Raw genomic sequence first — 133,423 nt, 5'->3', positions numbered from 1 at the left:
GTTCTGGGAGACAGAGAGAATGCAGCTCTGGGAGAGAGTGCAGCTCTGGATGACAAAGAGTGAAGCTCTGGGAGACAGAGAGAATGCAGCTCTGGGAGACCGAGTGAATGCAGCTCTGGGAGACAGAGAGAGTGCAGCTCTGGGATACAGTGCAGCTCTGGGTGACAGAGAGAGTGCAGCTCTGGATGACAAAGAGTGAAGCTCTGGGAGACAGAGATAATGCAGCTCTGGAAGACAGAGAGAATACAGCTCTGGGAGACAGAGAGAGTGCAGTTCTGGGAGACAGAGAGAGTGCAGTTCTGGGAGACAGAGAAAGTGCAGTTCTGGGAGACAGAGAGTGCAGTTCTGGGAGACAGAGAGAGTGCAGTTCTGGGAGATAGAGAAAGTGCAGTTCTGGGAGACAGAGAGAGTGCAGTTCTGGGAGACAGAGAGAGTGCAGTTCTGGGAGACAGAGAAAGTGCAGTTCTGGGAGACAGAGAGAATGCAGCTCTGGGAGACAGAGAGGGTGCAGCTCTAGGAGACAGAGAGTGCAGCTCTGGGAGACAGAGAGGGTGCAGCTCTAGGAGACAGAGAGTGCAGCTCTGGGAGACAGAGAGTGCAGCTCTGGGAGACAGAGAGAATGCAGCTCTGGGAGACAGAGAATGCAGCTCTGGGTGATAGACTGCAGCTCTGGGAGATAAATAGAGTGCAGCTCTGGGAGACAGAGAGGATGCAGCTATGGGAGACAAAGAGTGCAGCTCTGGGAGACAGAGAATGCAGCTCTGGGTGATAGAGCGAGTGCAGCTCTGGGTGATAAAGAGTGCAGCTCTGGATGATAAAGAGAGTGCAGCTCTGGGAGACAGAGTGCAGCTCTGGGTGACATAGAGTGAAACGGTGGGAAACAGTGAGAGAGCAGCTCTGGAAGACAGAGAGAATACAGCTCTGTGAGACAGAGAGAGTGCAGTTCTGGGAGACAGAGGGAGTGCAGTTCTGGGAGACAGAGAAAGTGCAGTTCTGGGAGACAGAGAGAGTGCAGTTCTGGGAGACAGAGAAAGTGCAGTTCTGGGAGACCGAGTGAATGCAGTTCTGGGAGACAGAGAGAATGCAGCTCTGGGAGAGAGTGCAGCTCTGGATGACAAAGAGTGAAGCTCTGGGAGACAGAGAGAATGCAGCTCTGGGAGACCGAGTGAATGCAGCTCTGGGAGACAGAGAGAGTGCAGCTCTGGGATACAGTGCAGCTCTGGGTGACAGAGAGAGTGCAGCTCTGGATGACAAAGAGTGAAGCTCTGGGAGACAGAGATAATGCAGCTCTGGGAGACAGAGAGAATGCAGCTCTGGGATACAGTGCAGCTCAGGGTGATAAATAGAGTGCTGCTCTGGGAGACAGAGAGGGTGCAGCTCTGGGTGACAGAGTGCAGTTCTTGGAGACAGAGAGTGCAGCTCTAGGAGACAGAGTGCAGCTCTGGGAGACAGAGAGAATGCAGCTCCGGGAGACAGAGAGAATGCAGCTCTGGGCGATAGACTGCAGCCCTGGGAGATAAATAGAGTGCAGCTCTGGGAGACAGAGAGGATGCAGCTATGGGAGACAAAGAGTGCAGCTCTGGGTGATAGAGCGAGTGCAGCTTTGGGTGATAAAGAGTGCAGCTCTGGGTGATAAAGAGAGTGCAGCTCTGGGAGACAGAGTGCAGCTCTGGGTGACAAAGATTGAAACTGGGAGACAGAGAGAGAGCAGCTCTGGAAGACAGAGAGAATACAGCTCTGGGAGACAGAGAGAGTGCAGTTCTGGGAGACAGAGAGAGTGCAGTTCTGGGAGACAGAGAAAGTGCAGTTCTGGGAGACAGAGAGAGTGCAGTTCTGGGAGACAGAGAGAGTGCAGTTCTGGGAGACAGAGAAAGTGCAGTTCTGGGAGACAGAGAGAATGCAGCTCTGGGAGACAGAGAGGGTGCAGCTCTAGGAGACAGAGAGTGCAGCTCTGGGAGACAGAGAGTGCAGCTCTGGGAGACAGAGAGAGTGCAGCTCTGGGTGACAGAGTGAGTGCAGCTCTGGGTGACAGAGTGAGTGCAGCTCTGGGAGACAGAGAGAATGCAGCTCTGGGAGACAGAGAATGCAGCTCTGGGTGATAGACTGCAGCTCTGGGAGATAAATAGAGTGCAGCTCTGGGAGACAGAGAGGATGCAGCTATGGGAGACAAAGAGTGCAGCTCTGGGAGACAGAGAATGCAGCTCTGGGTGATAGAGCGAGTGCAGCTCTGGGTGATAAAGAGTGCAGCTCTGGGTGATAAAGAGAGTGCAGCTCTGGGAGACAGAGTGCAGCTCTGGGTGACATAGAGTGAAACGGTGGGAAACAGTGAGAGAGCAGCTCTGGAAGACAGAGAGTATACAGCTCTGTGAGACAGAGAGAGTGCAGTTCTGGGAGACAGAGGGAGTGCAGTTCTGGGAGACAGAGAGAGTGCAGTTCTGGGAGACAGAGAAAGTGCAGTTCTGGGAGACCGAGTGAATGCAGTTCTGGGAGACAGAGAGAGTGCAGCTCTGGGATACAGTGCAGCTCTGGGTGACAGAGAGAGTGCAGCTCTGGATGACAAAGAGTGAAGCTCTGGGAGACAGAGATAATGCAGCTCTGGGAGACAGAGAGAATGCAGCTCTGGGAGACAGAGAGAATGCAGCTCTGGAAGACAGAGAGAATGCAGCTCTGGAAGATAGAGAGAATTCAGCTCTGGGAGACAGAGAGAGTGCAGTTTTGGGAGACAGAGAGAGTGCAGTTCTGGGAGACAGAGAAAGTGCAGTTCTGGGAGACAGAGAGAGTGCAGTTCTGGGAGACAGAGAAAGTGCAGTTCTGGGAGACAGAGAAAGTGCAGTTCTGGGAGACAGAGAGTGCAGCTCTGGGTGATAGAGAGAATGCAGCTCTTGGAAACAGAGAGAATGCAGCTCTGGGAGACAGAGAGTGCAGCTCTGGGAGACAGAGAGTGCAGCTCTTGGAGACAGAGAATGCAGCTCTTGGAAACAGAGAGTGCAGCTCTGGAAGACAGAAAATACAGCTCTGGGAGACAGAGAGAATGCAGCTCTGGGAGACAGAGAGAATACAGCTCTGGGAGACAGAGAGAGTGCAGCTCTGGAAGACAGAGAGAATGCAGCTCTGGGAGACAGAGAGAATGCAGCTCTGGAAGACAGAGAGAATGCAGCTCTGGAAGACAGAGAGAATGCAGCTCTGGGTGACAGAGAATGCAGCTCTGGGAGACAGAGAGAATTCAGCTCTGGAAGACAGAGAATGCAGCTCTGGAAGACAGAGAGAGTGCAGCTCTGGGAGACAGAGAGTGCAGTTCTGGGTGATAGAGAGAGTGCAGCTCTGGGAGACAGAATGCAGCTATGGGTGATAGAGAGAGTGCTGTTCTGGGTGATAGAGAGAGCAGCTCTGGGAGACAGAGAGAGTGGAGCTCTGGGAGACAGAGAGAGTGGAGCTCTGGGAGACAGAGAGAGTGGAGCTCTGGGAGACAGAGAGAGTGGAGCTCTGGGTGACAGAGAGAGTGCAGCTCTGGATGACAAAGAGTGAAGCTCTGGGAGACAGAGATAATGCAGCTCTGGGAGACAGAGAGAGTGGAGCTCTGGGTGACAGAGAGAGTGCAGCTCTGGATGACAAAGAGTGAAGCTCTGGGAGACAGAGATAATGCAGCTCTGGGAGACAGAGAGAGTGGAGCTCTGGGAGACAGAGAGAGTGGAGCTCTGGGAGACAGAGAGAGTGAAGCTCTGGGAGACAGAGAGAGTGGAGCTCTGGGAGACAGAGAGAGTGCAGCTCTGGGAGACAGAGAGAGTGCAGCTCTGGGAGACAGAGAGAGTGCAGCTCTGGGAGACAGAGAGAGTGCAGCTCTGGGTGACAGAGAGAGTGCAGCTCTGGATGACAAAGAGTGAAGCTCTGGGAGACAGAGATAATGCAGCTCTGGGAGACAGAGATAATGCAGCTCTGGGAGACAGAGCTAATGCTCTTTTGGATGTACTTTTTCTGTATATATTTTGTATATATTTATTTTGATTCTTATCTACTATATAATTGTCTAATTCTGTCTGTCTGTAATGGAAATCCCGCCCCGCTGATTGGTGGTGGCAGTTAGGCAGCAACCAATCAGCGACAGTCGCTTGGTCGTCGTGGCAACACGGCCGCATTGCTTATTGTACAGGCACGTTACAGCCGTTAAAGGCATCGCTGCTGCGTTGCTCATTACACAGGCACAGTCCTGTACATATTCTGGAGTACAATACATTAGGTAATTAGGTAACAGTAGAACAGTGACTGCAGATCTGGGTGTAACTTGCGTACAATACATTAGGTGACAGCAGAAAAGTGAATGCAGCTCTGGGTGTAACTGGAGTACAATACTTTAGGTAAGATCTGAACAGTGACTGCAGCTCTGGCTGTAACAGGAGTATAATACATTAGGTAAAAGCAGAACAGTGACTGCAGCTCTGGGAGTAACTGGAGTACACTACATTAGATAACAGCAGAACAGTGACTGCAGCTCTGGGTGTAACAGGAGTACATTAGGTAACAGCAGAACAGTGACTGCGGCTCTGGGAGTAACTGGAGTACAATACATTAGATAACAGCAGAACAGTGACTGCAGATCTCGGTGTAACTGGAGTACGACGAGAGCGCGACGTCATCAGCGGTGTTTCGCGCTAAGCATTACTGGGACCAGAAGATGCCGGGAGCGTGGTGGGAGGAGAGAAAGAGTCCGGGGGCCGTCGGAAGGTGAGTATATCACTATTTTTTATTTTAACAGAGACTCTAGAATACCCGATGCGATAGAATCGGGCCACCATCTAGTTGTATATATTTTTATTGTTTCAGCGACTATGTGATAAAGGCCGTTGTCAGGCCAAAACATCAGCTGTCACTTCATCACTGTCAATAAATAAAAATACTTCACTTTGAGCATAATCTACGTGTGCAGTGATTCTATACTGAACTTTTGGTTCCCCTCTTGACTGAGGTAGTCAATGAGTAAAATGCAGCCCTGGGTGATAGAGTGCAGCTCTGGGAGACAGAGAGAGTGCAGCTCTGGGAGACAGATTGCAGCTCTGGGTGATAGAGTGCAGCTCTGGGAGACAGAGAGAGTGCAGCTCTAGGAGACAGAGAGTGCAGGTCTGGGAGACAGAGAGTGCAGCTCTGGGAGACAGATAGTGCAGCTCTGGGAGACAGAGAGAGTGCAGCTCTGGGAGACAGAGAGAGTGCAGCTCTGGGAGACAGAGAGAGTGCAGCTCTGGGTGACAGAGTGAGTGCAGCTCTCATTGACAGAGTGAGTGCAGCTCTGTGAGACAGAGAGAATGCAGCTCTGGGAGACAGAGAGAATGCAGCTCTGGGTGATAGACTGCAGCTCTGGGAGATAAATAGAGTGCAGCTCTGGGAGACAGAGAGGATGCAGCTATGGGAGACAAAGAGTGCAGCTCTGGGAGACAGAGAATGCAGCTCTGGGTGATAGAGCGAGTGCAGCTCTGGGTGATACAGAGTGCAGCTCTGGGTGATAAAAAGAGTGCAGCTCTGGGAGACAGAGTGCAGCTCTGGGTGACAAAGAGTGAAACTGTGGGAGACAGAGAGAGCAGCTCTGGAAGACAGAGAGAATACAGCTCTGGGAGACAGAGAGAGTGCAGTTCTGGGAGACAGAGAGAGTGCAGTTCTGGGAGACAGAGAAAGTGCAGTTCTGGGAGACAGAGAGAGTGCAGTTCTGGGAGACAGAGAAAGTGCAGTTCTGGGAGACCGAGTGAATGCAGCTCTGGATGACAAAGAGTGGAGCTCTGGGAGACAGAGTGCAGCTCTGGGAGACAGAGAGTGCAGTTCTGGGTGACAAAGAGTGAAGCTCTGGGAGACAGAGATAATGCAGCTCTGGGAGACAGAGAGAATGCAGCTCTGGGAGACCGAGTGAATGCAGCTCTGGGTGACAGAGAGAGTGCAGCTCTGGGATACAGTGCAGCTCAGGGTGATAAATAGAGTGCTGCTCTGGGAGACAGAGAGGGTGCAGCTCTGGGTGACAGAGTGCAGTTCTTGGAGACAGAGAGTGCAGCTCTAGGATACAGAGTGCAGCTCTGGGAGACAGAGAGAATGCAGCTCTGGAAGACAGAGAGAATGCAGCTCTGGGTGATAGACTGCAGCTCTGGGAGATAAATAGAGTGCAGCTCTGGGAGACAGAGAGGATGCAGCTATGGGAGACAAAGAGTGCAGCTCTGGGAGACAGAGAATGCAGCTCTGGGTGATAGAGCGAGTGCAGCTCTGGGTGATAAAGAGTGCAGCTCTGGGTGATAAAGAGAGTGCAGCTCTGGGAGACAGAGTGCAGCTCTGGGTGACAAAGAGTGAAACTGTGGGAGACAGAGAGAGAGCAGCTCTGGAAGACAGAGAGAATACAGCTCTGGGAGACAGAGAGAGTGCAGTTCTGGGAGACAGAGAGAGTGCAGTTCTGGGAGACAGAGAAAGTGCAGTTCTGGGAGACAGAGAGAGTGCAGTTCTGGGAGACAGAGAAAGTGCAGTTCTGGGAGACAGAGAGTGCAGCTCTGGGTGATAGAGACAGTGCAGCTCTGGGAGACAGAGAGGATGCAGCTATGGGAGACAAAGAGTGCAGCTCTGGGAGACAGAGAATGCAGCTCTGGGTGATAGAGCGAGTGCAGCTCTGGGTGATAAAGAGTGCAGCTCTGGGTGATAAAAAGAGTGCAGCTCTGGGAGACAGAGTGCAGCTCTGGGAGACAAAGAGTGAAACTGTGGGAGACAGAGAGAGAGCAGCTCTGGAAGACAGAGAGAATACAGCTGTGGGAGACAGAGAGAGTGCAGTTCTGGGAGACAGAGAGAGTGCAGTTCTGGGAGACAGAGAAAGTGCAGTTCTGGGAGACAGAGAGAGTGCAGTTCTGGGAGACAGAGAAAGTGCAGTTCTGGGAGACCGAGTGAATGCAGCTCTGGATGACAAAGAGTGGAGCTCTGGGAGACAGAGTGCAGCTCTGGGAGACAGAGAGTGCAGTTCTGGGTGACAAAGAGTGAAGCTCTGGGAGACAGAGATAATGCAGCTCTGGGAGACAGAGAGAATGCAGCTCTGGGAGACCGAGTGAATGCAGCTCTGGGAGACAGAGAGAGTGCAGCTCTGGGATACAGTGCAGCTCAGGGTGATAAATAGAGTGCTGCTCTGGGAGACAGAGAGGGTGCAGCTCTGGGTGACAGAGTGCAGTTCTTGGAGACAGAGAGTGCAGCTCTAGGATACAGAGTGCAGCTCTGGGAGACAGAGAGAATGCAGCTCTGGGAGACAGAGAGAATGCAGCTCTGGGTGATAGACTGCAGCTCTGGGAGATAAATAGAGTGCAGCTCTGGGAGACAGAGAGGATGCAGCTATGGGAGACAAAGAGTGCAGCTCTGGGAGACAGAGAATGCAGCTCTGGGTGATAGAGCGAGTGCAGCTCTGGGTGATAAAGAGTGCAGCTCTGGGTGATAAAGAGAGTGCAGCTCTGGGAGACAGAGTGTAGCTCTGGGTGACAAAGAGTGAAACTGTGGGAGACAGAGAGAGAGCAGCTCTGGAAGACAGAGAGAATACAGCTCTGGGAGACAGAGAGAGTGCAGTTCTGGGAGACAGAGAGAGTGCAGTTCTGGGAGACAGAGAAAGTGCAGTTCTGGGAGACAGAGAAAGTGCAGTTCTGGGAGACAGAGAGAGTGCAGTTCTGGGAGACAGAGAAAGTGCAGTTCTGGGAGACAGAGAGTGCAGCTCTGGGTGATAGAGACAGTGCAGCTCTGGGTGATAGAGAGTGCAGCTCTGGGTGATAGAGAGTGCAGCTCTGGGTGATAGAGAGTGCAGCTCTGGGTGATAGAGTGCAGCTCTGGGAGACCGAGAGAGTGTTGGTCTGGGAGACAGAGAGTGCAGCTCTGGGTGATAGAGAGAATGCAGCTCTGGGAGATAGAGAGAGTGCAGCTCTGGGAGACAGAGAGAATACAGCTCTGGGAGACAGAGCGAGTGCAGCTCTGGGTGATAGAGAGTTCAGATCTAGGAGACAGAGAGTACAGCTCTGGGAGACAGAGAGAGTGCAGCTCTGGGAGACAGAGAGTGCAGCTCTGGATGACAAAGACTGAAGCTCTGGGAGACAGAGAGAGTGAAGCTCTGGAAGACAGAGAGAATGCAGCTTTGGGAGACAGAGAGAATGCAGCTCTGGGAGACAGAGAGAATGCAGCTCTGGGAGATAGAGAGAGTGCAGCTCAGGGTGATAAATAGAGTGCAGCTCTGGGAGACAGAGAGGGTGCAGCTCTGTGAGACAGAGAGAGTGCAGCTCTGGGAGAAAGAGAGTGAAGCTCTGGGAGACAGAGAGAGTGCAGCTCTGGGAGACAGAGAGAGTGAAGCTCTGGGAGACAGAGAGAGTGAAGCTCTGGGAGACAGAGAGTGCAGCTCTGGGAGACAGAGAGAGTGCAGCTCTGGGAGACAGAGAGAATGCAGCTCTGGGAGACAGAGAGAATGCAGCTCTGGGAGATAAATAGAGTGCAGCTCTGGGAGACAGAGAGGATGCAGCTATGGGAGACAAAGAGTGCAGCTCTGGGAGACAGAGAATGCAGCTCTGGGTGATAGAGCGAGTGCAGCTCTGGGTGATAAAGAGAGTGCAGCTCTGGGAGACAGAGTGTAGCTCTGGGTGACAAAGAGTGAAACTGTGGGAGACAGAGAGAGAGCAGCTCTGGAAGACAGAGAGAATACAGCTCTGGGAGACAGAGAGAGTGCAGTTCTGGGAGACAGAGAGAGTGCAGTTCTGGGAGACAGAGAGAGTGCAGTTCTGGGAGACAGAGAGAGTGCAGTTCTGGGAGACAGAGAAAGTGCAGTTCTGGGAGACAGAGAGTGCAGCTCTGGGTGATAGAGAGTGCAGCTCTGGGTGATAGAGAGTGCAGCTCTGGGTGATAGAGAGTGCAGCTCTGGGAGACCGAGAGAGTGTAGGTCTGGGAGACAGAGAGTGCAGCTCTGGGTGATAGAGAGAATGCAGCTCTGGGAGATAGAGAGAGTGCAGCTCTGGGAGACAGAGAGAATACAGCTCTGGGAGACAGAGCGAGTGCAGCTCTGGGTGATAAAGAGTGCAGCTCTGGGTGATAAAGAGAGTGCAGCTCTGGGAGACAGAGTGTAGCTCTGGGTGACAAAGAGTGAAACTGTGGGAGACAGAGAGAGAGCAGCTCTGGAAGACAGAGAGAATACAGCTCTGGGAGACAGAGAGAGTGCAGTTCTGGGAGACAGAGAGAGTGCAGTTCTGGGAGACAGAGAAAGTGCAGTTCTGGGAGACAGAGAGAGTGCAGTTCTGGGAGACAGAGAAAGTGCAGTTCTGGGAGACAGAGAGTGCAGCTCTGGGTGATAGAGAGTGCAGCTCTGGGTGATAGAGAGTGCAGCTCTGGGTGATAGAGTGCAGCTCTGGGAGACCGAGAGAGTGTAGGTCTGGGAGACAGAGAGTGCAGCTCTGGGTGATAGAGAGAATGCAGCTCTGGGAGATAGAGAGAGTGCAGCTCTGGGAGACAGAGAGAATACAGCTCTGGGAGACAGAGCGAGTGCAGCTCTGGGTGATAGAGAGTTCAGATCTAGGAGACAGAGAGTACAGCTCTGGGAGACAGAGAGAGTGCAGCTCTGGGAGACAGAGAGAGTGCAGCTCTGGATGACAAAGACTGAAGCTCTGGGAGACAGAGAGAGTGAAGCTCTGGAAGACAGAGAGAATGCAGCTTTGGGAGACAGAGAGAATGCAGCTCTGGGAGACAGAGAGAATGCAGCTCTGGGAGACAGAGAGAGTGCAGCTCAAGGTGATAAATAGAGTGCAGCTCTGGGAGACAGAGAGGGTGCAGCTCTGTGAGACAGAGAGAGTGCAGCTCTGGGAGAAAGAGAGTGAAGCTCTGGGAGACAGAGAGAGTGCAGCTCTGGGAGACAGAGAGAGTGAAGCTCTGGGAGACAGAGAGAGTGAAGCTCTGGGAGACAGAGAGTGCAGCTCTGGGAGACAGAGAGAGTGCAGCTCTGGGAGACAGAGAGAATGCAGCTCTGGGAGACAGAGAGTGCAGCTCTGGGATACAGTGCAGCTCAGGGTGATAAATAGAGTGCAGCTCTGGGAGACAGAGAGAATGCAGCTCTGGGAGACAGAATGCAGCTCTGGGTGATAAAGAAATTGCAGCTCTGGGTGACAGAGAGAGTGCTGCTCTGGGTGATAGAGAGAGTGAAGCTCTGGGAGACAGAGAGAGTGCAGCTCTGGGAGACAGAGAGAGTGCCGCTCTGGGAGACAGAGAGAATGCAGCTCTGGGAGACAGAGAGAATGCAGCTCTGGGAGACAGAGAGAGTGCAGCTCTGGAAGACAGAGAGAGTGCAGCTCTGGATGACAGAGAGAGTGCAGCTCTGGGTGACAGAGAGAGTGCAGCTCTGGGAGACAGAGAGAGTGCAGCTCTGGGTGACAGAGAGAGTGCAGCTCTGGGTGACAAAGAGTGAAGCTCTGGGAGACAGAGAGAGTGCAGCTCTGGAAGACAGAGAGAATGCAGCTCTGGGAGACAGAGAGAATGCAGCTCTGAGAGACAGAGAGAATGCAGCTCTGGAACACAGAGAATGCAGCTCTGGGAGACAGAGAGAGTGCAGATCTGGGAGACAGAGAGAGTGCAGCTCTGGGAGACAGAGAATGCAGCTCTGGGAGACAGAGAGAGTGCAGCTCTGGGAGACAGAGAGAGTGCAGCTCTGGGAGACAGAGAGATTGCAGCTCTGGGAGACAGAGTGCAGCTCTGGGAGACAGAGTGCAGTTCTGGGTGATAGAGAGAGTGCAGCTCTGGGAGACAGACAGAATGCAGCTCTGGGTGATAGATAGAGTGCTGCTCTGGGTGATAGAGAGAGTGCTGCTCTGAGTGATAGAGTGCAGCTCTGGGAGACAGATTGCAGCTCTGGGAGACAGAGAGAGTGCAGCTCTGGGAGACAGAGAGAATGCAGCTCTGGGAGACAGAGAGGGTGCAGCTCTAGGAGACAGAGAGTGCAGCTCTGGGAGACAGAGAGTGCAGCTCTGGGAGACAGAGAGTGCAGCTCTGGGAGACAGAGAGAGTGCTGCTCTGGGTGACTGAGTGAGTGCAGCTCTGGGTGACAGAGTGAGTGCAGCTCTGGGAGACAGAGAGAATGCAGCTCTGGGAGACAGAGAATGCAGCTCTGGGTGATAGACTGCAGCTCTGGGAGATAAATAGATTGCAGCTCTGGGAGACAGAGAGGATGCAGCTATGGGAGACAAAGAGTGCAGCTCTGGGAGACAGAGAATGCAGCTCTGGGTGATAGAGCGAGTGCAGCTCTGGGTGATAAAGAGTGCAGCTCTGGGTGATAAAGAGAGTGCAGCTCTGGGAGACAGAGTGCAGCTCTGGGTGACATAGAGTGAAACGGTGGGAAACAGTGAGAGAGCAGCTCTGGAAGACAGAGAGAATACAGCTCTGTGAGACAGAGAGAGTGCAGTTCTGGGAGACAGAGGGAGTGCAGTTCTGGGAGACAGAGAGAGTGCAGTTCTGGGAGACAGAGAAAGTGCAGTTCTGGGAGACCGAGTGAATGCAGTTCTGGGAGACAGAGAGAGTGCAGCTCTGGGATACAGTGCAGATCTGGGTGACAGAGAGAGTGCAGCTCTGGATGACAAAGAGTGAAGCTCTGGGAGACAGAGATAATGCAGCTCTGGGAGACAGAGAGAATGCAGCTCTGGGAGACAGAGAGAATGCAGCTCTGGGAGACCGAGTGAATGCAGCTCTGGGAGACAGAGAGAGTGCAGCTCTGGGATACAGTGCAGCTCTGGGTGACAGAGAGAGTGCAGCTCTGGATGACAAAGAGTGAAGCTCTGGGAGACAGAGATAATGCAGCTCTGGGAGACAGAGAGAATGCAGCTTTGGGAGACCGAGTGAATGCAGCTCTGGGAGACAGAGAGAGTGCAGCTCTGGGATACAGTGCAGCTCAGGGTGATAAATAGAGTGCTGCTCTGGGAGACAGAGAGGGTGCAGCTCTGGGTGACAGAGTGCAGTTCTTGGAGACAGAGAGTGCAGCTCTAGGAGACAGAGTGCAGCTCTGGGAGACAGAGAGAATGCAGCTCTGGGAGACAGAGAGAATGCAGCTCTGGGTGATAGACTGCAGCCCTGGGAGATAAATAGAGTGCAGCTCTGGGAGACAGAGAGGATGCAGCTATGGGAGACAAAGAGTGCAGCTCTGGGAGACAGAGAATGCAGCTCTGGGTGATAGAGCGAGTGCAGCTCTGGGTGATAAAGAGTGCAGCTCTGGGTGATAAAGAGAGTGCAGCTCTGGGAGACAGAGTGCAGCTCTGGGTGACAAAGAGTGAAACTGTGGGAGACAGAGAGAGAGCAGCTCTGGAAGACAGAGAGAATACAGCTCTGGGAGACAGAGAGAGTGCAGTTCTGGGAGACAGAGAGAGTGCAGTTCTGGGAGACAGAGAAAGTACAGTTCTGGGAGACAGAGAGAGTGCAGTTCTGGGAGACAGAGAAAGTGCAGTTCTGGGAGACAGAGAAAGTGCAGTTCTGGGAGACAGAGAAAGTGCAGTTCTGGGAGACAGAGAAAGTGCAGTTCTGGGAGACAGAGAGAATGCAGCTCTGGGAGACAGAGAGGGTGCAGCTCTAGGAGACAGAGAGTGCAGCTCTGGGAGACAGAGAGAGTGCAGCTCTGGGTGACAGAGTGAGTGCAGCTCTGGGTGACAGAGTGAGTGCAGCTCTGGGTGACAGAGTGAGTGCAGCTCTGGGTGACAGAGTGAGTGCAGCTCTGGGAGACAGAGAGAATGCAGCTCTGGGAGACAGAGAATGCAGCTCTGGGTGATAGACTGCAGCTCTGGGAGATAAATAGAGTGCAGCTCTGGGAGACAGAGAGGATGCAGCTATGGGAGACAAAGAGTGCAGCTCTGGGAGACAGAGAATGCAGCTCTGGGTGATAGAGCGAGTGCAGCTCTGGGTGATAAAGAGTGTAGCTCTGGATGATAAAGAGAGTGCAGCTCTGGGAGACAGAGTGCAGCTCTGGGTGACATAGAGTGAAACGGTGGGAAACAGTGAGAGAGCAGCTCTGGAAGACAGAGAGAATACAGCTCTGTGAGACAGAGAGAGTGCAGTTCTGGGAGACAGAGAAAGTGCAGTTCTGGGAGACAGAGAGAGTGCAGTTCTGGGAGACAGAGAAAGTGCAGTTCTGGGAGACCGAGTGAATGCAGTTCTGGGAGACAGAGAGAGTGCAGCTCTGGGATACAGTGCAGCTCTGGGTGACAGAGAGAGTGCAGCTCTGGATGACAAAGAGTGAAGCTCTGGGAGACAGAGATAATGCAGCTCTGGGAGACAGAGAGAATGCAGCTCTGGGAGACCGAGTGAATGCAGCTCTGGGAGACAGAGAGAGTGCAGCTCTGGGATACAGTGCAGCTCTGGGTGACAGAGAGAGTGCAGCTCTGGATGACAAAGAGTGAAGCTCTGGGAGACAGAGATAATGCAACTCTGGGAGACAGAGAGAATGCAGCTCTGGGAGACCGAGTGAATGCAGCTCTGGGAGACAGAGAGAGTGCAGCTCTGGGATACAGTGCAGCTCAGGGTGATAAATAGAGTGCTGCTCTGGGAGACAGAGAGGGTGCAGCTCTGGGTGACAGAGTGCAGTTCTTGGAGACAGAGTGCAGCTCTAGGAGACAGAGAATGCAGCTCTGGGAGACAGAGAGAATGCAGCTCTGAATGATAGACTGCAGCCCTGGGAGATAAATAGAGTGCAGCTCTGGGAGACAGAGAGGATGCAGCTATGGGAGACAAAGAGTGCAGCTCTGGGAGACAGAGAATGCAGCTCTGGGTGATAGAGCGAGTGCAGCTCTGGGTGATAAAGAGTGCAGCTCTGGGTGTTAAAGAGAGTGCAGCTCTGGGTGACAAAGAGTGAAACTGTGGGAGACAGAGAGAGAGCAGCTCTGGAAGACAGAGAGAATACAGCTGTGGGAGACAGAGAGAGTGCAGTTCTGGGAGACAGAGAGAGTGCAGTTCTGGGAGACAGAGAAAGTGCAGTTCTGGGAGACAGAGAGAGTGCAGTTCTGGGAGACAGAGAAAGTGCAGTTCTGGGAGACAGAGAAAGTGCAGTTCTGGGAGACAGAGAGTGCAGCTCTGGGTGATAGAGACAGTGCAGCTCTGGGTGATAGAGAGTGCAGCTCTGGGTGATAGAGAGAGTGCAGCTCTGGGAGACCGAGAGAGTGTAGGTCTGGGAGACAGAGAGAGTGCAGCTCTGGGTGATAGAGAGAATGCAGCTCTGGGAGACAGAGAGAGTGCAGCTCTGGGAGACAGAGAGAATACAGCTCTGGGAGACAGAGAGAGTGCAGCTCTGGGAGACAGAGAGTGCAGCTCTGGGAGATAGAGAGAATGCAGCTCTTGGAAACAGAGAGAATGCAGCTCTGGGAGAGAGAGAATGCAGCTCTGGGAGACAGAGAGTGCAGCTCTGGGAGACAGAGAGTGCAGCTCTTGGAGACAGAGAGAATGCAGCTCTTGGAAACAGAGAGTGCAGCTCTGGAAGACAGAGAATACAGCTCTGGGAGACAGAGAGAATGCAGCTCTGGGAGACAGAGAGAATACAGCTCTGGGAGACAGAGAGAGTGCAGCTCTGGAAGACAGAGAGAATGCAGCTCTGGGAGACAGAGAGAATGCAGCTCTGGAAGACAGAGAGAATGCAGCTCTGGTAGACAGAGAGAATGCAGCTCTGGAAGATAGAGAGAATTCAGCTCTGGAAGACAGAGAATGCAGCTCTGGGAGACAGAGAGAATTCAGCTCTGGAAGACAGAGAATGCAGCTCTGGGAGACAGAGAGAGTGCAGCTCTGGGAGACAGAGAGAGTGCAGCTCTGGGTGATAGAGAGAGTGCAGCTCTGGGAGACAGAATGCAGCTCTGGGTGATAGAGAAAGTGCAGCTCTGGGTGATAGAAAGAGTGTTGTTCTGGGAGACAGAGAGAGTGCAGCTCTGGGATACAGTGCAGCTCTGGGTGACAGAGAGAGTGCAGCTCTGGATGACAAAGAGTGAAGCTCTGGGAGACAGAGATAATGCAGCTCTGGGAGACAGAGAGAATGCAGCTCTGGGAGACCGAGTGAATGCAGCTCTGGGAGACAGAGAGAGTGCAGCTCTGGGATACAGTGCAGCTCAGGGTGATAAATAGAGTGCTGCTCTGGGAGACAGAGAGGGTGCAGCTCTGGGTGACAGAGTGCAGTTCTTGGAGACAGAGAGTGCAGCTCTAGGAGACAGAGTGCTGCTCTGGGAGACAGAGAGAATGCAGCTCTGGGAGACAGAGAGAATGCAGCTCTGGGTGATAGACTGCAGCTCTGGGAGACAGAGAGGATGCAGCTATGGGAGACAAAGAGTGCAGCTCTGGGAGACAGAGAATGCAGCTCTGGGTGATAGAGCGAGTGCACCTCTGGGTGATAAAGAGTGCAGCTCTGGGTGATAAAGAGAGTGCAGCTCTGGGAGACAGAGTGCAGCTCTGGGTGACAAAGAGTGAAACTGTGGGAGACAGAAAGAGAGCAGCTCTGGAAGACAGAGAGAATACAGCTCTGGGAGACAGAGAGAGTGCAGTTCTGGGAGACAGAGAGAGTGCAGTTCTGGGAGACAGAGAGAGTGCAGTTCTGGGAGACAGAGAAAGTGCAGTTCTGGGAGACAGAGAAAGTGCAGTTCTGGGAGACAGAGAGTGCAGCTCTGGGTGATAGAGACAGTGCAGCTCTGAGTGATAGAGAGTGCAGCTCTGGGTGATAGAGAGTGCAGCTCTGGGTGATAGAGAGAGTGCAGCTCTGGGAGACAGAGAGTGTAGGTCTGGGAGACAGAGAGAGTGCAGCTCTGGGTGATAGAGAGAATGCAGCTCTGGGAGACAGAGAGAGTGCAGCTCTGGGAGACAGAGAGAGTGCAGCTCTGGGAGACAGAGAGAGTGCAGCTCTGGGAGACAGAGAGAATGCAGCTCTTGGAAACAGAGAGAATGCAGCTCTGGGAGACAGAGAGTGCAGCTCTGGGAGACAGAGAGTGCAGCTCTTGGAGACAGAGAGAATGCAGCTCTTGGAAACAGAGAGTGCAGCTCTGGAAGACAGAGAGTACAGCTCTGGGAGACAGAGAGAATGCAGCTCTGGGAGACAGAGAGAATACAGCTCTGGGAGACAGAGAGAGTGCAGCTCTGGAAGACAGAGAATGCAGCTCTGGGAGACAGAGAGAATGCAGCTCTGGAAGACAGAGAGAATGCAGCTCTGGAAGACAGAGAGAATGCAGCTCTGGAAGATAGAGAGAATTCAGCTCTGGAAGACAGAGAATGCAGCTCTGGGAGACAGAGAGAGTGCAGCTCTGGGAGACAGAGAGTGCAGTTCTGGGTGATAGAGAGAGTGCAGCTCTGGGAGACAGAATGCAGCTCTGGGTGATAGAGAAAGTGCAGCTCTGGGTGATAGAGAGAGTGTTGTTCTGGGTGATAGAGAGAGAGAGCAGCTCTGGGAGACAGAGAGAGTGGAGCTCTGGGAGACAGAGAGAGTGCAGCTCTGGGTGACAGAGAGAGTGCAGCTCTGGATGAGAAAGAGTGAAGCTCTGGGAGACAGAGATAATGCAGCTCTGGGAGACAGAGAGAATGCAGCTCTGGTAGACAGAGAGATTGCAGCTCTGGGAGACAGAGAGAGTGCAGCTCTGGGAGACAGAGAGAGTGCAGCTCTGGGAGACAGAGAGAGTGGAGCTCTGGGAGACAGAGAGAGTGCAGCTCTGGAAGACAGAGAGAATGCAGCTCTGGGAGACAGAGAGAATGCAGCTCTGGAAGACAGAGAGAATGCAGCTCTGGAAGATAGAGAGAATTCAGCTCTGGAAGACAGAGAATGCAGCTCTGGGAGACAGAGAGAATTCAGCTCTGGAAGACAGAGAATGCAGATCTGGGAGACAGAGTGAGTGCAGCTCTGGGAGACAGAGAGTGCAGTTCTGGGTGATAGAGAGAGTGCAGCTCTGGGAGACAGAATGCAGCTCTGGGTGATAGAGAAAGTGCAGCTCTGGGTGATAGAGAGAGTGTTGTTCTGGGTGATAGAGAGAGAGAGCAGCTCTGGGAGACAGAGAGAGTGGAGCTCTGGGAGACAGAGAGAGTGCAGCTCTGGGTGACAGAGAGAGTGCAGCTCTGGATGAGAAAGAGTGAAGCTCTGGGAGACAGAGATAATGCAGCTCTGGGAGACAGAGAGAATGCAGCTCTGGGAGACCGAGTGAATGCAGCTCTGGGAGACAGAGAGAGTGCAGCTCTGGGAGACAGAGAGAGTGGAGCTCTGGGAGACAGAGTGCAGCTCTGGGTGACAGAGAGAGTGCAGCTCTGGATGACAAAGAGTGAAGCTCTGGGAGACAGAGATAAATCAGCTCTGGGAGACAGAGAGAATGCAGCTCTGGGAGACCGAGTGAATGCAGCTCTGGGAGACAGAGAGAGTGCAGCTCTGGGATACAGTGCAGCTCAGGGTGATAAATAGAGTGTTGCTCTGGGAGACAGAGAGGGTGCAGCTCTGGGTGACAGAGTGCAGTTCTTGGAGACAGAGAGTGCAGCTCTAGGAGACAGAGTGCAGCTCTGGGAGACAGAGAGAATGCAGCTCTGGGAGACAGAGAGAATGCAGCTCTGGGAGACAGAGAGAGTGCAGCTCTGGGAGACAGAGAGAATGCAGCTCTGGGAGACAGAGAGAATGCAGCTCTGGAAGATAGAGAGAATTCAGCTCTGGAAGACAGAGAATGCAGCTCTGGGAGACAGAGAGAATTCAGCTCTGGAAGACAGAGAATGCAGCTCTGGGAGACAGAGAGAGTGCAGCTCTGGGAGACAGAGAGTGCAGTTCTGGGTGATAGAGAGAGTGCAGCTCTGGGAGACAGAATGCAGCTCTGGGTGATAGAGAAAGTGCAGCTCTGGGTGATAGAGAGAGTGTTGTTCTGGGTGATAGAGAGAGAGAGCAGCTCTGGGAGACAGAGAGAGTGGAGCTCTGGGAGACAGAGAGAGTGGAGCTCTGGGAGACAGAGTGCAGCTCTGGGTGACAGAGAGAGTGCAGCTCTGGATGACAAAGAGTGAAGCTCTGGGAGACAGAGATAATGCAGCTCTGGGAGACAGAGAGAATGCAGCTCTGGGAGACCGAGTGAATGCAGCTCTGGGAGACAGAGAGAGTGCAGCTCTGGGAGACAGAGAGAGTGGAGCTCTGGGAGACAGAGTGCAGCTCTGGGTGACAGAGAGAGTGCAGCTCTGGATGACAAAGAGTGAAGCTCTGGGAGACAGAGATAAATCAGCTCTGGTAGACAGAGAGAATGCAGCTCTGGGAGACCGAGTGAATGCAGCTCTGGGAGACAGAGAGAGTGCAGCTCTGGGATACAGTGCAGCTCAGGGTGATAAATAGAGTGCTGCTCTGGGAGACAGAGAGGGTGCAGCTCTGGGTGACAGAGTGCAGTTCTTGGAGACAGAGAGTGCAGCTCTAGGAGACAGAGAAAATGCAGCTCTGGGAGACAGAGAGAATGCAGCTCTGGGTGATAGACTGCAGGTCTGGGAGATAAATAGAGTGCAGCTCTGGGAGACAGAGAGGATGCAGCTATGGGAGACAAAGAGTGCAGCTCTGGAAGACAGAGAATGCAGCTCTGGGTGATAGAGCGAGTGCAGCTCTGGGTGATAAAGAGTGCAGCTCTGGGTGATAAAGAGAGTGCAGCTCTGGGAGACAGAGTGTAGCTCTGGGTGACAAAGAGTGAAACTGTGGGAGACAGAGAGAGAGCAGCTCTGGAAGACAGAGAGAATACAGCTCTGGGAGACAGAGAGAGTGCAGTTCTGGGAGACAGAGTGTTAAATATTAATAATCCGTTAATTTCTTATTACACCCAGTTCTGTAGAATGCTTTAGCTTACATGACATAGGCTATTTTTAAGCTTGGCTCATGGTAGAAATGTCAGCTCACTACATATTTAAGTTTAGCCTTGAGGTAAATGTCAAACTCCATATATACCGAGATCACGTGTTTCAAGAGACGTATATAATTCATGGCTAACTGTAGAGGGTGCTGTCTTCTTCCCTCACCATCATGAGAGACAGACGCAAGATGACATGACATAACAGCTGGTATATTACTTGACGGCGTTGTGAGAAGCCGAACTGAGACACAGCAGCCATTTGCTATTCAGGATCTCGGAGAGAAGAAGAATACATGTTGCTTTTGCCATTTGGGATCTCAGAGCATGATCTAATGGACAATTTCTCTTTCACCTATTTTTATTCACCTGTTTTTCTGTAATAACCTTTCTTTGATGGAAGTAAGCAAATAAACCACTATATTTTTATCTGGTAACTAGTCCTGAGTATTTTACAGGATATGCATTATTTTACATTGGAGAGCCAGCCAGATCTGAATTTTTGTACTTTTTTGCGGATTTCCCTCAACTTGCACACACGGGGGATTGGACTTTGCTAACGTCAAATCATATGTGCAAGTTATCGGGAATTCCACTACTTACAAGAATCACATAGAACCTAGAAGTAAGAAGTACCAGATAGATTGAGAAGTACTACAAGTGCCAAAAGTACCAGACCTAAGCCAGACGTGTGAAGACAGGAACCCAGCGTTGTCCATCAAAGGAGCTGAGACATTTCAAGGTAAGATAAAATGGATGTCATTAATTGTCTTGCTAAGCAGAGTAAATTGAAATTTAAGTCTGTAGACAATTCTAATTCAGAAGTTTTATGGTTAAGTTTATATGCCGAGTGTGAACTCGAGAATCAGAGGTTAGATTCTAAGTTTTTCAATAGAGAAAGAGAGAGATTAAAAAATATTCTACAGATGGTAGATATATTTCATAGATCTGTGTCAGAGAAATCTAAAAATGATTGTGTAGAGGATAGTGATATTCCCGAGATTCACTGTAATGTGGAGAAACAGTTACAAGTAGTAGCAGCTATTGAAGGTGACCTTGCAGACGTGGAACAAGATGGAGAAGTAGGAGGAGACTTCAGAACTGACGTAGAGGACGTACAAGGGAAAGACGTACCACTAAAAATAGAAGACTCACAGGCCCAAATCCGAAGTAGCGTGAGGAAGAATTTGATAAAAATATGCCAAATAATTCCTGCTTATGACAACAAAATAGATGTTTGTAGAAACTCTGAGATCTTTGAAAGTTGTACTGATAACTTTGATTTATCTAACGAGGAGAAGAATCAGTTGTTCAAAATGTGGATCCCTGTAAATTTTGCTAGGAGATTGTCTTTAAAGTTATCTGGTGAAACACATGAGAATTTAACTGATAAGGACAGATTAAAAATTCTCATTTTTTGTTCATCAAATGAAAATCATCCAGATATTGATATTCTTCAAAAATTAAGGATTGGTCGGAAGGAATGTATTTTTACGTTCGTGTCCATATATGAACGTTTGTACAAAATGCTGAGTGAGAATGTCAAAACACCGTCCCTCATAAGGAGTTTTGTAAGCAAATTTTGGTTTCTAAATCCTGCATCTCGTGTTATTGCGTCACAAAAAGATTCATTGTTTGAATGTGCGCAATCCCTTGATTTTGCCAGAAAACACGAGAATCGTGAGAGGAAAGTAAATTGTGCTAATTTTGTAAAGACAGGCAGAGTAAAATCTTATCAGAAGCCGGTATTAGCAAAACCTTCTAAAATGAGTTTTCCCCAAAATCAAATCTACGAAGAAAGAAAAAGAAAATCACATGTTTGTTATAAACCATATGGAATGATGCAAAAGAACACCGAAAAGACACAAATTGAATTAAGAAAAATGATGAGTTCTGATTTTCTTTCTGTAACAAAGATGGCCGAATTTAACAGACAGAAACAGGTGGTGAGTGACATCATGGCCTGTAAACTGAATACTCTGCTCCAAGAATCTATCAGCTTTAAAATGGCAAGAACCTTTCAGGATATTTTTTGCAGAGAAATAAGTATGGGTGTAGGAATTGGCTAGAAAAAGTAATTATATATATATATATATTGTGTAACAGTGTTATACAATTAGTGAGTTATATGTAATTATTTTATAGAGTATAATCCTGTAGTTTTATGGTTTGTGGATATATACATAGTCATACAGTATATATAGAGTGTTTGTAGAAGTAGAAATAGTAGAACTGTATTTTTTAATGAAAATTAAAATCTACATCAGTAATAATATTTAGAATATGAATATGATATTAACCTTATTTTTTTATGTTTCCTTAGAATTTTCATTTCAAAGCAGGACTTAATCGAGAAAAATTCTCTTCCAAGGATTTATGCCTTTATTTACACAGGAAGTTGCAATATTGCATGATTTTATATATCTAACCCTTAAAAGGAAATAACCAATTGCTTTTTAAAATGTTCTGGGTGTGTGCTTTTTTACTGCATGGTTTGAATGACAACCACAGCAGGGGAATTTGAACCTTGTTCTAATAATACAAGTATACCAGTATGCTATGTCCCTGTTCCTTAGGAAAAGAATTTTAAAGGGGGTCTCAACTTTTGCAAAGCAATGGAATTTTTTTTCCAGGCCTAAATGTCAAGTATAGCTATACATATATATTTATGTCATGTGTATTTGGGGAATATTCAAAGAAATATTAAGAGATTAAATTGAAATAGTTTACAATGCATTGATAATTAGGATAATTTGGGTTAAAATACGTGTATTCATCACACTTTCATATGTGAAACTTAATATGTGACACAGTCTGAGTGACAGTGACTGAGTGTATGAGCAGCTGCTGAGCGAGTAATGTGATATGTTTGTGAGACCTCAGGATCCTGAATGCATGAGAGAGAGAAAAAAAAAAAAAACCCCCAAAGCTTTTATCTTTAGGAAATTATTTAAATATATTATATATAATGAAATATTATCTATACAACATATATTTCTGTATTTCTATAGTAATTATTTCTTGATTTAGTTAATTGTGGATAAGTGCAATCGCACAACAAAATAGAAAATAGTTTAGGAAGAAAATCTATTCTTTCCTTATCAGCTTTAGCTCTTTTAAACAGGCACCAGCACAGAGCCTGGTATTCACCAGCTGCATCTGGGAATAGTGGACCTTCCTTCTCTGTCCAAGTGTGTTAATCTTAAACTACATTTAAATTAATTTTTCCAAAGGATAATTTTATGATATTCAAATTAATTTTAATGGTTACACATCTTCAGACAAATAATGGTATAAGCAAGTATAATATTTACACAATTTATTAATTAATTATTTTTAATTTTGGTTTTGATAAATGAATTATTTCATGAAACAATATTTTTTGGTATTAAGGGGGAAAATATGTTTTTTATCCTGACTACATAATCACATTTGATTAATACCTCTTCTTCACACATTTTAATAGGAAAAAAATATTAATAAGGTACAATGGTATAAGTATTGGGTATAATAACAAGTATTATAAAGAGTCATTTCTTTACACTAAGAGGAATTACATGCAAAGTTGCATGATTTGAATATTTTGATAACACAAGTTTATGACAATTATGAAATAATCCAGATCATGGAAATATTAAGGGTGTATGTTACTGAAGACATAACTACACTGCATCAACATAAAGGCCTTATTCTTATTTTTATTTTTATTCTTATTTTTCATTATTTTTAATTCTTTCACCAATATTTAGTAAAGTAATATCTGCTGAGAATATTGCTTCATTAAATATAGCAATTATATGGTTCTATTACTAAGAAAATGTTTCACTTCTGAGTTATATGCAACAATTCTTTTATTCATTCATTCGCTCACTCATATATTCTTATTTTGGTTCATGGCTATACATTCCTACATATTATTAGTATAATAAATATATTCCTTATTAATAAAGATGAAAACACTGGTTACATATAACACAGTGACACCTATGGGTTGAAAAAGGTAATTACACCTATCACATAAAAATGTTCTATCACATGAAAAAAAAAAAAATGGATAATAATGTATTATCACTTATTATTGGTTTATTATTTCAAATATTGAAATCCATATACAGTACAAATTCTGATAATAATTATATGGATATTACTGATTGCTATGGTACGCTGTGATATTATGGGATAGGGAAATTACCAGATTTGGTATAGAATAGGGAATGAAGACTTCAAGCAAGATACTGAAATTATGTTAATAAAGACTTTTCACATTTCTAAACTTCATTGATTTTTATCAGTTGCAAGAAGAAGAATGCCGCGATCCAGAAATCCCAGAAGGTAACAAAGCTATGATTACTGAGTAATAGACTGTGTTAATTACAAATGCAGTATCCACCACTGACAGTCACAAGTGCAGTATCCACCACCGACAGTCACAATTAAAGTGTCTAACCTGACAACCAGAGGACGATGATCCTATGATGCTGAGATGAACGGTGTTATCACGTTCTTATCAAGTTCCAGAGGTTTTCAATCACCTGAAAAGCTTCGATGAAAGCTGGTGAACAATGAAGGTAATTATCAGGAAGCTACAACCCTGACATATGTCCTGTGCATTAGGACAAGGACTGGTTATGGTGCTATGTTTAGCAAGGAAGAGTCATTTTAACCCTTGCTTTGCTGACCAAAGACGTCACACCTGTTCAAAGACCAGTACCGATGGAGGATTCCAGAATATCCAAGGCGAGCCAATATAAGCCCAGGTTTTTAAAGATGACACTGCACAGATATTAAAGCTGCATTTCATTTATAGACTTTGTTTCTTATCAACATTTGAATTTATGGACTTTTGATTTGATACACCACACAATTCCTACAACATCTATATGCTATAAGAAAACTGTATTTTTAAAAGAACCAAGAAGAAGACAGAAGACATCAAAATGAAGACCAGATGACATCAGATGATGATGACTGGACCTGAGATGCTTCAATTTAGACTTAGGGAAGTATAATTATACATATTTTATATGAATATTGTTCACGGCTTACCATAACATGAATTCACATCAATTATGTCATTGAGTACTTATAACGGTAATCTAATATTATTATTATTATTATTATTATTATTGATATTAAATTATTTTGTCAAAGAAGAAGAAAAGAAGAAAAAAGATCGTTATATTTGAGGGTTCCAATTAATGTCTGTCTCCCTCAAAAGGGGGAATTGTTAAATATTAATAATCCGTTAATTTCTTATTACACCCAGTTCTGTAGAATGCTTTAGCTTACATGACATAGGCTATTTTTAAGCTTGGCTCATGGTAGAAATGTCAGCTCACTACATATTTAAGTTTAGCCTTGAGGTAAATGTCAAACTCCATATATACCGAGATCACGTGTTTCAAGAGACGTATATAATTCATGGCTAACTGTAGAGGGTGCTGTCTTCTTCCCTCACCATCATGAGAGACAGACGCAAGATGACATGACATAACAGCTGGTATATTACTTGACGGCGATGTGAGAAGCCGAACTGAGACACAGCAGCCATTTGCTATTCAGGATCTCGGAGAGAAGAAGAATACATGTTGCTTTTGCCATTTGGGATCTCAGAGCATGATCTAATGGACAATTTCTCTTTCACCTATTTTTATTCACCTGTTTTTCTGTAATAACCTTTCTTTGATGGAAGAAACCAAATAAACCACTATATTTTTATCTGGTAACTAGTCCTGAGTATTTTACAGGATATGCATTATTTTACACAGAGAAAGTGCAGTTCTGGGAGACAGAGAGAGTGCAGTTCTGGGAGACAGAGAAAGTGCAGTTCTGGGAGACAGAGAAAGTGCAGTTCTGGGAGACAGAGAGTGCAGCTCTGGGTGATAGAGACAGTGCAGCTCTGGGTGATAGAGAGTGCAGCTCTGGGTGATAGAGAGTGCAGCTCTGGGTGATAGAGAGAGTGCAGCTCTGGGAGACCGAGAGAGTGTAGGTCTGGGAGACAGAGAGAGTGCAGCTCTGGGTGATAGAGAGAATGCAGCTCTGGGAGACAGAGAGAGTGCAGCTCTGGGAGACCGAGAGAATACAGCTCTGGGAGACAGAGAGAGTGCAGCTCTGGGAGACAGAGAGTGCAGCTCTGGGAGACAGAGAGAATGCAGCTCTTGGAAACAGAGAGAATGCAGCTCTGGGCGACAGAGAGTGCAGCTCTGGGAGACAGAGAGTGCAGCTCTTGGAGACAGAGAGAATGCAGCTGTTGGAAACAGAGTGTGCAGCTCTGGAAGACAGAGAATACAGCTCTGGGAGACAGAGAGAATGCAGCTCTGGGAGACAGAGAGAATACAGCTCTGGGAGACAGAGAGAGTGCAGCTCTGGAAGACAGAGAGAATGCAGCTCTGGGAGGCAGAGAGAATGCAGCTCTGGGAGACAGAGAGAATTCAGCTCTGGAAGACAGAGAATGCAGCTCTGGGAGACAGAGAGAGTGCAGCTCTGGGAGACAGAGAGTGCAGTTCTGGGTGATAGAGAGTGCAGCTCTGGGAGACAGAATGCAGCTCTGGGTGATAGAGAAAGTGCAGCTCTGGGTGATAGAGAGAGAGAGCAGCTCTGGGAGACAGAGAGAGTGGAGCTCTGGGAGACAGAGAGAGTGGAGCTCTGGGGGACAGAGAGAGTGCAGCTCTGGGAGACAGAGAGAGTGGAGCTCTGGGAGACAGAGAGAGTGCAGCTCTGGGGGACAGAGAGAGTGCAGCTCTGGGAGACAGAGAGAGTGCAGCTCTGGGTGACAGAGAGAGTGCAGCTCTGGATGACAAAGTGTGAAGCTCTGGGAGACAGAGATAATGCAGCTCTGAGAGACAGAGATAATGCAGCTCTGGGAGACAGAGAGAGTGCAGCTCTGGGTGACAGAGAGAGTGCAGCTCTGGATGACAAAGAGTGAAGCTCTGGGAGACAGAGATAATGCAGCTCTGGGAGACAGAGATAATGCAGCTCTGGGAGACAGAGCTAATGCTCTTTTGGATGTACTTGTTCTGTATATATTTTGTATATATTTCTTTTGATTCTTATCTACTATATAATTGTCTAATTCTGTCTGTCTGTAATGGAAATCCCGCCCCGCTGATTGGTGGTGGCAGTTAGGCAGCAACCAATCAGCGACAGTCGCTTAGTCGTCGTGGCAACACGGCCGCATTGCTTATTGTACAGGCACGTTACAGCCGTTAAAGGCATCGCTGCTGCGTTGCTCATTACACAGGCACAGTCCTGTACATATTCTGGAGTACAATACATTAGGTAATTAGGTAACAGTAGAACAGTGACTGCAGATCTGGGTGTAACTTGCGTACAATACATTAGGTGACAGCAGAAAAGTGAATGCAGCTCTGGGTGTAACTGGAGTACAATACATAGGTAAGATCTGAACAGTGACTGCAGCTCTGGCTGTAACAGGAGTATAATACATTAGGTAAAAGCAGAACAGTGACTGCAGCTCTGGGAGTAACTGGAGTACACTACATTAGATAACAGCAGAACAGTGACTGCAGCTCTGGGTGTAACAGGAGTACATTAGGTAACAGCAGAACAGTGACTGCGGCTCTGGGAGTAAGTGGAGTACAATACATTAGATAACAGCAGAACAGTGACTGCAGATCTCGGTGTAACTGGAGTACGACGAGAGCGCGACGTCATCAGCGGTGTTTCGCGCTAAGTATTACTGGGACCAGAAGATGCCGGGAGCGTGGTGGGAGGAGAGAAAGAGTCCGGGGGCCGTCGGAAGGTGAGTATATCACTATTTTTTATTTTAACAGAGACTCTAGAATACCCGATGCGATAGAATCGGGCCACCATCTAGTTGTATATATTTTTATTGTTTCAGCGACTATGTGATAAAGGCCGTTGTCAGGCCAAAACATCAGCTGTCACTTCATCACTGTCAATAAATAAAAATACTTCACTTTGAGCATAATCTACGTGTGCAGTGATTCTATACTGAACTTTTGGTTCCCCTCTTGACTGAGGTAGTCAATGAGTAAAATGCAGCTCTGGGTGATAGAGTGCAGCTCTGGGAGACAGAGAGAGTGCAGCTCTGGGATACAGAGAGAGTGCAGCTCTAGGAGACAGAGAGTGCAGCTCTGGGAGACAGAGAGAGTGCAGCTCTGGGTGACAGAGAGAGTGCAGCTCTGGGTGACAGAGAGAGTGCAGCTCTGGGTGACAGAGTGAGTGCAGCTCTGGGAGACAGAGAATGCAGCTCTGGGAGACAGAGAGAATGCAGCTCTGGGTGATAGACTGCAGCTCTGGGAGATAAATAGAGTGCAGCTCTGGGAGACAGAGAGGATGCAGCTATGGGAGACAAAGAGTGCAGCTCTGAGAGACAGAGAATGCAGCTCTGGGTGATAGAGCGAGTGCAGCTCTGGGTGATAAAGAGAGTGCAGCTCTGGGAGACAGAGTGCAGCTCTGGGTGACAAAGAGTGAAACTGTGGGAGACAGAGAGAGCGCAGCTCTGGAAGACAGAGAGAATACAGCTCTGGGAGACAGAGAGAGTGCAGTTCTGGGAGACAGAGAGAGTGCAGTTCTGGGAGACAGAGAGAGTGCAGTTCTGGGAGACAGAGAGAGTGCAGTTCTGGGAGACAGAGAAAGTGCAGTTCTGGGAGACCGAGTGAATGCAGTTCTGGGAGACAGAGAGAGTGCAGCTCTGGATGACAAAGAGTGAAGCTCTGGGAGACAGAGATAACGCAGCTCTGGGAGACAGAGAGAATGCAGCTCTGGGAGACAGAGAGAGTGGATCTCTGGGAGACAGAGTGCAGCTCTGGGTGACAGAGAGAGTGCAGCTCTGGATGACAAAGAGTGAAGCTCTGGGAGACAGAGATAATGCAGCTCTGGGAGACACAGAGAATGCAGCTCTGGGAGACCGAGTGAATGCAGCTCTGGGAGACAGAGAGAGTGCAGCTCTGGGTGACAGAGTGCAGTTCTTGGAGACAGAGAGTGCAGCTCTAGGAGACAGAGTGCAGCTCTAGGAGACAGAGCGTGCAGCTCTGGGTGACAGAGAGAGTGCAGCTCTGGGAGACAGAGAGAATGCAGCTCTGGGAGACAGAGTGCAGCTCTGGGAGACAGAGAGAGTGCATCTCTGGGAGAGAGAGTGCAGCTCTGGGTGATAGAGAGAGTGCAGCTCTGGGTGATAGAGAGAGTGCAGCTCTGGGAAATGCAGCTCTGGGAGACAGAAAATGCAGCTCTGGGTGATAGAGTGCAGCTCTGGGAGACAGAGAGAGTGCAGCTCTGGGAGACAGAGAGAGTGCAGCTCTGGGAGACAGAGTGCAGCTCTGGGTGATAGAGTGCAGCTCTGGGAGACAGAGAGAGTGCAGCTCTAGGAGACATAGAGTGCAGCTCTGGGAGACAGAGAGTGCAGCTCTGGGAGACAGAGAGTGCAGCTCTGGGAGACAGAGAGTGCAGCTCTGGGAGACAGAGAGAGTGCAGCTCTGGGTGACAGAGTGAGTGCAGCTCTGGGTGACAGCGTGAGTGCAGCTCTGGGAGACAGAGAGAATGCAGCTCTGGGAGACAGAGAGAATGCAGCTCTGGGTGATAGACTGCAGCTCTGGGAGATAAATAGAGTGCAGCTCTGGGAGACAGAGAGGATGCAGCTATGGGAGACAAAGAGTGCAGCTCTGGGAGACAGAGAATGCAGCTCTGGGTGACAGAGCGAGTGCAGCTCTGGGTGATAAAGAGTGGAGCTCTGGGTGATAAAGAGAGTGCAGCTCTGGGAGACAGAGTGCAGCTCTGGGTGACAAAGAGTGAAACTGTGGGAGACAGAGAGAGAGCAGCTCTGGGAGACAGAGAGAGTGCAGTTCTGGGAGACAGAGAGAGTGCAGTTCTGGGAGACAGAGAAAGTGCAGTTCTGGGAGACAGAGAAAGTGCAGTTCTGGGAGACAGAGAAAGTGCAGTTCTGGGAGACAGAGAGTGCAGCTCTGGGTGATAGAGACAGTGCAGCTCTGGGTGATAGAGAGTGCAGCTCTGGGTGATAGAGAGAGTGCAGCTCTGGGAGACCGAGAGAGTGTAGGTCTGGGAGACAGAGAGAGTGCAGCTCTGGGTGATAGAGAGAATGCAGCTCTGGGAGACAGAGAGAGTGCAGCTCTGGGAGACAGAGAGAATATAGCTCTGGGAGACAGAGCGAGTGCAGCTCTCGGTGATAGAGAGTTCAGCTCTAGGAGACAGAGAGTACAGCTCTGGGAGACAGAGAGTGCAGCTCTGGGAGACAGAGAGAGTGCAGCTCTGGGAGACAGAGAGAGTGCAGCTCTGGAAGACAGAGAGAATGCAGCTCTGGGAGACATATAGAATGCAGCTCTGGGATACAAAGAGAATGCAGCTCTGGGAGACAGAGAGAGTGCAGCTCAGGGTGATAAATAGAGTGCAGCTCTGGGAGACAGAGAGGGTGCAGCTCTGGGAGACAGAGAGAGTGCAGCTCTGGGAGACAGAGAGAGTGCAACTCTGGGAGACAGAGAGAGTGCAGCTCTGGGAGACAGAGAGAATGCAGCTCTGGGAGACAGAGAGAATGCAGCTCTGGGAGACAGAGAGAATGCAGCTCTGGGAGACAGAGAGAGTGCAGCTCTGGGATACAGTGCAGCTCAGGGTGATAAATAGAGTGCTGCTCTGGGAGACAGAGAGCGTGCAGCTCTGGGTGATAGAGAGAGTGCAGCTCTGGGAGACAGAGAGAATGCAGCTCTGGGAGACAGAATGCAGCTCTGGGTGATAAAGAAATTGCAGCTCTGGGTGATAGAGAGAGTGCTGCTCTGGGTGATAGAGAGAGTGAAGCTCTGGGAGACAGAGAGAGTGCAGCTCTGGGAGACAGAGAGAATGCAGCTCTGGGAGACAGAGAGAATGCAGCTTTGGGAGAGAGAGAGTGCAGTTCTGGGAGACAGAGAAAGTGCAGTTCTGGGAGACCGAGTGAATGCAGTTCTGGGAGACAGAGAGAGTGCAGCTCTGGGATACAGTGCAGCTCTGGGTGACAGAGAGAGTGCAGCTCTGGATGACAAAGAGTGAAGCTCTGGGAGACAGAGATAATGCAGCTCTGGGAGACAGAGAATGCAGCTCTGGGAGACAGAGAGAGTGGAGCTCTGGGAGACAGAGTGCAGCTCTGGGTGACAGAGAGAGTGCAGCTCTGGATGACAAAGAGTGAAGCTCTGGGAGACTGAGATAATGCAGCTCTGGGAGACAGAGAGAATGCAGCTCTGGGAGACCGAGTGAATGCAGCTCTGGGAGACAGAGAGAGTGCAGCTCTGGGATACAGTGCAGCTCAGGGTGATAAGTAGAGTGCTGCTCTGGGAGACAGAGAGGGTGCAGCTCTGGGTGACAGAGTGCAGTTCTTGGAGACAGAGAGTGCAGCTCTAGGAGACAGAGTGCAGCTCTAGGAGACAGAGCGTGCAGCTCTGGGAGACAGAGAGTGCAGCTCTGGGTGACAGAGAGAGTGCAGCTCTGGGAGACAGAGAGAATGCAGCTCTGGGAGACAGAGTCCAGCTCTGGGAGACAGAGAGAGTGCAGCTCTGGGAGAGAGAGTGCAGCTCTGGGTGATAGAGAGAGTGCAGCTCTGGGTGATAGAGAGAGTGCTGCTCTGGGAATTGCAGCTCTGGGAGACAGAAAATGCAGCTCTGGGTGATAGGGTGCAGCTCTGGGAGACAGAGAGAGTGCAGCTCTGGGAGACAGAGAGAGTGCAGCTCTGGGAGACAGAGTGCAGCTCTGGGAGACAGATTGCAGCTCTGGGTGATAGAGTGCAGCTCTGGGTGATAGAGTGCAGCTCTGGGAGACAGAGAGTGCAGCTCTGGGAGACAGAGAGAGTGCAGCTCTGGGAGACAGAGAGAGTGCAGCTCTGGGTGACAGAGTGAGTCCAGCTCTGGGTGACAGCGTGAGTGCAGCTCTGGGAGACAGAGAGAATGCAGCTCTGGGAGACAGAGAGAATGCAGCTCTGGGTGATAGACTGCAGCTCTGGGAGATAAATAGAGTGCAGCTCTGGGAGACAGAGAATGCAGCTCTGGGTGATAGACTGCAGCTATGGGAGACAAAGAGTGCAGCTCTGGGAGACAAAGAATGCAGCTCTGGGTGATAGAGCGAGTGCAGCTCTGGGTGATAAAGAGAGTGCAGCTCTGGGAGACAGAGTGCAGCTCTGGGTGACAAAGAGTGAAACTGTGGGAGACAGAGAGAGAGCAGCTCTGGAAGACAGAGAGAATACAGCTCTGGGAGACAGAGAGAGTGCAGTTCTGGGAGACAGAGAGAGTGCAGTTCTGGGAGACAGAGAGAGTGCAGTTCTGGGAGACAGAGAAAGTGCAGTTCTGGGAGACAGAGAGTGCAGTTCTGGGAGACAGAGAAAGTGCAGTTCTGGGAGACAGAGAAAGTGCAGTTCTGGGAGACAGAGAGTGCAGCTCTGGGTGATAGAGACAGTGCAGCTCTGGGTGATAGAGAGTGCAGCTCTGGGTGATAGAGAGTGCAGCTCTGGGTGATAGAGAGAGTGCAGCTCTGGGAGACCGAGAGAGTGTAGGTCTGGGAGACAGAGAGAGTGCAGCTCTGGGTGATAGAGAGAATGCAGCTCTGGGAGACAGAGAGAGTGCAGCTCTGGGAGACAGAGAGAATACAGCTCTGGGAGACAGCGAGTGCAGCTCTGGGTGATAGAGAGTTCAGCTCTAGGAGACAGAGAGTACAGCTCTGGGAGACAGAGAGTGCAGCTCTGGGAGACAGAGAGAGTGCAGCTCTGGATGACAAAGACTGAAGCTCTGGGAGACAGAGAGAGTGCAGCTCTGGGAGACAGAGAGAGTGCAGCTCTGGAAGACAGAGAGAATGCAGCTCTGGGAGACAGAGAGAATGCAGCTCTGGGAGACAGAGAGAGTGCAGCTCAGGGTGATAAATAGAGTGCAGCTCTGGGAGACAGAGAGGGTGCAGCTCTGTGAGACAGAGAGAGTGCAGCTCTGGGAGACAGAGAGTGAAGCTCTGGGAGACAGAGAGAGTGCAGCTCTGGGAGACAGAGAGAGTGCAGCTCTGGGATACAGTGCAGCTCAGGGTGACAAAGAGTGAAACTGTGGGAGACAGAGAGAGAGAGCAGCTCTGGAAGACAGAGAGAATACAGCTCTGGGAGACAGAGAGAGTGCAGTTCTGGGAGACAGAGAGAGTGCAGTTCTGGGAGACAGAGAGAGTGCAGTTCTGGGAGACAGAGAAAGTGCAGTTCTGGGAGACAGAGAGAGTGCAGTTCTGGGAGACAGAGAAAGTGCAGTAATGGGAGACAGAGAAAGTGCAGTTCTGGGAGACAGAGAGTGCAGCTCTGGGTGATAGAGACAGTGCAGCTCTGGGTGATAGAGAGTGCAACTCTGGGTGATAGAGAGTGCAGCTCTGGGTGATAGAGAGTGCAGCTCTGGGTGGTAGAGAGAGTGCAGCTCTGGGAGACCGAGAGAGTGTAGGTCTGGGAGACAGAGAGAGTGCAGCTCTGGGTGATAGAGAGAATGCAGCTCTGGGAGACAGAGAGAGTGCAGCTCTGGGAGACAGAGAGAATACAGCTCTGGGAGACAGCGAGTGCAGCTCTGGGTGATAGAGAGTTCAGCTCTAGGAGACAGAGAGTACAGCTCTGGGAGACAGAGAGAGTGCAGCTCTGGGAGACAGAGAGAGTGCAGCTCTGGATGACAAAGACTGAAGCTCTGGGAGACAGAGAGAGTGCAGCTCTGGGAGACAGAGAGAGTGCAGCTCTGGAAGACAGAGAGAATGGAGCTCTGGGAGACAGAGAGAGTGCAGCTCAGGGTGATAAATAGAGTGCAGCTCTGGGAGACAGAGAGGGTGCAGCTCTGTGAGACAGAGAGAGTGCAGCTCTGGGAGACAGAGAGAGTGCAGCTCTGGAAGACAGAGAGAATGCAGCTCTGGGAGACAGAGAGAGTGCAGCTCAGGGTGATAAATAGAGTGCAGCTCTGGGAGACAGAGAGGGTGCAGCTCTGTGAGACAGAGAGAGTGCAGCTCTGGGAGACAGAGAGAGTGCAGCTCTGGGTGACAGAGAGAGTGCAGTTCTGGGTGACAAAGAGTGAAGCTCTGGGAGACAGAGAGAGTGCAGCTCTGGAAGACAGAGAGAATGCAGCTCTGGGAGACAGAGAGAATGCAGCTCTGGAAGACAGAGAGAATGCAGCTCTGGAACACAGAGAATGCAGCTCTGGGAGACAGAGAGAGTGCAGATCTGGGAGACAGAGAGAGTGCAGCTCTGGGAGACAGAGAATGCAGCTCTAGGAGACAGAGAGAGTGCAGCTCTGGGAGACAGAGAGAGTGCAGCTCTGGGAGACAGAGAGAGTGCAGCTCTGGGAGACAGAGAGATTGCAGCTCTGGGAGACAGAGTGCAGCTCTGGGAGACAGAGTGCAGTTCTGGGTGATAGAGAGAGTGCAGCTCTGGGAGACAGACAGAATGCAGCTCTGGGTGATAGAGAGAGTGCTGCTCTGGGTGATAGAGTGCTGCTCTGAGTGATAGAGTGCAGCTCTGGGAGACAGAGTTCAGCTCTGGGAGACAGAGAGAATGCAGCTCTGGGAGACAGAGAATGCAGCTCTGGGAGAGAGAGAGAGCAGCTCTGGGAGACAGAGTGCAGTTCTGGGTGATAGAGAGAGTGCAGCTCTGGGAGACAGACAGAATGCAGCTCTGGGTGATAGAGAGAGTGCTGCTCTGGGTGATAGAGAGAGTGCTGCTCTGAGTGATAGAGTGCAGCTCTGGGAGACAGAGTGGAGCTCTGGGAGACAGAGAGAGTGCAGCTCTGGGTGACAGAGAGTGCAACTCTGGGAGACAAAGAGAGTGCAGCTCTGGGAGACAAAGAGAGTGCAGCTCTAGGAGACAGAATGCAGCTCTAGGAGACAGTGCAGCTCTGGGTGATAGAGTGCAGCTCTGGGAGACAGAGAGGGTGCAGCTCTGGGAGACAGAGAGAGTGCAGCTCTGGGAGTCAGAGAGTGCAGCTCTGGGAGACAGAGAGAGTGCAGCTCTGGGTGATAAATAGAGTGCAGCTCTGGGAGACAGAGAAAGCAGCTCTGGGAGAGAGAGTGCAGCTCTTGGAGACAGAGTGCAGCTCTGGGAGACAAAGAGAGTGCAGCTCTGGGAGACAGCGAATGTAGCTCTGAGAGACAGAGAGAATGCAGCTCTGAGAGACAGAGTGCAGCTCTGGGTGATAAATAGAGTGCAGCTCTGGGAGACAGAGAGAGTGCAGCTCTGGGAGACAGAGAGTGCAGCTCTGGGTGATAAGTAGAGTGCAGCTCTGGGAGACAGAGAGAATGCAGCTCTGGGAGACAGAGTACAGCTCTGGGAGACAGAGAGAATGCAGCTCTGGGTGATATAGAGTGCAGCTCTGGGAGACAGAGTGCAGCTCTGGGAGACAGAGAGAATGCAGCTCTGGGAGATAGAGAGTGCAGCTCTGAGTGAGAGAGTGCAGCTCTGGGAGACAGAGAGTGCAGCTCTGGGAGACAGAGAGAATGCAGCTCTGGGTGACAGAATGCAGCTCTGGGTGATAGAGAGAGTGCAGCTCTGGGAGACAGGGTATAGCTCTGGGAGTCAGAGAGAATGCAGCTCTGGGTGATAGAGAGAGTGCAGCTCTGGGAGATAGGAACTGTTATGACCTCATTTTCTCCTTCACCTTTGATGTCTGATGAACTCCCTCTGCTGGTGAAAGGAGGTAGTGAAATTGATTTGGATGGGAAAAACCTGTCATCTGAACAGGTGCAGTGTGATTGGACATCCGGAATCTCTGAGTGGATATAAGGCTGCCGACGCCCTGCTGGGTTGCTGGTGATCCTCTCTGCTCTGAGCTCTGGCCTCCAGTTTAGTCCTGTCTACTAAAGCTAAGTTTTTGCTCTGCTGTTGTTCCATGAGATTTTGTCTGGTTTACTTAGTGTTTGTGTTCAGCCAGCCCTGATTGGGACTGGCTGAACTCCATTTTTGTCTCTGATCAGTTGATCTGTTTGCAGAATATACCTGAGTGCTGATATAGTGATTTTGAAGTCTAGTGACTTCAGGGCCTTTTCTATCAGACGTGTTGGACATTATTTTTGGCAGGGTTTTTGCGTGATTGCAGACAGTTGCTTTTCTTTCCTGTCCTATCTAGTTAGTTGGGCCCCATCATTTGCTCAGCCTGTCTTTCTGTCTGTGTTTGTGTTTTCATCTGTTTTCACCGTCAATACATGTTGGGGGCTGTCTATTGCTTTGGGGTCTGCTCTGGGGCAGTTTAGATTTCCCCTTTCTTTCTTTAGGTTTATTTAGTTCTCCGGCTGTGAACGAGGTGTCTAGGACCACCGTAGGAACACCCCACGGCTACTGTTAGTTGTTGTGAATAGGATCAGGGGTCTGCAATCCGCTAGCTACCAACCGCTCCGGTTTTCTGGACTTAGCTTGTATTTTTGTTTTTTCCTCCTTCGGTGACCCATTCATAACAAAGAACAGTGACAGGGATACAGGGCTCACTCACTGCGCCACCAATGATTGTATGTAGCCTTTTCTAGTGGGAATACCACTACACCACCAGGGATTTTGTATACCTATTGGGACATTATTTCTGTCCTTTACAGCTTTGGTATACCCCCAGAACTTCTGCTATTCTGGAATCAGGACCACTGGCCCCATTGGTATTTAACTAATCACCCCAGATAAAACCTACTATCTATATGATAAGCAGCTGCCCAAGCCTTTGTAACACAAGAATGTCTTAGAGCAGCTGTGCTAAATCTTTTGATATCACATCATATGGCTTTCTCTAATGCAGCTACACAGATATACTCCACTAGGAGTCCACATACGTGTCTCCATCTAACCATACCTCCCTTTACCCTCACCTACAGGATAATCCACATCTTTTTGAAATATTGTCTAGTAGTGATACTAATTACCCGGTGACTACAGACACTCTACTCAAAAGGGGTATGAGCTCATTACTACAATTTCTATGTACGTATACTATTCTTATGTCTGCCGCCAGCTTATTCCCTTTTACTTGTCTAAAGTGCCTCTATGTTCTCTAGCGATCCTAAGGCATTAACATATTTTACATCACTAATGCTCTTTTTGGATGTACTTGTTCTGTATATATTTTGTATATATTTCTTTTGATTCTTATCTACTATATAATTGTCTAATTCTGTCTGTCTGTAATGGAAATCCCGCCCCGCTGATTGGTGGTGGCAGTTAGGCAGCAACAGTCGCTTAGTCGTCATGGCAACACGGCCGCATTGCTTATTGTACAGGCACATTACAGCCGTTAAAGGCATCACTGCTGCGTCGCTCATTACACAGGCACAGTCCTGTACATATTCTGGAGTACAATACATTAGGTAATTAGGTAACAGTAGAACAGTGACTGCAGATCTGGGTGTAACTTGCGTACAATACATTAGGTGACAGCAGAAAAGTGAATGCAGCTCTGGGTGTAACTGGAGTACAATACTTTAGGTAAGATCTGAACAGTGACTGCAGCTCTGGGTGTAACTGGAGTACAATACATAGGTAAGATCTGAACAGTGACTGCAGCTCTGGCTGTAACAGGAGTATAATACATTAGGTAAAAGCAGAACAGTGACTGCAGCTCTGGGAGTAACTGGAGTACACTACATTAGATAACAGCAGAACAGTGACTGCATCTCTGGGTGTAACAGGAGTAAATTAGGTAACAGCAGAACAGTGACTGCAGCTCTGGGAGGAACTGGAGTACAATACATTAGATAACAGCAGAACAGTGACTGCAGATCTCGGTGTAACTGGAGTACACTACATTAGGAAACAACAGAACAGTGACTGCAGCTCTGGGTGTAACAGGAGTACATTAGGTAACAGCAGAACAGTGACTGCAGCTCTGGTTGTAACTGAACTACAATACATTAGGTAAAAGCAGAACAGTGACAGCAGCTCTGGGTGTAACTTGAGTACAATACATTTGGTAAGATCTGAACAGTGACTGCAGCTCTGGCTGTAACAGGAGTATAATACACTAGATGGTGGCCCGATTCTATCGCATCAGGGTATTCTAGAGTCTCTGTTAAAATAAAAAATAGTTATATACTCACCTTCCGATGACCCGCGGACTCTGTCCCTCCTCTCACCACGCTTCCGGCATCTTCCGGTCCCAGTAATGCTTAGTGAGAAGGGTCGGAGATGACGTCACTCTCGCGAGAGCGCGACGTCATCAGCGGTGTTTCGCGCTAAGCATTACTGGGACCAAAAGATGCCGGGAGCGTGGTGGGAGGAGAGAAAGAGTCCGGGGGCCGTCGGAAGGTGAGTATATCACTATTTTTTATTTTAACAGAGACTCTAGAATACCCGATGCGATAGAATCGGGCCACCATCTAGTTGTATATATTTTTATTGTTTCAGCGACTATGTGATAAAGGCCGTTGTCAGGCCAAAACATCAGCTGTCACTTTATCACTGTCAATAAATAAAAATACTTCACTTTGAGCATAATCTACGTGTGCAGTGATTCTATACAGAACTTTTGGTTCCCCTCTTGACTGAGGTAGTCAATGAGTGTCTTTCCTCAGGCACTCTGCCAAAGTCAATGAGGAGGTCTGCCCTGATCATCTTGTCAAAGTCTAAGGACCCATCTTGCATTGAGAATTGGCGTCCTATAACGCTTCTCAATGCAGGCAGGAAAGTTCTGGCAAAGGTGCCGTTTAATCGGCTGGTGAAATTTGCACCCCTACTCCTTTCGGAGGCCCAGCATTGCTCTGTTCCAGGCCGCAGCACATTTGGTGCTGTGCTCTGTGTCCGAGAGGCAGTGGAGCAGGGTAGGGATCATCACTGGAAGGGGTACATGTTGTCACTGCACCAGGCAAAAGTGTTTGATCGGGTTAATCATGAATACCTCTGGTTTGTCCTTCTGAAATATGGCCTGCCGGGGGGGTTGTTGATTGGCTTAAGACCTTGTACGGTGGGGCAGTTTCCCGCTTGTGAACGGCTGGATTGTGAGCTCTTTTGAGGTTGGATCTGGTGTTCGCCAGGGTTGTTCCTCCAGCCTGCTGCTGTACGTTTGCAATTGACCCACTTTTTAGGAGGGTGGAGTGTGGACCGTTGACTGGGATCGGGATGGACTGGACAGCACCGAAATCCACTCTGAGCGTTTTGGCGTATGCCGATGTCACTGTTTTTGTTTCCTCTCACAAGGAGGCAGAGTGGCTAATGTCAGAGGTAGATCGCTACTTGGAAGCATCCCGGTCCAAAATCAATCGGGATGTGTGAGAGTCTCTGGCTGGGAGGAGATCCTGGTTTTAATCTCCCAGACACCCTTCCAGGACCCAAAGTCTCTGCAAAAGTCCTTGGCATTGAATTTTGCCAGGGGGATTACCCTAAACAAAATTGGGACAGCAGGCCAGAGATCGCCACTCAGGTGAACGAATGGAAGACTGGTCTTTGACCCCAAGGGAAAGGGTAAACCTGACCAAAACTTACCTGCTCACTTTACTGATTTATGGAAAGAGAGGGCTCCTCTGTGGGTATTCTCCTGTAAGGGATGGTTTCAGCCTTTCTTCCAGGAATGGGAGACAGGAGGGCAAGTGAAGGATCTTCGCACACCACATGGACATCTTCTGGCTTACGCTACCTTGGTTCTGAAGGTAATACTCCGGTGGGGTCTGGGAATTTGGGAGATCAGGACTCTGCCAAGGAAACTCCTTGACAATATAGTTCTTTTGACCCATTTCCAGAGGCCTCTGGTGCTCAGGGATTGCCCAAGTCAGGATCTTGGGGTGGGTTTGCATCTTCTGAATTCTATCAGGATCCCTTCAAAGTTTTGGGACGTGGCTTGGCGCTGCTTCCATGGGAAACTGTGTGTTAAGGACAATCTGAAGTGTCCTCAGGAGCATTGTGGTACCATACTGGAAAGCATGGACCACTTCCTACTTCATTGTCCCTTCAACACAGAGGTGTACAACAGGGTGGGCGCCTCCATTGGCTGGTCTCTCCTATGCGGAACGGGCCTATGGGACATTCGGAGACCTTGACCGCTGCAACTTATTTCTAGTTAGCGCAGTGGTTAGGTATCACACGTGGAAAGCACAGTGCTGAGTAGCAACACAACGGAAAATCCTCCCAATGGACAATGTGTTTAGGACCATACTCGGTGACCTGGTGAAGGTGCGCTCTCTGGAGTATGAGAGACTGGGCACACGTGGGGCCGCTCTCCTCCGGAGGGGCTTTTCTTTTAGTGTGCCCTAGTCTGGTCTTCTTTTCTGGCGTTTGGCTGCTGCTGGCACTGTAGATTTTTGTTTTGATCATTATACAGTGATGTAGGGCTGCAGGCGCCAAATTTGGGATTTTGTGGTTATTGCAGTGTTTGTTTCTGTATATAGGGATCTATATTTGGGTGTAGGTGTTAGGTTGGGTGGTGGGAAAAGGGAGGAGGGAAGGTGAAAAATGGCTCATCTTTTGGGACTATAGGACACTGGGTTGTTTGGGGGGAAAAAGTGGCACTGCCTGATCTGGCCTATGGACATGGACTGAGGCATGAGATGCAGGACCAGCTCAGGTCAGTGCGGGGGTTGGGAATGGTGGGCTTGAGTGTGGGGTGTTTAGTCTTGTGTGTATATTTGTATGTGTATCTGTGTGTATATATTTGTATAGTTTGTGTTTAAATGTGTGTGTATATATGTATAAATAATTACAAATAAAAGTTTATATATATAATTTTTGTTTGGTGACCGGACCAGAAGGTGTAAGGAGTTATTATTCTGTATATGTGAGTGTGAGGAGAGAATGAGCAGCTGGACCAGTGTTGAGTATACTGATTATTTTCTGACTGATATTCTTGTCATGTTTCTGTTATTAATTGTTATGTTTTTCATTTTTATAGTAAAAGATCTACAGGAGGTAACTCAGGATCAGTAATGTATATACACAGTGACTGCACCAGCAGAATAGTGAGTGCAGCTCTGGGGTATAATACAGGATGTAACTCAGGATCAGTACAGGATCAGTAATGTAATGTATGTACACAGTGACTGCACCAGTAGACTAGTGAGTGCAGCTCTGGGGTATAATACAGAATGTAATTCCGGATCAGTAATGTATGTGCACAGTGACTGCACCAGCAGAATAGTGAGTGCAGCTCTGGAGTATAATACAGGATGTAACTCCGGATCAGTAACGTAATGTATGTACATAGTGACTGCAGCTCGAGTAGAATACAGGATGTAACTCCGGATCAGTAACGTAATGTATGTACATAGTGACTGCACCAGCAGAATAGTGAGTGCAGCTCGAGTAGAATACAGGATGTAACTCCGGATCAGTAACGTAATGTATGTACACAGTGACTGCACCAGCAGAATAGTGAGTGCAGCTCTGGAGTATAATACAGGATGTAACTCCGGATCAGTATTGTAATGTATGTACACAGTGACTGTACCAGCAGAATAGTGAGTGCAGCTCTGGAGTATAATACAGGATGTAACTCCAGATCAGTAATGTATGTACACAGTGACTGCACCAGCAGAATAGTGAGTGCAGCTCTGGAGTGTAACACATGATATAACTCAGGATCAGTAGAGGAGCGCTCCCAGGTCATGCTGTCATCTTCCTTCTGTTTTTGGTGCTGTACTACCAATTATTTCAGGTGACCGGAGACAATGGGATGGGGGTGGATGGGTGTAGCATGTATAAACTTAGACAAAGCTCCTTCCATCTGCAGGATTAGCGTGCATCTTATGCAGCTTGTAACCATGGAAACACATAGTGCTGCTGTGGACAGGTTTATAGTGTAGGATTTATACTTAAAAAAACCAAAGCAACTTTTTAGATTAATTGTATTAGGGGAAATACAGGAGGAGGCAGCAGAGTGCAGTGATACTTGTGTTACACCAAGATCCACGGCCGCTGATCAGAACGCTCAAGTTCCCATCTACGGGAGTTATTCAAAAAGAAGTAAATGTGCGGTGTGAACAGGCATTAGAGGGGTGGCCCCAGGCAGTACAAGCGCGGATCCAACTGTCTTGGGATCTGGGAATATGATTCTCATTGATTTCTACCCACTTTTTTAAGTAAGAAATAAGTTTTCATTGTGCATTCCTGGAGCACGCGAGGAGAGGCACAAGGAGAGGTGCACGGCCCTGGAGCGGGCGCCCATGGCCCCAGAGAGAAGTGCGGTCCAGGAGTGGCGCATGGCCCCAGAGAGAAGTGCGGTCCAGGAGTGGCGCATGGCCCCAGAGAGAAGTGAGGCCCTGGAGCAGTGCAAGGCACGGCTTGGCGCACAATGTGACCAGGCTTTTATTTCCAGAACGTTGGAGTACAAGGTTTTCGCTTTCTGTTGCAGGCTTAGGGGGCACAAAACACTTTCTGGAATAGTGAGATTTTTTTTTTATGCCATTTAACCTGTCACTTTATTTGGCTCTATCAATGTTTCAGGGTGACTGTCCCCTATCGCCCAGGTGCACGGCCATTACTTAGTAGGCACATGGTGTGAGGTCCCTGCCGCCCAGGCAGATTTCATGGAGGGATGACAGAGAAGGGGGACAGCCGGACAGAGATCTAACTGTGCACATGCCTCTTCCGCAAAGCAGACCTCACAGGACACACGGAACAGCTCCTGCTACACAAGCCACACCCAGACCACTACGGGTTTCAGGTCTCTGTTTATGTTCCCAGCCCCCTAACAGTTAAATAAAAGTCTCATAAATAGTAAAAACTTCAGATGTAAGAAGAAAGCCATTATATAAAAGCACAGAAGCTGCAGCTGGGGGGGGGGGGGGGGGGGGGGGACTCAACAATTTTGAGAATCAGTCATAAAAGAAAAAAAAACAAAAAACACCCCTTTAAATAGTGTGAGCAGCGAGACCCTTGAAAGGTGAAGGTGCTGACACATGGGGGCAGCACTGAGGATAAGGCAAAATAATAACATTGTCAGTCAAGGTGGTGGGGGTCTCTCCGCTGCGGTGACAGGGGTCTCTCCTCCCAGGCAGCAGTTGGCACATGACAGGGTGACGTAGGCAGCAATCGCTTTTCAGATTTGGGGCTTTGGTCCAGGTATACTCATCGCAGCATCGAGAAGATCAGAAAAGTCCTGGGAGTCCGTCTAGTCCAGAAATATCTTGTGTTAAAATAGGGTGGAGGTCTCCTCCGCAGCAAGTAAGGCGGATGAGGAGCTGACCCCCACTTGTAACATTCACCAGGGTTCTGGCACAGCTTGAGGGGCTCCAGGCCCCCACTACATCCAATAATACAAAGTCTTTGACATTCAGGCAGCGGCTCCCATCACTGTGAGGAGAGAAGAAGGAGTAAGAGCACCCCCCGGCTGCAGCAGTCCCAATAACACCCGGTTACTTACAAAACAGATCTCTGTCTCTATGTGACCGACCTCCAGCGCCATCTCCTCGTCTTCCTCATCGCCAACCGCTGTGTGACAGGCAGCTGTGCTGCTGCAGGGAAGAAAGCTCATCACTACCAATCATACACAAACCCCGCTCCCACCCCTTCAGGACAAGGGGGACACCCCACTCCTCCCAAACCTTGCAAGACTCGGGGTGGGGGGGGGGTGGGAGACACATTCAGCCCACTCTGTCCCAACCCTCCCCGCCAGCACTCGAGGGGGGGGGGGGCTCACCCTCCTCCCCCCAGGACTTGGAGAAGCCCTGACACTTCCCCCCACCTCTCCAGGACTCAAGAAGGCACCCCATACCACTCCAGGACACGAGGGGGCCCTGCTCCTCCACCCAAACCTCACCTCCCTCTAGTGTTCGCCTCATTCTCTGTAGTCTCCGCTTTGTGAACTTCTACACCAATCGCCCTAGAAAAGAGAAATCCTGAGCGCTCAGTCGCTACATGAACCCTGCGCCGGCTACTGCAGCATGACACTGTGAGCCGGCGAGTGTAACCCCGCGCAGGCTGCTGGAGCACATACCTGTGTGCCGGCGAGTGTAACCCTGCGCTGCCTAAAGACGATGTGGACAGAGTGGTGGCCAGAGAGTCGCTGGCAGCTTCATCCAGCGCAGGAGTGCGGGGGAGCACGTCTGGCTGTCCAAAGGGACCTGCCATGATGAAGATGGGTCAGACAGGAGGACAGGGATGATGCCAGTTGCACTGAAGACACTCACCCTGATCGGCTTCCGAACTCAGGTACGGCTTGTTCTCTTCTGTCAGCTGGAGCTGTGTGGGCACGAAGGGCTGGGTGGCTCTGCGGGTGATGCCAGGCATGATCCGGCTCTTCTTAGAAGGAGAATTTTTTACTGTGCAGAGGAAATATGGTCAGCGAAAGAGCTCAGGAGGGCCGGGGGGGGTGTGTGTGACAGACCTCGGGAGGGCCGGAGCGGGGGGGGGGGGGGGACAGGGGACAGAGCTCGGGCCAGCGCACAGAGGTTGGGACAGTGGGGAGCAGGGACAGACTTGAGGACAGTGCGGGGCAGGGGATAGAGCTGCACAACATAGGGACAAAGGTCAGGACAATGCAGAGCAGTCACAGCTTGGCTTTGTATGGAGGGTATGCAGGTGGAGGGAGTATTCTCAGTTGTCACAGCTCGGCTCTATATGGAGGGGACGCTGAGGGAGGGAAATTTTCTCAACGGTCATAGCTCAGCTAATGCTGTTACTCACATGGGATTTTCTTGAACACGGTGTTACACATGAAACGCTGGAAACGTTCGGCGTAGAAGCCGGGTCTGTGAACCGAAACTGTGTCCTAAATAGAAAGTGACCATTACTCCACAAGATCAGCGACCGGAACCACACACCAGATGAACAGGCACTACTCACTCCATCGTGAACCAACGCCTTCCAGGAATGTTCCAGTTTCTTCATGAACCTGAAGAAGCAAAACGAGATAGAATTGAGTGTGAAGCAGGGAAGCAGGATAGAATGAGTGTGAAGCAGGGGGAGGCAGGACAGAATGAGTGCGAAGTGGGGGGGCAGGGTAGAAGGAGCACGGAGGAGGCAGGAGCGGGGGGGGGGAAGGCAGGACAGAAGGAGCATGGAGCGGGGGGGAAGGCAGGACAGGAGCACGGAGCAGGGGGGGGGGGGAAGCAGGACAGAAGGAGCATGGAGCGGGGGGGGGGGGAAGGCAGGACAGAAGGAGCATGGAGCGGGGGGGGAAGGCAGGACAGAAGGAGCATGGAGCGGGGGGGGGGGGAAGGAGGCAGGACAGAAGGAGCATGGAGCGGGGGGGGGGGGGAAGGCAGGACAGAAGGAGCATGGAGCGGGGGGGGAAGGCAGGACAGAAGGAGCACGGAGCAGGGGGGGGGGAAGGCAGGACAGAAGGAGCACGGAGCAAGGGGGGGGGGGGAAGGCAGGACAGAAGGAGCGCGGAGCAGGGGGGGGGAGGAAGGCAGGACAGAAGGAGCGCGGAGCAGGGGAGGAAGGCAGGACAGAAGGAGCGCGGAGCAGGGGAGGAAGGCAGGACAGAAGGAGCGCGGAGCAGGGGAGGAAGGCAGGACAGAAGTAGCGCGGAGCAGGGGGGGGAAGGCAGGACAGAAGTAGCGCGGAGCAGGGGGGGGGAAAGGCAGGACAGAAGGAGCGCGGAGCAGGGGGGGGGGAGGCAGGACAGAAGTAGCGCAGAGCAGGGGGGGGAGGCAGGGGGGGGAAGGCAGGACAGAAGGAGCGCGGAGCAGGGGGGGGGGGGGAAGGCAGGACAGAAGGAGCGCGGAGCAGGGCGGGGGGGGGAAGGCAGGACAGAAGGAGCGCGGAGCAGGGCGGGGGGAAGGCAGGACAGAAGGAGCGCAGAGCAGGGGGGGAAAGGCAGGACAGAAGGACCGCGGAGCAGGGGGGGGAAAGGCAGGACAGAAGGACCGCGGAGCAGGGGGGGGAAAGGCAGGACAGAAGGAGAGCGGAGCGGGGGGAGGCAGGACAGAAGGAGAGCGGAGCAGGGGGGGAGGCAGGACAGAAGGAGAGCGGAGCAGGGGGGGGGGGAGCGCGGAGCAGGCGGGGGGGGGGGGGGGGAAGGCAGGACAGAAGGAGCGCGGAACAGGGGGGACGGTGGGGAGTAAGAGAAAATATAATACTACCACCATCTCACATTACTATTCCTCCCTCTATAGTCTACAGGAAAATACTACAATACCACAACACAACCCCCCAAATTAATAAATCAATTCTTAGAGAGTGCAAAACTTCCTAAAATACCAGAGGGCACATTACATATATTAAGCCCTTAAAGACCGCCATTACGCCTTTTAACGGCGGTAGTTAAGGGTACTTAAACTACAGCACCATTAATTAACTGCGCTGTGGAAAAAGTGTATAACGCCCCCCAGAGTCGGATCTTCTCCAGGGTCTCAGCTGCCGGGGCTAGCAGAGACCCAGAGAACATGAACCGACTCTGCTTTTGCAATCGCCGTTAACCATATAACGGCGACCGCAAAAAAAAAAAAAAAAAGACGCAATTTTGCTTTCATTTTCTCTTTCATCTGATTTGATCACACATCAGAGGAGAGAGAAATAGGGTCCCGATCCCCCTTGTGGTTATCGGGCCCTCCTGCCTCCTCCTGTGGGCGCTGCCATCTCGGTCCAGGAAGAAAATGGCAGGCGCATGCTCAGTGCGCCCGCCGAATCGGCCGGCCGGCAGATTCCATTCATTCTTTCAATCTACATTTTGATCACTGTGATAAACCCTATCACAGTGATCAAAATTAAAAAAAAAAAAAAAAAAAAAAAATAGTAAATAACACCCCCCCCCCCCCCTTTGTTATAGAAATATAATGAAATAAAGAAAATATATTTATTTTCATCTTTCCATTAGGGTTAGAGTTGGAATTAGGGTTTGGGTTGGAAATGAGGGGTTTCCACTATTTAGGCACATCAGGGGGTCCCCAAATGTGACATGACGACACCATTGATTCCAGCCAATTTTGCGTTCAAAAAGTCAAATGGTGATCCCTCCCTTCCGAGCCCCGACGTGTGCCCAAACAGTGGTTTACCCTGACATATGGGGCATCAGCGTACTCAGGACAAATTGCACACCAACTTTGGGGGTCCAATTTCTCCTGTTACTCTTGGGAAAATAAAAAAACTGGGGGCTAAAAAAATCACTTGTGGAAAAAAAAAAAAAAAAGAAAAAAAAAAGATTTTTCATTTTCACGTCTCTGCGTTATAAACTTCTGTGAAGCACTTGGGGGTTCAAAGTGCTCACCACACATCTAGATAAGTTCCTTGAGGGGTCTAGTTTCCAAAATGGGGTCACTTGTTGGGGGTTTCCACTGTTTAGGCACATCAGGGGCTCTCCAAAAGCAACATGGCGTCCGATCTCAATTCCAGCAAATCCTATGTTGAAAAAGTCAAACGGCGCTCCTTCCCTTGTGAGCTCTGCTGTGCACCCAAAAAGTGATTTACCCCCAGATATCACGTATCGCGTATTCAGGAGAAAGTGCACAACAAATGTTGTGGTTCATTTTCTCTTAACACTTGTGAAAATGAAAAAAAATTTGTTCTGAAGTAAATTTTTTTGCAAAAAAAGTTAAAACGTTAATTTTTTCCTTCCATATTGCTTCAGTTCCTGTGAAGCACATAAAGGGTTAATAAACTTCTTGAATGTGGTTTTGAACACCTTGAGGGGTGCAGTTTTTAGAATGGTGTCACTTTTGGGTATTTTCTGCCATATAGACCCCTCAAAATGACTTTAAATATGATGTGGACCCTAAAAAATGGTTTTGTAAATTTTGTTGTAAAAATGAGAAATCGCTGGTCAACTTTTAACCCTTATAACTTCCTAACAAAAAAAAAAAAATTGTTTCCAAAATTGTGCTGATGGAAAGTAAACATGTGGGAAATGTTATTTATTAAGAAATTTGGGTGACACATCTCTGATGAAAAAACGAAATGGAGGGCACCATTCACAGATGATAATGTAGGATGGATCTGCCTATAGTAAATAAAAAGCAGGATACAACAAAGAGAAAAGATATGCTATAATGGCGATCAACCTGAAAAAAATGAATGTAAAATGTATAGTACAAAATGCAAATTTTATTTGGCAAAAGCAGAAAACACACAAAAAATCCATTAAAATCAATTTAAACCAAATGCCCAGAAAAAAAAGACATGGGTTTTAGCACCACAGACCCAAGGAAAGTATCACAGGCAATACAAATAACAATTTTTGTCACCTTTTCTAAAGATAGTAAAATACTGAAATAATTATTTGCTTGATGTAGCAAAACCTAATGCTAGACAATCCCAGCCGAAAGGCATATAACAATTCAAAGGTGGACTGACAGAATTATAATAAATCCCTGCCAAAACAGCCCCACAATCAAGGGGGTACATATGAAGAGACGCAAAAAATACACAGAGGGAACATGATCCTAGTGGGAAAGGCTGCCACAGCAACCCTTGAGAACGACTGCCAAATGAAGCATAAAGGTGCCAAGGAGTCAGGGGGGCATAAAGAGCCCAACGCGTGTCGCCACACTAGGTGGCTTTGTCAGGGGTAAATATCTCTCTGATTTAAGGGCATAAAAATTTAAGTTTGAATATTGCAAAATTTTCGCCATATTTCCGTTTTTTTCATAAATAAAAAAGTCATATCGAAGAAATTTTGCCACTAACATGAAGTAAAATATGTCACAAAAAAAAACAGAATCAGCGGAATGCGCTAAAGCGTTCCAGTTATAACTTCATAAAATGACAGTGGTCAGAATTGTAAAAACTGGCCTGGTCATTAAGCTGCAAAATGGCTCCGTCACTAAGGCTGGGTTCACAGTGTTATGGCAGTCCGTTCAACGCTACTCTTTTTCTTGATCGCGTTATGCGATCGTGTTCGCGCAGTTACTCCATCTGCGCTAGCCGTGACGGACCCTCAAACGCTGCAGACCGCGTCAGAGGGTCCCTCACAGCATGACGGCACATCGCTAACGCGTGCCGATTATGACATGCGTTAGCGATGCGCTACGTTATGGCAATCTATGGGTGTGTTACATCACCTTAATTCCGCTTTGTAACGCAATCCATTAAACTGACTGCCATAACACAATGTGAACCCAGCCTAAGGGGTTAACCTCTTTACCCCCAAGGGTGGTCTGAATGTTAACCCCTTTCCTACATTAGACGTACTATTCCGTCCATGTGACCTGGGTTGGAATTAGGGTTAGGGTTGGAATTAGTGTTAGGGTTGGAAATGAGGGGTTAATTCTGACCACTGTACCTTTATGAGGTAACAACTCTGAAACGCTTCCATGGATCTCGGTGATTCTGACATTGTTTTCTCGTGACATATTGTACTTCATGTTAGTGGTAAAATTTCATTGCTATAACTTGTGTTTATTTGTGAAAAAAACGGAAATTTGGTGAAAATTATGAAAATTTCACAATTTTCCAACTTTGAATTTTCATGCCCTTAAATCACAGAGATTCGGCACACAAAAAACTTAATAAGTAACATTTCCCACATGTTTACTTTACATCAGGACAATTTTGTAACCAAAATTTTTTTTGTTAGGAAGTTATAAAGGTTAACCCTTTCGCGCCAGAGCCTGTTTTGCCTTCGTGACCAGGCCAGTTTTTTCAATTCTGACCACTGTCCCTTTATGAGGTCATAACGCTAGGTGATTCTGAGATTGTTTTCTTGTGACATATTGTACTTTATGATAGTGGCAAAAATTATTTCTTTGACATGACTTGCGTTTATTTGTTTAAAAAAGATTGGAAATTTGGCGAAAATTTCGCAATTTTCAAACTTAATTTTTATGCCCTTAAATCAGAATCATGTCACACAACATAGTTACTAAATAACATTTCCCACATGTCTACTTTACATCAGCACAGTTCTGGAAACAAAATTTTTCTTTGTTACAAAGTTATAAGGGTTAAAAGTTGACCAGCGATTTCTCATTTTTACAACAAAACCATTTTTTAGGGACCACATCACATTTGAAGTCACTTTGAGGGGTCAATATGACAGAAAATACCCAAAAGTGACAACATTTAAAAACTGCACCCCTGACAGTACTCAAAACCACATTCAAGAAGTTTATTAACCCTTCAGGTGCTTCACAGGAATGAATGGAATGTGGAAGGAAAAAATAAACATTTAACTTTTTTTCATAAACAATTTACTTCAGAACCAATTTTTTTTTTATTTTCACAAGTGTAAAAAGAGAAAATGTACCACAATTTTTTTTGTGCAATTTGTCCTGAGTACGCTGATACCTGATATGTGGGGGGGAACCACTGTTTCGGCACATGGCAGAGCTTGGAAGGGAAGGAGCGCCGTTTGACTTCTTCAATGCAGAATTGGCTGGAATTGAGATCGGACGCCAAGTCGCGTTTGGAGAGCCCCTGATGTGCCTAAACAGTAGAAACCCCCACAAGTGACCCCATTTTGGAAACTAGACCACCCAAGGGACTTATCTAGATGTGTGGTGAGCACTTTGAACCCCCAAGTGTTTCACCAAAGCTTATAAAGCTTTTTCCACAAAAAATATCTTTTAGCCCCCAATTTTTTATTCCATATGTGGGAGAAGACTACTGTTTGGGCAGATGGTGGGGCTCGGAAGGGAAGTAGTGACGTTTTGCAATGAAGAATTTGATGGAATGGTGTGCGGGCATCATGTTGCGTTTGCAGAGCCCCTGATGTGCCTACACAGTGGAACCCCCCCCCCCCCCAATTCTAATTCCAACCCTAACCCCAACACACCTCTAACCCTAATCCCAACACTAACCCCAACCTTAGCCCTAACTTTAGCCCCCAGCTTTAACTTTGGTCCCCAGCCCTATCTTTAACCTGACAGTAAAACTAACCCCAACTCTAGCACTAACCCCCAACCATAGCACTAACCCTAACCTGCCACATCTGTTTTTTAACTTCATGACAAGATCGCTGACTGGCAGAGCTGTTGCCAGCAGCACTTGTCACACTGTTTCTCCTATAATCTATCACTGATAGGAGATCAGAGGAGAAACAGCGTTACTATGAGGCAGATCGCCGGGAAAGTTCGCTGTTACAACAAACTTTCCCAGTGATCTCTCTCATTGGTTGGTGTGACGCTGACGTCATCAGGACCTGAATCAATCAGGTCTCGATGAGGTCGGGGGGGGGGGGGGGTGTCACAGGAGGCATTGTGAGCCGGGATCCCCTCGTTATAAGGTACGTACCTGGGAGTCCCGGCGGGCACAAAACTGGCGACCGTAGACAAACGTTTGCGCTGCACAAAGACAAGCAGGCGCCGACTTATCTACGGTCGGCAAGCGGTTCAACAGAGATTTCTCATTTTTACACCATTTTTTTTTTAAATTACATTTTAAGTCACTTTGAGGCTATGTGCCCACGTATGCAGAAAATTCCTAACTAAAAACCGGATTCCTTCCCATGAAAAACGCATTTTTATTTTCGAGTTTTTTGTGCGTTTATGCTTTTTTTTCCGCAGCATCCACATTTTCAGAATATAGTTGGAAAAGCGTTTTTCCCCGCAAAATTAAATTAACATGCTGCGTTTTTTTCCGCGATGCTTTTTTTTTTACGGAAAAAAACGCATCATGTGCACAAAAATTGTGGAATGCATTATAAGAATGACATGCTTAATGTGTGCGGTTTAAGTGTTTTTGCAGGGAAAAAACGCTTAAAAAACGCTTACGTCGGCACACAGCCTGAGGGATCTATATGATAGAAAAATACCCAAAAGTGACACCATTCTAAAAAGTGCACCCTTCAAGGTGCTCAAAACCACATTCAAGAAGTTTATTAACCATTCACATGCTTCACAGGAATTTTGGTTTAAAAAAAAATTAACTTTTTTCGCAAAACATTTACTTAAAATCCAATTTTTTTTTATTTTATCAAGTGTAACAGGAGAAATTGGACACCAAAAGTTGTGCAATTTCTCCCAAGTATGCCGATACCACATATGTGGAGGTAAACCACAGTTTGGGCACATGGCAGAGCTTGGAAGGGAAGGAGCGCAGTTTTACTTTTTCAACGCAAAATTGTCTGGACTTAAGTTCGGACGCCATGTTGCGTTTGGAGAGCCTCTTATGTGCCTAAACAGTGGAAACCCCCCACAAGTGACACCATTTTGGAAACTATACCCATAAGGAACTTATCTAAATGTGTGGTGAGCACTTTGAACCCCCAAGTGCTTCACAGAAGTTTATAACGTAGAGCCGTAAAAATAAAAAAATCATTATTTCCACAAAAATTATCTTTTCGCCCAAAATTTTTTATTTTCCCAAGGGTAACAAAAGAAATTGGACCCCAAAAGCTATTTTGCAAATTGTCCTGAGTACACTGATACCCCATATGTTGGGGTAAACCACTGGGTGCATGGCAGAGCTCAGAAGGGAAGGAGCGCCAGATTTTACTGTTATGGTTTGCAAGTGCCATGACCCACTGGGAGAGCCCATGAGGTGCCAAAACAGCTAAACCCCCATAAGTGACCTCATTTTATGAACTACACCTCTCAGTGAATTCATCTAGGGGTGCAGTTATCATATTGACACCATGGGTGTGTCACAGAATTTTATACCATTGGGCAGTGAGGACAAAATAACTACATTTTTACCACCAAAATTTTGTTTTAGCCAAACATTTTACACTTTCACACAAGAAGTGGGTAAAAATGGCAACAAAGTTTTTCCCACAATTTCTACTCAACGTGGCAATACCCCATATGTGACTGTACAGTACTACTTAGCCATGCGGAGGGACTCGGGAAAAGCGGAGCCGGGTCTGTGCACGTCAGTGTTTCCACGGACCATGTGACTGTGGGCAAAACACGCCGACATGTCTGTTTTTTAATGTCAGCATGGGCCATAAAATGTTCCGCACACGTGCATACACAACACACATGGATGTCATCCATGTGACACGCATCAGCGCCGGGGAAGCGTTACAGTAAGTGCTGTTACCCGGCGCCGGGTGCAGAACACAGCTCTCATTCTCCCCTGCTCTGCCGGCGATCTCCTGTAATAAAAAAATAGAATTACACTTACCGGTAATTGGGTTTCTAAGACCCTCCACGACAGCACACAGGAGGTTGCCTCCCTATCCCAATTAGGAACAGGAAACAAGAGGTTAGTTTCCCCCTAATCCCCAGTGTTTTCCAAGGACCACAGAGTGAGTGCTTGAGTTATTTATTTACATTGAGTAATCAATATGAACTTAACTTTATTGGGGGGGGGGGGGGGGGGGAATTACCCGTGCTGTCGTGGAGGGTCTTAGAAGCCCAATTACCGGTAAGTGTAATTCTATTTTCTCTAATCCCCTCCACGACAGCACACAGGAGATATACCAAAGAATGGTTAGGGAGGGCTAACAGCTTGCAGGAATTTCCTGACAAAGGTTAGATTCTCTTACTGACATTAGATCCAATCTATAGTGCTTAGTGAAGGTATGGACTGAGGACCAGGTAGCCGCTTTGCAAACCTGCTCAATGGACGCATTGGCCCTTTCTGCCCAGGAGACGGAGACATCTCTAATTGAGAAGGCTTTCAAAGATTCAGACAGAGGTGGATCCTGATTTTTGTAAGTGTCCATGATCGCTTTCTTGATCCAGTTTGCTAAAGGACTTTTGGAAGCTTTCTTCCCTTTGTTTGGTCCTCCATATTGCACAAAAAGATTTTGATCTTTCCTCCAAGGCTTCATTTCTTTCAAATAGACTAGAACTGTTCGCCGAACGTCCATAGAATGGAATCCTGCTGCTCTCTCATCTTTTGGGTTGTCACAGAAGGAGGGCAGAATTATTTCCTGAGACCTGTGGAAGTTAGATGATACTTTTGGTACAAAAGACGGGTCTAGACGAAGTAGTATTCTGTAGTCTAGGATTCTTGGATAAGGCTCTCTGATGGAAAGAGCTTGTGTCTCGCCCACCCTTCTTGCTGTTGTAATGGCTATGAGAAGTGCTGTTTTCCAGGATAGTCTGCCTATCTGGATCTGGTCTATAGGCTCGACTGGTGGGGGTAGTTAAGACCTTTTAGCACTACGTTCAAATCCCAAGATGGGACCATGTTGGATTTCTTTGGACGGATTCTGGAAGCGGCTGACATGAACCTCCTTATCCATTGATGGTCTGCTAGATTTTGGTTGAAGTAGGAACTCCTGGGCACACACCTGGACTTTCAGGGTACTTGGTCTTAGTCCCTTAGATAAGCCATCCTGTAGGAAATCTAAGATGTTTGCTAAATCTGGGTGAAAAAGGATCGATAGGAGTGGATCCATACCATGCTGAGAAGGTTTTCCATATTTTGGAATATATGGCATTGGTGATCGGTTTCCTACTTTTTTGTAAGGTGGATATAACCACATCTGAGAGGCCTCTGGCTTTCAGGATTGTGGTTTCAGAAGCCAGGGTGCCAAGCTTAGGCTGTGAGGAGCCGGGTAAAAGCAGGGACCTTGATGTAGAAGGTTGTGGTTCAGAGGCAGGATCAGAGGTTCCTCCGAGCTCATCAGTTTTAGGGCTCCGAACCAGCTTCTTTTTGGCCAGAAAGGGGCGATCAGCATAGTTTTGACCCAGTCTGTCCTGACCTTTTGCAGTGTACTTGGTAGTAGAGGAATTGGTGGAAATGCGTATGCCAGCCTGAAGTTCCATGGGTGAGCGAAGGCGTCCATCCTTGATTGGGATTCATTTGGACCTATGAAGAAGTACTGCTTTGTTTTGGCATTCTCTCGGTTAACAAACAGGTCCACTTCTGGGAGACCCCATTTTTTGGTAATGGCCTGGAATATTCTTATATTGAAGCTCCATTCTCCTGTATCTATATCTGTTCTGCTCAAGAAGTCTGCTTTGACATTGTCAGATCTTTTCAGATGGAGAGCAGATAAGGACAGGAGATGATGTTCTGCCCAACAAAATATCCTTGCCGAGATCTGTTGCAGACTTTCGTATTTTGTGCTGCCTTGGTGACGTAGCTGGGTTACGGTGGCCATGTTGTCGGAGTAAACTTGGACATGGGTTTTTTGGATCAATGGTTCTGCTGACCTCAGGGCCTCTTCTACAGCTCTCAATTCTCTGAAATTGGAAGTCTGGTTGGTCATCTCCTTGGGCCAGATTCCCTGAGACGTCACTGCTCCCCAACCACGTTTGCTGGCGTCTGTTGTAATTGGTGTCATAGGATATTGTATCCAGGGTATCCCTTTTGCCAGGTTTTCTTGGCTGAGCCACCAATTGAGGGATAACTTTACATGCTGAGGCAGAGAGATTCTTGTACGGAGAGCCTTTGAGTCTTTGTTCCTGCGGGAGACAATGAACTTCTGGAGTGTTCTTGAGTGGACCTGGGCACAGGGGAAGGCCTGGATGCAAGAAGTCATTGACCCCAAAGCTGACATGGCAAACCTTATGATCACCCTCTTCTGTATATTTAGCGTCCAAACTTTTGATCTTACGCATAACTGCTTGGTGACCAGGAGAAAATTTTAGGTTCTGGGAATCTAGGAGGGTTCCTAGATAAAACTTTTTTGTTTGACTCTTTCAGATCTGATTTTTCCCAATTTACAATCCAGCCTAAGGAAACTAGGGTATACAGGACTGATCGGAGATGCTCTTTTAGAGTGGTGCTGGAGGGAGCTATGACGAGAAGGTCATCCAGGTAGGGGACGATACAGATGTCTTGCTTTCTGAAGAAGGCTACTACTTCTGCCATAATCTTTGTAAATGTTCGGGGTGCTGATGATATCCCAAAGGGAAGAACCCTGAACTGGAAGTGATGTACTTCCTTCTTTTAGAGTAACCGCGAATCTCAGATACCGATTGTAGGATGGATGGATGGGTACATGGTAATATGCATCTTGGAGGTCTATGGTGGCCATGACAAAACTCTTCCCGTTCAATGGAATTGTAGACTTTATGGATTACATCTTGAAGCACCAGTACATGACGTGTTGGTTCAGGTTCTTTAGGTTAATGATGACCCGGTATTTCCCACTTGGCTTTTTTACTAGAAACAGCCGGGACTAGTGGCCCTGGCCTCGCTCTGTTTCTGGAACCAGTGATATTACTTCTGAGGATAACATCTGTTGGAGTTCTGTATACAGAATTTTTTGAGGTTTTGCCAATGGAAGATGTGTTACTTCTAATCTTTGTGGGGGACAGGAAGAAAATTCTATTTTTACTCCCCTTCTGACCGAGTCCAGGATTTTTTGGTCTGAAAATATTCCTTGCCAGTTTGGGAAGTGGATTGAAATCCTGCCCCTTACTTGCTTGGCATCATTTCTTTTCTGAACAAGAGCTCTGAAAAATATTTCTCCCTTTACGACCTTTAGGGTAACTCCATAGCCCAGTTTTACCTTTCCCCTTGTATAGAGGGGTCTGGGGTGGGCGAAATGGCTTCTTGGCAGGTTTTGGTTCGGGAAGATTTTTCTTCTTGTGTGTTACTTTCTCCAGTAGCTCGTCCAGTGCAGGGCCAAACACGTATTCGCCCTTGAAGGGGATACAGCATAGCTTAGATTTTGATAAGATGTCTCCGCTCCACATCTTCAGCCACAGAGCTCTTCGGGTAGTGTTGGAAAGTACCAATGTTCTTGCCGCAATGTGAACCGATTCCGCAGAGGCATCTGCCAGAAAGCCTGTTGACTTCTGAAGGAGAGGTACAGATGTCAGGAGATCCTCCCTCGGAGTACCACTTCTTATATGGTCTTCAAGTTGTTGCAAACAGAGGAACAGTTCTCGAGTCGTATGCGACGTTTGTTTTTAGGTAGGCTGCTGATTCCTCCCAGGACTTCCTCAGGAAGCTATCCATCTTGCGGTCAAGAGGGTCCTTGAGTTCAGAGGAGTCTTCAAAGGGTAGCGTAGTTTTTTTGGCTACCCTGGCTACGTGGATATCCACTTTATGGACCTCAGTCCAACACTTCGAGGTGTCTTCATCTAAGGGAAACAGATCCTTCATCTCGCTTGGGATATTCAGCTTCCTTTCCGGAAATTCCCTTTATTCCAGGATTAGATTCTGGACATCATCATGGATAGGAAAGACCATCTTTCTTCTTGATTTCAGACAGCCAAATAGATCGTCCTGGACTGAGCGGGATGGCTTCTCCTCCAACTCCCATCGTGTTTCTGACTGCTGAAAGTAGCTCCTCCATATCCTCTGAGGAAAAGAACAGTTTCCCATCATCCTCTGTATGGCTGGTGTCACGTCGCTGTCAGACTCAGGGCCTGCTGTTCCGGCTTAAGCCACTAGGAGGCGCCGGACTGGCACGTTGCCTCCAGACTCGGGGCCTGCTGTTCCGGTCTCGGCCACTAGGAGGCGCCGGTCCGTCACTTCGCCGTCAGACTCGGGGATGGCTGTTCCCGCCTCAGCCACTGAGAGGCGCCGTGGTTCGCTCGAGGGTGATGGTGGTGACAAAGGGGCTCCTGCGCAGGCATCTGGTGGGCGCAGGCTCCGCCCCTCTGTCAGTCATCAGGGGGTTACTGCATCACCATCTGGCCTAGTCCTGGGGGCGGTCCTAATGACAAAATCAGTCCGGGAACCTGTGAGGGATGACCTGATCCCTCAAATACCTTGGGACTGGTCTTGCAAGCCGCCGGATATATTCTTGGTTCCCCTGCGTGCTACTGTGTGATTTGCTATAGTTAAAATCTGACCTCAGCCTGGATTTCTGACCATTCTATTGCCTGCCGTTTTTGTACCTCTGCCTCTCTCCCGATTTTTGACGCTGACCTTAGCTTGGATTCCTGACCCTTCTTCTGCCTGCTGATTTTGTACCTTTGCTGCCCTCCTGGTTTTTTTTACTGACCTTGGCCCGGACTTTAGACCCTTCTTCTGCCTGCTGTTTTTCTACCTCTGCTGCCCGCCGGCCTCCGGACAACGATTACGGGTTTTAGTTTTAACCCCTTGACGACCGTTCTGCTCTGGTCCACTGCTCCCCTAGACAGCTACCCCCTGGGCCTTGCTACAATTCCAGATCCCTTTATAGGGGTTAAGGGTCTTGGGGTGCTGTTCCTACTGCAGCCCAGATTCGTAGACGGTCGTCACAGCTGGGAGTAAGGTCACCTTCCTCCCTCCAATCCCCAGAGACTGATGACTCCAGTTCTGAGTCTGAGATGTATTAAAGGGAATCTGTCACCCTTTTTTCGGCCTTTCAGCTGCCGGCATAGACATCGGGGGCTTATCTACAGCATTCTGACTAACCATCCAGCGTTGTCAAAGGCGACGGAGAATGATGCGGTGGTGCAGGAGCAGCATCAGGGAGAAAGGTCCGGGACGATCGACCCAGGCTGCCCGGCTAAAGGTAAAACCCCCGGGATGTCGCCGGCCCTTCCACGGAGCACACAAGAAAAACCTCTTCATCCCATTAGAGACGGAAAAACACTGGGGATTAGGAGAAGGGGAGGGCTATTTAACCTCGTTTCCTGTCCCTAATTAGGATGGGGAGGCAACCTCCTGTGTGCTGTGGTGGAGGGGATTAGAGAAAGCAACAATATACCATACCTGTCCATTGTTCTGTCCCACGCCGTAATCCATGTCTGGGAGATATACAGTTTTCAACCTGGACGGTGCCAAGATGCGACCGTACCAGCTGAAAACCACAGGTGAATGAGCAGCTGGGAAGGTGACCTACCGGAGGTGACCTACAGTCACTGAGCTCCTTTGCCAGCCGGGCTGAGCTGCGATCAGATCCCCGCTAGCACAGTGAGCTGTGATCTCACCGAAGTTACCGCAACATCAGTAACCGGAGGTGACGTCATAGAGGTTACCTTCTGTCACTGAGCTTCGTTCTCAGCCAGGCTGAGCTGCGGTGACTTCAGTGAGATCCCCACTTCAGGGATCTGATCGCAGCTCAGTCCAGCTGGGAAAGGAGCTCAGTGACCGAAGGTAACCTCTATGCCTCTCCATTACTAAGTCGTGGGCTGGATATCACCTGAAAAGTGAAATCAACCCCACAATTATTACCCCACTTGCCACTGCTACAAGGCAAGTGGGAAGGATGAGGCAAAGCGCCAGAATTGGTGCATCTAATAGATGTGCCTTTTCTGGGCAGCTGAGGGCTGCTATTTTTAGGCTGGGGGGGCGTGTCAATATCCATGGCCCCTTACCAGCCTGAGAATACCAGCCCCCAGTTGTCTGCTTTAGCAAGGTTGGTTGTCAAAATAAGGGGGACTCCACGCCGTTTCTTTAAATTTATTTAAATAGTTAAAAAAAAAAAAAAAAAACAGCGTGGGGACCCCTCTATTCTTGATAACCAGCCTTGCTGATGCTGACAGCTGAGGGTTGCAGCCCCCAGCTGTGAGTTTTGTCTGGCTGGTTATCAAAAATACAGGGGAACCCCATGCCATTTTTTTTATTCATTACCGTATTTATTTACAGCGCAGGAGTGGCAGATGAATACTCCATCCGCTGCTCCTGCTGTCACTGTTATTAGCAGCAGCAGGGGTAGGCTAATGGGAGTAATAGTCCTATCAACCGCCACCTGCTGTCTTTCATTACTTAAATGTAACTCCTCACTCTCCCCTGCTCGCGCCGATCGCTGGCAGAGCAGGGGAGAATGAGAAAGCAGTGTTCAGCACCCAGCGCCAGGGAACAACGCTTTTTGTAATGCTTCTTCCCTGGCACACGTCCTTGTGGTACTGATGCTGCACACACATGCCACATGTGTGCCGCAAATATTACACACATGAACACTGACATCTCCGGTCCCGTAAATATCAGGATGTGTGAAAGAGGCCTTACAGCGGGTTTTTATGTTTGGCTGCTGTCACACGCGAAAAGACGCTTTTTAATGCACCAAATTTGGAGCTATAATTTTCCATATTCTGGCCCACAGAGACGTGAGGTCTTGTTTTTGCGGGACGAGCTGACGTTTTTATTGGTACCATTTTCGGGCACATGACATTTATTGACCACTTTCTATTCCAATTTTTTGGAGACCGAATGACCAAAAACCAGCAATTCATGAATTTCTTTTTTTTTCGGGGGGGCCCTTTATCGCGTGCGGTAAAATTGATAATGCAGTTTCATTCTTTGGGTTAGTACGATTACAGCGATACCTCATTTATATTGTTTTTTTCATGCTTTGGTGCTTTTATTTTATAAAAACTTTTGAAGAAAAAATTATTTTTGCATCGCTTTATTCTGAGAGCTATAAAGCTAGGTTCACATTGCGTTTTGCAGCCTGTTCAACGCATAGCGTTGACGGGCTGCGTTAACGGTATAGCATAACGCGATCGCATCAGCGCTAGCGGTGACGGAGTCTCAGATGCTGCAGCCCACGTCCGAGGCTCCGTCACTGAATGACGGCACATCACGAACGCATGCCGCTTTACTGCATGCGTTGCGCCACATAATGGAGGTAAATGGCAGCGTTAGCGGACTGCGTTACACTGCGTTATACAGCGGTGTAATGCAGTCCATCTAACGGACTGCCTAAACGCAATGTGACCCCGGCCTAACATTTTTCAGCTGATGGAGCTGTATGGCGGCTTGTTTATTGCGGGACAAGATGACATTTTCAACGGTACCATTTCTATTTACATCTATTTGATCACGTGTTATTCCACTTTTTGTTCGACGGTATGATAAAGCATTGTTTTTTTGCCTTTTTTTAATGGTGTTCACTAAAGGGGTTAACTAGTGGGACAGTTGTGGACACGGCGATACCAAATAAGTGTACTCTTATGGTTTAGATTTTTTTCATTCAAATATTTAGTGATAGAATACGGTATTACGGAATATATTGTTTTTTTAAAATATTTTTTTTTTTTTTTTTTTAACTTTTACACTGTGTCTCACTATGGGACAATCATTTTTTGCAGGCTGATCTCTTCTACAGCATGCAGATGAAGCAGCATCTGCATACCATAGAAGCTGTCAGCGCTGCATTGACACAGACTTTACTTTCTGATCGTGCACTGCGCATGATCAACAAGTTTCCTAGCTCTGGTGAGCAGGATGTTGTCATGACGACATCTGCTCACCATGGCAATGATCGGGATCCCGCGTCATGCCGCGGGGTCTCCAATCCAAAGGCAGAGGGGCTGTCAGCTCTGTGCTGGCTCCCAGAATGATGCGATCTTGTTTGATCTCAGTATTTCAGGGGTTAAAGTGCCAGGCGCGGTCTGTGAGAATCAGCTGACACCCGGCCACGATTGGCCGCGCACCCCCCGTGATCGCAGCTGATCGCGATGACTTACTATTCCGTGCATGGTCAAATTGTCACAGGTCACATGGACGAATAGTACGTCGGAGGTCAGAAAGGTGTTAAACCAACCAATATCCCAAGCAAATCCAGCAAACAATTAGAGGAATGAAAAATAATAAGTCCCCTGGCCCTGACGGTCTAACGGGTGAAAACTTCAAAACATTTCAAGACATACTTATCCCTCACATGACATCAATTTTCCAAAATTGTATGCAAACCGGGAAAATTCCAAAAGAGATGATTCAGGCAACAATTACACCCATCCTCAAACCAGGGAAAATTCCTGATCGAGCCATCAATTTTAGGCCAATTTCATTATTGAATATACGTAGATCTTAAAATTTATTCCAAAATCCCAGTTAATAGGATCTCAGACATAATCCCGGCCTTAGTGCATAAAGACCAAGTGGGGTTTGTTAAATCTAGACAGACCTTGGATGGGGGCATTGCTCTAGATCACTGCGTTGAGAAACATGTGATGGTGTCTCCGCAGTGTTGGATGTTGATCTCCATGAGGTCACTCATCCTTATGTTCATAGCCTTTCACTAGGCATTGCTCCTACTAGCCAGTTTCCTACTCCACACTGATGAGGGGCAATACCCCGAAACAGCTGTCTGTGGATGGATACCATGTTTTGGCATAGGTGGTTTCCTTCATTGGAGACTGCCCTTCCCGGGGAAAGACCTGGCTAGTCATTGCTTGCGTTGAGAAACATGTGATGGTGTCTCCGCGGCTGTTGATTTACATACTGTTCCAAGTGCTGTCCAGATATGGGCTTGACGGTTATATGCTCCGAGCGTTTGCCCCTCTATACTCTAACCCGTCAGCCTCAGTTCTCATTTCTGGAATGATGTCAGATACATTTTATATCACTAATGGAACGAGGAAGGAATGCCTGCTCTCTCCCCTAATATTTGCATTAATAATCGAACCCTTAGCTGAAAAAATCAATCACACCCTGGGATAACAGGTACTAATATTGGTAATCTAGAGCACACGACATTATATTGTCCCTTACAAATCCTGAAGAGTCGCTCAATAGAGTAATGAAAGTGATAGACTCCTTTACCCAAGTATCATATTATAAATTGAATGTCCCTAAATGCCAAATTCTGAATCTAACACTCTCCGTTCCATATACTGTAAACCTAAAAGCTAAATATCCCTTTAGGTGAGATAATGAAAACATAACATATCTTGGAATCTGCTTAGCCCCCTCAGTAGACAATTTAATGAGAGTCTTCTATGAAGCTCTCAGACAGAAGATCAAAGGCGACATGCTAAGCATGAGACAACATGTCCTGGCTAGGAAGAACAGCTTCCGTAATAATGTTCATAATCCCCCAAATATTGTACATATTCCGCAACCGCCCTATCACAGTCCCCATGAAAATACGCAAAGAATTACAAACAATCATTAAAATACATATGGCAGGAAAAACAGCACAGAGTTAAGGCAGACATACTAGTGGTGAGGTATTATAGGGCAGCCATATTTGAACAACTGAGGTTGATGTGGAATGATAAAGATAACAGACATTGGATAGAAATCGAGAAACATCTTATAAAAACCCCAAGTGTTGCATCATTCTCCTACTCGTATATCATTGCCGGGCCTAACCTCGATGATGATAAAAAATTGTGTCTGCCACCAACGGTGGAAGTGGTGCTGGGAGTGTGGAGCATTCTAATCAATAAATTGCACACTTAATTTGGTGCTCTCCAAAGCCCCCACAGAGACTTTGGAGCTGTGTATCCCGGACATCCAGATTCGTAACTGGAAATCCCTGGGAATCCTACTGGTTGGGGATATGTAGGAGGAAGAAATATTGTTGCCCTTCTCTATGATCAGGGAGAAATATCTCCTTCCACATAGAGATCATTATAAATATCTACAAATAAGACATTTTTTAAAAGGGAAAGATAAAATATTTTCACAACCCTCCATATTATATATGATGCTCCAAAGTGGTAGATGAGAACGCTGTCCGTAAGCTACAACTATATGCTGGAGGAGACCTTTCCCTCTCTGGACTCATATCTCCACAAATGGGAGACTGATCTACAGTGCGGGATCACCCTGGTTCAGTGGCGAACGTCCTTCTCAGTGATATGGACACACTCTAAGTGCACCAATCACTTGGAGAACGCCAGAAAGCTGCTGTACAGGTGGTACTTCACACCATAAAGATAGTCCAAGATCTACCGCAACTCCCCCAGATGTGTGATGGAGGTGTGGAGACGCCAATGCAGATATGTTACATGTCTGGTGGAAGTGCGGTAAAGTAAAGCAGCTATGGGACGCAATCTCCCATTTAGTGTCGCAAATTATTGGCATCCCAATAAAAATTGGTAGACCAGGAGCTTCTGGCCATTGCCATGGATTTGATCCCATGTGTGTTCCGGACAGTGATTACATACATCCTCATAGCCACTAGAATTAAAATCGCAGGATACTGGAAAAACGTCCATCATAGACCGAGATCGTGACATTGGTGAATGATAATTGTCTATCAGAGAAGATAACCGCTTCATCCACCAACAATTTAACATTATACCTGAGGAGATGGGACAGATGGCTATCATTCAGACTAAACACTGATGTTATAGGGCTATTGATGGTGTCACGTCGGCGGGGACCGCCGCTTCCACTTACCCGCCCATGGCTTGTCGCGCTGTGCCTGCCTCCTCCTCCTTGCTCCCGTCGCGTGGCTGTCTTCCGAGGGTCTGCCCCTAATGGTCCCTGCATAGGGGTCGGCTCCACCTGGCGCGCTCGCCCCCGGGAGCTCCAGTTCCGCGATCCAGAGCGTCCACACTCGGACATTGCCTTCCTTGGTCGTCACAGCATAATCAGGCCATGGACCCCGCTAGTGCCTCGGCGGCCACCCATAAAGAATTGCTCTTTTTGCGGGAGAACCAGACTAGAATAATGTCCTTCATGAAATCCATGGCCACCCGGCTTTCCGCCTTACAAACTGGTGACCCGTTGCTAGCTGGGCTCCAGCAGGAGCTCGCGCAGTAGCGTGATGCCCAGTCCCACATTCTACGTTACATGGTGTCAGTAGATGACAGACTTCTGTCTCTTCAGTCCTCTGCGGCCGCTTCGGCTCTACCTCGGGACCCTGTATCTCACCCGCCACCACGCCTAGGAAAGCCCCCCAGGTATAGCGGCGACCCCAAGTTATGTCAGGGGTTTTGAAATCAGTGCCGGTTACACTTTGATCTCCTGCCCCAGCAATACCCTCTGATCGAGCCAAAGTAGCGTTTATTGTGTCCCATCTTGAGGGGGAGGCCTTGGCTTGGGTGAATCCCCTGTGGAAGAGCGAAGACCCGGTGGTATCTAGCATACAAAACTTCTTGGATACTTTCCACAGGGTATTTGACGAGCCTGGACGCGTGGCCTCTACCACTGAGGCTCTTTTCAACCTCTGTCAGGGATCTCTCACCGTACGACAGTATGCCATCCGTTTCCGGACACTATCGTATGAGCTAGGGTGGAATAATGAGGCCTTGGTTGGGGCCTTTTGGAGGGGACTCTCGGGCAAAATAAAGGATGAGCTTGCCGGCTGAGAAACTCCAACCATCCTGGAGGATCTCATATCCCTTGCCACCCATATAGATTTACGGTTTCAAGAACGCTCCCAAGAGCCAGTTAGGGAGAGGAGACCCTTCAGGCTATATTCAGCGCCCATTCCCCGCTCACCGGCGTCTTCTAGTAATTCCGCTCCTGAGCCCATGCAGGTGGACCGAGTAAAGTTGTCCGAGCACCGACGCAGGGAGAGGATGACGCAGGGGTTATGCCTTTACTGCGGCGGGGCCAATCATTTTGAGCGTACCTGCCCGGAGAGGCCAGGAAACGCCTCCACCTAGGCCAGGTAAGAGAGGTCTCCCTAGGTGATACTGATTCCTCTCTGCCCCTTACCATTTCGGCTCTAATTGTTTTAGGTTGGGAGTGTAGATCTGTAGAGGCATATGTGGACTCGGGTGCGGCTAGTAACTTCATCCGGCTCAAGGAAATGGACCAGTTCCGGATTCCTGTGGTTACTCTAGAGAATCCACGCACAATCGACTCTGTGGATGGCAAACCGCTACCTAAACCCATCACCATGGTCACCATCAAGGTGGAATTACAAGTTGGAGCACTTCACCAGGAGAAGATTGCCTTTTACGTCCTGCCTAAATTGTCCCATGCCGTGCTCCTCGGCCTACCCTGGCTATGCTTACATGAGCCCGTTCTGGACTGGCGCTCTGGGGAGATCCTACATTGGGGACACTCCTGCCATGAACACTGTTTGTTGTCGGTACCTCGCCCTGGATCACTGCAAGCTCCTGCCGATCTTCCTGCACTTCCTACAGCTTATCTGTACGCCGATGTCTTCAGCAAGAAAGAGGCAGAGACCCTGCCGCCGCATCGGTCCTACGATTGCCCAATAGAGTTGATTCCGGGAGCTACTCCCCCCAGAGGGAGAACCTATCCACTATCTCCAGCGGAGACCTCGGCCATGTCTGAGTACATCCGGGAAAACTTGGCCCAGGGTTTTATTTGGAAGTCTTCCTCTCCTGCTGGAGCAGGATTCTTCGTCCGGAAGAAAGATGGATCCCCACGGCCGTGTATTGACTACCGAGGCTTGAACAGTATCACAGTCAAAAATAGGTATCCCCTCCCGCTAATGCCTGAACTCTTTGACTGTTTGAGAGGGGCCCGGATCTTTACCAAATTGGATCTGCGGGGAGCCTATAACTTGATCCGAATCCGTGCCGGCGGTGTTCCAGGAGTTTGTTAATGAGATCTTCCGAGACCTGCTGTAGTCATGTGTGATCGTATATCTAGATGACATCCTCGTCTTTTCATCTGACTTATCCTCCCATCGGAGGAGTGTTTGGCTGGTCCTGCAACGTCTACGGGAGAACCGACTCTATGCTAAACTGGAGAAATGCCTGTTTGAGCAGACTTCATTGCCCTTCTTAGGGTATTTTATCACGCACTCTGGGGTGAAGATGGACCCCGAGAAATTATCTGCTGTTCTCAATTGGCCACGTCCGGTCGGAGTAAAAGCCATCCAACGGTTCCTGGGTTTCGCCAATTACTACAGGCAGTTTATCCCTCCACTTTTCTTCAGTGACCAAGCCCATCGCCGCTCTGACCCGAAAAGGGAGAAAAGCAAATGTTTGGCCTTCAGAGGCCTTTCTTGCCCTGAAACGGTCCTTTAATACAGCCCCGATTTTACACCGGCCGATAGTTAGTAGGCCCTACATCCTAGAGTTGGATGCGTCCTCCACCGGAGCGGTCCTTTCCCAGCGGACATCTTCGAGTCACTTGGTGCCTTGCAGGTTCTTCTCTAAATCATTCTCTCCCGCAGAATGCAACTATTCAATTGGAGATCGGGAATTACTGGCCATTAAGATGGCTCTGGAGGAGTGGCGGTATCTTCTGGAGGGGGTGGTCCATACATTCATAATCTTTACGGACCACAAGAATTTGGCATATCTTCAGTCTGAGCAAAGGCTCAACTCCAGGCAAGCCAGGTGGTCGCTGTATTTTTCCCACTTTGACTTCAAACTCCATTTTCGGCCTGGGGATAGGAATACCAAGGCTGATGCCCTATCCAGGTCCTTGCAATCACCTGAGACTGAAGAGGTCCCTTCATATATCATTGAGCCTGCCAAAGTTATCACTGTGGCACCCGTGACGCGCTCTCCCATTCCGCCAGGCAAGACTTTCGTCCCACAGAATAAGAGGTCGGAAGTGCTGGACTGGGGGCACTCCTCCAAGATTGCGGGTCACGTTGGAGTCAAGAAAACCCTCAGCCTTCTCTCTCGCTACTATTGGTGGCCTTCTCTTCGTCAAGATGTGACAGATTTTGTAGCCTCCTGCACGACCTGTGCTCAGAAAAAAGTATCAAGGAGTCTGCCGTCTGGTCTACTTCACCCTCTGCCTCCCCTGAGGTCCCTTGGCGACAGATCGGTATGGACTTCGTTACTGATTTACCTCGCTCTTCCGGGTGTACTACTATCCTAGTAGTGGTCGATTGCTTCTACAAGATGGCCCATTTTATCCCGTTGCCCGGATTACCTACGGCACCTGAGTTGGCCAAGGTCTTCATCCACCAGATCTTCAGACTTCATGGACTCCCTCAACGAATTGTCTCTGATCGAGGGGTCCAGTTTACCTCCCGATTCTGGAGAGCACTCAGCAAACTCATGGGTATATCTCTGGATTTCTCCTCCGCCTATCATCCTCAGTCCAATGGGCAAGTGGAACGGACCAATCAGGTATTGGCAGCCTACCTGCGTCACTTTTCTAATGCCCATCAAGACAACTGGGTGTCCCTCCTGCTACGGGCAGAGTTCGCCCATAACAATCATCCTAATGAGTCCACCACTAAAACGCCGTTCTTTGTGGTTTCTGGCCAGAACCCTTGTGTTCCGCTACCTCTCTCCACACCTTCTGGTGTGCCCGCAGCGGATGCCCTGTCTTCTGAGTTCTCATGTCTGGAGGGAGACCAGAGAGGCACTTAAAATCCAGTATCCGGATTAAGAGACATGCTGACAAGAGACACAGGGACCTTCCGCCATACCAACCTGGCAACAAAGTCTGGCTTTCGACCAAGCATATCCGCCTAAAGATACCTTATTACAAACTGGGTCCCCGGTACATCAGTCCGTTTGAGGTTCTTGGACGCATTAACAACGTGGCTTACAAATTGAGGTTGCTGGCTTCACTCCGGGTCCCTAACACCTTCCATGTCTCGCTCCTTAAACCTGTAGTTCTTAATTGGTATCGCCCTGTACCACCTCCTTCCCCTCAGCCAGTAGGGGCCGATAACATCTTTGAAGATATTCTAGCCATGAAAAGAGTTCGGGGGCGAACCTTCTTCCTTATCGATTGGAAGGGTTTTGGTCCTGAGGAGAGGTACTGGGAACCTAGAATGTTAATGCTCCACTTATTTTAAAGGAAGTTTTTGTCCAATCTCAGGAAGGGGAGACGTAAAGGGGGAGGGGGGGGTACTGTCACGTCGGCGGTGACCGCTGCCGTTCCAGCAGCAGCGGGGCCCGCCGCCGCCTCCACTTAGCCGCCCATGGCTCGTCGCGCTGTGCCCGCCTCCTCCTCCTTGCTCCCGTCCTCCCAGCGCTTGGTTGTCCCGTGCAGGCACCCTAGGCCACGGGCGCGCGCTCTGCAGGTTTCTTAACCCTGCAGTGCCCGCCCAGAGGCCCTGGCCGCCCAATCATCCAGCGGCGTATGGTATATCAGGCGTCTCCAAGATGCTAGAGACGCCCGATTATCGTGTGCCACCCCTTGCGATATTCTGGCCGAGTTGTAGGGGTCTTCCCTACAACTTCTTTCTGTACTCAGTCCTGTACGCCGTACTCTGCCCTGTGTTCCTGATCCGTCCTGTATCTCCGGTTCATCCTGTGCTCTGGTTCCCCCCAGTTGTTCTCTGGTCCCTTGAGCCGCCCCTCTTGGTTCTAGCTGTCGCGGTATCTGTCTTCCGAGGGTCTGCCGCTAACGGTCCCTGTATAGGGGGTCGGCTCAACCTGGCGCGCTCGCCCCCGGGAGCTCCAGTTCCGAGATCCAGAGAGTCCCCTCTCGGATGTTGGCTTCCTTGGTCGTCACAGATGGTAATGTACGGGTAGAATAATCTGGTGTCATCACTCCTTCCCTCGCCCTCCTTTTCCCATAATATTCAGTTATGTTAAAATACTATTCTATTTAGCCGATAAATGATTGAGGAAATTTCTGTAACAATGTACAATGACTGGAGGCTAAATGGTTGTTAATATGACTATTTAAAATGTACCATATATACTCGTGTATAAGGCTAGCTTCAGACTAGCGCATTTTACATGCAGCGCACGGCGCTGCTAAGCCCCGCCCCCTGCCCGTCCGGTCATTTCCTCCTACTATCGCACACGGCTGCATGCGATCTGCGCACCCTATCTTTAGCATAGGGTGCGCAGACCGTGCGCTAGTAGGATTTTTGCGTGCGCTAAGCACTTTTGAAGGTGCGCCGGTGTGCGCCGAACGCACCATGTTGCATTTTGGTGCGCTCGGCGCACCTTCAAAAGTGCGCAGCGCACGCAAAAATCCTACTAGCGCACGGCCAGCGCACAGTCTGCGCACCCTATGCTAAAGATAGGGTGCGCGGATAACATGCAGCCGTGTGCGATAGTAGGATGAAATGACCGCGGGGGGGGGGCGCTGCATGTAAAATGCGCTAGTCTGAAGCTAGCCTAAGCCGAGATTTTCAGCCCATTTTTTTTTTGTCTGAAAGTCTCTCTCTCGGCTTAGGCTATGTACCCACGTATGCAGAAAATTCCTGACAAAAAAAAACAGACTCCTTCCCAGAAAACGCGTGTTTTTTTCAGAGCATCCCCAGTCTCAGAAAATAGTTAGAAATGCAGATTTTTCCGCGAAATTAATGAGCATGCTGCGTTTTTTACAGCGATGTGTTTTTTTTTTTTGCGGAAAAAAACGCACCAATATGCACAAAAAGTGCAGAATTCATTAAAATGAATGGGATGCTTCTTGTAAGCATTTTTGCCGGTAAATCGCTTAAAAAAAAGACGCGAAAAAAAGCTTACGTGTGCACACACCCTATGCGAGTCATATATGGGAGTCGGCGGGGGAGGGGGAGTGGGGGGTGTCAGAGACCATACTCACCCCCTCCTGACACAGTCTCTTCAGCCCCTGCTTCCCCCATGATGTCAGCATGGTATTGCTCATTAAACTCATCAATATGCACATATTTAATGAGCGGTACCACGTGATCGCTGAATGCAGGACAGTTGGGATGCCGAGCTCATGCTGGAACCAGGGGCTGAAGAGACCGTGCGCGCCAGGAGGGGGGTGAGTATGACAGGGGGAGGACGGGGAGGAGAGGAATACTTACCGCTCCCCATTCCATCGCTGTCTCCCGGGTCCTCTGGCTGTGACATTCAGCAGAGGGCGCGATAACGTAGTCAGTGCGCGCCCTTTGCTAACGTCACTGCACAGGACCCGGGAGACAGCGATGGAGCGAACGGTAAATATAGGCAGTGCCGGGGGCATGAGACAGTGGCTACACCGGCACCTGGCCCACAGCGATGGAGAGGTATGTCTTTTTTTTTCTTATATAGGAGCAGCAGCATATGGGGGGTATTTTATGTATGGAGCTTCTACTAGGGCCACCATTAACCCTTGTGCAGCATATGGGGGGTATTTATAAATGGAGCATCTATTTGGGCCACCATTAACCCTTGTGCAGCATTTTATGGGGGTATTTATCTATTGGGCATCTTTTTGGACCACCAATAACCCTTGTGCAGCACCAGCCTTGGCTTATACATGAGTCAATAAGTTTTCCCAGTTTTTTTGTGGCAAAATTAAGGGGGAGGGGGTCTGCTTATACACAAGTATATACGATAATAAAAAGTTTATGGTTAAAAAGAAATAAATATAATACTCCTGTCGTCACTCTGTGAGCTTCCCAGCCAGAGATATGGCAAGTTTTTAACAACTTTTCCAAAAGGGGCATACGTCCGCTATCACAACCCACCAAGTGAGGTCAGCAAGGGAGGAGCCCCTAAGTTTCTGGGCAAACTATAAAACAGAAACAACCATTTTGAGAGTGTTCAAAGCCTGGGTGTCACGAGCGCTTCGGAGGTGATAAGCTAGAAGGTCTGAGTGCCTGTCGATACAGACTGCTCCCTGCCTCTAGGACCCAGCGTCAACCTCCTTCTGCCCTGAGAAGTTTGGATCTATTTAGTTAGTGGCTCAGCTGTGACCCAGTGTGGGTAATAGCTTCATTTCCACGTCTGCTTGCTAGAGTGTTGGACCTTCTCCGAGTGCTCCAGTTTGGTGTCTGGAATCCCTCTTCTGGTATCAGTATCTGGCGATTCAGCTAAGTGTTCCCCTGTTTGTCTTACCTTTCCGTCTTTAGTTTAGCGGAGTATGCCTAGCGCAAATCTCCCTCCCGTTCCCTATTCAGGACTAGGCCCCAGGTAGATTCAGGGCCTCAGGTTCCGGCTCGGCGATTGGTGAGGAACCAATATAGGGACTCGGTAGGAGTTCTAGGGAGAAATTAGATTTAGCCTAGGGGTCTCCAAAACCCTTCCTTAGTGTCTGGGCCCCTTTACACCATTTCCCTTTATGTTACACTTGGCTTTCCCTCACCGTGCGTGACACTGGGGGAAGACCGCTAACATCCAAGCCGTGGACTGAATCATTGCCTTTGGGAACCCCCCTTTATTGACACATTATACCTGTGACAGAGTAAGTTTCTTATTTTAATCCTTTTTATTTGTAACTATCTGTGCATACTGTATTTTGTCTCCTTTTGTAATATCTTTTGTATTAATGTAAACACTGCCAATATTTTCTGGAGTAAACGTAAAAATTTACTAGTTTTGTTCTTTTTGCTTTATGATCGAACCGAAATGTACTCCGTGCCAAATTACACTACCTGTGGGTTGGTTCCTGACCCAATATTGTCTTTAGTATCAAACGAGGAACTGGTGTCAGTAAAGTGTCCTGGTGGTATTGGGGAATCCTGGCAGTGACGGATCAGAGGTTTAATGTGTGTATTTCCTGCCTAGACTGGTGATATACATACCGCCCTCACTCCAGAATGCCCGATAGCCAGTACGCGACAAGGCAGCCTTTCCGGCCACTACTTATCCTAGGTGCAGTTCCCTGACTGACCTGAGGGTAAGGAGGGCAACAGAGAGCTGCAAGTTCCCAACCGGAACTGAACGTGAAAACATAAGTTGTGGGGATTTATATATCACCAGACTAGCTATATATATATTCCTGACAACTGGGGGAAAACTTCCCCCCCGAATCCCTGACAAGGGGCAGGACAGAATGAGAGCGAAGAGAAGGGAGACCGGAGGATGCAGCACAGAATGAGAGCGAATCAGGGAGGCCAGCTGGGGTACAATGAGGGTAGGGTGCAGAGCGGCTGGCTGGGGCATGGCAGAGAGTATGGACTGACCTGTAGGCCTGCAGGATGTCTATGATCCCGATGTACAGCAGCAGACGCTCTCCTCGGGCATTACGAGAAGGAATACCACCCATCCTGCAGACACAGACATTAATGAAGGCCGTGGTCCCCACTGGGGAGACAGTGAGACAAAGGGTAATACTTACTGATCGTCTGTCTCTATGGGGCCCCCTCGCCGGGCCTCCCCTTGGATGGACTCCATTGCGGTGGAATAGAGCGCTTTCTGTGTGGCTGGCTTGCGGGTATCGGCCTGCGGGTGCCCGTCCACCACAGCGTTCTCCTTCTGCGCATGGTCCATGTTGTGGATACCCACGAGTAAGCTGTAATCCATGATCTTAAAGCTCTGAAGAACCTGGAGCAGAAACACAAGAACACCTGGCAATAAGACCACAGCACGCCCATGTCACCCCTCCACCAGGGGGCTAAGCAGCGAGCACACTGCCACACTATTCAATACTGGAGATGCATACAGCATGACACACTGCGACAACCCCTCAGGGCATCCACCAACAAGCAGAGCTCTTGCCCTGCAGCCCCTCACCAGACAGTCCCTCTGGATGGTTTTGCACAGGGCGCTGTACATGTCGGGGTCCAGGAAGAGTCCGTCTGGCACGTCCTGCATGAAGTCCAGGTCCTTGTAGGTGGGGAAGCTTTTGTCTCGCTCTTTAGGGGACGCGCGCCTCTTGTATGTGGACCCTTTCAGGTCGTACTTCAGGTGCATCTTCACCGAGCGTGGGAGCAGATTGTTCATCACCACAATGCGGATGTTCTTACCCCCGGCCTGGACGCAGTACAGTCCGTAGAACTTGGGCAGCAGTGTGCGGGGGTTCTGGTTCAGGTTCTGGAGAAATCGGAGGGGAGATTCAGCAGTGACGATGGGGTTCGCGTCCCCCCAGACCGCCCTCTCCTTACCATGTAATACCCAGGGAGCAGCTTCTGCAGGAACTCGGCCTCCTTGTGCTGGACAGTCTTGATGATGAACTCATCGTCACCAGACACATAAAAGATGGACCCGCTGGCTCCAGAGTTGCTCAGCTCAATGAGGGGCTCGTTACAGAGTGAATACTGCGGAGAGAGACATCCTGCTAAGTATGGGGCTCACATCACACAGGAACCCCACGTTCCACACTGATCACCGATAGGATCACTACTCACCAGATAATCATCCGGCCGAATGCCGAAAAGTTCCCGGAAGTAACGGAAAGCCACCGGGGCGTAAGTCTTAAAGCGGAAGTCGTTGTAGTGATGGGCGGGCGTCAGGTTACTTCCCTCACTGTAAGAAGAGAAGGGTGGGTGAGCGCTGGGAAGCTCATGTGACCACGTCCCACCCCAATGCCATCACTACTGGGATGACTGGAGAAGCTTACCCCGGGAAGAAAATGCTCTCAACCACGTAGAAGTCCTGCATCAGGACGTCTCTCTCGGGCTTGGTGCTGAGGCTGCCCACCGTGTGGGTGATGCCCAGCTGGATGGCACCTTTCAGAGCAGAAGATGTGGTCTGTGGAAAGGAGAAGGGTCAGGTTACTCCTCTGCTCGGAGCAGGGGGTCGTCGTGATCCTCAGCACCCACCTTCTTATACGTCGTCTCCCCTGTGGAGTCCACACCTCTGTGACCAATCTTCTTCATGGTGGGCACGCCAGCCTGAGCCGAGGGGCCGGGTAACTTGAAAAGAAACACACAGATCAGGGCGATTATTACACAGGTCAGTGAAATGACCTGTCACCCAACAGCACCGACTGCAGCTCCAGCTGGAGAAATGCTCCAGAGCTGCGCTCACTACTCTCCTATCTACAGTGGCCATACTCACCCCCACGCTGCCCTCGGACTGAGTGCTTCTCTTCATGGTGGGTGCTCCTGGAAAAAGAACTGTAATTACAATTTGCCTATTAATGATATAAACACAATTAGCATTCATGTTTCCGCCGAAAATTATGATAATGAAGTCACAACAGAAGTCAGGGGTGACCAGCAATCACAGGGTTACCCCTCATTTCTAGGATGCACAGGGTTAATGGGAGGTAGTGATCTTTTGTCCTGCGCCCAGTCTCCCCGCCTCCGGGACTTAGGCTGCCCCCCCTGCCTCCGGTCTCTCTAACTCCAGCAACCGGAGGCAGTGATCTCCCACTATCAATGGATTGTGTATAAAGGCGTCTACAAAACACAGCAGCAGGACAACCCTCATCATTCTCGTGCTCTGCATATCTACACACTCAGGGCTAACTGACAGGACAGATGAGCATCAGTCAGACATGTGGGGGGTCCAGCCAGGATCTCTAGATGTTAGATGGGTGACAAAAGGTAGCGGCACTCCAGTTGTGTAAATAAGCCCCACGCTGCCCCCTAGTGGGGCACAGGACAAGATGCATGCAGCACTCAGCATGCACCCGGTACCTCTGCCGGGGAGAAGAGCGCCCAGGCCGCAGCACAGACCGCACTGAACTGGGGGGAAAAAGGAGGACAACCATCAGTAGATCCCTGGAGCCGGCACTATACTACTCTCCCCATCATTTGTCATCTTACTCATCACCTGTAACACTGGAACTCAGCCCACAGGAGACCTCCGCATAGCAGTACCCCAGAATATTGGTGGAAAGGACGTATACAAAGTTTCCCCAAAATATAAGGTGTGAGGCAGGGTGGTCTCAGATGCTCCACGCACTACAAGGCTAGGGGCGCAGGCCAGACTTGATCTACAGGCACAGGTGATGCGTCGCTCACATTCCGCACAAGTGACGTGGGAGCTGGTGATGTCACCGCTGTCACGGGGAACAGCAGTCTCCAGCAGATGGAGAGCAGCGCTGCCAGACAAGGCAGGAATGTGGAGCATGCGGCAGCACGGCGTCCGACAACCAGTGTACATAGCATTAACCAAGGCATCAGACAACGGCGGCAGCAGCAGAACCATATGGGCCCCAGGGCGCCCCGGCCCAAAGTGGTGGCCCCCAGGGCGCCTTGGCAACAGATGGTGGCCACCAGAGCGCCCAAGCCCTAGTGGCCCACGCTGGTGCACCCCGACGACGTGTCAGGGCTCCACAGAACGTCCACATGATAGTCCCAGACCACTGCTGTACATAGATGGCAGCCAGTCTGTGTCTGCCCAGTGCAGGATCAGCTGCTGGTGCCTGATGGGTGGATGTCAGCAGATGGTGTGCCTGATGGGTCCCAAAGTCAGTGCTTGGGCTAGTGTCCTCTAAGGTTCTGCTGGGAACTGTAGTTCCCCTGAGATGACACACATGGGCGGCTCTCTGACTGTCAAGTACTGAACCAGTCCTGCTGAGGATGAGTCGGGAAATTCCAGGTGATGAGGCTCAGACAATTATACTGGGAGCAAAACCAGATGAGAAATGCTGCTATGGTAGCCATGTACCCCCCAGCCCCCCCACCCCCAGGGCTGTGCCGGCCACACCGCCATGTGTCCCCCTCCCCAGGGCTGTGCCGGCCACACCGCCATGTGTCCCCCTCCCCAGGGCTGTGCCGGCCACACCGCCATGTGTCTCCCTCCAAGAGGGTTGCCCCGTCCATAACACAACGTACCGCCCCCCCTCCACCAAGGGTTGAACCGTCCATAGTGCCACATACTCCTCCTGGCAGCTGTGCCGTCCACATCGCCATGTACCCCACAGGGGCTGCTCAGTCCATAGACGCCATGTACCACCGGCCCACACAAGGGCTGCACCGTCCACGCCATGTACCACCAGCCCACCCAAGGGCCCCACTGTCCATGCCATGTACCACTGACCTATACAAGGACAACGCCACGTACCCCTGCCCCCCTCCCAGGCCCACCGTCCACACCAGGTACCCCCACCCCCCAGACCATGTCGTCCACACCACTTACCCCCTTTTTCCCCCTGACCACGCAGTCCACGCCATGTACCCCGCCCCCCCCCCCAAAAGGCCGCGCCGTTTACCTCCGGGCTACCCAAGGGCCGCTCCGTCCACGGCACGGACACCTGCCACCCCCAAGGGCCGCTCCGTCCACGGCACGGACACCTGCCACCCCCAAGGGCCGCTCCGTCCACGGCACGGACACCTGCCACCCCCAAGGGCCGCTCCGTCCACGGCACGGACACCTGCCACCCCCAAGGGCCGCTCCGTCCACGGCACGGACACCTGCCACCCCCAAGGGCCGCTCCGTCCACGGCACGGACACCTGCCACCCCCAAGGGCCGCTCCGTCCACGGCACGGACACCTGCCACCCCCAAGGGCCGCTCCGTCCACGGCACGGACACCTGCCACCCCCAAGGGCCGCTCCGTCCACGGCACGGACACCTGCCACCCCCAAGGGCCGCTCCGTCCACGCCATGGACCCCCAGCCACCCTCCCCCCCCCCCCCCCCAAGAACCACGCCATATACCCCCCTATGCCCTCACTGTCCACACCATGTAACCCAGCCCTCCCCAAGGGTGGCACTGTCTACGTCATATACCCCCAGAACCCCAAAGGCCATGCCGTCCACACCATGTAGCCCCAGCCCCCCCCCTTCCAGGGCCAAATCGTCCAGGCCATGTACCCCCGGCCCACCAATGGGTTGATCCATTCAGGCCGACATATACCCCAGCCCCCTCAAGTGCAGCCCCTCGTCCACAGATTAGCCCTTACCTGGACTTGGGCCCCCAAGGGGCTCAGCGGCAGCGGCCATGTCAGTGGTGCAGCTTCGCACTCAGGGGCCCATACACTGCACGATCTCCGGGTCGGGGCCCCTGGGTCCCCTCCAATGTCCTCACTACACGCTCTCAGCACACACCTCAGGAGCTACAGCTGACCGCCTGGGCCGCGACCACCTCAGAGGGACCCCGGCGGGGGAGAAGCCTCTGGATGGGATCTCCAGGCCCGGGCTACAGGACGAATTCCTGGACCCTGCTCTCGGCAGCTGACGGCGGCTCACACCGGAGACCTCCAGGGACGGATATTCAACGAACAATTCGTTCGGTCGCGGACACCAATGACTAGGCATGCGCGTTCACAGAGAGGCGGAGTCAGGGTGACGAACGCGGTGACATGAGGCCACGCCTCCCGTGACGTAATGATTACACACGTGATCCGGAAACCGCACGTGGCCACACTCTCACTAAACCCAGCAACTCTATGACAGCAGTGAGGGCGCTGTCTGCAAGTGTTCCCCCCAGGGTAAGTGCAGGGTCGGACTGGGGTGCCTAGGGCCCACCAGGGGAATTGACTCTAGGGGTTCACCCTATAGCTACCATAAAGGGTTTTATTAGCGTTCATTTCTTGGGCTCTCCCACTAAAACGTGCCATTTAGCAAGCTGTACAGTGTGCAAAAGAGAACGCGCTAAGGCTGGGTTCACACATAGCGCAACTCTCGCGGAAATTACCGCGAGAGTTCCGGAATTCCATTCCGTGGGAAAATCGCATGTTAAATTCCCGCGACTTTCCCGCGGAAAAACTAGCATTTTGCAAGCGTAATTAGCTTGCAGAATGCTAGCGATCTGTAGCATCGCTTGGAGAACTGAATGACAGGTTGGTCACACTCGTCAAACACAGTGTTTGACGAGTGTGACCAACTTTTTACTACTGAGCCCGCCTATGCGGCATCAGTAGTAAAAGATAGGATGTAAAAAATAATAAAAAAAAATATTGTTGTTCTCACCTTCCGACGTCCCGCGCAGCCTTCCCGCCTCTCTCCACGCTCCCGGTCCCAGTAATCCTTTGCGAGAATTACCGCGATGACGTCCGTTGTCACGGGATCGGGACGTCTCGCGAATGACCGGGAGACTTCGCGATCCCGCGAGAACGGACGTCATCGCTCGCAAAGGCTTACTGGGACCGGGAGCGTGGAGAGAGGCGGGAAGGCTGCGTGGGACGTCGGAGGGTGAGAGTAACAATATTTTTTTATTTTAAATTCTATTTTTTACAGGGATATGGTACCCAAAGCCCTGAGGACAGTCTCCTCTCCTCCGGACCGTGGGTACCATCTGCAATTGTTCTGCTTACTTTCCGCATGGTGTGCACAGTCACATATGGAAAGTAAGCAGAACAATGCATTCCTGTGGGTGCGGGATCGCCGCGATTCCGCAAAATTAATGAGCATGCTGCGGTTTTACCGCAAAGCAATTCCGCCGCGGTAAAAACCGCAGCATTAGCACAGCATTGCGGAATCCCATAGGAATGCATGGGATGCTTATTTTTCGCGTTTTCTCGGCAAAATCACGAGGTTAAAACCGCCGCGGAAACGCGAAAAAAACGCCACGTGTGAACTCAGCCTAAGGCCTGTTTCACACATCCGTATTTTACCATCAGTCAAAATCCGCCGTTTTGCAAAAAAAGGATCCGTTTTTTTGCGGATCCGCCAAAATTTTGACGTCCGCCGACATGCCCGGACGGACCATGCAACATTTTTTTGGGCGGCCGGATCCGCATTTATCACTGCGCATGCCCAAACTACTTCACTCAGCCGCAAATTTAACCCTAAACTCTGTTCTGGTGGCTGAAAAATTCTCTCCTCTCCTTTCACGGATCCATTATTCCGTTAAAATAACGGTCTGGTGCCAAACGTTGTGGTCAGTACTGGAACGGATCCGTTATCCGCCATTTTTGCGGATTTTGACTGACCAAAAAAACTGATGTGTGAAACAGGCCTAAGGCTCCTATATATCGTACACACTGCACTCTTGGCCTCCTATATCACATACAGACCGCACTCTCGGTCTCCTATAACAGATTATTTCTATAAGAGGCTTAGAGTGTGGTATGTACAGTATATAGGATGCCGATATTGCGGTATGTACGGCATATTGGCCTCGTATATGACATTCAGTCTGTCGGCCTCCTATTACGCCCCCTATAAGACAGAGTGTCGGCCCCCTATAAAGACAGAGTGTCGGCCTCCTATTACGCCCCTTATAAGACATACAGACTGTCGGCCTCCTATAAGGCCCCCTATAAGACATACTGAGTGTCAGCCTCCTATTAGGCCCCGTATAAGACATACAGACTGTTGCCATCTTAGATACTGTACAGACCGCACTCTCTGCCTATGTACGGCATACAGGAGGATGATAGTGCAGTCTGTACGGTCGGTATACAGGCCTCATATGACATATTAGGCCATATAAGAGAGTGAAGTGTGTGTATCTTATATAGGAGTCACTGGCAGAGATTGTGATCTGTGATGCTGCATCATGTCATGTGTATGAGTGGGGCCCTAGGCCAATTTTAAAATGTGGCCCCAAATGCTAACATATTGCACATCACACAGAAGCATTTCGGTTGTAGTTACATGCAGTGAGTTCAGGATGCTAAATGAGTGTGATCGACAATATTGAAGTCGTTCAACACTTGTTTCCCGACCTCTTTCCACCGTCTGAGAGAGAATGATGGGGACAGAACAATCACTAAAGCTCCCGTCTCACATAGCGAGATTGCTGTTGCGTCACCGATTTTGTGACGCAACAGCGATCTCCATACGTGTGACACATAGCAGCGATCGGGCCCCTGCTGCGATGTCGCTGATCGTGCTCGAATGTCCTGGGCCATTTTTTGATCGCTGGTGTCCCGCTGGCCAGCATGCATCGCTGTGTTTGACAGGGACAACGAGGAATGACCTCAATACTACAGGTCCATATCATTGCTGCGTCGTTGGTGAGATTTGACTGTTTGACATCTGACCAGCGACCTCGTAGCGACACTTCAGAGATCCCTACTAGGTCATATCAATCAATCTATCCCCAAACAGTATCAAGTTATCAGCAGCACATCTACAGTTTACACCCCATAGTCCTCCATATAATATAATGTCCCTCATAGTCCTCCATATAATACGATCTGCCCCATAGTGCTCTATATAGTATAATACACTCCTCAGTCGTTCATATATTAAAATACACTGCTCAGTCCTCCATATAGTTTAATATACTCCTCATAGTGCTCCATATAGTATAATACACCGTCAGTCATCCATGTAGTACAATTCACTTCCCATAGTATAATGCACCCCATAGTTCTTCATATAGTATAAGGTATTCGCCATAGTCCTTGATACAGTATAATGCAGCCCACATATAATATAATGCAGCCCTGCCATACAATATAATGTAACCCCCATAGAATATAATTCAGCCCCCCTCTTATAGTATAATGCAGCCACCCCTTAGAATACAATGTAACCCCCGTAGAATATAATGCAGCCCCCCTCATATAGTATAGAATGTATGACAGACCTTTATATAGTGTAATGTAGCCCCTCCATAGAATACAATGTAGTCCTCCTCATATAGTATAATGCAGCCCCAATAAAATATAATGTAGCCCCCTCATAAAGTATAATAAAGCCCCACTACAATATAATCTAGCCCCCCATAAAATATAATGCAGCCCCCCCCGTAGAATACAATGCCTCCTCATATAGTATAATGTAGCCCCTTCATAGTGTATGATGCGATCACCACCATAGAATATAATAAAGATAATACAGCCCCCTCATAGAATATAATGTAGCCCAGAATAGAATATAATACAGCCCACCTCCCCATAGAATATAATGTAGCCCCCCATATTATATAACACAGCCTCCCCCATAGAATATAATGTATAATGTACCCCCCATGGTATATAACACAGCCACATAGTATATAACACAGCCCCACATGGTATACAGCACAGCCCCCCCATTGGTATAGAGCACAGTGCCATGGTATAAAGCACAGGCCCACATGATATAAAGCACAGGCCCACATGGTATACAGCACAGCCCCCCATTGGTATACAGCACAGCCCCCCATTGGTATACAGCACAGCCCCCCATTGGTATACAGCACAGCCCCCCATTGGTATACAGCACAGCCCCCCCATTGGTGCACAGCCCCCATTGGTATACAGCACAGCCCCCATTGGTATACAGCACAGCCCCCCATTGGTATACAGCACAGCCCCACATGGTATAAAGCACAGCCCCACATGGTATAAAGCACAGGCCCACATGGTATAAAGCACAGCCCCACAAGGTATATATCACAGCATCACATGGTATACAGCACAGCCCCCATTGGTATATAGCACTGTGCCATGGTATACAGCACAGCCCCACACAGCACAGCCCCCCATTGGTATACAGCACAGCCCCCCATTGGTATACAGCACAGCCCCCCATTGGTATACAGCACAGCCCCCCATTGGTATACAGCACAGCCCCCCATTGGTATACAGCACAGCCCCCCATTGGTATACAGCACAGCCCCCCATTGGTATACAGCACAGCCCCCCATTGGTATACAGCACAGCCCCCCATTGGTATACAGCACAGCCCCCCATTGGTATACAGCACTGCGCCATGGTATAAAGCACAGCATCACATGGTATACAGCACAGCCCCCCATTGGTATATAGCACAGCCCCACATGGTATACAGCACAGCACCACATGGTATACAGCACAGCCCCACATGATATACACAGCACAGGCCTCTTCCTCCTCCGGACCCCTCTGGCCTCCTCTTCCTCCCCCGGACCCCTCTGGCCTCCTCTTCCTCCTCCGGACCCCTCTGGCCTCCTCTTCCTCCTCCGGACCCCTCTGGCCTGCTCTTCCTCCTCCGGACCCCTCTGGCCTCCTCTTCCTCCTCCGGACCCCTCTGGCCTCCTCTTCCTCCTCCGGACCCCTCTGGCCTCCTCTTCCTCCTCTGGCCTCCTCTTCCTCCTCCGGACCCCTCTGGCCTCCTCTTCCTCCTCCGGACCCCTCTGGCCTCCTCTTCCTCCTCCGGACCCCTCTGTCCTCCTCCGGACCCCTCTGGCCTCCTCTTCCTCCTCCGGACCCCTCTGGACTCCTCCGGACCCCTTTGACCTCTTCTTCCTCCTCCGGACCCCTCTGGCCTCCTCCGGACCCTTCTGGCCTCCCCCGGACCCTTCTGGCCTCCCCCGGACCCTTCTGGCCTCCCCCGGACCCTTCTGGCCTCCTCCGGACCCTTCTGGCCTCCTCCGGACCCTTCTGGCCTCCTCCGGACCCTTCTGGCCTCCTCCGGACCCTTCTGGCCTCCTCCGGACCCTTCTGGCCTCTTCTTCCTCCTCCGGACCCGTCTGGCCTCTTCTTCCTCCTCCGGACCCGTCTGGCCTCTTCTTCCTCCTCCGGACCCTTCTGGCCTCTTCTTCCTCCTCCGGACCCTTCTGGCCTCTTCTTCCTCCTCCGGACCCTTCTGGCCTCTTCTTCCTCCTCCGGACCCTTCTGGCCTCTTCTTCCTCCTCCGGACCCTTCTGGCCTCTTCTTCCTCCTCCGGACCCTTCTGGCCTCTTCTTCCTCCTCCGGACCCTTCTGGCCTCTTCTTCCTCCTCCGGACCCTTCTGGCCTCTTCTTCCTCCTCCGGACCCTTCTGGCCTCTTCTTCCTCCTCCGGACCCTTCTGGCCTCTTCTTCCTCCTCCGGACCCTTCTGGCCTCTTCTTCCTCCTCCGGACCCTTCTGGCCTCTTCTTCCTCCTCCGGACCCTTCTGGCCTCTTCTTCCTCCTCCGGACCCTTCTGGCCTCTTCTTCCTCCTCCGGACCCTTCTGGCCTCTTCTTCCTCCTCCGGACCCTTCTGGCCTCTTCTTCCTCCTCCGGACCCTTCTGGCCTCTTCTTCCTCCTCCGGACCCTTCTGGCCTCTTCTTCCTCCTCCGGACCCTTCTGGCCTCTTCTTCCTCCTCCGGACCCTTCTGGCCTCTTCTTCCTCCTCCGGACCCTTCTGGCCTCTTCTTCCTCCTCCGGACCCTTCTGGCCTCTTCTTCCTCCTCCGGACCCTTCTGGCCTCTTCTTCCTCCTCCGGACCCTTCTGGCCTCTTCTTCCTCCTCCGGACCCTTCTGGCCTCTTCTTCCTCCTCCGGACCCTTCTGGCCTCTTCTTCCTCCTCCGGACCCTTCTGGCCTCTTCTTCCTCCTCCGGACCCTTCTGGCCTCTTCTTCCTCCTCCGGACCCCTCTGGCCTCCTCTTTCTCCTCTGGCCTCCTCTTTCTCCTCTGGCCTCCTCTTTCTCCTCTGGCCTCCTCTTTCTCCTCTGGCCTCCTCTTTCTCCTCTGGCCTCCTCTTTCTCCTCTGGCCTCCTCTTTCTCCTCTGGCCTCCTCTTTCTCCTCTGGCCTCCTCTTTCTCCTCTGGCCTCCTCTTTCTCCTCTGGCCTCCTCTTTCTCCTCTGGCCTCCTCTTTCTCCTCTGGCCTCCTCTTTCTCCTCTGGCCTCCTCTTTCTCCTCTGGCCTCCTCTTTCTCCTCTGGCCTCCTCTTTCTCCTCTGGCCTCCTCTTTCTCCTCTGGCCTCCTCTTTCTCCTCTGGCCTCCTCTTTCTCCTCTGGCCTCCTCTTTCTCCTCTGGCCTCCTCTTTCTCCTCTGGCCTCCTCTTTCTCCTCTGGCCTCCTCTTTCTCCTCTGGCCTCCTCTTTCTCCTCTGGCCTCCTCTTTCTCCTCTGGCCTCCTCTTTCTCCTCTGGCCTCCTCTTTCTCCTCTGGCCTCCTCTTTCTCCTCTGGCCTCCTCTTCCTCCTCCGGACCCCTCTGGCCTCTTCCATGGAGACTCTTTGTTCCCCCTCCTCTCCAGGGACACAGACCACTCATCACCCACACTCTACTCACTGGACCGGAGCAGAGTAGGAGCGGGAGCAGCAGCAGGGAGAGCAGAGCTCGGCGGCGTCTCGCAATACTGTAGCGATCTCGCGAGGACTAGGGACCGCTACATTATTGCGAGACCGCGACGTCACCAAAGGTCTCGCAAGGCATTACTGGGAACAGGAGCATCACTGAGGCCCGGGAAGGCTGCGTGGGACGCCGAAAGGTGAATATAACCTGATTTTTTATCTTAATTCTATTTTTTACAGGGATATGGCACCCACAGCCTGGAGGACAGTCTCCTCCGGACCGTGGGTACCATCCGCAAATGTTCTGCTTACTTTTTGCATGGTGGGCACAGCCACATGCGGGAAGTAAGCAGAACAATGCATTTCTATGTGGGCGGAAGGCCCGCGATTCCGCATGCTGGGGATTTTTCCGCGATGCGATTCCGCCGCGGGAAAATTCGCAGCATTAGCGGAATCCCATAGGATTGCATGGGATTCTGTTTTTTTGCATTTTCGCGGCAAAAATGCGCGTTAAAAACCGCTGCGAAAAAAACGCGACGTGTGAACGCAGCCTTACACCTGCGGATTCCTATAATGGAGCACGTGTCAAAACAATGCGGATTCCGCACAAAGAATTGACATGCTGCGGATTTAAATCCGCAAAAAATCCGCAGCATGTGCACAGCGTTTTTCAATTCTCATAGACTTTAATGGTGCTGTACAACGCAGCAGAATCCTCAACGTGTGCACATATTCTAATAGTGTCCGTATATTGCCCCCATAATAGTGTCCGTGTACCGCACCCACTAATAGTGTCCGTGTACCGCCCCCACTAATAGTGTCCGTATACTGCCCCCATAATAGTGTCCGTGTACCATGTACCGTCTGAATACACCCAACCTCTAAGGGTATGTTTCCACGGCCATATTACATCCGGATTTGCTGTGTACAGCTGCAGCATTTAGGTTAAGTGCCCACGTTGCAGAAACGCTGCGGATTTTACCGCTATGCAGGGCACAGCATGGGCACAGCAATTGCGGAATCCCATAGGATTACATGGGGATGCATTTTATTAGCATTTTTTAAGTGTTTCCGCTGCGGTAAAACGCGGCGGAAACCCACCGCAATGTGGGCACACAGCCTTCAGATGTTACAGCATAGTGGAGGGGATTTTATGAAATTCCGTCTCCACTATGCGTCCTAATACGCGGGTGACAAACACACGAAACCGGACATGCGGCGCGTCTTTTTAGAGCGCATCATATCTGTTTACCTTGCGGAGACCCTCATCCGGAATCACCGTGTGTACAGAAGGGGGCAGGGCTTTGGTTGGAGCGGGCTTTTCGCTCCATCTAAAGCGCAAGCAACGCGCTACGTGGACGCTCACCCTAAGGCCTCTTTCACACATCAGGTTTTCGCCGTCAGGCGCGATCCGGCACTTTTGACAAAAACCGGATCCGGCGAAATGCAATGCCGGATCCGGTTTCTCCCCCATTGACTTGCATTAGCGCCGGATCGTGCCGGATGGCCATGCGATTCATCCGGTTTTCGCCGGATCCGGCAATGTGTCGCAATCCGGCGTCTGGAAAAAACAGCTACTGTAACGTTTTTTGTCTCCAGCGAAAAAGCCGGACACGCCGAATCCGGCGCATCCGGCTTTTTCACACAATGAAAGCCTATGAACGCCGCAATGCGCCGGATCCGTTTTTTTTGGTCTGAGCATGTTCAGTAGCTCTGCCCACAAGACACATATATAAAAGCATGACAGTGGGACCCTCAGCCACACCCAACATGCCACCCAAGACAGGAACATGGCGCAGGAGAAGGCAGGAGACCACTGCAGCACCATCAGCACCACCACCACCCCAAATGGAGCAGCATGCTGAACAACGGGAGGGGAGTCCAGCAGCAGATGAGAGACGGTAATTATCAAATCCCCCATTCCTCCAAACTAGGGCCATGGAATATCAAGATATTCATTGGCCCTTTGTTTCTCTTTATTCAACAGCCGCCCAAGAGATGCAGCAGCAGCAACAGTGGCAGCACTGGCAGCAGCAGTAACACCACCCACAGGCATGGAGTCTGGCCAGCAGGAAGACAGCACATCTTCTTCTGGGAGCCCTCCCTCGCATCTTCAGCGTTTGACGGCAAGTTTTTATTTCCAAAATCCATTATCTCTGTAATATATGTCTATTCATTGCCTTTTATTTCAAAACAGGAATCACAAGATGAAGAGGAGCTCCCAGAAGAAGAAGGAAGGGGTGGACAGACACTTGGAGTGGGCTCACAATTGGTAAGTTTTTTGCATCAAACGCAGAAACACAACATCACACTACACACAACACATAGAAAACAATGTTCTGCAGACCACACACAGCAAACAAATGCCTACATCCAAACACATAAATTTTTTTCTTTTCTTCTCTAGACTTCCCAATCTGGTGCTCGGCCAAGAGGTCCTCGCAGTGCCTCCCAGGGTCGTCGGTGACAGCAACGCGGCGGTCACCAGCGTGTAAGTATAATATTTAAGTGAAATTTTGGTACACTTTTTATTTCATGTCTTAAGTGTGGGGACTAATTTTGCTATTTTTCTCTTTTACTTTAACAGCCTTCACAGCGTGCTCCCGACTCAGACGGTGAGGATGGAGGAATTGATGTGGACCACCTCATCCATCTCGTCAGAGAAAGGGAGCCGCTCTGGAATATGGCTGACCGCCGCCATGCTGACCTGATCGTTACCCGACGACTCTGGGAGGAAATCTGTTCGCTCCTTGTGGCCCGCTGGGAGGACCTCGATGCTCGGGCCCAGATCAAAGAGAGTAAGTATATACAGTACCGGTTGCTTGATGTAAACCAGTGTTTCCCGAACTCCAGTCCTCGTGGTCCCCACGGATCATGTGTTCAGGATTTCTATTTACTATGGAAATCCTGAAAACATGACCCCTGGGGACCATGACGACTGGAGTTTGGGAAACACTGATGTTGTATACTAACCACTTTGTCCTTTCTCGTTTCAGGGGACAGAATTGTGAAGCGGTGGCGGTCTGTGAGGGATCGTTTCAAGAAGGAGTTCAATAAAGAGATGCGGGCCCCGAGTGGATCTGGAGGACGCAGGAGCAAGTACAAGTACGCACGAGCCCTGTCGTTCCTCCGGGATACAATGGTCACCAGAAGGTAAATATTACACACCACATGTGACAAAAAAATGTTTAGATGTAACTTTTTTTTTTCAGCCAGGGCCATACCATGTCACTATTTTAATTGTTTTTTTTTCTCTTTATTCCACAGCACGGTGAGCAGCACTCGGAAGCCTGCACGATTGGACCCTTCTGAGGCGATCCCTGAGGAGACCGGCACCGAGGGACACTTCGACCGCCCCGGTACATCTGCACCTTCCCAGCCTTCCCACACATTCGACCCATCTGTCCCATCCACCAGCACAGGAGCATCGTGGCCGCCTACATTACATGAAGCTGCTGGTGAGGAGATCGCTTTCCCTTTACCCCACCCTTCTGCCCCTGCCACCTCTAGTACACCTGCGGGTACTGGGCGGCAGCGGCAGAGGGGTCAGGAAAAGACTTATGTGCCAGAGTTCTTGCATCTGAATGCATCTTTCCAGAACTGTCTAAAAGTCTTGTCAGAGCAAATCTCCGCAGGCTTTCAGCAGATCAACTCCAGCATTCTGGAGGTGAAGACGCTCCTGCAAACCATGCATTCAGAAGCAAGATCTTCGCCAAACCACACCTTTTTCAGGTCTGTTGTGGAGCGCATGGAAACGCTCTCTCCTACCCAGCAGATGCATGTAATGCATTCATGCCACGGTGCTCTCCAGCACGTTACCTCCCAACCTCCTCCTCCCACCCCAGTAGTTCCTCCACCTGCACCCCCTCCAGCCACTTTCCATCCTCCCCCTCCTATTACATACCAGCCACCTCCCCAGTACCAGCAACCTCCCCAGTAACCAGCAACCTCCCCAGTACCAGACATCTCCCCACTTCCAGCAACCTGCCCCGTACCAAACTCCTTCCCCGTACCAAACTCCTTCCCCGTACCAAACTCCTTCCCCGTACCAAACTCCTTCCCCATACAACTTGCCATCAACATCATCTGCTCCTACAGTCCCTGCCCAACCCTCCACTCCACCGCCCACCACCTCTTCTGCCTCCCACATGTCCATCCATTCTGTAGCTTTTTCCACACCTTCACCTCTAAAGGTACTGTCACACTTGGTGATGCACCAGCGATCCCGACCAGCGATATGACGCGGTCAGGATCGCTGGTACATCGCTAAGTGGTCGCTAGTGAGCTGCCACACAGGCAGATCTCACCAGCGACATCGCTGGGGACGGGGGTCGCTACTTACCTGTCACACCAGGCGATCCTGCGTCCTCCCGCCCGGCTCCACGCGTCGCTCGTCTTCTCCACAGGAAGCGCCGCAGGAAGCTGACGACGAGAAACAGTCCAGGACGTTCTCGTGCGATCAGCGATAACCAGCGGGGGAGCCGGTCGTAGGTAAGTATCAGACACAGCGATATCGCTAGCAATATCGCTATAACGTCACTAGTTATAGCGATATTGCTAGCGATATCGCTTAGTGTGACATGCCCTTAACTGTTCCTTCCCCACCACGATCCCAGTCCTCTCTCCACACTCCCAGTGTCGAAGTGTCCCGCAGCCCCTCCAGCAGTATTTCCACCCCACACTACACAGATTTATAATGTGTTTTTTAATAAAAATGCCCATTGGGTTTAAAACCTTTATTAAAAAAGTTTTTTGCACATTAAAAACATTTTACAAAAAAAAAAATATTTTAAATAAAAGTTAAATTATCGTTTCACAATGGTTGTCTGTCATTTCTTTCTGCGGCGAACTATGTTTAAAAAAAAGGTTAAATACAGGGTATTTCAAAGGTAAAAAGGTATTCAAAACCAGGTATATAACTGTGGGTAAATTTTAGCTTTTTGCCACAGTTGTGTTCCTGGTTGTGTTTGAAGCAAAGTATTTCACCTAAAAAGTTGTGTTTATTGTTGGTGATTTCCTAACAATGTACACAACTTTTGTTAAAAGGTGAAATACTTTGCATAAAACACAACCAGGTACACACCTGTGGCCTAAAGCTAAAAATAGTAAGACCATGACAAGATAGCCATCTTTGGTTGGCAAAGGTATATACTGTTGGTACAGAAGGTACACAAGTTTGGTTAGGCACAAATCTTTCACACTCTGTCATCCTGCCAGTGTACTCTGCCTTGAGGTGACATAAAGTATAGTGCAAAATTGTCCCTCATTACTGAAACCGTCACAGAACTTCTAGTGGTAATGTCATGGTAATCTTGCAAGGTGGTTTCTTCAGAGGTGTCCTCAATGGAAATGGGTTCCTTGCAGATAACAAAATTGTGGAGTACCACGCAAGCTTTGATCACCTCGTCCACAGTTTCTGTCTTGAGGTTGATCGCAGTCAATAGGACCCGCCATTTGGCTGTCAGAATACCAAAGGTACATTCAACCATTCTTCTTGCTCTTGTGAGGCGGTAATTAAAAATGCGTTTTGGTCTTGTCAATCCTCTGCTAGAGTACGGTTTCAAAAGGTGTTCTGACAGCTGGAAGGCTTCATCCCCTACACAGACAAATGGCATAGGTGGACCAGATGTTTGCGGCAGCGGTCTAGGGGGTGGGAACTGGAAGGTGTTTCCATACAGTTTACGCCCCATGGCAGACAGTTTGAAAACTTGAGAGTCATTGGAGCGGCCATAGGCCCCAATATCCACAGCAATAAATTTGTATTCCGCGTCAGCGATGGCCATGAGGACAATTGAAAAATATTTCTTGTAATTGAAATATTCCGATCCCGATCCGGCTGGCTTTACAATGCGGATATGTTTCCCGTCCACAGCGCCCAAGCAGTTGGGAAACTGACATATCTGTTGAAACTTTTCTGAAATTTCAATCCACCTCTCTGTTGTGGGCTCTGGTAAAAACTCTTCAGCTAAGGAGTCCCACAGTGCACGGCATGTGTACTTCACTATTCCAGATATGGTGGAAATCCCGAGTCTGTACTGGAAATGCAGTGACGAAAGGGATTCTCCAGTTGCAAGAAATCTGTGGGGAATTAAAAAACAATCAATTAGTTTAAAATCACAGCATTACATACCAAAACTCAGCTATAACACTTGGAGATACAAACTACCACCAACAAGATTGCAGTGAAAGTGTGCTCTGATGCGATCACATCCAATAAATGTGGCTTACCTTAAAGTCACCATCAGACGCTCTGCGGGTGAAACAGAGAAGCGGCAATAGGTGTCCGCTTTTCTTATGAGGTGTGCAATGCTCTCCACCAAGTAATCAAAATTCTCCATTTTCATCCGAACATATCCAAAAAATTTATCCGGGTTTCATCTAAGGTCCATGTAGAGTGTAGAATAGACCCCACGCGTCATTCTCTTGGCTGTGATGGGGTGGATCCACAAACGTCGTCTACGATGCCTGATGCGCTGCTGTCTCGCTCTCTCCTTCTCCAGAACAATCACCCTCAAACGATTCGCCTCCGCTGTAAAATCCGCCAAATTCTTCAAAATATTTCCAATCACAACATCCATCTTCGCCAGTAACTTGCTCTTCTCTCCAACCTGCACTTTCTCCTCTACAACCTGTCAAAGAAGGGCTGTAGGAACACGCTATATATAGTTTTTCAGTAGCCAATCCCGTTCGGAAGGCCACAAGGGGCGATTTTAAAAACCGGATCCGGCGTAATCCGTCGAAAAATGGAACAAAAACCGGATGAGACAGATCCGGTTTTGTCTGTCAAGAACAAGACGGATCCGGCAGAAAAACGGATCCGTCACATCCGGTTTTACGAAATATTTGCCGGATCCGGCGCTCCGGCACGACGCCGGATCGCGCCTGACGCCGAAAACCTGATGTGTGAAAGTAGTCTAATAGTGCCCGTATACCGCCCCCCACTAATAGTGTCTGTGAAGGATCTCGCAGGGAAAGAAGGTGTCAACTTCGCTCACCTTGGGGGAGGGGAGAGAAGAACCTGCAGGGATTGGCTCTCTGGCGCTGCCAGTTGCTCCAGGTCAGTCAGGGAACTCCACCGAGGGCAAATAGTCACCAGAAAGGCTTCCCTTATAGTTAGTGAGGCGCTCCCAGTGAGGGGGGATATATATCACCAGTCGAGGCTGGGGATATATCTATAAACCTCCCGGCCGTCACTCCCAGAGTTCGTCACTAAAACAGTATGATATTCTGCCACCAGTTCCTCAATCGACATAATCCCCATGCGACAACAGGCTTATATCGGGTCAGAAACTAACCAGGGTAGCGTACAATTGACCGAGTGTGCGTACGTGGGGATTCCTGAATTGAGATAAAAGAGCAGTCCAAGATTAATTTCATATTTAGGCTGTGTACCCACATAAGCGTTTTTTTCCGCGTTTTTACCGGCAAAAGCGCTTAAAAAACGCTTACAAGAAGCATCCCATTCATTTTAATAAATTCTTCATTTTTTGTGCACATTGATGCCTTTTTTACCGCAAAAAAACGCACCGCGGTAAAAAGCGCAGCATGCTCATTAATGTCGCAGAAAAATCCGCATTTCTAACTATATTCTATGAGCAGGAGGATGCTCCTGTAAAAAACGCATAAAAAAATGCGCAAAAAAAAGTGTTTTTCCTGGGAAGGAGTCAGTTTTTTTCTGCATACGTGGGTACATAGCCTAAATCACCGAACAGGCGCACTAGAAATATACAGGTATATTTTTACAACAGCTAAATACAGGTATAGAGTCACAAGTGTAGTACAAGGATAGGGTATACATAGGTTGCAATTACAGTGTTATGTAGCATGTGACCACAGGGAGCCGCTGATGGATCATAGGTCCAGATCTTAGTTACAGGCTTTCCTGGCTGCGTCAGTTAACGTGTCCTCCTGCCATTAGAAAAGCGCAGTCCAAAATGAGGGACTGCCTTACATATCCTAGGCCCTCCCACACTCTGCTGCCACCCCTGATCTGGTGCAGCCTCTCCCCTCCCACATCGGAGAGTATGATTTTCTGCCTAGAACCGTGGCGGTTCAAAACTTTCCGCCCGAAGCTCTGAGTGGGTCGATGACAACGCCAATGGGTTCCACTGGATTTTATCTGCGCATAGTGACTTAATATGCCCACCATATGAAATTCCTGGTAGCTATGCTTTATAACTCAATAATGCAGAGTGCTACATGTGGCTGCCAGACACAGGTGTGTGGGGAAAGGAATGCCGGTTCCGAGAATGTGCTTGCTAGGCTCAGGGATATTGCATTCTGTTATTTTAGGTCATTTTCCAGATACCTCAGAGCCTGCTGTGACTTGTTGTACGTGCTGTGACTTGTTGTACGCGCTGTCCCCATGTGCTTCAGTCACACACAAAGGGAGCCAGCTGACTGCAAAAAGCTTGTTCCTTGGTTTTTAATTAAAGATAAATATTGCATGGCTTTGTATGGCCTAGGGAACACAAGGGTGGGGGCACAAACCAAGAGTGGACAGGAGATGTCCTGAACTTATAATTCAAAATGGACTCTCCCTCGTCGCTCACACCTCCCCGCTTTAGCGGGCGCTAGGGGGCATCACATTCCTGTGTTCCCCCGAGCACACTCCTGCAATCTCTTTGCCAAGATAACCCGTCAACTTTGCCATGGTCGCGGCCCCTTTTGTGGCGAATGGAGAAGTGGTACTGCTGGAGCACCAGGATCCAATACAGCAACCTCCCATTCGTCCTGTGGACTTTGTGCAACCAGCTGAGGGGGTTGTGGTCCATTTCCACGATGAAGGGATGCCCGTACAAGTATGGTTGCAAACGCTGCAGGGCCCACACAATTGCCAGGCACTCCTTTTCCATCGTGGAGTAGGCCACCTCTCTCGACAATAGCTTCCTGCTCTGGTACAGGACGGGATGCTCCTGGCCCGCTGTGTTGACCTGGCTGAGCACGGCACTGAGGCCAAAGTCACTGGCATCAGTCTCTACTACAAACGGCCACGCAAAGTCAGCAGCTTGTAGTACTGGGGAGCTGGAGAAAGCGGTCTTGAGTGCCTGAATAGCGGTCTCGCAGGCGACTGACCAGTCTATTGGGGGAGGCCAGGGTACTATAGTGTGGGACAAACCTCCTATAGTACCCAGTGCTCCCCAGGAAGGACAACCACCTGTTTCTTGGTTCTGGGGGTGGGCCAGGATGCAATGGCATCTGCTTTCCTGGGTTCTGGCTTCAGAACATCCCAACCGCCTACCCGGTGACCCAGGTAGAGGACCTCGCTCATGCCCAGTTGGTACTCTTCTGGCTTGATGGTCAAACCTGCCTGGTGAATCCGCCTAAGAACAGTGGCGTAACTACAAAGTTATGGGCTGTAGTGTAGTGACCACTGTGTCCGCTAGGGGGCGCTGTGTGGGTGTCCCAGAAGAGAGGATGAGTGGCAGGGTGCTGAATGATCGTTATGTATCCCAAGGTAGGTGGCCTTGGGATTGAAGCTTGAATATGTGTGTTGATCAGCAGAGGTACTGCTGAGCTTTTGCTACACTGTGTCAGGAAGAGCTTTCCAGGTAGCTGATGAGATGGGTGGAACCAGCTACCTACAAACCCACCTAGGGGCGGGTATCTAGAATGTCATAGTAACGTATATGTGTGAGAATGATTGAAGGACCTGTGATGAGGTCATAGCCATGTGATCCTTTGGGTGTGGCTACGGACCATATAAGGTGGCCAGAATAGGTCACATGAGTGAATGCTTGGACCCGGTTGGTCCGTTTGGAAGGTCTCGCTGGAGGATGTGTCTGCCTTCCTGAGTGCCTGTGTGCATAATGGCTGCACATACCTGAGAGTTCCCAGGGGAGGGAATGAATGTCTGGAGTATGAAGCAGCCATGAGGTAACCCTGACGGGGTGAGATAACTGTGAGGCTTGAGAACTTGCGTATTGGACATTGCATAACCTGTATGACTACAGGGTTAACAGAGTGGAGCTCTGTCATGGACGCTATGCTGTTTGATATGAACTTTCGATTGCTGTGGGTTTATGATGCCTGAATAAACAGCATGGACTGTTATTGTTTTATGGAAAACCCATGCCGGATCTGATTATTTGGCTGCAAAGCGAGTATCCCCTGTGACGGACTCTGCTTCTGCTGAGCCCGTCTTCCTTTTTAGCGTGGACCCTCTGGGCCGTGGCACCCACCCACCTAGGGCGAGCTGACCTAGTGAGAACCCACCCCCTGTACAGGGAGTGTCAGGGGCAAGACCAAGGGGGTGAGCCACCACGACTGCTGGGACCAGACGGCCGGCTCAGGGGACACTATTGAGTGTCTGACAACAGGACGGACAGGATACCAAACATAAAGCGAGGTCACACAGTTTCTTCCTCAAACGTGGATTCACACTTTATTCAGGTGCAAGGCATAACAGGGAATCAGGTGCAGGGCACAAACAGTGAAACACGGCAGGATGCGTGCAAGGGCACGCCAAATGTTCCAGGCATAGTACGTGCACGAAAAAATACCAGGGGACAGGATACGTGATAGGGATCACACAAGAGTTCCTAGAAGGGATGCATGCTAGGACACGCCAGGATCCAAGACGGGCTGCAATGGCATCGGACTTCGGACTACAGGCAACGACCGACAGGGTCCAGGCATTAGGCTGCGGTCATCAGCTCCGGACATCAGGCCGCAGTCATCTGGTTCCGGACCTCTGGCAACGGTCGGCAGGTTTCAGGAATCCGGCAGGCAAGCCAACGTTCAAGGCGGTGCGTGCTTGGAGACACGCCAGGGTTCAAGGCAGGGTGCGTGCTTGGAGACACGCAAAAGCACAAGGTACAAGACAGAGTGCGTGTGTAGAGACACGCCAAGGTCACAAGGCAGAGTCTTGCACGTGCAGAGAGGCATGCCAGGGTCAGGTGAGGCAGAGTCCTGCGCGTGCAGAGAGGCACGCCAGGGTCAGTGTTCCAGGACAGGGATAGGGCCTGTGCGTGCAAGAGGGCACGACAGGGAACATGGCAAAGCCTGCACGTACTTTTACAGAAGCACGGGGAGGTATGCCATGAGCAGGCGAGGGCCTGCGCGTGCTTTAGAGAGCACACAGAGCACAGTGCGGAAACAGCGTGAAGTGCAAGGGAGCACAGAGGGCACTGGCTAGCTGATCGGGCTGCGGCACTGAGAACCGGGCAAGACTCCAGCAAACCCGGCTGAGGCATGGCAGGCGACACAGCTGTCACTGACCGACGAGCACGGCTGAGGCACAAGCAGGCGGGCACGACTAGGGCGGGCACGGCTGAGGCACAAACAGGAGGCTAGGAAGGCCAGGCGTATGCAAAGGGCACACGAAGAAACAGAGCAAGGGAAGACAAGACGAGAAACAAGACAGAGCTTAGGCAGCGTACGGAACCAGGGACGGAAGCATAGGCAGAAACACGGAATCAGGTTAGAGCAAGAACAGAGCTAGCAGCGGAGCGTAGGCCGAAGCCCAGAGCCGGGCCAAGGCAGAGCCTTGGGACTAGCCTGGAAACGTGCAAGAGAGCATAATAGGAGTCTAGCAGCGGAGCGTAGTCCGAAGCCCAGAGCCGGGCCAAGGGAGAGCCTTGGGACTAGCCTAGAAACGTGCAAGAGAGCATAATAGGAAAGAGTCTAGCAGCGGAGCGTAGGCCGAAGCCCAGAGCCGGGCCAAGGCAGAGCCTTGGGACTAGACATGGAAAAGAGCACAAACGGAAAGAAAGGAGGGATGGTGCGTGTGCCAGGGAGCACTACAGAGCACCATAGGAGAGAGCGAGGCAGAGCAAGCAAAGACTGAGACCATAGGGAGGAACAAGGCAGAGCAAGGCAAGGTACAGAACAAGGCATAGCGAAAACAGGCAAGGCAGAGAATAACCGAAGGACTACAAGTCCAAGCAGGACAAGGACGAACATGGCACAACGGACAAACATAAGACAAGGCACGGGACAAGAGACAGAATACGAGCACGGAGCGTGTGCAGAGATGCACGACAGAGCAGAATGCAGCGGCACAGACCAAGCAGCCATGCAGGGACAATACTCAGGCCCTGAGCATGGGAAGGGGCGGCCTGATATAGGGCATAGCACCTCCTCTTCCAGGTCAGGACCAGGGGAGCACTTCCGGGTTCAGATCCACAGGATAACAGAGCATAGTCACATGATCAGAGTTCCAGACCTGACGAGACGACTGCAGAATCAGTGCTGAAACCTAGATAGGTCACATGATCAGAGTTCTAGACATGACGAGATGATTGCAGAACCAGACAGTGCAGGATCTTAGGAAACGTCACATGATCAATGTTTCAGACATGACGAGATGATTGCAGAACCAGACAGCGCAGGATACTAGGAAAGACACATGATCAGGGATTCTAGACATGACGAGAAGATCACAGAAGGCAAAGCAGAAACACAGGCATCTTGCAGCTCTGCAGACATGAGGTGAGTGTGCACACTGCTCTATGGAACAAGCAGTATAGCAGACATGAGATGCGCGTGCACACCGCTCCAGGGTCATGAGGCAAAACAGACATGGCGGACATAAGAGAAATGGCGAGCATGACATCCCCTACTTTAAAGACAAGCGCTACCTTACAGGGCCCTGGTGCAAACTTTCAAATGGGCCCCCCATGCCAAAATACACGTACATCTCCGCTCCATACACCTCGTACACGCGCGGCTCCGCTCCATACACCTCGTACACGCGCGGCTCCGCTCCGTACACCTCGTACACGCGCGGCTCCTCTCTGTACACCTCGTACACGCGCGGCTCCTCTCTGTACACCTCGTACACGCGCGGCTCCTCTCTGTACACCTCGTACACGCGCGGCTCTGCTCCGTACACACGCGGCTCCTCTCTGTACACCTCGTACACGCGCGGCTCTGCTCCGTACAAGCGTGGCTCTGCTCCATACACCTCGTACACGTGCGGCTCCTCTCCGTACACCTCGTACATGTGCGGCTCCGCTCCGTACACTTCGTACACGCGCGGTTCCGCTCCGTACAACTTGTACACGCTCTGCTCCGTACACACGCGGCTCCTCTCCGTACACTTCGTACATGCGCGGCTCCTCTCCGTACACGCGAGGCTCCGCTCCATACACCTCGTACACGCACGGCTCTGCTCCGTACATCTCGTACACACACGGCTCTGCTCCGTACACACGCGGCTCCTCTCCGTACACCTCGTACACGCACGGCTCTGCTCCGTACACACGCGGCTCCTCTCTGTACATCTCATACACACACGGCTCTGCTCCGTACACACGCGGCTCCTCTCCGTACACCTCGTACACGCACGGCTCCTCTCCGTACACTTCGTACACGCACGGCTCTGCTCCGTACACTTCGTACACGCACGGCTCTGCTCCGTACACCTCGTACACGCACGGCTCTGCTCCGTACACCTCGTACACGCACGGCTCTGCTCCGTACACCTCGTACACGCACGGCTCTGCTCCGTACACCTCGTACACGCACGGCTCTGCTCCGTACACCTCGTACACGCACGGCTCTGCTCCGTACACCTCGTACACGCACGGCTCTGCTCCGTACACCTCGTACACGCACGGCTCTGCTCCGTACACCTCGTACACGCACGGCTCTGCTCCGTACACCTCGTACACGCACGGCTCTGCTCCGTACACCTCGTACACGCACGGCTCTGCTCCGTACACCTCGTACACGCACGGCTCTGCTCCGTACACCTCGTACACGCACGGCTCTGCTCCGTACACCTCGTACACGCACGGCTCTGCTCCGTACACCTCGTACACGCACGGCTCTGCTCCGTACACCTCGTACACGCACGGCTCCGCTGTGTCCACCTCGTACACGCACGGCTCCGCTCTGTCCAAAATTGTACACATGGCTCTGCTACATCGACACTGTGAACCCCTCCTGACCCCACACATAAACTTTACCTCATCCAGCACCATGACAACCTGCACAGCAGAGTCTTGCAGACACCAGGCTCCTAATCATGTGATCCCTGACTCCCCCCCTCCTGTGACCTCATCACAGGTCCTGTGAACACAGCCACAGAACAGCCTAGGACATCATTGCAGGCTGCGGTGGGTCTATCTGGGAGGGCGAGGATGGGGTCAGTGCATGGGGGGGCGTGGCGCAGTGCAGGAAAAATAGAGTCCCGGGTGGGACGCGGGTGGGGGGGGTCAAAAACGGGACTGTCCCGCGAGCTATCATGGTCTGACCTGCCGGCCCCCTGACTCCCCCCGGGCCCTGTCGCAGTGGCGACTGCTGCGACCGTGGTATTTACGCCCCTGCCTAAGAACCTTCGTCAGATGCTCTAGGTCAGGGGTGGGGAACCTCTGGCCTGCTGGCCGCATGCGGCCCGCAGTGGCTTTTCATGCGGCCCGTGGGCAGGTCCCTGGAGTCCCCAATGCTCGTGCGGCAGCTGTATCCTGTCAGCTGCCGGCCCTTTAACCCCCAAGTGCATGGCACGCAGCGTTCATTACAAAATGCCTGCCCTGGACATGAATGATGACATCGTCTGGGTGGGCGGGGTTAGCGTCTGGGTGGGCGGGATTAGCTCCCAATGGTCTCCCGTCCACATGTCCCGGAAGAGGAGATGCTGCCAGAGAGTCCACAGCGATCTCTGTGCCTCCCCGGGGATCTTTGTGCTGGCAGCTGTGTGCTTTTCTACTTGTAATCTGTGCCCCTGAGCTATGTGCCCCCCCAGCTATGCAGCTATGTGCCCCCCATGATCTCTGTGCCCCCAGCTATGTTTCCACATATGATCTGTGCCCCCACCTATTTATACCCACTGTGATCAGTGCCCTCCAGCTATGTGCCCCCCTGTGATCTGTGCCACCCCAGCTATATGCCCCCCATGATCTGTGCCCCCAGCTATATGCACCCCTGTGATATCTGTGGCTCCCAGCTTTGTGCCCCCTGTTATCTATGTGCCCCCCTGCTATGTACCCCCTGTGATGTTTGTGTTCCCATATGCCCCCTGTGATCTGTCACCCAAAGCTATGTGCCCCCCAGCTATATGCACCCCTGTGATCTCTGTGCTATATATCCCCTCATAGCTGTATGTGCCCCCCAAGTGATGTGTATGTTTCCCAGTGCTGCATTTACCCCGAAAGTGCTGTATATCCCCCCGAATACTGTATATCCTACCACCTGTGATGTATATATAGCTCCCAGTGATGGAGAAGCAGCTCCAGCCGTCACATTAAGGGTAAGTTACCATAATTAATTGTTTGACTAAATATACCGGGGTAATTTTCAAGGTGATCATTTTTGTGTGGCCCTCGAATGATGGTAAAAATTTCCAAAAGGCCCCCAGATGGAAAAAGGTTCCCCACCCATGTGGGACTGAAGATGGCAATATCGACCAGGTACGCAGCCGCGTACCCTTAAAGTCCCTAGAGCAGCATGTTGACCATCCGCTGAAAAGTGGCAGGGGAATTCTTCATGGCGAATAGCAACACGGTGGACTCGTACAGTCCAAACAGGGTGATAAAGGCAGAGCGCTCCCGGGCCTCGTGGGTCATAAGGATCAGCCAATATCCCCGGCTCAAATCCACGATGGTCAGGTACTTAGCCCCGGCCAACTGATCGAGCAGGTCATCGATGCGTGGCATAGGGAAAGCATCGGTGACCGTGACAGCATTGAGCCCCCGGTAGTCCATGCAGAACCGGGTTGTTCGGTCCTTTTTGGGGACGAGGCCTACGGATGATGCCCATGTGCTGTTGGATGCCTGGATCACCCCCAGCTTCAGTATTTCGTCAATCTCCTGGCGCATCCGCTGCTGCACCTCGAGAGAGACCAGATATGCTGACCGCTGAATTGGGGGGTGATCCCCAGTGTCCACGTGATGGACAGCCAACTCGGTCCTTCCGGGAAGGCTGCTGAACAGCTCGCTGAAGGGGTGTAGAGTATCCACCAGCTGGGTCCTCGTTGAGCTGGTGGCCAACCTCTACGTTCCCAATGGATCCACCCGCCTCGGCTTGAGTGAGCAGATCCAGGAGGGTTCAGTCTCTCCTTCCTCGGGAAGGTTGCACACAGGGAGGGCGCAGGCCTCCCGCTCATGATGGGCCTTCAGCATGTTCACTTGGAAGGCCTTCCTCCTTCCACGGGCTTGGTCTAGGGTGACCAGGTACTTGACCTTATTTTTTTTTTTTAATTCGTTTATTAAACCATAAACAAGACAAACAACATACACACTTGTATATGATGATAAGCATTGCATAAAGTATATACACTTTTCACAGTATTAGATATAAAACAAAATGCATATGTCGGTTTACATATAGAATAAAATGTAGTGTCAGGTTAACCATGCAAGGTTTTGTATTATTATTCGAACAATAAAGTCTTTTTAACTTTCTAAACCAAACTATAACTACCAGTTCGCAGCCTAGTTCCACATAATCAGCTAATTATTATGCAATGTCTCCCTCCTACAAGGTAAGAGGAGAGGAATTCCACCTCTCCCAGATCTTTTCGAATTTGCCCGGGCACCCTCTATTTCGATACAGCGTACGCTCATATGGAATAACCGCATCCACCAAATTGATCCAAATCCTGGGGAGGGGCATGAGTTCCCCATCCAACGCAGTGCCAGAACCTTTTGTGCCATAAATAAAGTTTCCCGTTAAAAGATCCCGATATAATGACCCCAAGATTCATCATCCCACACCCCAAACAGGCAAACCAGCGGCCCAAGGGGAACAGTGTCTTGTACCAGGGAAGTTAATAATGAAGTCACCTCCTTCCAATATTGTGCAATAATAGGGCATTGCCAAATCATGTGTATAAAGTCTGCATCCAATGAGTGACATCTCAAACATTCCGATGATTGGAATCAGCCCATCCTAAATAGTCGGGTCGGGGTCAGATATGATTGATTTATAATATATAATTGTATCATTCTGTTATTGATAGACGGAGACACCCTGATCGGAGATTCCAGAATTTCTCCCCATTCTTCTCTGTTGTGAGTTCATTTTTCCCTTCATCATTGAGGTCTGATGAACTCCCTCCTCTGGTGAAGGAAGGTAGTGAGACTGATTACCAAACACCTGGGCAGCTAGATGATAACTGGGTGGCTGGAATTGAGGACTGGATATAAGGCTGCCGGCGCCCTTCTTCCTGGCTGGTGATTTTCCTGCTGAGTTCTTGGAGACCAGTCTGATTCCTGCGTCTCAAAGCTAAGTTTTTCTGCTCTGCTTTATACTCTTCAGTTTTGTTTTTGTTTTGCCTTGTTTTTTGGGAGTTCTGCTATCCCCGGCCGGGGTGAGCTGAATTCCATTTTTGTCTCTGATCTGTTGATCTTTTGCTCTGTCTTCAGAATATACCTGAGTGCTGATATAGTCTTTTGAAGCCTAGCGACTTCAGGGCCTGTTTTTCCTATCAGTCGGTTTCCCCTGCTTGTTGTTCCATGTTGTCGGCGCTGCTCTCTTCCTGGTTCAGCGGTCACGTGGTACCCGCTCATTAAATATGCGCATATTTAATGAGCGGGTACCATTTGACAGCTGAAGCAGGAAGAGAGCAGCGCCGACAACATGGAACAAGCAGGGGAGCTGCAGAGAAGGGTGAGTATGATCTGACACCCCCGCTCCCCCTCCCCTGCCGATCCCCCCAGGTATATGACTCGTGTATAAGCCGAGAGGGGGACTTTCAGCCCAAAAAAATGGGCTGCAAATCTCGGCGTATACACGAGTATATACGGTATTCAAGTTAGGAAAAAATTCAATTTCTTGTTCCAGCCGAAAACAAGTGTCAGTCGCATTATCTTCTACAGAAGCAGACTGGGTACTTTTGTCTGCCCTTATTCACACACTGACGTCAACTTTGACACATGATAAGGTTTTTAATATTAGACAGTGTAGGACCGCCCCGACCACACAGTCACCTTGTCGATGGTGGGACGGCTTTTATGCTATATTTGATGTAATACAGTATTACTAAGAGCTCCGTATTAAATGCACTTTTGCTTTTTATTTAATTAAAGCAGGGTTTTTCTCATTTTTGTCTTTTGTTGGTTTTAGAAGCAGAATATATGTCTGCTGCGTTATGCAAGTCCAGAAGTAATTTGGTTGAAACAACTTTTGGAAGATTTTGGCAAGCCATTAGCTCAACCAACAGTTATCTATGAGGACAGCCAAGGATGCTTTAAACTTGCCAGCAAAGAGAAGATTAGTGCAAGGACTAAACACATTGATGTAAAACATCACCACTTAAGTGACTTAGTGGAACGTGGTGTACTCGAGTTTGTTTATTGCAAGTCTGATAAGATGATAGCCGATGGTATGACAAAGCCATTATCAAGAGTCAAGTTTATGGACTTCACAACCGCAATAGGACTAACAGGATAAGTAGTTGTTGAGTGGGGGTGTTGAAATATGTTTGGTGCAACATCTCCATTCCTGTTTATGAGTGTTTAGTTGCTTAATTTGTGTGATGTTTATAAAGTTAAAAAAAAAACTCCCAGAGGTTCACACAGGGAGAGCATGTGACTGTGTTTCTTGTTTTTCCTGTGTCTATGAGTGTAGCAGCCTGCTGTAGATGCTGCACAGATAGAGACACACAAACAGTTTTGGACTGGGGTGCCAAGGGCCCACCAGTAACACTGACTTTGGAGGCCCACTTGCATACAAAGATTACACTACCCTCGTTCACAAATTTACCTATATGTCTATATAATAATAAACTGGGTATTTGATTAATGAATAATGAGATGTTGCCTATTTCTATACAGAATCAATTGAATTATGCCAAGTGTAACGGGGACTTCTGTGCTGTAATACCTCTTACATTACCACCCGTGTTTCAGGAGGTCCACTCTGCTTTTCCTCACTTCTGGATGAAGGACGCTGGCTCGAAAGGCTTTGTAACATGGGAACATATAAAAGATCACTGCTTCTCCACCTATTTCCAGTGTGACCACATTTTACTCACCGGTCTCAGAAAATGTATACAGTTGTAGCCAAAAGCATTGACACCCCTGCAATTCTGTTAGATAATGCTCAGTTTCTTCCTGAAAATGATTGCAAACACAAATTCTTTGGTATTATTATCTTCATTTAATTTGTCTTAAATGAAAAAACACAAAAAGAATTGTCCTAAAGCCAAATTGGATATAATTCCATACCAAACATAAAAAAGAGGGTGGACAAAAGTATTGGCACTGTTCGAAAAATCATGTGATGCTTCTCTAATTTGTGTAATTAACAGCACCTGTAACTTACCTGTGGCACCTAACAGGTGTTGGCAATAACTAAATCACACTTGCAGCCAGTTGACATGGATTAAAGTTGACTCAGCCTCTGTCCTGTGTCCTTCTGTGTACCACATTGAGCATGGAGAAAAGAAAGAAGACCAAAGAACTGTCTGAGGACTTGAGAAACCAAATTGTGAGGAAGCATGAGCAATCTCAAGGCTACAAGTCCATCTCCAAAGACCTGAATGTTTCTGTGTCTACCGTGCACAGTGTCATCAAGACGTTTAAAGCCCATGGCACTGTGGCTAACCTCCCTAGATGTGGACGGAAAAGAAAAATTGACAAGAGATTTCAACGCAAGATTGTGCGCATGTTGGATAAAGAACCTCGTCTAACATCCAAACAAGTTCAAGCTGCCCTGCAGTCCGAGGGTACAACAGTGTCAATCCGTACTATCCGTCGGTGTCTGAATGAAAAGGGACTGTATGGTAGGAGACCCAGGAAGACCCCATTTCTTACCCCGAGACATAAAAAAGCCAGGCTGGAGTTTGCCAAAACTTACCTGAAAAAGCCTAAAACGTTTTGGAAGAATGTTCTCTGGTCAGATGAGACAAAAGTAGAGCTTTTTGGGCAAAGGTATCAACATAGAGTTTACAGGAGAAAAAAAGAGGCATTCAAAGAAAAGAACACGGTCCCTACAGTCAAACATGGCGGAGGTTCCCTGATGTTTTGGGGTTGCTTTGCTGCCTCTGGCACTGGACTGCTTGACCGTGTGCATGGCATTATGAAGTCTGAAGACTAACAACAAATTTTGCAGCATAATGTAGGGCCCAGTGTGAGAAAGCTGGGTCTCCCTCAGAGGTCATGGGTCTTCCAGCAGGACAGTGACCCAAAACACACTTCAAAAAGCACTAAAAAATGGTTTGAGAGAAAGCACTGGAGACTTCTAAGGTGGCCAGCAATGAGTCCAGACCTGAATCCCATAGAACACCTGTGGAGAGATCTAAAAATAGCAGTTTGGAGAAGGCACCCTTCAAATATCAGGGACCTGGAGCAGTTTGCCAAAGAAGAATGGTCTAAAATTCCAGCAGAGCATTGTAAGAAACTCATTGATGGTTACCGGAAGCGGTTGGTCGCAGTTATTTTGGCTAAAGGTTGTGCAACCAAGTATTAGGCTGAGGATGCCAATACTTTTGTCTGGCCCATTTTTGGAGTTTTGTGTGAAATGATCAATGTTTTGCTTTTTGCTTCATTCTCTTTTGTGTTTTTTCATTTAAGACAAATTAAATGAAGATAATAATACCAAAGAATTTGTGTTTGCAATCATTTTCAGGAAGAAACTGAGTATTATCTGACAGAATTGCAGGGGTGTCAATACTTTTGGCCACAACTGTATACATACAGAGGACAGGACAATCAATATGTGGCAGGCCAGTAGATAACAGGCTCCAGTTATGATGCCAGACGTGCATTACAATAGCCGCAGGTGGCCGGCGACCCCCCCCGATCATTTACCGTGGGATTTACAAAGGTGGGGGGAGGTCAGAAGTGGGATATCTTGTTTACCTCTGCCCAGGGGTCGGAGCCGGTCGGTTGCTGCATTAGGGGTATGCATCTCACATTGCACCTATCATACATGCATCTCCTATTCGTGGTGCTGGGGGGTTCTGTAACACGGCTCCCCCATTTCAGCGACGCGATCGGATTACACAGTCTGATCCTTAACGGATCGGCTTGGGGATGACCGAAGTCTATGGGGTTGGTACAAGTTCCGTTTGTCGACTTAGTCCATCGGCGTTACTATTTTGTTTGCCGGGTCTGTAGTGGATGGTGAAGTCTAGAGGTTGTAGGGCTAAACTCCATCGCAGTAATCTGGCGTTGTCTCCAGAGACCCGATTAAGCCACACTAGGGGATTATGGTCCATTAGGAGGGAAAACTGTCGTCCTTACAAATATAGTTGTAACTTCTAGAGTGACCATACTACTGCCAGGCACTCCTTCTCGATGGCCGCATAGCTTACTTCGCAGGGCAGTAGTTTCCAACTCAGGTAAGCTACAGTCACGGTCACGTGTGTCTGGACGCAGCGAGTACCGCAAGGCGAACCCATATGACACACGTGACCCTGGATACACCGCCTCCAGTGGGGCGAATTTAAATAACACGTGCAGCTGGATATGCCGCCTCCAACTGGCGAATTTAGGTATTACACGTATTTATACAACAGTCTGGAAACCCCGCCTCCAGTAAGGCGAATTTAAATAATAAAGGGGAACCTGGATAACATTAACAATGGTGGGCCCTGCGATAGGGAATAGGGACGTGAAGACCTCCTGCACTCCCCTGAGCCAGAGTCCCTGCACTCCTAACGTTCCCTATGCCGGTTCCGCACCGGGCGATGCACAGGAACCTTAAAACCCTGACTTGCCCTGACCCTAAACCCTCACTAGGGAATTGGTCAGTGCGGAATCTAATCCCACCATTGCACTAAACACACACAAGGGAAAATGACAATACAGGGGAAGCACCACTTAACTTTGCTCTGTTGCGTATGCTCCTAGCAACAGAGCCCACCACCTGCGTGCATCTTCTCCACCCGGATCCATCACCATAACCGGATCCATCACCATAGTGCAGCCTTGGAGCAGAGTCCACCACCAGTTGCAGCTGCCCAGTAAAGAGAGTCCCAAAGATGAGTCCAGCTTCTGCCAAAAAGTCCAGCATGCTTGAGTCCAGTTTTCAGCAACCAAGTCCAGCATGCTGAGTGCAACTCTCACCATCGTCGCCACTCCACCAAGCCATGCAAGCACCTCCTGCTGACACCATAAACTGCGACTTCACCACGCCATGCCAGCCCTCCATGCAGACTCCATAGCTGACTCAACCCCTCTGGCTGAGCTGCCCAGGACTCTCATTCAGCTCCTTCTTTCACCCAGGCTTCCTTGAGAATGACTAACTCACAATATCACCAACAGTGAACAAACACACCTGAACTGTTTTATAGAGCCTCACACCTGATTTGTAATTAAGTGCACATTAAACCAAAGAAACTGAAGTGCACTACCGCTCACCACCACTGGGGTAACTTAGACTGAACGACACCACGTGTAATAATTCTAATGGCCACCGAGGGCAATCACACCACTTTGGCACCAAGCCAAAGGAAAAAAAGTTCACTTTGTCCATTTACTTGTCAGATCCACCTTGGATCATGACAGCTACTGGGTGGTCTTGACCGTCCGGCCCGACTTGGCTCAGCACTGCCCCCAGTCCAAACATAGAAGCGTCTGTGTGAACAAGGAAACGTTTAGTTGGATCAGTTGCGGCCAATACTGGGGTATTTGTGAGGGCGTCCTTTAGCTGGCGAAAGGCTTCCTCACACTCGGGGGGTCCTGGTTACCTGGCGGGGGAGGTTCTTACGGGTCAGATCAGTGACGGGCTTGGCTATGCTGCTGTAATTGGGGACAAATTTCCTATAATACCCTGCTGTCCCTAGAAACGCCATGACCTGGGTTTTAGTGCGTGGGGTGGGCCATTTGGCTATGGCCTCAATCTTGGCTGGTTCTGGTCACTATTTCCCGCTTCCCACCCAATGTCCTAAAACTGAACCTCTGCTTTGCCCACGTGACACTTATTGGGGTTCAAGGTGATTCCGGCCTTGTGGATCCTGTCCAATGCTGTCTCTAGGTGATTTAGATGCTCATCCCATGTCGTGCTGTAGATGGCGATGTCATCCAGGTAGGCACAAGCATAGTCCTAGAGACCATCCAGAAGCCGGTCAGCCAGCCTCTGGAAGGTCGCAGGGGCATTCATCCCGAATGGCATAACTCGAAACTGGAATAAGCCGAACGGGGTGACAAATGCAGACTTGGAAATAGCGTCAGGGTGATCTGCCAATAGCCTTTGCATAGATCGATGATGGTCAAATACTTTGAACCCGCCAGCCGGTCTTACAACTCAGCCACACGCGGCATGGGATACGCATCCGTCACCGTTTTCTCATTTAGCTTGCAATAGTCTACACAAAACCGGGTAGTCCCATCCTTCTTGGGTACTAACACTACGGGGGATGCCCGGGGACTGACTCTTCAATGACCCCTAAACGCAACATCTCTTGTATCTCTTGTCGCATCCCTTCTCGTACAAACTCAGGGACGCGGAAGGGGGTTGTCTCAGGGGGGTCTGATCCTGGGTCTCAACCTTGTGTTGTGCCAGGCTGGTGTACCCCGGTCTCTCTGAAAACATCCTCTGTCGCTTGCTCAACAACGCCTCCGCCTGCTGTCTCTCCCGGGGCCCTAGGTTTTCTCCCAAGTGTACCTGGTCCCATGTTTTAGACTGAGTCCTCTCCCCTAAGACATCAGGCAAGGGGAGTCCTGCTAAAGCCTCTGCTTCGGGTGCACAGATGGCCACTATCTCTTCAGGGCGCTCCCGGTAGGGCTTCAGCATATTCACGTGGAACACGCAGATAACCCTGGGGTCGTCACAATCGGCGACATTGTAGGTGGTGTCGGCTAGTTTCCCTACTACCTGGTAGGGCCCCTGCCATGCAGCTTTGAACTTCTTCTGCCTAGTTGGTTCTAACACCAGGACCTTCTGTCCTATCTCAAAGGTGCGTTCTCTGGCCCTCCGATCGTACCACACGCGCTGGCGCCATTGGGCCACTTGCATGTTCCCACGTACAGCCTGAGTCAGCTCCTGTAGACGGTCCTGGAATTCCAGCACATAGGGCACAATAGGTATCCCTTCTATGGTTCCCTCCCCTTCCCAATGTTCTCGCACTAAGTCTAGGGGTCCCCTTACCTGCCTCCCGTATAACAGTTCGAACAGGGAGAACCCCATGGATTCTTGGGGCACCTCCCGATAGGCAAACAGGAGGTGTGGCAAGAATTTCTCCCAGTCCCTGAAGGTCCTAGTAAAAGTCCCAATGAGTTGTTTTAATGTTCCGTTAAAACGTTCACACAACCCATTGGTTTGTGGGTGGTACAGGGCGCTTCTAATGGACTTTACGCCACACAGCTTACACAGTTGGTTGGTCACCTCTGCTGTAAACTGGGTACCCTGGTCCGAGATAACCTCCCCGGGAAATCCAACCCGTGAGAAAACCTGGAGTAGGGCAGCCGCCACCGTCTCTGCCAGTATGTTAGGTAATGCAACCTCCTCTGGATACCGTGTGGCATAATCTACCACTGTCAATATATACTTTTTCCCTGAAGGACTGGGTTTGGCTAACGGCCCTATAAGATCGACCGCTATTCGGCTAAATGGCTCCTCCACAATGGGGAGGGGGTGTAATTTGGCCTGGCGGCGATCTTCCCTCTTGCCAATGCGCTGGCAACTGTCACAGGTCTGGCAGTACTGACGAACATCATAGGTTACCCCTGGCCAAAAGAAGTTTTGTGTCAGACGATGCCTGGTGCGACTGACGCCGAGGTGCCCGGCCAAGGGTATGTCATGAGATTCACAGTAGCTCCTGCCTATACTTCTTGGGCACTACCAGCTGTCATTTTATAGTGGGGCTCATCCCTGTGTGGCGCTGCTCTGTAACCCAGAAGAGGAGTCACTGATGCCATACGAACTGTTCCCCTTCCAGTACTCCTCTCCCCTCCTGTGCCTTCCCACGATACCCCTGTAATGAGGGATCCTAAAGTACCTCCCTTTTAAACTCAGCTGGGGTGGCCCAAGAAATGTGTCTGGCTATGGGAATACGTGTAGGGCTGGGGTGTCTTACCTGGGCCTCCTCTGAGTGTGATTCCGCCTCCGCAGCTCGAGCTTGTCTCCGGGTTGTCACAGGATAGGTCTCAGCCAGAGGGGCGACCGAGAACGCAGACAACATGGGCCCCAAGTCATTTCCCAGCAAGTCGTCCGCAGGCAAATCCTCCATCAGGCCGACCTCAACAAGGCCATCCCCGACTCCCCAGTTCTGGTGAATCCTGGCAGTGGGCAGTCGATGTATGGCTCCCCTGGCTACACGGACAGCCACTGTCCGGTCCGTCTTCTCTTGGTCTCGGATGAGATGAGGCTTCACAAGGGTCAAAGTTGCTCCGGAATCTCTTAGTCCCTGCATACGTTTCCCATTAACCCACACCGCCTGTCGATGCTGTTGTCGATTATCTGCCCGGGCTGCCTGCACGGGGTCTAGTTCATGCAGCACGTCTCTTGCATCCCTGGATTAGTCCTAGCCCCCAATGCCAGGTCAGCTTCGCCTTGGTAGTAGTGTACAGCGGCCCGGTTGACGGTAGCCGTTAACGCCTTTGGCCACTGGGTAAGCTGAGTCTGGTTGGAACATTGTCTTTGCAGGTGCCCCAGCTGATGGCAGGTGTAGCATCGTGCCCCAGGTGGACTCTGGTAGGCCAGGGTTTTAGCTGGGCCCCCGACAATCTTCTGTGGTTTAGGGGCCTCCAGACCCATGGGAGGTCCCCTAGTGACAGTCTTTGATCCTGGCAACTGAGACCTCCTGGCATCATGATGTTCATTGGCCAGACGAGCGGCCTCCTCAAGAGTCATTGGCCGTCTGTCCCAAAGCCATTCTTGTGTCTCGGGGTTTAGTCCAGAAAAGAATCGCTCTAACAAGAAGAGCTGGAGGACGTCCTCCTTAGTGGTTGCTTGGCTCCCTTGTACCCACTGTAGCAGTGACCGCCATAGTTTACAGGCCCATTCAGCGTGGATATCTGTTATCTGTTTTATAAGTCCGTGGAACTTTTGGCGGTATGCCTCTGGTGTCAGCGCATACCGGGGAAAGATCACTTCTTTGATCCGCTCATAGTTCATGCAGTTCTCATCAGGTACCGTGCGATAGGCGTCCGCTGCCCGGCCTGTCAGCTTGCTGGCCAGAACCTGAACCCAATCCTCCGGCTTCACTTGATGAAGGGCACACTGCCGCTCAAAGTCCTGCAGAAAGCCATCAATGTCTTCATCTGCCTCCCCCAACTGTCGGAAGGCATTATACTAGATTTTTTTGTGGCTTACTGCTGACGGTACCTTGACGGAGGCCAGAGCTCCCCCTGCTCGCTGACTCTCCTCTCTCCGCTCTGCCAACTCCATCTTGGCTAGCTCTATCTTGGCTAGCTCTATTTTGGTCCGCTCTGCCAACTCCATCTTTGCTAGCTCTATCCTGGTCCGATCTGCCATCTTTTCCTTCAGATCAGTACGCACATCAGCCATCACCTCTCGTACGATCTCTACTGCAGGGTTTGGGCCATAGATCGCCAGTATGCTCTTTACCTCCCTCTGGAATTCAGTCTCTTCCATGTTCACATTGGGAGGCGCTGCACTGTCGTGTTCCATGATGGCTGCTATCAAATCCGCTTTTGTTTTGTTGCTGGCGATCAACCCTCGAGCTTCCACCAGGTCTTTTAATGTATTCCTCTTTAACTTCTAGTAGTTGTTTTCCATTCAGTCCTTTACTCCTATAGACGGGGTATCATGTCCCGCCGCTGCCACCAGTGTAACGGGGTCTTCCGTGCTGTAATACCTCTTACATTACCACCCCGTGTTTCAGGAGGTCCACTCTGGTTTTCCACTTCTGGATTAAGGACGCTGCCACCAGTGGCACTAAAAACCCGCTCCGGCAGGGCAGGCCAGGACCTCAAAGGCATAGAGAGCCAGTTCAAGCCACGTGTCCAGCTTGGATACCCAATAATTATAAGGCACAGAGGAATCACGGAGGACATGGTACGGTCAGCATCTTCCAAAACTTTGCATTCCTTGTGCGAGTACCCCGCGCCTCAGGACCACTGCGATGGGAGAGACCGAGAAAAGTCTCTCAGAACTTTGCCAGTGTTCCCCTGCCTCTGCTAGATTGGAGTTGTGTCTCTCTCGCCTGCACTCCTTGGTTGTCCAACGAACTGAGACCTCTGCTGACAGCGTTTTCAGATGGGAATTTTTTTAATAATTCAGCAAAAAAAAGGCCCTCTGGTAATGTCCCATTTTAGCAGACCTTTCCACCTCAAGAAGAGGTGGAAAGGTCTCCTTGTAAGGTGTCCCTGTGAAAGTTCTCCTTGTAGCGTGGCTCTAGAAGCGTCACCAACCAGTAATGATTGTCACGCAAAATTTTCAGAACACGAGGGTCACGGGAAAGGCAGCATAACATAAACTCAGCCATGTGTGCCAGACTGCTAACAGGCAAGACTTTCGTGTCCTCACCAATAGGACGACTGACCATGCTCTTCTCCTCCCTGTCCTCATGCCATCCATGCTAAACAGACGTATCACAGTTGTGCTGGTAGTCCCCTCTATAGTGCATGAAACTAGCTCCTGTACTTCCCCCTCCTTCTCCTCTTCCTCATTGTCACCCATTCCATGTTGGGATTAGATGAGGCTGGGCTGTGTGTAATCAGACTGTATGGTTCCTTGCTCCATCTCATCGTGCGCCGCCTGCAATGCATCCTTTTTGTGAGCAGAGAGCATTTCAAAGCACAGAGAAGCGGGATGGTGACGCTAATTATGGCATCATCGCTGCTCACCATCTTGGTGGAGTCCTCAAAGTTTTGGAGGATGGTACATATGTCTAACATCCATGTCCACTCCTGAGGTCTTATGTGTGGAGTCTGAACTGAATACCGACGGCCTTGTTGATGCTGGTAGTCAACAACTGCCCTCTTCTGCTCACAAATCCTTTCCAACATCTGCAGTGTATAGTTCCAACGCGTGGGTACATCACACACCAGTCGGTGAGTCAGAAGCTGCAAACGCTGCTGAAGCACGGCAAGGAAGGCAGAAGCTGGAGCTGACTTTCTAAAATGGGCACACAGGCGGCGTACTTTGACAAGCAGATCCGGCAGTTCCGGGTAGGTTTTGAGAAACCGCTGAACCACGAGGTTAAGCACATGGGCCAGGCATGGGACGTGTGTGAACTCACCTCGCCTCAAAGCTGCCACCCGTTCTGGCCATTGTCACACACGACCATGACTGGCTGTAGGTTCAGCTGTGTCAGTCACAGATCTGCCTGCTCTTTCAGAGCTGTCCACAACTTGTCAGCATTGTGCGGGTTGTCACCTAAGTATATTAGCTTCAGCACCGCCTGTTGCCGCTAAGCTGAGGCAGTGCTGTAGTACTTCCAGCTTGTGACTGATATGGTCATTTTGGAGATGGAGGATGAAGAGGAGGAGCTGTAGACTGTGGGCACAACCCTGATTGACCTAGGGCCCGCAGTCCTCGGAGTCGGGAGGACGTGTTCCATCCTAAGATCCGACTGGGTCCCGGCTTCCACTATGTTAACCCAGTGTGCCGTTAGCAAGATGTACCGTACCTGCCCATAAACACTTGTCCATGTGTCTGTGGTTAGGTGGACTTTCCCAGTAACTGCATTGTTGAGGGCATGGCTAATGTTGGACACGTGCTTGTGTAATGCGGGGATGGCACATCAGGAGAAATAGTGGTGACTCGGGACCGAGTACCGAGGAACGGCCGCCGCCATCTGTCAGGACTCTGAATATTTTTGGTTACCTTTTGGGCATGACTGCCCTTTTTCAAGATGGCATCTTTTGTTTTATGTACCCCTTGTCTTCCTGCCTTATAACTCCACCCCATACTCTAGTCTGTGCTAGAGTATTCTGCCTGTGTTCTGCTCCTGGTGGTTTCCTGACTTTCCAGATGCTCCTGCAAACTTGTGTGAATATCCTGCTCCTTGCTCTCAGTTCTGCTGTATTCATCTGTGCCAGTGTTCCTCCTGCTTCTGACTACTCGTGCTGCTTCCTCGGTGCCGCTGACCTTTACCTGCAACACGTAAGCTAGCTGCTGCTCTGGTTCTGCCTTCGTTTAATTAGCTGCAAAGCATTGGAATGCTCGGCTTAATCTGAGACTTCCTACCCAGGCCTCCCTGGATAATCTAACTCCTTGTTTGGACTTGCTTATCGGTGCATGGACTAGACATGGACCTACTTGTTTCCAGCATTCTCAAGTGCAAACTGCGCTTCACAGACTGTTTTGCTGATTGCATTTTTCTCTGAGGTTTCCCACGGACTTGTTAAGTAGTTATTCTAAGTGTTATGGACTTGACTTTTCTCTGCACTTGTTTGAAGCACCGTGTGTTTATAATATAGACTTTTTCACCTACAAACTGTGTTCTGTAGTTTCTTGCTCCATGCAAAAAGACTCCTGGAGATTTACACCAATAAGAACTAACACACGACCACAGGTTATTACACCATCAGGTCGAGGAAAGCTTCCGTCTCCACGAGCCTAAAATGCAACATTTAGAGTGCAAGCAGTCGTGAAATGTGTGAATTTAGTAGTATGACCTGTGGGGCATTAGCTGCGTATTTCCGCTTGCGTTCCAAGAACTGGGATATGGACAACTGAACGCCGTGCTGGGACAAGGAGGTGGACGTGCTTGCTGATGGTGCTAGCTGAGTGTGTGCAATGACAGGTGCAGGGCAAGAGGCATCTTCGCATGCCCCATGGACAGAGGATTGGCTTGCACGCACAACAGAGGAAGAAGCAGTGGTGTCACCCGCTGACACTGTTCCTGGACCCTGGGGTTCGGCCCACAAAGTCGGGTGCTTTGCTGCCATGTGCCTGATTATGCTGGTGGTGGTCAGGCTGGTAGTTTTGCTACCCTGCTGCTGGAATGGCAGGTGGTGCAAATAGCCTTTTTGGGGTTATCAGCAGAGTTTTTAAAAAACAACTAGACTCGGGAAGACCTAACAGTTGGACTGGCAACTTCCATTGTGTTGGCGTTACAGGGAATGGTCCGCCTTCTGTCTGCAGCCACCACATTGCTTCTTCCTGCCTGTTGGGGTGCAACGCCTCCCTCCCCCTGTGTGCTGCCATCCTCGCTCTGCATGTCCTACTGCCAGCTTGGGTCAGTTACTATATCATCCACCACCACGTCCTCCACTTCCACACCCTGGTCCTCCTCCTGACTTTCTGGCAATTGTGTCTCATCATCGTCCACCTCTTGTGACACTTTCCCACCGTCGCCTTTGTGTGAACGTGGCTGCTCAAATATGTGGGCGTCGCTACATGCGATCTCCTCTAGCCCTGCTTCAAGAGGACCGGGCGAGAGGCCCAAATCTATAAATGGAAAAGTGAACAGCTCTTCGGAGTGTCCAAGTGTGGGATCAGATGTCTCTAGGCATTCGTCATGGTGGGAGGAAGGAGGTTCAGGGTGAAAAATATGCGGTCCAGACTCACAGCTACTGAGACTTGACCGTGTGGAAGACAGGGTGGTGGTGGTGGCAAAGTGATTGGAAGCATTATCCGGTATCCAACCAACAACTTTTTGACACTGCTCTGGGTCCAATAGTGGTATGCTTCTGCCGTCCCCTAGTAATTGGGAAAGGAAGGTCGGGCAAGAAGATGTGGGTGTTTGCTGTGGCATAATTTCAGCTTGCCCACGGCCTCGGCCTCTGCATGCACCATCACCATCACATCCACTTCCCCGTCCCTTGCCACGTGCCTTGCCCATTTTTAATGGAGGACAATATTTTCTACGTTCACTACAAATGGCTGAATTTTGAGCGCACTGATATGTGATCCATGTGACGGAAAAACCCCAGTTTAAAATATTCGGCCTGTAGGTAACTACTTTTTTTTAGCAAACTGGTGCTAATGACTTGGCTAAGACACTGCAACAAAATTTTAATTGATGCCTGAAATGGTACAATTTTGAGCTCACTGATGTGTGTTAGGCGCCGGATTCCTGCAGCTACACAACTGGAATCCAGAGCCTCACATGCTGCTCTGCAGCAAGTCATTCCTGAGGCTAAGTTACTCTGCCACTCCACTGAGCATGCTCACGAGACGATCTCCCATTGGAGGTTGGGAGTCATGTGCTCAGGTCCTTCTCCAGATCTGATTGGTCCATCTCAGAGATCTGGAATGTCCCGGCAGCGCACGGCTATTAAAGGCCCACATGGCCACTCGGCCATGCGCTACTATAGTGTCACGGTCACGTGTGTCTGGACGCAGCGAGTACCGCAAGGCGAACCCATATGACACACGTGACCCTGGATACACCGCCTCCAGTTGGGCGAATTTAAATAATAAGATGTGCAGCTGGATACGCCGCCTCCAACTGGCGAATTTAGGTATTACACGTATTTATGCAATAGTCTGGAAACCCCGCCTCCAGTAAGGCAAATTTAAATAATAAAGGGGAACCTGGGTAACATTAACAATGGTGGGCCCTGCGATAGGGAATAGGGACGTGAAGACCTCCTGCACTCCCCTGAGCCAGATTCCCTGCACTCCTAACGTTCCCTATGCCGGTTCCGTACTGGGCGACGCACAGGAACCTTAAAACCCTGACTCACCCTGACCCTAAACCCTCACTAGGGAATTGGTCGGTGCTGAAACTAATTCCACCACTGCACTAAACACACACAGGGAAAATGACAATACAGGGGGAACACCACTTAGCTTTGCTCTGTTGCGTACGCTCCTAGCAACAGAGCCCACCACCTGTGTGCATCTTCGCCACCCGGATCCATCACCATAACCGGATCCATCACCATAGTGCAGCCTTGCAGCAGAGTCCACCACCAGTTGCAGCTGCCCAGTAAACAGAGTCCCAAAGATGAGTCCAGCTTCTGCCAAAAAGTCCAGCATGCTTGAGTCCAGTTTTCAGCAACCAAGTCCAGCATGCTGAGTGCAACTCTCACCATTGTCACCACTCCACCAAGCCATGCAAGCACCTCCTGCTGACACCATAAACTGCGACTCCACCACGCCATGCCAGCCCTCCATGCAGACTCCATAGCTGACTCAACCCCTCTGGCTGGGCTGCCCAGGACTCTCATTCAGCTCCTTCTTTCACCCAGGGTTCCTTGAGAATGAGTAACTCACAATATCACCAACAGTGATCAAACACACCTGAACTCTTTTATAGAGCCTCACACCTTATTTGTAATTAAGTGCACATTAAACCAAAGAAACTAAAGTGCACTACCGCTCACCACCACCGGGCAACTTAGAATGAACGACACCACGTGTAACAATTATAATGGCCACCGGGGGCAATCAAGCCACTTTGGCACCAAGCCAAAGGAAAAAAAGTTCACTTGGTCCATTTACTTGTCAGATCCACCTTGGATCATGACATATAGACTCTTCTTGCTAGATGTGTGAATGGTGATGGATGTATGATTCTGATGACTGACTTATTAAGATTCCCCTCCCTTTGATATTAACCATTTGAATAGGGAACTATAGAAAGAGTCAGCGCCAGTCAGTGGCAAACCTTAGGCCACTGTGCACACCGCACCTCTACACTAGCGTCTGGTGGTGTCACGTCTCTCACGGCACTATCGCATAGCGGCTGTGTCTGCCGCCGCACGCACGGTAGGTCTAGACGGGCACCGTTCCCTGTCTTGGGCCCGTGTCCTGTGACCAGATACCGTGCATGTGGGTCGCCCTCCCAGGGCCGTGGGGTACTCGGTACCCGGCCGGTGTCAGGGGGATGTGTCACAGCAGCGGTGACCCGGTCCGTGGCCCTGGGTGTCCAAGTAATCAGTGGGAGTTTGTAATGTAGTTTAAGTGGAATAGTTTGTGACGCCACCTGTGGTGTTCGGCAAGTGAGATGTTAGGCCGACGCTGCATGCGGATCCTCTGGAGCTGGTGGTGTGCTGCAGCATAGATGGTGTAGCTCCCCACAGGTGAAGCTGTAGCCCCAGGGCCGTGTAGTTGCAATGGGTGAGGAGAGGCACAGGCAGTGTAAAGGATGGTACCCAGATGTAGCGGTGCTGAGCGGGTTGGCGCAAGAATGAATGGAGGGCACCGAGGCTTGTAGTTCCAAAGCTTTACTCACAATCTACGGTACACAAGGGTGCCTGCCTCTGGGCCGTGTCCTCCAGGTCAGAGACTCAGTCAACCTCCAGGCAACACTCCGCCAACATGTACCTTTCTGAACGACTCCTCTATAGCGCCTTAAAGTGTGAAGATCTCCTAGTACTGAGTTACACTGGAGTTCCTCCTGACTGATGTTCCCAAGAACTCTACTTGTACGGCAGACAGCTGTAGCCTGCTTCAGGGACTCCCTTCTCCTGAGTCCCGGCTCTCTATCCAGTTGCTGTTGTGCCCCAAGTCTCAGCTGGGAGTAGTGCATTTACAGCCAACTACTCCACCGGTGTCTGCTGCAGAACCATAAGTGTCCATACAACCTCGGGGACCGGGCCCCGGCCTTGCGCTGAGAACCTATAGGCAGGGTTCCTCTTCTAACCCACGTCCTCTCAGTTCTCCTTACTCCTTCGTTCCGTACTTGTCTTTCTCTCTCTTATGGAAGCTTATGTTTCAGTTCTACGTCTTTCTCCTTCTTTCCTTTCCCGTGCCAGCTGGCTCAGATCACTGAGGGAGCTGGAGCATTCCTTCCTCCATCCCTTCTTCCAGGGATCCTCACTTCTGTCTGAGTGACTTCCTACCCGACTGACCTTCTGTCAGACTGACCTGTCATCCTACACTTTCCCACTCTTTTATGTATCTTAACTCCACGCACATCCAGTGTTCCAAGCAGGGAACCACCAAAGGTGCTCTGCTACTCTCTAAGCACTGAGCCGCAATGTGGTTGCGCAGGACTACCCTGTTGTGTGTGGTGCGAGTGTTGAAGTGTGGAAAGGAGTTCCCACCTTACCTGGATGGTGGGGCACTACACCTTAGGAGAAGGTGCATTACCTCTGTGGCGACCGAGCCTCAGGGGCGCCACATGTGCAATTTCGCTGAGACCTGTGAGTCTAACAGGCTCGGTGTTTATGTTACAGCGCCTCTGTGAGTTAAGAGTCCGCTCTGCGCACATCGGGTGACGTTGAACCCGTGCGCATTATACCGCCATGTAGCACGTCTGCCATTGTCTAGCAGCGGTTTTAACACCTACTGCACGGTGGACCCCGGGCAGCGAACGCACTTTCTATTATTTAATATTTAGTGCGTTCCGCCATCCCTAACAATATGTGATTCGTGTGACAGACAAGCCCCAGTTTAAAATGTCACACTAAGAGATATCGCTAGCAATATCGCTATAACTAGTGACGTTATAGCGATATTGCTAGCGACATCGCTGTGTCTGATACTTACCTATGACCGGCTCCCCCTGCTGGTTATCGCTGATCGCACGAGAACGTTCAGGACTGTTTCTCGTCGTCAGCTTCCTGCGGCGCTTCCTGTGGCGCCGACGAGCGACGCGTGGAGCCGGGCGGGAGGACGCAGGATCGCCTAGTGTGACAGGTAAGTAGCGACCCCCGTCCACAGCGATGTCGCTGGTGAGATCTGCCTGCGTGGCACCTCACTAGCGACCACTTAGCGATGTACCAGCGATCCTGACCGCGTCATATCGCTGGTCGGGATCGCTGGTACATCGCTAAGTGTGACAGTACCTTAAGACACTGCAACAAAATTTAAGTTGAGGCATGAAATGGCACAATTTTGTGCGCACTGATACGCGATCCGTGTGACGGACAAACCCCAGTTTATTATATCTGGCCTGTAGGTAACTATTTTTTTTTCACCACGCTGGTGTCAATAACTTGGTGTCAGGAAAATATGAGTTATTTCCTAATATCCTAAGTACCCATCCCTCTTCATCAGCGATCCCCCCCCCCTCGCAGCTGCAGCCCCCCCTCTCTTTGCCTCTGTGAAACTCTATGCACTCCCCCCTCCCTTCAGAAGATGGTCACTTTTATTGCATCTGGTCAGTTAAATGCGTTTTTTTCCCCTCTAAGATTTAATTTGTCTATTCCAGCTCGAATCTAATAACACACAATAATCCTAGAGACAGCAAAAATATATTTCCAGAATCAGGGGAAATAGGGCTACGCACTGCAACGTACTGTAGCCGGCACAGCCATCAGAAACCGGGGAAATACTTTCTTTTCCCCAGTAGGGAGGCGTCCCTTGGTTTTGGGGGCCAAAGCATAAAACGAAACGCTCACTTGGGGAGGTGTCAGTTACCAGGAGAGCCAGCTAAGATGCTATGCTGATGAACCATTTTTCCTTGGGAAGACTCTCCTCCCCTTTGTCAACATGTCATACCTGTGACTAAGATAGAGTAATACAAAGTCCAGAAATAGAAGGCGAGCACCATCACAATAGTCCACACATCCGAACCATCATGCGTGTATAAAAGAGACGCAGCCGGCAATACAACCGTTTTACCCTTAGGTGCATATTCATGGAAAATAAGCTAATCCACATAGCAAAAAATAGTAGAAAAGAGCGGCACTCACCGGGTAGTGTAGTAAAGGCTTTATTATAAAAGCATATCAGCGGGAGAACGGGTGCAAAAAGGAGATAGCAACGACGATCATTTCGCACTGCAAAGGCGCTTCCACAGGTTACATGGTGAGCTGCAGCCGGCCAAGGAGGAAATACCCACAACCGGAAGTCAGGACCCCTCCCACCGGTGCCGCTCACCTGCTGAGCAATCAACAAAACAGCAAAAAAATATATATACATAGTTCACATAAGTGAAAACAAAAATATGTAATACATATAATAGTACCATAAATACAAAAGAAAAAAGAGAAAAGACCACAAGCCAGGAAGAGGCGAAAAAATAATTTTTCACCTAAAAAATTTTGTTTTACAAGAAAAAAATTTTTCATTTCACAAAAAAACAGACATATCAATCCTCTCATTGAGTCCCATACGCTCTAACGCACGGGTTTGCATAATCCGCCTGGCCTCTCGTTTCAATAAATTCCTATTCAGATCATCTCCCCGTGAGGGTAGTGTAACCCTTTCTATGCCAGCAAATGATCATGCATCGGGATTGCCACCGTGTGCTTCTCTCATATGGTTAATAAGTCTAGGGACCCCTTTGCCTGTCAAAATAGAATTGAAGTGCTCCCTGAACCTAACATAAAGAGGACGTATAGTTTTCCCTATATAAAAAAACTTGCAAGGACAAAATAAAACATAAACAGGGGTGGTTTTGCATGAAATAAAAAGGCTTGGCACTCAAATGGCGAATGAAGTGAATCTTTGTTTTAGTGGCATCCAGATTTATATATGTTAAACGTTTTCGATCCAACAATGGATCTTCATCAGAAATTCTCTTGAGAACATATATACAAAAAAAGTAGAAATTAATCTATGTCATGAATTATCCTATTCAGAGAGAATATTAAATCTTATGATGCATACGAATGAATACATAAATAGGGAAAATTCTAGTACGTCAAAAAAGCATATAGTATCAATTGGATCCCTGAAGTTGAATCTTAGGTGCACGTGATCTGTGAGAAAATCTTTTGAAGTATATATGCAGATTAGTGTTAAGGAAAAAACAGCCATTAACTTCATATATATTTCTATTGAAAAAAAGGAAAACCACGACGAAGCTAAAGGATATTGTGTGCTTCCAGTTACTAGGTGCAGATCGTGTCTGTTTAGGATATAATGGTGCAATAATATACGTGATTCGTGAACGCTGGAGATCTCCACACTGCGCCTTTAGCCATATTATGGATTCATGTCTAGCAATATTGTTATCTTCTTATTACAGCGCCATACAAAAAGCGACTCAGGTCGCAATACCAAAGCGCATTGTTTCCCTTAACTCTAAGTCACAAAGTCCAGGTAATATTAATGATTACTATTTGAAGTTTGGGCATCTTTCGTCACTTGGACCACCACTATTTTGTACAACCACTATGTACTGTATAATGTGACACTTCAAGGCCTGTATGATGTTTTTTCTCTTTTCTTTTTCCTATAGAATAACCAGTTAATGGCTTTTTTTTCCTTAACAACACTAATCTGCATATATACTTCAAAAGATTTTCTCACAGATCACGTGCACCTAAGGCTAGTTTCACATTAGCGTTTTTTCGCGCAGGGCATCGTGCGCATAAAAAACGCAAAGAAAAACGCAAAACAAACGCGCGTTTTTTTAACGTCATGCGCACGCTGATGCGTCAAAAAAACGCAGCGTTGCTTGCGTTTTACATGCGTTTTTGCATGCGTTTGCGTTTTTTATGCACATGTGTTTTTAGGTGTGACATTTTTTACATTGTCTAGAGAACATTCTAGACTTGTTTCACTCAAAAACGCATGCGCAAAAAAACGCAACCGTGCGCAAGACCATGCGCACGCATGCATTCCCATAGACTTCAATGTGTTGTTTTTGCGCATTCCGTGCGCAAGCGTTTTTTTGCCGAGACAGGGCGCACCAAAAAATGCAACATGTTGCGTCTGGCGCGCCTGGCGCAAAAGACAAAAAAACGCATGCGCACAAAAACGCAAGTGTGCGCAAGACCATGCGCACGTCATGTTAAACATAGGTGCGCAGTGCGCATGCGCACGATGCGCTGCGCACAAAAGCGCAAATGTGAAACCAGCCTAAGATTCAACTTCAGGGATCCAATTGATACTATATGCTTTTTTGACATACTAGAATTTTCCCTATTTATGTATTCATTCGTATGCATCATAAGATTTAATCTCTCTGAATAGGATAATTCATGACATAGATTAATTTCTACTTTTTTGTATATATGTTCTCAAGAGAATTTCTGATGAAGATCCATTGTTGGATCGAAAACGTTTAACATATATAAATCTGAATGCCAATAAAACAAAGATTCACTTCATTCGCCATTTGAGTGCCAAGCCTTTTTGTATTACTACTATATGGGCTGGAGACCCTACTTGTGCACCTGCCATGAACTGATTGATGAGTGCCTTGTTGTTTCTACTAATGTACCTATACCCGACATTGCCATTTCCGTGTGTGGTTCCACTATTACTCCCCAGCAACATGCCCGCTGGCTTGGGGTCATACTTGACTCCGAGCTTTCCTTTGCCCCCCACATCCGATCACTGGCTCGCTCTTGTTATCTGCACCTCAAAAGCATTTCTAGAATTCGACCTTTTCTTACTTTTGACTCTGCAAAAACTCTTACTGTTTCTCTTATTCATTCTCATCTCGACTATTGTAACTCTCTTCTAATCGGTCTCCTTCTTACCAAACTCTCCCCTCTCCAATCTGTCTTGAATGCTGCAGCCAGGATCATATTCCTCGCCAATCGTTACACCGATGCCTCTACCTTGTGCCAGTCATTACACTGGCTACCCATCCACTACAGAATCCAGTACAAACTTATTACCCTCACCCACAAAGCTCTTCATTGCTCAGCACCACCCTACATCTCCTCCCTTGTTTCAGTATACCATCCTACCCGCGTCCTCCGTTCTGCTGATGACCTGAGGTTAGCATCCTCAATAATCAGAACCTCCCACTCCCATCTCCAAGACTATACACGTGCTGCGCCAATTCTTTGGAATGCACTTCCCAGGTCAATACGATTAGTCCCCAATCCCCACAATTTTAAGCGTGCCCTGAAAACGCATTTATTCAGACTGGCCTACCGCCTCAACACATTAACCTAATCTTTCCCTATGTGGCACTGCCAAAAGTTTTCTACCATAACCAGGTTCCCCGCATCATGTTCCCACATGCTTTATGCATCCATTAGCCCTCTGCATCCGTACTATTACACACTTATCATTATGGCTGGTCCATACAATCAGGGCAACTGTTACCACCCACCTTTCGTGTCTCCCCTTTTTTCCTCATAGATTGTAAGCTTGCGAGCAGGGCCCTCATTCCTCTTGGTATCTGTTATAATCTATGTGATTATTGTTATGCTGTAATGTCTATTGTCTGTACAAGTCCCCTCTGAAATGTAAAGTGCTGCGGAATATGTCAGCGCTATAGAAATAAAATTTATTATTATTATTCTACTACTTGCATGAAATAAAGTCAGTGACATAATGACTTACCGCACCTATACGTAAATAACGGTCAAGAATGTGATGAGAACAAAACGGACACTGCCCACATCGATAATTACCTTTCGGGGGCATCAAATTGAGCCAATTACTGTGTGGGTCTTCCATACGATTATGTACAAGAATATCCTTTAAACTGACACTTTTCCTACAAGCAAAAAGGGGTCCTCTCTCCACCCCTTCTGATAAATCAGTATCGTGACTTAAAATGTGCCAATTTTTACGGATTGCAGACCTGACTGCCCCGTCCATAGGACCAAAGTCAAACGAAAAAAAAAACCTCTTTTCATCCTTCTTGCAATTAACCCTGTTATTCACCTCACCACTTGAGTTCTGATTAAACCTGGTCTGTGTTTTCTTTAGCAGGTTTTCAGGGTAACCCCTCTTCAAAAATCTGTTGTATAATTCTCGCGATTGGTCAACAAAGCCTTTCTGGGTATTATTTATACCTTTTAGTCTAAGAAACTGACTATACGGTAAAGAATTTTTCTTGTAAAAAGGGTGATAACTGTCATAGTGAAGCATGGCATTAGTGGATGATGGTTTACGAAAAACTGAAGTAAAGAGAGAACCCTCTCTAACCTCTAAAAAAAAGGCCAAAAATTCAATTGAGGTGCCCCCAAATTTGGAAGTAAATGACATATTCATGTTACCTAAATTGTTGAGATACTCCACAAAATTGTCAAATACATCTGGGGGGCCGTCCCACACAATGAATACATCGTCCACATATTTAATATACATCTTGATGTGTTTCAAAAATACGTTAGAAAGTTAATACATATGTCTGTTCTCAAAAACAGCCAAAAAAAGATTGGCGAAAGTGCACGCCACCGGAGTCCCCATCGCGGTCCCGACCTGTTGTAGATACCAAGTATTCTGAAATTTAAATGCATTGTGTCTCAAAACAAAACGGATCCCCTCACATACAAAGTCAATGAATGCAGCATCTTTGTCCGTTGTGGCTAAAATTTCCATTATCACATCTACCCCTAAATCCTGGGGAATCTTAGTATAGAGACTTTCCACATCAATGGACACAAGAGAAAAACCAGGCTGCCATTCAAAATCATTTGACAGCTTTCAAAAAACCTTTAGTGTCCTTTATATATGAGGGGATGTCGCCAAGAAGAGGACGAAGCAGCCAATCCATATACTGGGAGAGAGGTTCAGCAAGAGACCCTATCCCGGACACAATGGGTCGGCTGGGAGGGTAGGACATAGACTTGTGTATTTTAGGAATACAGTACCAATAGGGTTAAATTGGGGAACTCTGGTAGCAAGCGTTCTGCTAATTTCTTGGGGATGACCCCTAATTCGACATATCTCCTGAGAAAAGAACGAAGATCATTTTTAAATTTTCCTGTGGGATCATTTTTAAGCTTCATGCAAGTATTAACATCAGAAAGTTGTCTGGTGGCTTAATTCAAATAAAGTGACCTTAGTAACAGCACCGTGTTGCTGTCATGATCCCAGTGCAGGTTTTTCAGCTGCATGTCAGGGGTTAATGTCTGGAGCTCAGTGCAGGTTTTGACCTGCACACCTGGGGTTAATGATTGTGGCCTTTCTTTGGTTCTAGGAGAGCTTCTTAAACCCCTGGGAAGCTCCAATCCCTGTCATTTATACTTTTGTCTTTGGCCGAGTGTGGTGACCTCTGTGTGCCTGTGCCTGTTTGTTGTTATAGCTTGTTTATATGGTTCTGACCCGGTTCTTTTCCCCGTTGTGAGTTTGCCTGTTGATTCTGTACTTCGCTACCCTCCCTGTGTATGACTCATTGCCTGTGATCTGACTACTCTCTGCTCGCCCCTCTTGTACCTTGCAGCTATCTCTGTGTATGACTCATTGGCTATGTCCTGACTATCCTTCCTGTCTATGCCCCTTGGTAACTTTGTCCCGCAGTTACCCTGCTAAGAGTTCTCTTGCAGCTCCTAGCTCTCTGGAGTTTAGGCCACGCCCCCAGCAGTCACGTGCTTCAGGTCCTGCTGTTCTGAAGTACGCACCTACTTGGCTGCTGCCCGCTCCACAGGTATTTTTGAGCACAGTTCGCTTTACTCAGGACACGCGCACTGGCTCAGTGAGCAAGTGCAGTGCGGTGTTCCTGACAGTTGCCACCTTTATCTGTGGTTCTTACTACAACATCAGACCACTTGGTGAACTCTGACAAAGCTCGCTTTTCCTCAGGAGATAAATTAGAGGGATCCCTCTTGTAAACCAAAGCCTCCACATCCTTCAATACCTGCGTTTCAAACAAATCACATTGCATGGAGAAATCGGAGGCATAAATGTGGATTTTACACCCTGCGTGAACAGTTTAACAGATTCAAAAACCCCTACATCATTGTTTTCTGCGGAAGCATTTACATCACATAAACTGTTTAACCCCTTAAGCCCCAAGGGTGGTTTGCACGTTAATGACCAGGCCAATATTTACAATTCTGACCACTGTCCCTTTATGAGGTAATAACTCTGAAACACTTCCATGGATCCCGGTGATTCTGACACTGTTTTCTCGTGACATATTGTACTTCATGTTAGTGGTAAAATTTCATTCAAATAACTTGCGTTTATTTGTGAAAAGAATGGAAATTTGGCGAAAATTTTAAAAATTTCGCAATTTTCCAACTTTGAATTTTTATGCCCTTAAATCACAGAGATACGGCACACAAAAAACTGGTAACTAACATTTCCCACATGTTTACTTTACATCAGCACAATTTTGAAACCAAAATTTTTTTTTGTTAGGAAGTTATAAGGGTTGAAAATTGACCAGCGATTTCTCATTTTTGCAACACCATTTTATTTTTACGGACCACATCACATTTGAAGCCACTTTGAAGGGTCTATATGATAGAAAATACCCAAAAGTGACACCATTCTAAAAACTGCACCCCTTAAGGTGCTCAAAACCACATTCAAGAAGTTTATTAACCCTTTAGGTGCTTCACAGGAATTTTTGAATATTTAAAAAAAAAATGAACATTTAACTTTTTTTCATTTAAAAATTACTTCAGGTTCAATTTTTTTTAATTTACCAAGGTTAACAGGAGAAATTGGACTGCAAAAGTTATTGTGCAATTTGTCCTGAGTACGCTGATACCTGATATGTGGGGGGGAACCACTGTTTCGGCGCATGGCAGACCTCAGCAGGGAAGGAGCGCCGTTTGACTTTTTCAATGCAAAATTGGCTGGAATTCAGATCGGACGCCATGTCGCGTTTGGAGAGCCCCTGATGTGCCTAAACAGTGGAAACCCCCCCAAGTGACCCCATTTTGGAAACTGGACCCTCCAAGGAACTTATCTAGATATCTGGTGAGAACTTTGAACCCACAAGGGCTTCACAGAAGTTTATAACGTACAGCGGTACAATTACAAAATCATATTTTTTCCACAAAAATGATCTTTTCACCCCCAATTTTTATTTTTCCAATGGTAACAGGTCCCCAAAAGTTATTGTGCAATTTGTCCTGAGTACGCTGATACCCCATATGTGGGTGTAAATGACTATTTGGGCGCATGGCAGAGCTCGGAAGGGAAGCAGCGCCATTTGACGTTTTTGGCTGGAATTGAGATCGGACACCATGTTGCGATTGGAAAACCCCTGATGTACCAAAACAGTGGAAACCCCCCACAAATGACACCATTTTGGAAACTAGACCCCCCAAGGAACTTATGTAGATGTGTGGTGAGAACTTTGAACCCCCAAGGGCTTCACAGAAGTTTATAACATACAGCCGTACAATTAAAAAATCATATTTTTTCCACAAAAATGATCTTTTCACCCTCAATTCTTATTTTTCCAAGGGTAACAGCACCCTAAAAGATATTGTGCAATTTGTCCTGAATGTGCTGATACCCCACATGTGGGGGTAAACCACTATTTGGGCGCATGGCAGAGCTCGGAAGGGAAGCAGCGCCATTTAACGTTTTTGGCTGGAATTGAGATCGGACACCATGTCGCGTTTGGAAAGCCCCTTATGTACCAAAACAGTAGAAACCTCCCACAAATGACACCATTTTGGAAACTAGACCCCCCAAGGAACTTATCTAGATGTGTGGTGAGCACTTTGAACCCCCCAGTGCTTCACAGAAGTTTATAACGCCCGGCCGTGAAAATAAAAAAATCGTATTTTTTTTCACAAACATGATCTTTTAGTCACCAATTTTTTCATTTTCCCAAGGGTACAAGGAGAAGTTGGATCCCAAAAGTTGTTGTCCAATTTGTCCTGAGTACGCTGATACCTCATATGTGGGAGAAAACTACTGTATGGGCACACGTCGGGGCTCGGAAGGGAGGTAGTGACGTTTTGGAATGCAGACTTTGATGGAATGGTCTGCGGGTGTCATGTTGCTTTTGGAGAGCCCCTGATGTGCCTAAGCAGAATAAACCCCCCACAAGTGACTCCATTTTGGAAACTAGACCCCCCACGGAACTTATCTAGATGTGTGGTGAGCACTTTGAACCCCCAAGTGCTTCACAGAAGTTTATAACGCCTGGGCGTGAAAATAAAAAAATCATTTTTTTCCACAAAAATGATATTTTTGCCCCCAATTTTTTATTTTTCTAAGGGTAACAGGAGAAATTGGACCTCAAAAGTTGTTTTGCAATTTGTCCTGAGTAGGCTGATACCCTATATGTGGGCGTAAAACACTGTTTGGGCGCATGGCAGAGCTTGGAAGGGAAGGAGCACCATTTGACTTTTTCAACGCAGAATTGGCTGGAATTGAGATCAGACGCCATGTTGCATTTGGAGAGCATCTGATGTGCCCAAACAGTGGAAACCCCCCAATTATAACTCCAACCCTAACCCCAACACACCCCTAACCCTAATCTCAGCCCTAACCCTAACCCTAGCCCTAACCCTAACCCTAACGGGAAAATGGAAATAAATACATTTTTTTTATTTTATTATTTTTCCCTAAATAAGGGGGTGATAACGGGGGGTTTGATTTACTATTTATGGCGGTTTTTATGTTTGGCAGCTGTCACACGCTAAAAGACGCTTTTTATTGTAAAAATAGTTTTTGCATCACCACATATTGAGAGCTATAATTTTTCCGTATTTTGACCCACTGAGTCATGTGAGGTCTTATTCTTTGCGGGACGAGTTGACGTTTTTATTGATACCATTTTCGGGCACGTGACATTTTTTGATCGCTTTTTATTCCGATTTTTGGGACGCAGAATGAACAAAAACCAGCGTTTCATGAATTTCTTTTGGGGGGGTGCGTTTACACCGTTCCGTGTGCGATAAAATTGATAAAGTGGTTTTATTCTTTGGGTCGGTACGGTTACAGCGATACCTCATTTAGGTCGTTTTTTTGCAATGAAAACAATTTTATATAAAAAATAATTATTTTTGCATCGCTTTATTCTGCGAGCTATAACTTTATTTTTTTGCGGATGATGCTGTATGGCAGCTCGTTTTTTGCAGGACAAGGTGACGTTTTCAGCGGTACCATGGATATTTATATGTGTGTTTTTGATCGCGCGTTATTGCACTTTTTGTTCGGTGGTATGATAAGAAATCATTATTTTTTGCTTCGTTTTTTATTTTTATTTTTTAAAGGGGTTAACTAATGGGACAGTTTTTTAGGGCGGGTCGCTACTGACGCGGCGATACCAAATATGTGTACTTTTACTGTTTTTTTTTATTTTATTTTCAAAAAATGAATTTATTGGGGAATACTTTTTTTACTAATTTATTTAGCGATTTTTTTAAAATTATTTTTACACTTTTTTTTTTTTTACCTTATTACATAGTCCCAGGTGGGACATCACTGTCCTGTGACAGATCGCTGATCTGTCACATAACAGATCACTGTGACAGATCAGCAATCTGTCACAGGCAGTTCTGCAGACTTCCTCATGCCTGCGCTTTGCAGGCAGTGAGGAAGTCAGCTCCCTACAGGCCCCCGAAGGCCCCCGTCGCCATCTTGGATCCGGGGGCCTGTAGGGAAGGAGCCCCCCGCAGCAGAGCTGCACATTGCGCTGCCGTGGGGGGCTCAGGGAAGCACAGAGGGAGCCCCCTCCCTGCCGATGCTTCCCTTTAACCCCCGGCACACCGTGATCGTGTTTGATCGTGGTGTACAAGGGGTTAACGTGTCGGGGGCGGTCCGTGACTGCCCCTGACACATTGTGCCGGGTGTCGGCTGTGATAATCAGCTGACACCCGGCCGCAATCAGCGGCGCTCACCACGTGGGCGCCGCTGATCGCATTAGATGTACTATCCCGTCCTTGGGAATTAAGTCCCAGGGCACATGGACGGGATAGTACGTCTAATGGCAGAAAGGGGTTAATAAAGCCGCATCTTCCCTGATGGTTGCAAATGCACTGGAGTCCGCAAGAAAACCCAATGGACCCAGAGTGCATGGGTTAACCACATCAGGTGTGGCGTGGTTAGATTTTTTCAAAAAGGATTTGTGCAGATGTATTTTTCTAACTGCCTTAAAAAGGTCGATCTTAAAGTCCACAAAATCAAAGTCCCTGGGAAGGCAAAAATTCAAGCCTTTGGATAATAAAGAACGGTGAGCCGGTGATAAACGATGGTCAGTTAAATTGATCACCATATCATCTGGAAGGGTTATCTCTCCTTCCTGTTCCAATCACCATTTTTCTCTTGTACTGTGGCGTGACGCCTCCTCCTCTTGCCCCCTCGCCTCGTTCTCCGCCTAAAGGGACCTGTATTGCGGAAGTATGTGCAGTATCAGATTCACAAACCGGTGTATCATCTCTCAAAATGGTCATCACCGAGTTATCGTCACAGTAACTGGAATCAGAATCAGTAGTTAGATATTCCCTCTGATTTTTTTGATATTTCCTGGGGCGCCTATTCCCCCTAAAGCGCGGCTGGCCAATCTTATAGCTGCCACGATTCGCTTTATTCCAAGTGAAAATATGTCCTGATTCAAAGTCAGCTTTATCTCTGACAATTTTATCTCTTTTTTCTGCTTAATATCTGCTTGAATTGGAATAAGTTTGGTGTCCATTTTTTTATTTAAAACTGACCACTGTTGCTCAGTTAGGCGGGACTTCAATTCCTCCTTGGTTTTAGTTATGTCCCTGTTCAGATCCTCATAACACTGCACGTTATACTTTATGACCAGTTGCAAAAGTTTCTGGGAACACTCCAGAAAAATATTGTCCCTTTTAGTCTTGAAATCAGGGTTATCTTTAAAAAGTGATATGTACTTGTAAACTCTTAAACCCCGAGGCACACGGCCACAGTCTATATAAGAACTGAGAGAGTTGTTAGTCCAAAAAGCTTTGTCTCCTTTTCCAATAAAATGCCAAATTTGTGTTCCAAACTCTTGGTACTCAAAGAAAAAACCTCATCTCGTTGATAGCATTCCTTAAAAAACGCATCCACGTTCTCCCGACCTGCTAAGAGGCCACTTGACACAGAGAAAGCCGCCGACTCCATTAGGAATTAGTCGGAACACACTGCGCTCTTTAAGAAAGCCACTCTTATTTGTCTGGCCGGGAAAGTGGCTAAAAAATGCGTGCTCAAGCCCAAATAGAAAATCAGCATTGCTGCACATACTTCCGCAATACAGGTCCCTTTAGGCGGAGAACGAGGCGAGGGGGCAAGAGGAGGAGGCGTCACGCCCCAGTACAAGAGAAAAATGGTGATTGGAACAGGAAGGAGAGATAACCCTTCCAGATGATATGGTGATCAATTTAACTGACCATCGTTTATCACCGGCTCACCGTTCTTTATTATCCAAAGGCTTGAATTTTTGCCTTCCCAGGGACTTTGATTTTGTGGACTTTAAGATCGACCTTTTTAAGGCAGTTAGAAAAATACATCTGCACAAATCTTTTTTGAAAAAATCTAACCACGCCACACCTGATGTGGTTAACCCATGCACTGTGGGTCCATTGGGTTTTCTTGCGGACTCCAGTGCATTTGCAAACATCAGGGAAGATGCGGCTTTATTAAACAGTTTATGTGACGGAAATGCTTCCGCAGAAAACAATGATGTAGGGGTTTTTGAATCTGTTAAACCGTTCACGCAGGGTGTAAAATCCACATTTATGCCTCCGATTTCTCCAGGTAATGTGATTGATTTGTTTGAAACGCAGGTATTGAAGGATGTGGAGGCTTTGGTTTACAAGAGGGATCCCTCTAATTTATCTCCTGAGAAAAAGCGAGCTTTGTCAGAGATCACCAAGTTGTCTGATGTTGTGGTAAGAACCGCAGATAAAGGTGGCAACACGGTGCTGTTACCAAGGTCACTTTATTTGAATGAAGCCACCAGACAACTTTCTGACGTTACTACTTACATGAAGCTTAAAAATGATCCCACAGGAAAATTTAAAAATGATCTTCGTTCTTTTCTCAGGAGATATGTCGAATTAGGGGTCATCCCCAAGAAATTAGCAGAACGCTTGCTACCGGAGTTCCCCAATTTAACCCTATTGGTACTGTATTCCTAAAATACACAAGTCTATGTCCTGCCCTCCCGGCCGACCCATTGTGTCCGGGATAGGGTATATTACTGAACCTCTCTCCCAGTATATGGATTGGCTGCTTCGTCCTCTTCTTGGCGACATCCCCTCATACATAAAGGACACTAAAGATTTTTTGAAAGCTGTCAATGATTTTGAATGGCAGCCTGGTTTTTCTCTTGTGTCCATTGATGTGGAAAGTCTCTATGCTAAGATTCCCCAGGATTTAGGGGTAGATGTGATAACAGAAATTTTAGCCACAACGGACAAAGACGCTGCATTCATTGACTTTGTATGTGAGGGGATCCGTTTTGTTTTGAGACACAATGCATTTAAATTTCAGAATACTTGGTACCTACAACAGGTCGGGACCGCGATGGGGACTCCGGTGGCGTGCACTTTCGCCAATCTTTTTTTGGCTGTTTTTGAGAACAGGCATATGGGTCGCCCTCACACCCAGGGCAGCGGGGTACCCGGTACCGGGCCGGTGTCAGGGGGATGTGTCACAGCAGCAGTGACCCGGTCCGTGGCCCTGGGCGCCCAATATCAATGGCGGGGATGTTAATAGTGTAATAGTTTATTTGGATAGTTCGTGACGCCACCCGTGGTGTTTGGCAAGGGAGATGTTAAGCCAACGGTGCATGCAGATCCGCTGGGACTGATGATATGTTGCAGCAAAGATGGTGTAGCTCCCCACAGGTGGAGCTGTAGTTCCAGGGCAGTGTAGGTGCAATGGACGAGGAGAGGCGCAGAATGATATAGATGCTGTTACCCAGATGTAGCGGTGCTGGAGGTGTTAGCGACGAATGAATGGAGGACACCAGGGCTTGTAGTTTCAAAGATTTACTCTCAGTTCGTGGTACCCACTGGTGCCTGCCTCCGTGCCGTGTCCTCCGGGGTAGAGACTCAATCAACCTCCCGGGCAAGTCAGGGTTCTCCTCTCCAACACTCCGCCAACATGTGCCTTTCCTGAATGACTCCTCTATTGCACCTTTTAGTGTGAAGAACTCCAGTACCGTGGGTCTTTGAAGTTCCTCCTGTCAGATGTTCCTAGAACCTTTCTTGTATGACAGACAGCTGTAGCCCGATCAGGGACCTCCTGGATCCCGGCTCTCTATCAGTGTTGCTGTTGTGTCCCAAGTCTCAGATGGGAGTAGTGCATTTACAGTCAACTACTCCACCGGTGTCTGCTGCAGAGCCATAAGTGTCCATACAACCTTGGGGACCGGGCCCCAGCCTTGCGCTTAGAACCTATAGGCAGGGTTCCTCTTCCAACCCACAACTCCTCTCTGTTCTCCTACTCCTTCGTTCCACGCTGTTCCTTCTCTCTCTTATGGAAGCTTAGGTTGCAGTTCTACGTCTTTCTCCTTCTCTTCTCTTTCCCATGCCAGCTGGCTCAGATCACTGAGGCAGCTGCAGCACTCTTTCTAAACTGAACTCAAACTGAACTCAAAACTAACTTCAGAACTGAACTCTTCTCGCCTGACCTCCTGTCAGACTGACCTGCAATTCTAAACCTTCCCACTCTTTTTTATGGATCTCAACTCCACCCACCTCCCAGCACATCTCGTGTTACGAAGCAAGGAATCACCAGAGGTGCTCTGCTACCCTCTAAGCATGAGCCGCAATGTGATTAGTGCTGAACTATCCTGTGTGTGGGATGCAGGTGTTGGAGTGTGGAAAGGAGTTCCCAACTTAATTAGTTGGTGAGGCACTACACCTTAGGAGAAGGTGCAGTACCTCTGTGGCGACTGAGCCTCAGGGACGCTACATACCCCCCCGTTAAACACAGCACATCCGCGGGCTGCAAGATAAAGTAGACAGCAAAGAAACATACAAAAATTTTGTAATGCATAACAAACCTTCTTATACTAATCTTCCTAGTATAGGAGGTACTCATCTTGAACGTTACAAACAATTCTGTCTTAAATTCTATCTAACATTTATAATTCTAAGTGCAATTCTCAATTCAAAGTGCTATTCTCTGTAACACATTTTTTTCAGTTTCCTTCTTTAGTACACATTTATTTTTCTACTTTCACTGTCTCTTCTAGACACAAGACGCTGACCGCAAGTACCTGGTCCGTCACCTGTCTACTTTCAATTCTTTATTCACATCACTCATCTCTAGATCAGACATTCCTAATTCTTCTATAAAAGCCATTTCTCAGTTACTAATACTCTTATAAAACACATTATCAAATACTTTACAGTAAAACATTCAACAATCATTCTTGTAAGTGCAGGACACCGCTCCAAGCCGGGATCTCTTGCAGTGTCTTTTGAGGTAGACATCATCTTCGAAAAGTGCTCATGCAAAAACATTATCTTCACAAAGTGTCTCTAAATGTAAAACCAAGAGAGGGCACCTAAAGAGGTGCAACTATTTACAATAAAAGTTTTTGGATCACTCCAAGTTCATGATCACTGTAGTTCAATGTAGAAAACGCTGCCCATCAAAAACTGGGCAACATGATAAACAAAAAGGCACAACTGGTGCAAATAAACCCTCCTTGGTAACGAGAAATTTTGGAAAGTTTTGAACGGCTACCAGATTCAAAGCAGTCATTGTCAATCCTTAAGTACTCCTCTTCCTACGGTGTCAAGCCAGGGATCTTTGGTTTGGGCTGCCCAACTGGAAGTGATGCAAGAGTAGCCTGGTTCCTAGGATAGGGTACCTGAGCAGTCTGAGTGGCAACGGTGGGTGGAGGGGCAGCAACAGGTCTCTGGCTTGTACCTTTCAATAAACTCCTCCAGAATACGGCGGATATTCAGGGCGTACCGCCCCCGGAGTCCCTCATGCAGGGTGAAGGTCACATACTCCCCAGGCTGCAGGTCTCTATCAGGATGCCCCCTCCTCAGATGGGGCTCCACATCCTGCGGGTTAAAGAACAGGTCGCTGATTCTTTTGGGGTCCGCAATAAATCCAAACCCCTTCTCTCGGTTTTCATTCAGCACCTGCCCCCATCCAGCTGCATCCCGGGGACCATGATGCCCAGCACGGGCCCTCTCCTTCCGGGCCAGATCCGGGCCCAGCACAGCCTTCTTTCTCTGCTCCCTCTCCCGATATTCCGCTGACAGCTGTCGAATGGTGTCCCGACATCCTGCCCAACTCTCTTCTTCCTCCTGCTCTTCCCAGAACCTGCTCTCACCCACGGCACTAGCATCCCGGTCCCAGACCAGATACAGGATCACCTGGCCAGCCGCTACAACTGCGGTACATCCCAGGGCCTCCCCAGGTGGAGGAACATCTGACATACCTGGGGCCTCCAGGCGGTGCGGGCTCTGCTCCGGTGCAGGCGGTGATGGAGCGGATGGTGGCTCCGAATCCGCAGGGGTCTCTGCGGGACCTGCGCAGCTGCGTCAGGTCCGGGCGGGAGCTCCGCTTCCACTCCCGGGTCCTCCGGTAACTACTTCGGGCAGGCGGCACCTAGCCGTACAGTCAGGGTAGAAGTATATATCAGCTCTGCCTGGGGACAGTCCGGTGTGGTAGCGGCAGGTACCGCTAGTGTAGGCCCCGCCGGGGCGTGCTGCCGTCTCAGCTTCTCTAAGGCTTCCTTCCTCAGCTGCAGACGAGTGGTCAATTCGGTGATTTCGTCTTCTAATTGCTGGCGATTTATTCCGGAGATCGGGTCGGAGCCGTCAGCCATGGCGCCAGGGAGATCCGTTTCCCCGCGCTCCGCAGGCCTCCTTCCCTCACTCTCCAAAATGGCGTTCTGGCGTTCTTCCTGCCTCGGCCCCTTTCCCACCACTGGCTTCATCTGCCCCTCCTT

The 133,423-nt window shown here is 49.3% G+C and overlaps 2 protein-coding genes and 1 long non-coding RNA gene across 6 annotated transcripts; 2 read left to right on the top strand and 1 right to left on the bottom strand.

Moving 5' to 3' along the window:
- Nucleotides 1-41,347: 41,347 nt before the first annotated feature.
- PIP5K1A (phosphatidylinositol-4-phosphate 5-kinase type 1 alpha) lies at nucleotides 41,348-75,691 on the bottom strand. 3 transcript variants are annotated; one of them, XM_073552392.1, is made up of 16 exons: nucleotides 75,363-75,691; nucleotides 72,567-72,625; nucleotides 72,329-72,421; nucleotides 72,127-72,257; nucleotides 71,915-72,032; nucleotides 71,672-71,824; nucleotides 71,301-71,600; nucleotides 70,906-71,111; nucleotides 70,751-70,834; nucleotides 43,480-43,528; nucleotides 43,321-43,405; nucleotides 42,825-42,956; nucleotides 42,632-42,758; nucleotides 42,455-42,517; nucleotides 42,059-42,146; nucleotides 41,348-41,988 (listed from the first exon to the last, which is right to left on the bottom strand). In XM_073552392.1, the coding sequence occupies exons 1-16, from the start codon at nucleotides 75,400-75,402 to the stop codon at nucleotides 41,986-41,988; spliced, it is 1,731 nt and encodes a 576-aa protein (XP_073408493.1). In that variant the 5' UTR covers nucleotides 75,403-75,691; the 3' UTR covers nucleotides 41,348-41,985. The 3 variants fall into 3 exon arrangements, with proteins under 3 accessions (XP_073408493.1, XP_073408492.1, XP_073408494.1); XM_073552391.1 differs by having other exon boundaries at nucleotides 42,059-42,149; nucleotides 75,363-75,689; XM_073552393.1 differs by having other exon boundaries at nucleotides 42,059-42,149; nucleotides 72,567-72,613; nucleotides 75,363-75,688.
- A 58-nt stretch (nucleotides 75,692-75,749) lies between these two features.
- On the top strand, nucleotides 75,750-100,993 carry LOC141055704 (uncharacterized). 2 transcript variants are annotated; one of them, XR_012221517.1, is made up of 2 exons: nucleotides 75,750-75,890; nucleotides 100,309-100,993. XR_012221517.1 is itself a non-coding variant. In XM_073552394.1 (2 exons), the coding sequence occupies exon 1, from the start codon at nucleotides 94,806-94,808 to the stop codon at nucleotides 96,180-96,182; it is 1,377 nt and encodes a 458-aa protein (XP_073408495.1). In that variant the 5' UTR covers nucleotides 88,398-94,805; the 3' UTR covers nucleotides 96,183-99,254; nucleotides 100,309-100,993. The 2 variants fall into 2 exon arrangements, 1 of the variants encoding a protein (XP_073408495.1); XM_073552394.1 differs by lacking the exon at nucleotides 75,750-75,890 and adding an exon at nucleotides 88,398-99,254.
- Nucleotides 82,157-87,118, top strand: LOC141055702 (uncharacterized). Its single transcript, XR_012221516.1, has 2 exons — nucleotides 82,157-85,097; nucleotides 85,296-87,118. It is a non-coding gene; the product is annotated as an uncharacterized lncRNA (long non-coding RNA).
- Nucleotides 100,994-133,423: the final 32,430 nt, after the last annotated feature.

Source organism: Dendrobates tinctorius, unplaced genomic scaffold (assembly GCF_039654945.1).
Source record: "Dendrobates tinctorius isolate UK_male_01 unplaced genomic scaffold, ASM3965494v1 ptg000189l, whole genome shotgun sequence".
NCBI classification, from domain to species: Eukaryota; Metazoa; Chordata; class Amphibia; order Anura; family Dendrobatidae; genus Dendrobates; species Dendrobates tinctorius.
This window is presented reverse-complemented; position numbering and strand designations above follow the sequence as displayed.

Coding starts and splice junctions, on each gene's coding strand:
- PIP5K1A (XM_073552391.1), bottom strand. CDS start 75,402: ATGGCCGCTGCCGCTGAGCCCCTTGGGGGCCCAAGTCCAG. Junction 43,406..43,479: donor AGGCGTTGGTTCACGATGGA/GTGAGTAGTGCC, acceptor CTTTCTATTTAG/GACACAGTTTCGGTTCACAG. Junction 42,518..42,631: donor TTACACTCGCCGGCACACAG/GTATGTGCTCCA, acceptor TCTCTTTTCTAG/GGCGATTGGTGTAGAAGTTC.
- LOC141055704 (XM_073552394.1), top strand. CDS start 94,806: ATGAGGCAAAACAGACATGGCGGACATAAGAGAAATGGCGAGCATGAC.